This window comes from Erinaceus europaeus, chromosome 5, assembly GCF_950295315.1.
Source record: "Erinaceus europaeus chromosome 5, mEriEur2.1, whole genome shotgun sequence".
Classification (NCBI taxonomy): domain Eukaryota; kingdom Metazoa; phylum Chordata; class Mammalia; order Eulipotyphla; family Erinaceidae; genus Erinaceus; species Erinaceus europaeus.
Genome location: NC_080166.1, coordinates 116,696,936 through 116,841,114, shown reverse-complemented (window position 1 = coordinate 116,841,114; position 144,179 = coordinate 116,696,936). Strand labels below are relative to the sequence as shown.

The 144,179-nt window shown below is 39.2% G+C and overlaps 1 protein-coding gene and 2 non-coding genes across 3 annotated transcripts; all 3 read left to right on the top strand.

Moving 5' to 3' along the window:
- Positions 1 to 29,411: 29,411 nt before the first annotated feature.
- On the top strand, positions 29,412 to 99,390 carry RXFP2 (relaxin family peptide receptor 2). The gene is made up of 18 exons (XM_007520292.3): positions 29,412 to 29,537; positions 54,747 to 54,893; positions 58,459 to 58,536; positions 61,326 to 61,431; positions 62,471 to 62,542; positions 68,984 to 69,055; positions 69,804 to 69,875; positions 71,199 to 71,270; positions 72,275 to 72,346; positions 76,779 to 76,850; positions 78,272 to 78,343; positions 81,457 to 81,528; positions 81,621 to 81,692; positions 84,972 to 85,043; positions 87,564 to 87,793; positions 88,365 to 88,775; positions 92,103 to 92,321; positions 98,098 to 99,390. The coding sequence occupies exons 1-18, from the start codon at positions 29,495 to 29,497 to the stop codon at positions 98,355 to 98,357; spliced, it is 2,214 nt and encodes a 737-aa protein (XP_007520354.1). The 5' UTR covers positions 29,412 to 29,494; the 3' UTR covers positions 98,358 to 99,390.
- LOC132538834 (U6 spliceosomal RNA) lies at positions 72,429 to 72,534 on the top strand. The gene has a single exon (XR_009550147.1). It is a non-coding gene; the product is annotated as a U6 spliceosomal RNA (small nuclear RNA).
- Positions 99,391 to 126,087: 26,697 nt separating the features above from the next.
- LOC132538801 (U6 spliceosomal RNA) lies at positions 126,088 to 126,194 on the top strand. Its single transcript, XR_009550124.1, has one exon. It is a non-coding gene; the product is annotated as a U6 spliceosomal RNA (small nuclear RNA).
- The last annotated feature ends 17,985 nt before the right edge of the window (positions 126,195 to 144,179 follow it).

The following is a 144,179-nucleotide window of genomic DNA, read 5'->3' as shown; positions in this document are numbered from 1 at the left end:
GGTGCAGGCACCAAGCCCAGCAATAACCCTGGAGGAGGAAAAAAGAAAAAAAAAAAAGATAAAAAAAAAAAAAAGAAAATGCACCTAAGGTATGAGTTTGATAGGTTATTTCTAGAATGAGTTGATTCTCAAAGATGAAGATTCAAAATTCAGTGAAGAAACATTCTAGTATCTAGAGCTAAGATGGCTATTTTGTCTTGCGGAGTACAGATATCGACTATGTATGGAATTTTCTGTGGGTGAAAATGTGATATTGATTACCAAAATAAACAAGACAAACACAATTATGAAAAATTCTGATAAAATACATATTAAATATATACCTACACTGAGATTTTAGCTTTGTCCCTTGTAGACATATGTGTATCAATTCTGAAATACCTATAAGAAATTATCTTTTGATAGTTTTGTCAGTTCTTCTAAGAGTGAGTAAATTTCCCTAAGAAATAAACAGCACTTTATGTTTATTGTGGAGAAAACACCTGTAAATTATAACTTTTTTTTTCTTTTTTTCCTTTTTGCCTCCAGGGTTACTGCTGGGGCTCGGTGCCTGCACCACGAATCCACTGCTCCTGGAGGCCATTTTTTTTTTTTTGTTGTTAACCTGGTTGTTTTACCATTGTTGTGGTTATATTATTATCATTGTTATTGATGTCGTTGTTGTTGGATAGGACAGAGAGAAATGGAAAGAGGAGGATAAGGCAGAGAAGGGGAGAGAAAGATAGACACCTGCAGACTTGCTTCACCCCTGCAGGTGGGGAGCCGAGGGCTCGAACAGGGATCCTTCCACCAGTCCTTGCGCTTTGCGCCAGGTGCGCTTAACCCACTGCTCTACCACCTGACCTCCAACTTTTTTTTTTTCATAACTGGAATCTCCACATGAGTAAGAAGAGACCATTAAGCTGTAAGAGGAAAATGAAATGATAACTACATAAACAAGCAAATAAACAGAACAGAAAATAGAAGAGAAACAGAGAGAGAAAAATTAAAGATTTTAAAGTAATTTTGTAATGCAGGAGAGATAGCTCACCTGAGAGGCTTTGCTATGTACATAATCGAGGACCAAGACCCTGGCACACCCCACAGGAATACTGGGGAAGGCATGGGGGAAGCTTTGGTACTGTGGTGTCTCTCCTCCTTTCTCTCTCTCTTTTTGTGAAAGCCCTAGCAACAGCAGTAAGATAAGTAAAAGTAATTGGTATAATTAATCAGGGAGGGAAGGGTATTTTGTTTAGCAAAACACTAACAGGATATTTTAGTTCGTGTAAAGACAGACCTAAGGTAAGGCAAGTAGAAGAAGGAGATCACAGGTCTCTGAGGAGCACAATATGGGAAGTCCAATAGGGCAAGGGGAGGGCATGAAGGTGCTTCTGGGAAGAGAAGAGCCAGGAGAATGTAAATCTAGAAAAAGAAAGAGAGGGACCAGAAATTTCTAGAGGCAAGAAAAACTGTCTTTTTACAAATAAAAATGTCTGGTATTTAATTTTTCATGTTCTTTGTCATACTAAGAAATTTTGTTTACTTACAAGTTCATCCCCCTTTGCTGTTTCTGGCATGAACATGGTATTAAATGAAGGGGACAGAATGATGAGAGATGGAAAATTCCACTTGGTAAGAAAACAGGAACAGGAATGACAAGAAGAGAAATCAACCCCTCAATTTTTCATATGTGTGGCAGTAAACACTGGTTTCCACCAGCCACTCACAGCTACTGTAATTTCAATAAGAGAAAACAAGCAAACAGAACGTGTTAACACTCCTGAAGCTAATATGAAGGTAATGTATTCATCCTCAAAAGAGTAAAATATTTTCAAATTAAAAACTTAAAAGTAGGTATCATTTCAGCTACCAAATTAGGAACAAAAATAAAATGTTGTTGTTGCTGCTGAGACTTTACTATTCAAGGTTGACTTTTTCAGACAGAAAGAAACAGAAATGGAGACAGAGGGAGAAGGAAAGACACCAGGAGAAGGAAAGACACCTTCTCCCCCATTGTAATGGAGGCTGGGCTTGAACTGGGGTTGTGTGCCTGCCAAAATAGGTGCAAACTCAGAAATTAGCCCAAAAGACATATGATAGCAAATTAAAAATGTACATCAAGTGTTTCTAACCCTTCTTTCAGACTCAACTCCATTGTGAAGAGATAAAGATATAGACAGACAGATAGATAGACAGACAGACAGACAGACAGACATTCAAACAGACAACGAGTGCACAATAGAGACAGAAACCAGAGCACTGCTCTGGCATATGTGGTGCTGGGGATTGAAGTCAGTTTTTCACAGATGCAAATCCTTTATTCCATCAGCTTCTGGTTGTATAATTAAATATAAAAGGTTTCAAGGCAACACAGGAGTGTGTTTTCATGCCTTTGGAGGAGGTACAAATTTCACAAACAGCGCGCAAAAGTTTCTGACCAAACTAAAAAGATAACTGAACTAAACTGAAATTAACCCCCCTACTTATCTAAGATGTTATTGGGGAGAGTTCTGGTGGTGGGAACTGTGTGGAAATGTACCCCTCTTATCCTATGGTCTTGTCAGTATTTCCAATTTATAAATAAATTTTTAAAATGTAAAAAAAATGTTATTGTGCAGGATAGAAGGGGACACAACTGCTCAAGGTAATTATAGTGATTATACCTACAAAGGGATAAATAGGTTCAAGCCCCTAGTCCCCACCAACAGGGGGAAAGCTTCACGAGTGGTGCAGAGCCTCTCTGTCTCTCTCCCTCTCTATCTGCCCCACCCCTTATAATTTTCTTTATATCTTTTTGATAATAAAAATATGTAAAATAAAATGTTTTTTTAAAAAGAAAGTAATATATATATTTTTCATCATTATTGCAACTGTTGTTACTATTATTTTACCAGAGCAGTGAAGCTATTATTTTCATGTGCAGTGAAGCAGTGCTGCAGGTGTCTATGTATCTCTCTCTTTCTCTACATCCCCCTTTCCTCTCAATTTCTCTGTCTTTTCAAATGAAAAGCAAGAAAAACAATCATGAGAAAGGCATGCCCAAAGCTGAAATACACCCAAAGAAAAGCTTGAAGCAAAGTGCTATCCCAGTGAGTGCAGAAATCACAAACTGTGGGTGATCCGGATAAAATGGCCATCAGCCACACAATTCCCTCACGCTAAGCAAGCCTGACCCAGAACAAGATCCTAGGTTTGCTCGATTCTGTGAAGACTGAGATTGGCGATGATGTGACTGAAGTGTGATGTTGACAGAGGTGCTTCATGAAGCTTAAGGGAAGAGGCAATCTCCAGAATACACAAGGGCAAGATGAAATCGGCAAGGCCTATGCAGAAGCTGGAGGGAGTTCTAATGCAACTGAAGACTTCTGTGTTGAAGCCGATGTTGACCTCACCATCTCAAAGACTCCTAGGATCCTTAAGAAGCTTGCTAACACTACTGTGCCCGTGCCCTAGACATGAAACAACAAAGCCTTCATGATAGCATATATGCCTACAACATAGTTTGCCGGGGACTTTAAGGCCACTGCTAACACTGTTTAGAATCAAAATATTTCTTTCAAAATATTTTTGTTCATTGACAATGCATCTCATCATCAAAGAACACTGATGGAAATGTACAAGAATATCCATGTTGCTTTCATGTCAACTAACAAACTCTATCCTGCAGTCCAAGGATCAAGGGGATATTTTTTGACTTTCAAATCTTATTATTTAAGAAACACATTTAGTAAAGTTATATCTGCCATTGTGATTTTTCTAATGATTCTAGGCAAAGCAAACTGAAAACCATCTGGATAAAACCAGATAATCTCACACACAGATAAGACTCAAGAAACAAAGCATGGGATAAAAGAGGGTTATCAATGGGCTGTGCTCTAACACTGGGGACTCAGGCTGGGGGGACAAAATGGAGATCAGAAGTCTAATGCCCTAATATGGAGGACAATGAGATTTTGGGGGAGTGTGAGGGGTACTGACAAGTATCTTGGGGAGATGTGAAATAACACCCTTATAACAAAAACAGCCCTGTGTATCAACATTTCCTCAGTAAAGTGATACTAAAATTGAAAAATGAAAAATATATGGAAAAGAGTGTCATTTCTAGACATAAGAACACCTGTGACTCATGGGAAGTGGTCAAAATATCGACAATTGTGGTCTGGGAGGTGGTGCAGTGATAAAGCTTTGGGCTCTCAAGCATGAGGTCCTGAGTTCGATCCCTGGCAGCACATGTGCCAGAGTGATGTCTGGTTCTTTCTCTCTCCTCCTATCTTTTTCATTAATAAATAAATAAAATCTTTTTTAAAATATCAACATTAACAGGAGTTTGGAAGAAGCTGATTCCAACTCTGAAAGATGCCACTGAGGACTTCGAGCCTTCAGTGGAGGAAGTATCTACAGATGTAGAAGAAGGAGCAAAAATTAGAACTGGAATTAGAAGAAGGAACTAGAATTATAAATGGAGATTGAAGATCTGATAAAATTGCTGCAATTCCAGGATAAACTTTTATGGGTAAAAAAGAGTTACCTCTTGTAGATGAGCAAAGGAAGTGGTTTATTAAGATGGAGTCTACTCCTCCGAAGATGCCATGGATATTACTGAAATAAAAACATATGACTTGGAATATTTCATAAAGTTATCTTGATTGTTGGTAAAATGCTATCAAAGAGCTTCATATGTGAAGAAAAAATTTTAAATACGAACTGATGTTTAAAAATGAGAGAGACAGAAGCAGCACTCATGACTGGTATATGTGGTGCCAGAGATCAAACTCAACCTTAAGGACACAGGTCCTGCACTCTACTGCTGCACCACTGCTGGGGCCACAGAAATCTTTTGTGAAAGGAAGATATAACAGCTGTGGCAAACTTTATTGTTATCACTCTTAAAACGAACTGTCATAGTCACTCAACCTTCTGATCAGTCTGCAGCTATTAGCATCAAGGAAAAATCCTCTACCAGGGAGGATTAAGGCCTTCTGATAGCTCGGTGATGGGTAATGTATTTTAACAATAAAGATTTTTTTTTTTGCCTCCAGGGTTATTTCTGGGGTGGGTAAAATGCTATCAAAGAACATCGTATGTGCAGATAATGTTTTTAATTGCTGGGGCTCAGTGCCTACGGGATGAATCTACTATTCCTGGCAGCTACCCCTCCCTTAATATATACATATACACAAATTTACAAGACAAAGGGAAATTGAGAAGTGAGTAGAGGTAGAGAGGGAAAAGGAGAAAGAGAGACACCTGCAGGCCTTCTTCACCAATCATAAATTGTCCCCCTTGCAGGTGGGAAGTGGTGGGTAGTAGGGGCTCAAACCTAGGCCTTTGTGCTTGGTTATGTGTGCCCTCGACTGGGTGTATCACTACCTGGTCCTAATAAAGTATTTTTAAACTAAGGTTTATGGGGGTTTGAGAATTTCTATCTGTAATGTTAAACACAATTTCATATGTACTGGAAACCCCAAAATGTATATCTCTCTCTTTGTTGCAATATTCGATTTATTACAGTGGTCTGGAAATAACCCTGAAATATTTTTGAGGTATGTCTGTATGTCTTTTCCTTTTTGATCCTCCTACCTTCTACTTATCTGCATTCTGTTAATTGCATTGGATCCATTAAGAGAGCCCAGGATAATCTTCCCATTCTAATGTCAAGAATCATGTCTGCAAAGTCTCATCTACATGTAACCAACATATGCAAAACTTCTGGAGTTAGGGCATGGGCATTTTTAGGGGTCATTACTCAGTGTTCCACGAGAAAGTAAGACACCTAGAGAAGATATAGGGAGATCTGGGTAAAACAGCTACAAGGAAGAATATCCAAGTGACATGAAAAAGTTATCAAGGAAGAATACACTGAAAAGACCACCAGGCAGTATGACTTTCCAGCAGCCAGAATGCCTAGAATCAAACATTTGGCAGTAAGTCCTGGTGAATGTGTAGAGCACCTAAAACTCTTGGGGATGTGGGAATGTAGAGTGGCACAGTTGATATAGAAAACCATTTCTGGGGCTGGGTGATGGAGTACCTGGTTGAGCACACGTATTATAATATGCAAGGACCCAGGTTCAAGCCCCTGGTCTCCACCTGCAGAGGGAGACAGAAAGAGAGACATCTGCAGACCTGCTTCACCGAGGGGGGGAAAAGACACTTGAAAGTAGTAATAAGTGTAGGTGTAAAAAGTGAAGGCAGTAACATAAAAATGGGCAAAAAATAGATAGATAGATAGATAGATATATTAGATAGATAAATATAGATAGATAGATAGATAGATATAAAGTTGACCCATATCTGTGACCTTGGAAAACTTCTGTAATTTCCAATGTAGGGAATAGGGACATAGAACTCTGATGTGGAAATGTTATGGAATTACACTTTTATTATCTTATAATTTTGTAAATCAATATTAAATCACTAATAAAAAAAAACCTTTTATCAGTAGCTACCAAAGCTAACATATCCACTCCCTGTGGCTCAGCAATTCAACCCCTAACTAATTCACTTAACTGTACACATATGATCACTAAAAGACACATCTGCAAATATACACAGAACCACTGGCTATAGTCCCCTAGTTTGGGCCAGTGCAGATGTTCATTTGTGATGAGTGATGAATGAATCTTGATAGCCTATAGTGGAAAAGAATGAAAATTTGCACGTTCATGATTCTATTTTGTCCAAGAATGGACAAAAACTACTGCCTGGTTGTGGTAGTCAAGATGGAGGATGTCAGGAGGGTGGGCAGTGATAGGAGGGAGACACTGGAGTACTGGGCTGGTGACCTCTGCGTCAGCATTCTATTTCATGATCTGTGTCAAATGAGTGTATCCACTATGGGAAAGTCCACTCATCTGTATGGTCAAGATTTGCACCTTTTATATGTTATTCTTTAATAATAATTCCAGAAGGCAAAGCCAATGCTAGAACAACTTATACGTCCCACTTTTTTCCAACAATGCACATAGTAGCAAATCCTTGTTTCCAGATTGGAAGAGTTAAACAGCTGCCTTCTATCCTTCTAACTTCCAATCATAGATCCCAATTACTGGCAGCCACCCCCCCCTTTAAATATATATGACAAAGAGAAATTGAGAGGCCAGGAGAGATAGGGAGAAAGAGAGACACTTGCAGACCTGCTTTACCAATCATAAAGTGTCTCCCCTGTAGGTGTGAAGTAGCGGAGGATGGGGGTTCAAACCTGCCTCTTTGTGATTTGTGTTCACTGCTAATTAGTCTTCATCATTTTTCAGATAGAAAGACAAAGACAGAGAGGGAGAGAGATCGCAGTACTACAGTCTCCTTTGGTGCCATAGGTGTCAGGCTAAAACCTGGGTCACGCACATGACAAATGCACACGTTACCCAAATGAGCTGTCTTTCCAGCCCTCCCCAAGTAGTTAATGTTCTAACTTACTATGTCAGGCTTCATGTAATCAATAAATTAGTGAAGAGAGAAGCCAAAGCACTAAATGGTGCACTAGACCTGAGGTAACTGAACCTGGTCCAATCCAGGAAAATCCATGTTCCTCTATTTTGTAAACAAATACTCTTTGTAAACATATTCAATCCTGTCCCCAAGGAATGACTGGAGGAAGCTCTAGTCCTATGGTGACTATCTCTCTCCCTATCATTACCTGACTGAAAAAGTGGGCTGGAGCAGTAAAGTCATGCATATGAAAGTCCCAGTTTAAACAAATAAATAAATAAATGCAGCCTTATCAGCCAGAAAATTACATGTGTTTCAAAAGATCTGGATCCAACACCCCTATCACTCAGAAAATTACAAGGGTTTTAACTGTGTCAGAAACAGGCAACAAATAATAAACTATTTGAAAGCAAGAGCAAGGTAAATTTGCATTTATATCTCTTACTATTTCCTTTTTGTTGTTATTAGATTTTTGTCTGTTTCAGATCTTCCCCATTCCCTGGGCAATGCAGTATTGGAGGTCCTCCCCCTGCGCTATGGTGCTCCCATGTGGTGTCAGGGCTCAAACCTGAGCCAGCAATATGGTGAGGCATGCACCCTGCTCAATGAGCTATCTTCCACCCCTCTTGTGATTTCACAAAGGGTTAGCCTGGATTTCATTTCTATAATGCCTACCTGTTATGGGCTAAGCTGTGCCCCCAAATTCACATGGCAGAATCCTATTTGTCAGTTCTTCAAAATATGATTAGCTGGTTAGAAACAATGATCACGGAATAATTTAATGAAATAAAGAATTTAGAATTCTTTCTGGATCTGTCTGATTGGTTTTCTTAAAAGAAAAGGAAATTTTATGGCAGACACCAAATACACGTCTCCCCAAGATATGGGCAGACCACATGAAGTCATAGGAGAAGGCCCTCTCAAGTCAAGGAGGGAGACCTCAGAAGAAATCAAATTTGACAACATATTCATCTCAGATTTCTTTTTTTCTCCTTTTGTCTCCTTTTTTCAGCTTGCAGAACTCAGTGGAAAGAGTATTTACTATCGTAATTGATTACAAAGGACACTTCAGTGGGCACAAGTGTACAGCCAGACGTAAAGGGCACACAGGGCAAGGTATGGGAGGCTCCAGAGCACAGGCGCTTCTGTCCCTGCAGATTTTTTATTTTACATTAAGTACAAGATAATTTAGTAAGGAAAGATTAAATAAGCAAACAAAAGAACTCTAGGTCTACGGCACAGGGAAGCTTTATAATCAGTGAGGCAAGGTTGGAAGGAGAAGACAGGGAGGGACAGAGATAGACACCTGCAGCACTGCCTCACTCCTCGTAAGTGGGCACCAAGGACTTGAACCCAGGTCCTTGCACATAGTCACATATGTGCTCAGCTGGGGTGCACCTGGTCCCAGTCTTGGAATTTTAAACTCCCAAACTCTTAGAAAATAAAATCCTGTTGTTGCAGTCATCCACTGTGTTATAGCAACCTGGAAAACTAACACTTGCCTTGTGTCTCAAATGACCTTGGTACCAGACATTAGCTTCATTTATTTATTTTTGCCTCTAATGTTACTGTCATTGTTGTCATTACTGTTGTTGTTGTTGGATATGACAGAGAGAAGTCAAGAGAGGAGGGGAAGACAAAAAGGGGGAAGAAAGATAGACACCTGCAGACCTGCTTCACAACTTGTGAAGCAACACTTCCTGCAGGTGGGGAACCAAGGGCTCGAACCGAGATTCTTACGCTGGTCCTTGTGCTTCGTGCCATGTGTGTTTAACCTAGTATGCTACTGTTCAGCTCTCCAGACACTGGCTTTAAACCCATAGTCTGTGATTACATGTGTATGAACTGATAGATTGTCTTATAGTGTCAGTGGTGAAGCAGTGTTGCAGGTGTCTGTCTGACTCCCTATCATCCCCTTCCCTCTTGATTTCTGGCTGTCTCTATCCAGTAAATAATAAAGATAATATGAAAAATTAAAAAATCTAATATTCTTAGCCCAGAGAAAGCTCACCCAATAAAGTGCATTTCACCAAGTGTGAGAACCTGGGTTTGAGTCCCTGACATCACAGAATAAAAAGACTATCATATCTGTTCTGTTTGACATAAGAGGATTTTGGGTAGATCAAAATGAGAATATGCATTTGAACTCAATTTGTAAACCACAGTTACAAAAATCTCTGTACAAATATAATAAATTGCCATGTGTATTATCTAGAGAATTAAAACACATGTATTTGAGGGAAGAAAACAAACAAACAAACAAACAAAAACAGACGTAGCCAAGCTGTCTCTAACATCTTGTGAGAACTGTGGCAGTTATCACTGGACAAGTGGGAACACAGAAATTTGGGGGTGGGTGTAGTGTGGAACTATACCCTGTAATCTTAAAATCTTGTAACCCTCTATTAAATCACTAATGAACAAAATAAAATCATCTACCAAAGTGTAATATAGGCATATGATCTATAGAATGTATTAGTATATTATTTCAAAGTGGGTTATGGTACTAGGAGGAAAATATGTTGTCATTCCTTGTAATATTCCTAGCAGTTGTTTTCTTCATTAATGTTAATTTTGTTTTCTGTTTCAACTAGAAACAGGGTTTGGGCAGTGTGGTCTTCTTCTCCAGGGCATTATTACTACAGGTTAAGTCACTCACAAAAAATAAAAGTTTTAGGTTTTATTTCTTCCAAAATGACAGACCAAATGTAAGTCATGATTCTTTTCCTATTATAACAAGAAAGTAATATAAACGTGATTTTTTGCATGTAAAACCAAAGAGGTAGGTTAACAGTAGGAGGCATGATTTGCTATATGCACGGCCCAGGTTCTAGACCCAGGACCACATGGGAAGAACTGTTGCATAAGAAGAAACTCCAGTGCCACGGCTTCCCTCTAACTTACTTTTTTCTCCCTGTGCCTTTACAAGAATAAAGAAGTCGCCCAGAGTGCTGAAATCCTGTGGCTCTGAAGAAAATACATAATAAATAAAATGGGTCACATGCATTGAATGAGGATCCAGAGGCAGTATGGAAGTGACCTAGAGCAAACCATGTAGTTTGCTAGTGCCAGTCTTAACTTTTCACCTACTAAAAAGAATGGGATGAATACCACTAATCCTAACTACTTCAGACTTGTTATGAAGATTGAATGAGGTCCGTAAAAAGGTTGTCAACTGTAGAGTGACCTATGGAAATGAAAGATGACCAGTTATTAAAATACTTTATGACTAGATTACTAATTAGAAAATAAATCAAGGGTAAACCTAACAGAAAAAACGAGTCTCTCATATCCTTGATGTCACTATTTTGTTAGGACATAAAATAGCAACAGCATCAACACATATATTTTTACATATGTTGTCTCATTTACTGCTCACAAGCACAAATTCCCCAAGATTAGGGAAAATATCCCAAATTTCATTCTTCAAAAATGAAATCAGATGTGACCTTTAACATTACAACCTGCAAATAATCACAGGAATTGCTACAGTTGAGTCACTCTAATGCCCATGGACAGCGAAGTCTCTGCCACTGAGTAGCTTTGAACGTAGCAAAGGAATGAGAGCATATACCTAAAATAATAAATAGTGTCACAATGTTTACAAAGGCAGCAACAAATCACATACTGTAGACAAGATTTACCTCTGAAACTGAAATGAGGGAGAAACTTCTATAAACATGGAGACCTGGGAAAGGTCTGGAGAGTTGTCGTGGGAGTTTTCTCAGAACCTAAAGAACACATCACATGTGCTTGGGCACCCAGATTGCTAGGCAACCGCTACAGGTGGAGAAGAATCTGCAAGCAAAAGTCACAGGTGAAAAAGCATGAATATATATACATATATATGTATATATACACACATATATGAAATATATATATGTGTGTGTGTGTGTGTGTGTGTGTGTGAAAAACACTAAGATAAGCAATTAGCTACAGCCAAGCAAACATGAAGTGGGATTAAAGAGGAAGACCTAAAAGTCTTAGAGGACACCAGATTTAATTTTCCAAGCAGTGAGGAATGATCGGTGGTTTAGACCAGATGTGTCTAACACTATTTCAGAAGTAATTGGAGAATGGAAAACAATGTATTAAGGAGACGTGACACAGCCTTGTTCGAAGCCTTTTTCTGCTCAATGGTTAGAGGTGCTGGGGACTGAACCTGGGCCTTTGGTGCCTCAGGCATAGTATTTTTGCATATTCATTCTCCTCACCCACAGAAGACTTTCTTCTGGTGGACGGCTAATGGAAGAATATATAGGCCAGTATGGAGTATACCTATTGAGAGCACTTGCAAATGAAACTTGCAAAGGGAAGTCAGATAGCGAACTGGAAGGACATTGCCAGGGTCAAAGACATGAAGATGGAGCTAGAAATACAGATTCCATAGCAAATTAGAGATGAAGAGGCCGTGAAAATAAGTAACTCTAACCAAGCACAAATAGGGAGGGAAGGAAACAGGCTAATGGGCTGAAACCTTCAGAGTTCTCTCAGTTAAGGAGGAATGAATGAAATAAACAGGGCTGTCGAGAGAAATGAGAGAATAACTAGGGTTACAGAGTCTTAACATCATCTTTCTTTGACCTCAGCTGACTCCTAAATCAAAAGCTGTATCCTAATTAGCTATTACTAGGTGTTCAGCAATATGAACTGTTCCTTGGGAATTTCCCATCTAGATATGGAAGCAAACTAACTACTTAAACAAAACAGACCCCAAATCATAACCACACAAAACGGTTTTTGACTGAGCACAAGGCTACCTGGTGAGCATTTTTAATTGCCCTCAGGATTCATCAGCTTGAGATATGTATCATCTCTGCACTCTCTAGCTCTTCTTCCCCCTTCTCTGTTAGTGAAATGCATTCTTTGAGGTCAAAGCCACAGTGAGACTCCATTAGTAAGTGGAACATTTATCCACTCTCCCTTCATCCTCCCACAACCTTCACTGTAGTTATCAACTGATTCTCCTAGATCTTGACCTCTCGCATGATTCCCAACAACAACAAAAGAACTCTGTGGGGAAGTGACTGAATCTTGGGCTGAGGCAGTAAAACAACATCTGGTTGTGTTATAAAGTAGATAAATGATTTTTTTTTTTTAAGTATGATAGGAGCAGGCCCAAGGACACTGTGGCTGACTTATGGGGTACCCACTAGGCAGGCGTCAGACAATTTGAGCTTAAAGTAGTGACTTCTTTTTTTCTTTTTATTTATTCACTTTTTGTTACTCTTGTTTTATCGTTATAGTTATTGTTGTTGTTATTGATGTTATCATTGTAGGATAGGACAGAGAGAAATGGAGAGGGGAGGGGAAGACAGAGAGGGGGAGAGAAAGACAGACACCTATAGACCTGCTTCACCGCCTGTGAAGAGACTCCCCTGCAGGTGGGGAGCTGGGGGCTTGAACCGCGATCCTCATGCCAGTTCTTGCACTTGACACTGCCCGACTCCCTTTTTTTTTCTTTTTGCCTCCAGGGTTATTGCTGGGGCTCAGTGCCTACACTACGAATCCACTGTTCTTGGAGACCATGTTTTCCCCTTTTGTTGCCCTTGTTTTTATCATTATTGTCGTTATCATTATTGCTGTTGTTGCTGCTGTCGTTGGATAGGACAGTGAGAAACTGAGAGAGGAGGAGAGACTGAGAGGGGGAGAGAAAGATAGATAGATACCTGCAGACCTGCTTCACTGCCTGTGTAGCGAATTCCCTGCAGGTGAGGAGCCGAGGGCTCGAACCCGGATCCTTACGCCAGTCCTTGCGCTTCGCGAGTCATGTGCGCTTAACCCGCTGTCCACCACCCAGCTCCCCCCCTTTATTTTTTTAACCAGAGCACTGTTCAGCTCTGGCTTATGGTGGTGTGGGGGATTGAACCTGGGGCTCTGGAACCTCCAGCATGAGAGTCTCTTTGCATAACCATTATGCGATCTACCCCTGCCCAAAGTAGTGACTTCTATGAGCAACAAAGGTGGGTTCCTGGCTCCTGCAGAACGCCTACTGAGGACTGGCAAGACTAGAGGGAGTGCTGGAACTGGAAAATCAGCACTTGCAACTGTAACAGTAAAAGCTGACACCAGCTGACAGCAGACAGCAGCCATCAGTGGAAGTTAAACGCAGGAATACAGGAAGAACTTTATTATGAGTAGGATGTCCGAATGACTCTGAATGAGGTTCCCTACACAGTGGTTTTTTTTTTTTTTTTTTTTGGTTATTGATTGGTGAAGTAAGGAGGGTGGAAGGAACATTTTTAATTTCCTCAGCAGCAGCAGAAAAAAAAAAAACACCTTGAGTCTCAAGTTCAATCCCGGACACTCCATACGCCAAAGATAAGCAGTGCTTGGTCTCTTTCTCTATCTCAAAAAGATAAATAAAACTATCTTGAGCAGGTGATCAAATTAACAAATTAACATTAATAAGGGACAAGTGGAAGTTGAGTGACTCTAGATTTGATGCTGAAAACATATCACTGCTGCGGTATTCTGGCCTATCAACCATAATCCCCTTCTAGTCAGAAGGAAGCATCAAACAAACCTAAAATGAAGACTATTGTAACTTTTAATGAGAGTCTGGAAATGTATTTTTCAAGAAATCAGGGAGATATCTCACTGGGTAGGATATGTGCCTTACCACGGATTGGGAAGTATTTTGGTACCAGAAGTGTTTTCTCTCTCTCTCTCTCTCTCTCTCTCTTTCTCTCTCTTTCTCCCTCCCTCCCTACCTCCCTCCCTCCAGAGTTATTGCTGGGCTTCGGTGCCACCACTATGAATCCACTGCTCCTGGTGGAATTTTTTTTTTCTATTTTATTGAATAGGACAGAGGTAAATTGAGAAAGGTGAAGAGAGAGAGAAAGAGAGAAAGACAGATACCTGCAGACCTACTTCACTGCTTGTGAAGCAACCCCCCTGCAGGTGGGGAGCTGGAGGCTCGAACCAGGATCCTTGTGCATGTCCTTATGCTTTGTACTATGTACACTTAACCTGGTGTACCACTGCTGGGCACCCAAGATGTGTTCTCTCTTTCTCTTTCTCTCTCTCTCCCCCTCTCTCTCTCTCCATCTTTCTGTCTCGCAATAAAAAAAAAAAAATTAAAAACAAAACCGAACAAAAGGAGGCAGTTGTGAATATTTGAGAACATGGCTCCACCAAGACAAATGAAATACCCAATCCCTACCTAGATCTTTTACTGGAGGGTAACAAATGCTGGCACAGTATTTATTTGATCCACTAACAAAGACTGGAATATGAGATGCTGATTCCTGGTGGCCACTTCTTCTTTTTTTCTTTTCTTACAATAGACAGTAGAGGCAGAGAAAAATGAGGCTGAGGGAAGACATCTGCAGCACTGCTCCCACCTGCAGGTAAGGTCTGGGGACTTGAATCCAGGTCCTCACACAGGGTAAGATGTCCACTCTACCGGGTGTGTCACTGCCTGGCACAAGAGTATTCCTATTCTTAGGAAATACACAGTGACATATTTAAAGGGCTGCCATATATGTACCTAGTTTTTAATGATCCAAAAAAAAAAATGTATTGGGTTGTTGGAAAATTCATGATGTATTTTTCCGTGGAAAACACGTCATGGTTTTTCCAAACCCAACATGTAAGGGGATGGATGGATAGATGGATAGATGGTTGGATGGGAGGATGGGAGGATGGATAATAGAACCAGTGATGGTGTATTTACTTAAGAGTACATGGACAATGGAGAGTTTTCATTTGTTTTTTAAAAAAATGTTTTAGCTTTTATACAGGTTTAAAATTACTTCCAATAATGCATTATCTGTTAACTCTAATTAAAGAGTTCTTTAGTAGGGCATCAAAATTCTACAAAGGTTAGAAAAATAATACACTAGGTAGAGCAAGTGCCTTGTTGTACACTCTCAGCCCAGGTTCAACCCCAGCACCAGGAGAAGGTCCTGCTTTGCTCTCTGCCTCTGTATCTGAATCAAATAGTGTCTGGGGAGCAGTGAAACCACATAAACATTTTGGCCCTGGCTCCACCAACCAAAATTAGGAAATAAAACCAAAGAACCAACTGAAATGATACAATGACACCACACCCAAATTCAGACTCTCAGTCTGTAGAAATGTCTTTTCCGTGCCCATGGGCAGTCTCTCTCTGGGAAGAAGTTGGGGTTGTCTCAGCAGTTCTGACCTTCAGTTAAAAAAGAGCAGCTTCCAAAGGTCAGGAAAGTGCTCCCTGGTTTGTCAGAAATCCCAGATTCTCCGACTACCATGTATGAACCAACTGCCATGGACCAACCTGACCCACCCATGCTACTGTTCCCCTCCCAGGTTCAGACATGGAATCATTCTGTGCTCATTCTTAAATAGTTTGCACAGGTACTTGCTAACTCAAAAAGCCCAGGCCTTCCAAGCTGCTTTTTTTCTCCATCAATAACCCTCCATTTTCTGCCTCAGCTCTGGGCCTAGCAATCACTCTTACTGGATTTGCTGTGGCATTCCAAGCCTGTCCCGGGACAGTGTGCAGCCCACAGAATTCATTTCAGTTAGGAAATACTCTCCAGGGAAGACCTTTTGCAGCAGAAATACTCTAAGCTAATATTTGTGTCAGAATACTTTTTCCAGTTAATTGTATATAATGTATTTATGCTTAGAGTCAAGATGACATCTTCTTAGAATGTCCCTCTCCTTTCAAAAGTTAAAAATAAAAATGACTAACTACCCTTAGTATTTTAAATATGCCTCCCACAACTGACTAATATTGGAAAGAAGCAAAGAAAGAGTTATTTTTAGTTCAATACTGCTATCTTAATGCCCCACTTGGTAATTTTTCACTAACAATATTTAATCCATCATGCAATTATAAGCAATAAAACAGTTTTTCTATAAAAAGCTTGTCATAGCAAACAGAGAAATCATCAAGGATTAAAATAATCTTTTTCTCTTCTAAAAACTCTAAAATGGCAATTTTATCAATTCACTAATGGATAACATGAATCTTAAAGCTCTTTTCTTATTAGCAAAGATATGATGATTATTTTATTGAACTGCAGCCATTTGAATACAAATCTGTTTGAGTTCCATGTTGTATTAATTTAAATGAAGGGACAGCCAGAAATAAAGAAAATGAGAAAAGAGAAAATCTTTGGGAGGTAGTGGAAAAAAGCATAAAGAGAAATACTGATGAAGGAAAAATCACCTGTTTACTCCATCAGCAAGTATTTCCTGAGGACCTCCTCTGTGCCTGGTAAATGGTAAAAAGGTGAAATGTAAAAGCTGAGGTAGAAGCAATGAATGAGAAGGGGCTAGGAGCCCTGTGATCCTTGGAAGCCCAGAAGCTACTCTCTTAGACTGGAACCTGCTTTGGAACCTGCTGCCCTCCGGCATTTGGTTGTGTTGGACTCACTGCAGCTCAGCATTAAGCCCTTAGTGACCCCTCCCTTAAATAGAAGAATCCTAGCAATAAAACCACCCTGGGGGCTGCAGAAGCTCTTGCCAGGCCCACTCTTCTATGGGGGATATTTGCCAAAATTCAGATGAACTAGAGCAGAAGGCCAAAGCTGACCCATGAGCTGGAGGTTTGCCATATCTAAAGCTATCTACTGTGTTTTCCAACATACATTCCCTTTTATGGGGTCATATCCTGAGTTCAAAGCTTTAAGTGGTGAAAAATTGAACATAGTCCAGAGTTACATCTTGATGGCATACCAGCCCATTTATATTATAGTAGCTGCACTAAAAGAAAAGAATTCAACAGAGATAAGTATAAATTGGGTACCTATTAGAAATTTCAACAAACTTAAGTTTACTAAAATTAGTAACTAAAAGTTAAAATGTTAAGGGCTAAAATTACAAAACTTGTCCAATATGTGCTAGCAAGACACATTGCATACGTAACAGATTCTTGGTGGTTATTTCAAAAGGAGGCATGTGTGTTGGGGCGGGGGGGGGGGGGTGAGGATTCTGGTTTAATCAACAACCAGGACACACATACTCTTTCTCCCTCTCTCCCCCTCTCTCTTTTCATATTGGAAATATAAAACAAAATATTTCTTTTATTTTTTATTAGTGATTTAATAATGATTTACAAGATTATAATAGGGTATAATTCCCACCAGTTGTTTTTTTTTTTAAGATGAAATATCCTGCTTTAAAATATTGGAGAAAAGAGTTCACAAAACTGGAATTGTCTAATTCAGCAATGACAACAGGCTCATTTATCATTTAGATATGTAGGTTGAAATGAGAAAACTTGAAGTACAGATTTTTAAAAAATACTTTATTAAACTCTATATTTTATGAAATTACTTTGCTGAAAGGACCAACTCCCTCTTTATAGAAATTAGAGAATTTCCTTGAAACATTTCATGAAACATGGTTTTCCTTATATTTCAGGGTGAGTTACTTTCAAAAGATATTTTTGGTTGTATCATGAAAATCCACTAGTCTCCTTTATTTAATGGAAATAAATTTATTTTACATGTAACAAGGTTAGGAATATAATTACTTTCAAGATTCTGTTATATATTAAGAATTTAGAGTTCTGTGATTCCAGAAGTGGTGCAGTGGATAAAGCCTTGGACTCTCAAGAATGAGGTCTTAAATTCAATCCCCAGACTTCTCTCCTCCTCCTCCTCTATTTCTCCTCCTTTCTCTTACATAAAAATAAATAAATATATTTTTGAGAAAAAATCTGGAGCACTAAAGCAATTCCTACTAAAATTCTATAATGCAGGACTTCTGTAACTTAATAGAACCTAGCTAGTGATACCCCAGTTGCCTCCTGCCAACTTGTTTTTAAAATATTCATGCATAAAGCTAGAACAAGCTTCAAAGGAAGCTGTGTATCACTGGAAGCTGTGTGGGGTCAAGATCCATGGGAAGAAAACCCAACTATCTTAGGTTGTAGGGAAATTGTGAGGATATGGCTGAGCATGGTGTGGGACCTCCTATTGAAAAGTGGGAGCTTGGATGGCATGACCTTTCTGTCAGTCTCTCTCTACTTGAGATTGAGTGTGGAAGAAAACCACCACCAGGGCAAAGTTCCCTCTATCAGCCTCCCTGCCTCACAGTATCCCACTCCCTTATTATCCACATAATCATTGTTTGGCCTGAAAGTCCCCTCCCTACTTCCCCACCCACTCCATTCCTTTGATCATATCTGATCTATCTTCTCTCTGCCCTCAGGACTCCACTCTGGCTGGTGGTTACTGATAACCTTGCTTTCTCATTCCTTTAATTGATTAAACCTCTTGCTCAACAATTACTGGAAAAGTCCTCACCCTCCCCCAGACCCTTTGCCTCCCTACCATATATGGTATACACATGTAACTTCCTTCTGCGACCCCGTATATACCCTGCTTTGCTGTTCAATAAACAGATTTTGTGCATGAAACATTTCCCTGGTGATCTCTGGTGGTGTCTCTTGCTACACAGGGAAAGATCCAGTCTGCTCACTCCTACTGCCCCAGAGCATTCCTTCTGGGCCCCTGCATCTGGTGTGTAACAGAGTGGGTAAGCCTGAGGTTTGTGCCCGGGAAAAGGCTTCCCCACCGAAGAGTCCGACATTAGGTGCAAACGGGGCTGGCAGGGAGAAGGGCAGATGTCAAGGTCTCACCTGTGTCATTATGCCACACTTTACACTATGGGGACCTGACTGGGTAACAAAGGTCCATCACTTCCTACATCACAGGGTTACTTTTTTGAGGAAAATATGCTCTTCAAAATCCTAGTTTAAAGAAAAAATTCCTTCTCTCCTTAGGAACCCACTTTCTGGGTCATTTTCTACAATTTCCATTAATACAATAGGTATAGGGGTAGAATTGATAGGAGCTATTCCAGTAACTCAACCTATTGTACATATGTATGTGACAATGACTGTGCTCAGAATTCAGAATAAGATGAGGTGGAAGGAAAAGTCTTTGTTCTCAAATACAAAATGAACACACACACACACACACACACACACACACGTAGTCATAAAAGTATTTCCAAAGAAGTTTTCTAAGACCTGAAAGCTAAAGGAGCCTGTTTCAGAAATTACAAATTAACCACTGCAACGTCTGCCCCTTCTCTTCTTCCTTCTTAGTAAGAGAACCCTGCTCTTCTGTTGATACACTGACACCTGAAATAAAAGATTATATCTCGGGCCGGGCAGTAGTGCAGTGGGTTAAGCACACATGCCACGAAGTGCAAGGACTCGGTAAAAATCTCAGTTCCAGTCCCCAAATCCCCACCTGCAGAGGGGTTGCTTCACAAGCGGTAACGCAGGTCTGCAGGTGTCTATCTTCCTCTCCCCTTCTCTGTCTTCCTCTCCTCTCTCGATTTTTCTCTGTCCTATACAACAGGAACAACAGCAACAATTATAATAATAACAAGGGCAACAAAATGGGAAAAAATGGCCTCTGGGAGCAGTAGATTCACAGTGCAGACACCTAGGCCCAGCAATAACCTTAGAGACAAAAAAAAAAAAAAAAAAAAAAAAAGACAAGAAAAGAAAAGAAAAAGAAAGAGAGAGAAAGAGATTACATCTCCAGGACTTTCTTGTGGTATGAGTTCTTGTTGAAACATAGTAGAGTCATCTGGCCATCCCTGGGTAATCAACCTTGCTTCCAGAATTACTTTATGTGAGAAACAAGATAAAAAAAATTGTTTACATAAATTTGGGGACATTCATCAGGTACATTTAAATCTGACAGACACTACAGAGCAACCAACTTTTATAAATCACAGTCTAATGCACAGGTGGGGTGGAGAAGGAAGAAAATAAGGACTTGAAAGATAAAAATAAGGACTTGAAAGGGTCAGAGAGACAGCTGAATAGTATATGACTTACATGCCAGAATCCCAGAGGCCCCAGGTTCAATTCCTGGCACTACCTTATGCCAGAGATGAACAGTGTTCTAGTTTTTCTCTTTGTTTCTTTCTCTTTCATAAAAATAAATTAATATTTTAATTTTTAAAAGATAAGATAAGAACAAGCATGCTGAATCATAGGTTGAATACTTTGCCCATAGAATTGTTCACACTTTTTAAAAATCTTTTCTGGTAAAGGAAGACCTACAATCTACAGCAGTGGTTCTTCTTCCTAGAAAATCCACAACAGATAAATAAATCCTAGCCTTAAATTTGACTAGAAGACCAGCATATTAACTAGTATTTCAGAGGAATATGAGCTAACAGCAATAGTGATGAGAGCAATAGCAACTGCACCAGTAATAAATAAATTATATATATATCATTGTATATAGTTCATAATTATATATTATGTGTAATTATACAGTACACAATATGTACTATCGCAATAATCAAGTACAGGAACAAATGTCACATTTAGTTTTAATTATAAATAAACTGCACTGAATTCTTTTAATTTCTCCTGTGTGTGTGTGTGCGTGTGTGCATGTGTATGTGCGTGTGCGTGTGTGTGTGTGTATTAGAGAAAGGTAAATTGTGAGGAGAGGGGGAGAGAGAAAGAAAGATGCCTACAATACTATTTCATTATTCGTGAGGTTTCACCTCTACAGGTGGGGGCCGGGGACTTGAACCTGGGTCCTTGTGCACTGTAATGTGTGCACTCAAGCAATGTTCAACCAGGTGCACCACCACCTGACCCCAGGCAGACCTTATCTTAATCCCATGTGAACCCAACCTCTACTAGAGTCCAGTCTGTCCTGTTTTTCAGCTCACAACAATGGATCTTAGAGGCAATGCTTACATCTTGCCTCAAGCATCAAATGAAACCTGTATAAAGGGATCAGGCAAGTCAATCAAACCCATCCCTTTCTTGGGGCTCCAGACACAATAACTAGAACCCTGGATATAGGAAACAATACAGCATCTAAATTGTTTTGTTTTTTAATACCTTCTTAAAAAATAATTTTTTATTATCTTTATTTATTGGATAGAGACAGAAATTGAGAGGGGAAGGAAAGATAATTGTTAAAAGCGATTTATGGCTTTTAACATTGAATAGAATATTATTATCCACAAATACACATAGTTATGATTTTAAAATAAAGGTCATGCATTCAGGGGGAATTCAATAAGCAAAATTGAAAGTTTAAGCAGTTACCCAGTAGTGTTTTAATTTATTTGATGTTGCCTGATGCTTTAAGATGAAGATACTTAGAGATAGTGATACCTAGGTACCAAAAAACAGCTGTCTACTAAACACACCCTGAAATTCAGCCAAATGACACAGAATGTCAGAAAAAGTAAAGAACTAAGTAAATATCCAGGAACCATTTTGCAAACAAGGAAGGGAATGCTACCTCTGGAAATGATTCCTGCATAACTCACTCTATGAAACTGGTGGCCAATACAGAATGTCCAAGACATTCCAAAATGAGAGCATGTCTGCAAAGAAAAATGGGATTTGTGTATTAATTTATTCAATATATGTAGCACATGCTTCTAGGCCAATCATTCAGTTTTTGTTCTGAAACCTAAGAAATGCAGTAATGCCTTCCAGATCTATCTGTCTGTTTGAAACAGGTTTGGCTGTGGCAACCAAAACAGCAAAGTCAAAATCTCAATGGCTTAAACCATAAGCATGTATTTCTTTATTTCTTGCTCAGGGGCCTGTGGGTCATCTGTGATCCTTCTAGGCTTGGCTAGACTCAAGTTCAAATATGTCCAATGTGATATTCATTCTGCCTAAGGAGTGGGAAAGCTCAAAAGGCCAAAACACTCCACAAACACATTTCAAGTCTCTGCTGGAATGTGACTTGTGCTACATGTGGTCACATTCAACGAGTGAAAACCAATCACACAGCCAAGGCAAAAGTCGAAGAAGCAATGAAATATACACAACCTACAAGAGGTACTTCCAAGGCAAAGGCAGCATGGAGAGGCTGTTGTATCAACCTTTTACAGGGAGTTGAATTATTAGAGCAATAATATAATATACCATAATTCTACTAATGGGCTTTATGAGCATCATGCTTTGGGTCTAAGTATGGGCAGGCAGAATCTGTTTTAACAAATGCAAGAATTAGGTTTACTTCCTTTTCCTTTCTTCCTTAAGAATGTCTTAATGCTTCTGTGAGTAGAGATGACACCATTTTTATTAGTGATTTTATACTTATTTATAGAATTATGAAATAGCATGAGTATAATTTTGCCCCATTCCCACCACCAGAGTTCTGTGTCTCCATTCTGGAATCTCCATTGGAAACTACAGTAATTCTCCAAAGGCCACAGATAATTGGTTGAATATTATTTCTATAATTGTCTATATATATTTGTGCCCATTTTTTTCTATAGTCCCTTTCTTTCTAAGTTATACCTACACCTATTACTACTTCTGAATGTCCTTCATTTTCTTATCTTCACTCTCCAAGTCCTGATGTAATTGGAGCTCAGAGACCTCTGGTCATCTTCCCCCAACATTTCTCCCCCTCTGGGAGTATGAACCAAAATTTTTGGGGTGCACAAGATGGGAATTCTGGCTTCTGTAATTGCTTCACTGCTGGACATGGGTGTTGGCAGATGGATCCATATCCCCACCTGTTTCTGTTTTTCCCTAGTAGGGTAGAGCTCTAGAGAGGTGATGCTTTGGGACACACTGGTGACGTCCCTCTTCATTTATCTGTTATTCAAAATGGACTACCAGTCCAGGAGCTGGTACAGTGAATAAAGTGTTGACTCTAAAGCATGAGGTGCTGAGCTTGACCTCCAATCACTGCATTTGCCAGAGTGGTGGTCTGGTTCTCGTTCTCTCTCTCTTTCTTTCTCTCTCACTCTCTCTCTCTCAATAATCAAACCATAAATAAAAACTCTAAAAATAACTTTCATGCTCAATTTCCAATTACTGGCCTTCACAGTCAAAACAGATTCTCTATCCCTGATATATATACCAGTAAATTAAATCCATAGAGACACATAAAGAGAGTTTCACATGGAAAAAAAAAATAGGAGCCAGAGTATCACTCTGGTATGTGAAGAGCCAGGGATTGAACTGGGAGCCTCACGCATGCAATTCCTGAGCTTTACCAGCCACTCTAACTGTACTTTTAGTTTTTAACTAATTTATTTATTTTGGTTCTTTATATTTTATAATGTTTTTTTAATTTTTTAATCTTTTTATATTTATTTATTCCCTTTTGTTGCCCTTGTTTTTTATTGTTGTAGTTATTATTGTTGTTATTGATGTCATCATTGTTGGATAGGACAGAGAGAAATGAAGAGAGAAGGGGAAGACAGAGAGTGGGAGGGAAAGATAGACGCCTGCAAGACCTGCTTTACAGCTTGTGATGCGACTCCCCTGCAGGGTGGAGAGCCAGGGACTCGAACTGGGATCCTTACGCTGGTCGTTGTGCTTTGCACTGCCTGTGCTTAACCCGCTGCGCTACTGCCCAACTCTCAATTTATTTATTTTGGATAGAGGAAGAGAGAAATTGAGAGGGAATAAAGAGGAGACAGAGAGGGAGAATCGCCTGCAGCACTGTTTCCATGGTGAAGCTTTCCCGCTGCAGGTGGCTTGAACCCCAGGCCCTTGCACATTGTAACATATGCACTCAATAAGATATGCCACAGCCCAGCCCCATGACTTCACGTTTAATATTTCTTGTATTTGACTTTATTTCATACTTGATTGTTTATTTATTTAGTTTGTTATTTAGTTAGTTAATTATTTTACCAGAGCACTGCTGACTCTGGTGGGGCTGGGGATTGAACCTAGGACTTCAGATATGAAAGTCATTATTTATAACCTCTATACTATTTCCCAAGCCTTTATACTCCCTTTACAAGTAGATTTCCTTGGCTTAAAATTTTCAATTACCATTTACTAAATCATAGAACTCTGAGAGTTACTGCCCCTTTTCTAGCTTCTGTCCTTATTTTTAAAGTGTCTGCAAGCAAGCATCCAAGTTTACTCTTGGTACACAATCTGTCTTGTCTTGTCTTATCTTCTCTCACTCTTCCTCCCTTCCTTCTCTTCTCTTAAAGCCACCTTTGTATAGTCAATTAAGCAGTCTCAATACCAATTTTCCAGATATGGATTCATTTTTATTTGTTATATGTCATATAAAAACTGTATTTCCTATGTCTTTACATTTTATACTTTATCACTTCTAGAAAATATGTCATTATTTCTTCAGACATTGTCTATTCTTCATCCTTTCTATTCTCTTTCTGAAACGCTAGTTGTATGTTGAAACACTTCATGCTGTCTTCCCAAATTCTTAGCTAGTTTCATTCTCTCTCTGTATTACCTTCTAGTTTATCTCACCTCTTTATTCTGACTTACAATTTTCTCTCAGTTATACCTTAACAGCTATTTTATCCACCCAGTTTTTATTCAGTTTTTTTAAGTTCCAGAAATAATGTTTACTTCTAATTTTTTTCTTTGCTTCTCTTGTTTTTTAGTCATCTCTTTAATTCTGTGTGTTTCTTTCTTTAAATCTTTTATATTCCACGACTGGTTGTTTCAGTATTTTAGTGCTTGGGATTCTAAACGTATTGCTTTTATTTCTGCTGATTCTTACCTAAGTGTGCTTTTTTGAGCTCTGATAATCTGAACTAGTATATGGCTGATGCTAGTCCCTGTAAAAGTTAAGGATCTAAATTGAGGATGTGTGTGTTTCTTAGCCTGGAGTCAGAGGGTGCCCCTCTGACAGTGCTAACTCCATCCTCAGAGGAGGCTGAGCCCTCAAACCTTGCCTCTGACCCAAGGCGAGTCATGGAAGATGGAGTGCTGCTCTACACTTTGGACGCTTTGCTTCTGCACCCACTCACTGTTTCCTACTGGAATCTTCTGTGTGTGTGTGTGTGTGTGTGTGTGTGTGTGTATGTGTGTATGTGTCTTTTGCTTTCCCTTTAGACTTAGTTCTCCTCATTTCAAAAACTCCAGAAAGGCTACAAGGACTGATTTATGCAGGAGCTATTATTTTCATGCAAGGAGGTTTTTCAGAATAACTAATCTACTGTGCTGTAGTAGTGGATGTCTTAGTGATACTTTATGCTCAGGGTTTATAGCACCGCTCTTAAGAGCTGAGGCTGCCAAGAGATGAAATTCCTAGATAAATGGAGCATGACTTAAATTATTTTAAACACAGAACATTAGAGTTAGAGCACTTAATGTAGACTTTCTTGCTCAAAATGAACCCTCTATCAGGACCAGTTTGCTTAACTGACACACTATGCTAATGAGTGCAATTTGAATCTCAAGTTTGTTCTGCCAACAGGTTGCAAATAAATCTGTTACCACTGCTGAAAAGAGTACTCCAAATATCAGTCTTACCGAATGATACGTTGGTGATAAAATCTTGTATAGAAGGCTAGCATGCTCACAGTCACGTAGCTGGTGTGGCGGAGCTACTCGGATTCTAGTGTGACTTCATTTACGGTAAAAAGACGACTTGGATGAACACTGTCTCCGTGGTCCTGTTTTCGTAAGCTTTGGTTTCTGGTATTTATTATTCTAAATTAGTCCATTTGGAGAAAAAAAAATCTCATCTATTAATATAATTCATTCACTGAATGTCACTATGTCTTTTTCCATCATACAGAAAATGATGCAAAACAGTTAATGGAACAGGTTTTCCAAAAAAACAAAAACTACATGGTCTGTGTAAGTGAGAGTTATTTATAAGCATATGATGGTCTTAATTTTCATAAAAATCTCAACTGGAAACATTAATTTTCAAGATAAGGAGTCACAGTTTACATCAAAAGTCACCAGAGGGGCGGGTGCTGGCACACGCACCACAGTGCCAAGGACCTGGTCCCAGGCATGGGGAAGATGCTTCACAAGCAGTGCTACAGGTGTGTGTGTCTGTCTGTCTCTCTTCTTTCCCTTTCAATTCCTCTTTGTTTCTATCCAAAAAAGAAATGAATGTTTTTAAAAGATTAAAGAAAAACGATAACAAGTCTGAAAACACATCAAAACCAGAGTTTTCTGATCATATTTAAAATCATTATGTTCTGCAGTTTTAAACCTTTTATGTAGCAATAGCTGTTAAGGCAAGAACAAACATTTATAGCAGAAGGTTAAAAAAAAAGAAATGGATAATAAGTATTTTCAGTAAATAAACTCCCTTGAACTAGCCAGAATTATATTAAATTGTGCTATATTGTAAATACTATATTTAAGTGAGCCTTTATATTTTTGCTGAAAGTATGTGTGCTACCCACAGAAGAACAGATGAAAGAATGAGCTGATTCACTCAAGATTTCTCCAGATTTGAAGTAAATATCAGGAGTGAATTAGTCTGCACAAGTTTCCCTCTCAGCTTTGCACTAAACATTTTCTGGAACTTCCTAATCAATGTGTTCAACATCTTACAGCAGTGTGTGCATTTCAACCACGTAAGTTTAAAAAGATTTGGATTTAACATTAGGAAAATTAGGACTGGAGAAACAGGATAATGGTTATGCAGAGGACTTTCATACCTGAGCCTCTGAGGTACCAGGTTCAATTCCTAGCATAACTATAAGCCAATGTTGATCTCTCTTTGTAGCTTTCTCTCTGCACCTCTCTCTCACTAAAAAAAAAGTCTATGAATATTTTAAGTAGGTAAATTAGAGCTAAAACTTGTTAAATGAAAAATGTTTTAATAACTGTACTTTCTACAATTAGAAACCAACAGTGAGACAAAGATATGATTAACTATCATTTACAATTAATGAATTCTGAATTTTTGCATGAAAAGTTTAAGGATTAACTCTGAAAATTATAGAGGTGATTCAATTTTTTAGTCATCTGAATTTATTTCCAAGACTTACTATTCATTGATTTGGTTTTTGTTTGTTTTTTTCATTGCCACCAGGCTTATCACTGGGACTCAGTGCCAGCACTCAAAAATCCACCACTTGGGGCCAGGTGGTGGTGCACCTGGTTAAGCGCACTCATTACAGTACACAAGGACCCAAGTTCAAGCCCCTGGTCCCCACTTGCAGGGAGAAAGCTTCACAAGTGGTGAAACAGGCTGAAGGTATCTTTCTGTCTCTTTCCCTATCGCCCCCCTCAATTTCTCTGTCTCTATCCAATAATAAATAAAAAATAAAAATATTTTTTAAATCCACCACTCCCAGAATCCATTTATTCCCTTTCTCTTTCTATTTTATGTTTGATAGAACAGACAGAAATTGAGAGGAGAGTGCAAGATAGAGAAGGAGAGAGAAAAAAACAAGGAGAGAGAAAGTGACACCTGCAGACCTGCTTTACCACTTGTGAAGAATCCCCCCTGCAAGTGGGGAATAAGGGTTTGAACCTCGGTCTTTGCACATAGTAATATATGTGCTCAGCTAGGTATGCCCAGCCCCCTTGTCAAGATGTTTTAAATTAACATTTCTTCTTTCCCTCCAAATTATGTATATATAATTGCAAATAGACTTATAATAGCCAATTCATGATAGCTATGCACTTAACACATGCTTGGGGTCAGGTGGTGCTACATTACCATGTCAGGAACCAGGTTCAGTCCCCCGGTCCTCATCAGTAGAGGGGAAGCCTCAAAAATGGTGGAGCAGTACTGCAGATGCCTCTCCTCTATGTCTATGTCTCTTTCTCCCTCTCTATCTCTCTCTCCCCACCTATAAGAGAGAAAGGGAGGGAGGGAAGAAGAGAAAAAAAGTGAAAGAGAGAGGGGAGAGAGAAAGTCGGAGGGTAACTTGGGAACAGTGCAGTTGTGTTGGCACCGAGCTCCAGAGAGAACTCTGGTGACAAAAATAAATAGATAAATAAATAAGGCAAATTAACTTAAAGTTTCAGAACTAGGTACTAACATCCATTATGTTGGTAGCAAAACATTATGTACGAAAAACTGATCACCTTTTTTAAGAGAAGGGAGGTAATGGCTAGCAAAGAGGAAAAACGTGAAATGAAAGAAAAAAATCTTGAAACATTTCCTCTAATTTCTTTATTCTCTTTGTTGCTTTCTGTTTGGGTTTGAAATTCCATCTGAGAACACATCCAAATGTATCTGGAAAAAGTCTTGGGAAATTTAAATGACTTCTTAAAAGAGGAAAGAATTACATTATACAGTAAATTAAATGTTTCCTATTCCTTATTTTGTCTGAATGCTCATGTTGCCAAAGCTTGGAATGGAAGATAAAACAATGAAAACTCTTATGATATGTGATGACAATAGTCATCCCAGTAAAGTTTTCCCCAAAAAGTTGTCAAGACACAATTAATGACAATGTAAAGGATAATCTGTACCAATCAGTTGCAGAAGCTTTTGTCCAAATCAAAATTACACACTATTCCATCTGTCCACACAGACGTTTCTTAGTCAGTAAAACATATACTCTGACACTGAAATTCCACAAGAGAAATCTTTACATCAAGATCAGCTGAATTCTACAATCAAAAAGTCCTTGCTTTTTACATTCATTTGCACCAACTATAGTGTTTTAAAAGCCAAATCAGGTTGTAAGAATTAAGTTATAATTAACGTTTTCTAATAGATGTCCAACACAGAATTGAATGTAAGAATAAAGTTATTTACCTTGGAAAGGAAATAAGAGTAGAGAGGAAGCAAATGAAGCATAAATATTGTATAAAGACTGTGTAGTGTAAAACCACTAAATATAAAGGCATGTATTTTAAGTATTACTATCTTTCTGTATGTCACTGGAAACCACTGAAGTTCATTAGAATAAATGTATATGTTTGTGTATTTGCCTGTAGTAACTTTTCATCTCTTGCTTATGGCATGAAAAACACACATACAGCTTCAGCATCTACTAAGTGTAAATCTACACCCCTTCATACTTAAGTATTTCTGTACATGATTGCATTTAAATAGGAGCAAAATGTACTATGTGTTTTAAGGGAGAAAATGTAAGTAGTTCAAAATATTTATCTAATATTACTAATGTATCTATAGACTACGGTGAATTAATGACCAAATGCATCTGTTGATTTAAAATAACACAAAACTAAAAAAAAATGGGAGAACAACAACAACAAAAAGATCATTTGTAATGACAAAAGACCGTCTCCCCACATGCCAGTAAAGATCTAGCTGTGAGCATGCTCAGACACATGGGAGGCACCGAAGTTACTATATCAGAACTCCTTCTGCGGTTTGAAGACAGGTCTAATAAGTCAATTGCTGTAAACCTATTGTTTTTTTTTTCTGGTATTAAGCATCTCTTCAGCCTCAGACTGATTGCAATGCTTCTTCTACTTCATTTTGTCATTCTGATAGATGTCAAAGGTAAGATTGCTGCTTTCTTGCTTAAATGAGTGCAATTTGAAAAGAATCTAGTGTTTCTGATTAGTTTCATCATATTTATGACGGGCTCGTTATATTCATACTGCATTATCATTATTACGGATTGCTTACAATTCTTCCATCTCTAGCAATTTTTGAGTGTAACAAAATTTTAATTTAGAAATTTGCCTTCATAAGCTATTAAAATGTAGATTAAACTTATTTGAAAATACTGTCTGATATGTCAAGTATAATGGATAAACATGTTTAGTGTTTGTAATAAATGTATAACAAAGTTTTAATTGCTGTCTTATAAATTTTTGACCTGTTGAAAGCTATTCATAGCATTTATGAATTATTAGTTACTGTAGTTTGATGCTAACATAGCTAAACTGGGGACTGCAGAACCACAGAGAAGTCTAAAACTCAGTAGCAATCCTTATGAGCAGATTCATCTAAAATAAAGTCACTAAAATGTACAAAACTATACCTATTTAGATAATCTATCTTTGATAGTAAGACATGTTTATATAGGTCAAATTAATCAGTTTTAACTTAGTGGCATTTTTATAGCAAAGTCAAAAACCTAATCTTCTTTCAGTTTTAAAGAAAAAGACTTGTTCATGTCTTGTTAAAATGTACATTTGTAAATAATCTATTCAATGCTAGATCAGTTTATTATTATTCAAAAATGTGTTTGAGGTCACAGTCTTTCTTAAATATTTTTGATAAACCTCTTGGAACAAGAGTTAAAATTTGAATTTGTTCTTTTTTTCTGAGAAAATTCATTTTAGGTTTTTAAAATCTGCAAATTCATTAAGTCAACTCAGCTGTATATATTTAGTCTTGAAATAAAATACAGTAACTATAATCGATTACTTAGAAACTAATAAATTTTAAAAAGGCATTTGTATCTTTGTTTGAATTTGAAAAAATAATAAATTTTATGTTTCAGATTACTTTTACCAATTGTTCTAATAGCGTGATTTTTATCTTAATGTTACTTAACATGAAAAGCTAAGTGTTACATAAGGAAAAGCAACATATGGGGTCATTTTATATGAAATATAGCTGTAGAATTCAGTCTGTTGTCGTAGACCTTCTCTCAGAAGTTTATGTTCTATGCACACTTATATGATTTAATTTTAGCTGATTCTTAAGGGTAGAAAGTTTAAATGTGGTTCTGTGATCCAACCTATTTTATGGAGGTCATGTGTGCCCATAAAAAAAATTCTCTAAAGTACAGGAATGTAACTGTAATTAACACATTTTACTATAATACTGCCTTTATTTGTAGTTCATCTGATTGGTTTAGCTAAGGGCAGTAAAATCTTTGTGAGACTGTAAACATCTACCATTTAAAATAATGTTTTAAGATTTAGCATAAAATAATTAGTTTAAGAAAAGGAAAGAATTTTTAAAATAATTTTATTTTTAATTTTTAAGTAAATGGTAACTACCTGGAATTTTCTTTCTAACTTTACATTCCTTTCAGAATGTTAACTCAGATCTTTACAAATCTTTAGGATTAGTTATCATCGAAGTAAGACATGTTAAACAATGCTCTGATATCTTACTCCTAGTTACAAATATATTCATTTGCTATATGGTCAGCAAATTTTTTCACAAGGAAAGGTTACAGATAAAGCAGTAAACTTACACTAAACAGAAAAAGTCATACAGATTTAAGAGGAAAGATAGCTTTTCAACTTCATTAAGTGTGATTATAAATTCTGAGGCCAGAACTAAGTAAAAGCTAGAAATTCTGATTGTCTCTTTTGACTGAGCTCACATTTGAGTGATCAATCAATGACTGATATTGACTATCTTAAGCTCCAGACATTAGTTGGTAAGTTAACATATTTTTTTATCATTTAAAATATGTCAACATATCTTACCATGTGTTTATTTACTGGGTATCCTTGTTAACCAATCACAAGTCACCACCCCTGAACATACACAAGTTTGTACATAGGCTAATTATGGGTAATATTATAATCTATAAGAATAAATAGATATGGAAAATTAAAAAGCATGAAGTAATGAGAATGCTACCTGGTAACTATCAAGTGCTTTTGATTCAAAGTATTTGTTCATCTCTGAAAAATGCAGTCATTTTCAGTGAGCAGAGTTTGAAGTACCTTTGAAATGAGCAATATTCGAGTGCCCCCTGGTGGACAAATTCAAATTTTAATTTGGGATTATCTCCAAGTAATGTCAATTCAACTTGGTCACTGTGACTTGGAAGAAAAAATAGAAAGGTTTCCGACTAAATTTTAATTTCACACAACTGCATCCATGCTGCTGATAGCTGTGAAGATCAATCTTACTGCAGGTCAGTCATACTGAGAGTCTGAAACAGCCCCACTAATGAAAAGGAAATTCACCTGCTTGAAGGCTGACTGGAGCCTGCTGGGAGGGAGGAGAGAAATATCAAAAGCCCAGAAATGGAAGCTTTTTAAGATCAGTCATATTAAAGTCATTTAAGCTTTTAAGATCAGTCATATTAAAGCTTTAAGATCAGTCATATCAGTCAATTTATTCATATTAAATAAATGAATAAACATCTTACAACAGATGTTTATTCATTTATTTATCTAACTGTAAATAAGTAAGATCACATATAGCAAGAGACGCAAGGACTCCCAACTGACGAGATCTGAATTTTAAACAACAAAATTAAGACGCTTCTTTGAATAAGTTGATATTGGAAAATGGCATTTTCCCTAGAAAGTTGGAGCCTAAATAAAATTCAATGAGCTAGAACAATTTCAGTGTCCCTAATGATGAACATACTGGTTTGTTTGTTTGTTTGGTTGGTTGGTTGGTTGGTTGACTGGCTGGCTGTTTTTAGTTGGTTTGGGTTTTTGTCATTCCTGGGGCTTGATGTTCTGGGTTGATTTTGGGTTTTTTTCAGAGAGTGCAACTGGCAGACAGACAGACCAGACAGGCAAAAAGACAGACAGGTAGACAACACTGCACCCAAGTTTCCAGCAATATGGTAGGGACAGGGCTCAAACCTGGGTAATGCACATAAGAAAGCAGGTATACTATACACTATCCTGGTGAGCTACTTTGCCAGTCCATGACAGAGTTTTTAGGATGTGTGTGTGTGTGTGTGTGTGTGTGTGTGTGTGTGTGTGTGTGTGTGTACACAAAAATGGTTTATTTGCTTGGTAAATAAACTAACATCCACAAGACAAAAAATACTTATTGTAAATGTTTATTGTAAAAAAATGTTTATTGTAAATTTCAACATTGTTATAAAATGTTCGTGTAGTAAACAGATTTTTGAATGGGATATGACTTTAGAAAGAAGCTGTAATTGAATGATTAACTTTATTACAATTTACTGAGGCATTTATTACTAGGATATTAAAAATCCTTTGTATTACTTTGTACAGGGCTCTTGTTTTGTTCCATTCCTACCTTCCATTCCTAGTGTTTTCATTTCCCTTGTTCTGGCTTCTGATTCTGCCCCTCTCCATTTCCCCCATTTCAGCTCAGTTTAGCTTCCCAATATATGGATATGCTCTTCTTCTCCCCTGTCCACACAATGTCTTAGCTGCCTGCCTGAGTTCTCTTCCCACCGTTTCTACAAATCAACGTTTGATTGTGGTCCAAGTTTTCAGATCTTTGAAACATTCCTATCTTGTCTTGTGACTCTGCTTTTTCAATTCTCCTGCTCTCTGAGCCCTTCTACTCTCCAGTTCAGACTCCATCCACCCCGCATCCAGGCTCTCTAACACCCAGGCTTGTTTCAAACTCATTATCATCACCTGCCTTTTCATTGTCACCTAGGAGAGTATCTAGCCCTCAACTTGCTCCTCCTCAAGTCCTCTTTATCTCTAGTCACCTTCTCTTTGCTAAGTTCCTTCTCTAGTCCTCAGGCACTGTCGTTCCTTTCTCCTCCACTTCCTTTCTATTATTTGGTTTTGTCATGGTATCTCCAGACCTGGTCATTTGTCACCACTTATTTTGCTCAGATTGTTATAATACATGGCCAAAATGAACAAATATATTTTATCTGTAGTTATAATTTCAATACTGGAAGCCAGGTGGTGGCACACTTGGTTAAGTGCTCACATTACAGTGTTCAAAGACCTGGGTTTGAGCCTTGGCCCCCACCTGCAGGAGGAAAGCTTGATGAGTGGTGAAGCCGGGCTGTATCTCTCTCTCTCCCTCACACACACACTCTCTCTCTCCTAACCCCTCTCTCTGCTCTATCCAATAATACATAAATAAATAAAATAATCATTTCAACACTAATTTCCTCTCATAATTTGGTACACGGAAATTTATCTACAATTTCAGAGAAGACTCTGAAAACAAAATACGGGACTTCTTTGTTCACCAAATCTGATCAGAAATATCCAGAGGCTTTTCAGCATCTATATTTACATACTTACTGCAAAATCTCAAGCTTTGTGCTATAGATACATATTAATCTATTAGACTGTGGAAATCTGACCAAGAAGTAGCAAGGAATACTATGTAATTTATAGCATCTGCACGATATTAGCTATCTAAAAGAAATCAAATTATTTTACTTTCCCTTTTATTGCCCTTTTTTGTTGTTGCAGTTATTATTGTTGTTGTTATTGATGTCATCATTGTTGAATAGGACAGAGAGAAATGGAGAGAGGAGGGGAAGACAGAGAGGGGGAGAGAAAGATAGACACCTGCAGACCTGCTTCACTGCCTATGAAGTGACTCCCCTGCAGTTGGGTAGCCGGCAAATTATAAATTCTAAGATGCATCTCCCAACAGAGTTTCAGCAAGGCATTCTGTACTTGTACTGGCTGCCCAATGAAGGTCTCCGTTAATAGAATAAGTGTTTGATGATGGAAACATAATTTTAACTTGCTCTCCCTTTCTATGATCCATTTCCTTTTTATTCCAGTAATTCAATTGTATCTACATATGTCTGTACTGGTTTTATAAATTTTCATTTTTATTTCATCATTCATTCAATTATTTCTCTGAGAATTTTAATCATATGAATCTTCACCAATTTTCTTTTTTCTAAGACTTATTTATCAGCTAGTGCCCTAGGTGAAAAGCCTCCCGCATTTTCTCGAACTTAAATATTTTCAAGAAATTGGAGTGTTTGCTCTTCATACTTTTCTGAGTGCTCTCCTAAGAGCCTAAACAGAACCCAGGATGCACTCAGATCTGAGGTAGAAGTTCTATCTCAGTGATGTTACTTGTGGGTGACCCCATTCCAACTCAATCCCAATCTGTGGAAGTAGCACTGCGGCTTCCCTGCTGACCGCTGAGCGAGCGGTAATACTCCAATGCAGAGCTGCTTCAGCGTCAGGAACAATCATGGGCTCACTGCCTTCACAGATTTCATGGAAGCCTGCTGATCAGGTTCTGATCAGGCTGTGTTCAGCTCTTTTCTCAAAAAGGCATCAAACTAAGCTTGAATTGCCCTTTGGTCCTGGCTCCCTGACACCAAGTGGGTTTAACTCTCACCGATGTTTTTCTCTTCTTAAGCTCTGTGGAGAGTACATCCTTCTGTGAACTGAATGTTTTCATGAAAAAAACAAACAAACAAACAAAAACAAGTTCTACCTTTTCTGTGTCTATGGGGGGAAACATTCTGTGGGTGGCATACTTAAGATTTTCTTGTGATGGTCCATCATTTGAAACAAAGGTGAATTTTTACTCCTCAACATTTGCTTTTATCAGAGTTTGGACCTAGGAGGGCATACACACTAGAGACTTGGGAGTCAGGAAGTAAAGTTCTACAGAAATGGCAGAGACTGAAATAGGAGAGATAGCAGAGTGGTGGGGTTGTAGTTACTGAACAGAGCTGGATTCAAGTCACAGCCTGGCCCTGCCTTCCAGCTTCTAGCATTACCTCATCACCTTTCAAGTCGCAGGCACAAAGTTAGTATTCACTGGGAATGTCAAAGAACCATCACAAGTGGTCCTTAGAAATAAAATATTTTTTAAAATATTTTTTATTTATTTATTCCCTTTTGTTGCCCTTGTTGTTTTATTGTTGTAGATACTATTGTTGTTGTCGTTGTTGGATAGGACAGAGAGAAATGGAGAGAGGAGGGGAAGACAGAGAGGAGGAGAGAAAGATAGACACCTGCAGACCTGCTTCACCGCCTATGAAGCGACTCCCCTGCAGGTGGGGAGCCGGGGTTCGAACCGGGATCCTTATGCTGGTCCTTGTGCTTTGTGCCACCTGCGCTTAACCCGCTGCGCTACAGCCTGACTCCCAGAAATAAAATATTTTTTAAAGAACCAGATTCTTGGGCACTAATTTCTGCATTTTCAATAGGTCTAAAGTGGGGTGCATACTGAAGCTCCCCAAGTAATCTAATAAGCCTGGCATAAAGGTTCACAGTCTAAAAGCATGGCTACTGCAGGTAGCACAGGAAAATGCAAGAAGGTTTTACCTCTTAAAAAATGCTAATTCCTTGTTATACTCTTGGTGTAGCCCAGGTTTGCTAATTGGATTCACCTGGACTCCTGTCTGTGTGTGTGTGTGTGTGTGTGTGTGTGTGTGTGTGTGTGTGTGTGTGTGTGTTAAAGAAACAGACTGGAGTGGTCTAGGAGGTGGCACAGTGGATAAAGGATTGGACTTTCAAGCATGAGGTCCTTAGTTCCATCCCCGGCAGCACATGTCCACTCACTCTCTCTCTCTCTCTCTCTCTTTTCCTAACTCTCTCATTAATAAATAAATAAAATACTAAAAAAAGAAAAAAGAAACAGTTGGACCTACAGTGTGTAAACAGTAAACAGTTTCATAATGCAAAATACAAGTCAAAAAAGTGTAATTAATATGCAAGTTTGGCACTAAAGTATCCAGATGCTAATTATCACTCCTTTCTTAAGAAATACGCTCATAATGTCTCCTTGCTTAAATAAAAAAAGAAAGAAAAGAAAGAAAGAAGCTCATAACACAAATGGTCAGAAAGAATCTTCTGACTTGGAGGAAGAACCTTTTTCTTATTCGTCACCTGGTTTTCATTATGTATGTCTTTGTTCAATTGCAGTCAGCAATCTAGTCATTTGCCTGCAGGAAGATGAGTGTAGATTTGGAGGTTCCTGTCCCCCTTTCCTCTCTTTCCTAGTCTCCTCCTCTGAGACTTCTTGTTTCAACTACATAGACTAAAAAATAACAAGCCTATTATAACAAGTATTTCTCCTCTTAATCTCCTCTGCAATTCTACAAAAATATATATATAAAAAATTCAAGGGTGGAGGGTAGACAGCATAATGGTTATGAAAAGAGACTCTCGTGCCCGAGGCTCCAAAGTCCCAGGTTCAATTCCCCGCACCACCATAAGCAGAGCTGAGCAGTGCTCTGGTAAAAAAAAAAAAAATCAAGAGATACCTATTATCTCCCATTCTGTATTTAAGGGCATGTATTCCCTCAAAATCCTCAAACTCTGTGAGTCTAAGATAAGAAAGTACTTATGTAAACATACTTTCAAGTAGAAACTATACTAACTTGTTCTGAGTACTACTGACAAATTCTGTTCTGTTCTTTTATGATTCTTGCCCATGTCCTACTTTAAAGTGCAGCTCTAAACCCACTGGCAATGGCAAACTAAGCAAGAAAGAAGCAAATGGACTAAGTCAAATTAAGAAGTTTTTTTATACATCCAAAGAAACTGCCACAAAATAAAATGCAACCTAACAAGTAGAAGATTTTTCATATCACTTATCTTCAGGGGGTTGCTATCTAAATCATAAAAGGAAATCATACAACTCAACAACAAAAATTGCAAACCCAATATAAAAGTGGACAAAAGTCTGAATAGACACAAAGAACACATACAGATGGTCCACAGACATATGAAAATGTTCGATCTCACTTCTTTTTAGAGGAGTAAATTAAAACCATAACATCATAATGACATCAGCAAGAATGGACTGCATCAAAATGATTAAAATCAAATGTTGGCAAGAAAGTGGAGAAAATAAAATTCCAGTAGGTATGCAGACCATGTCATTATGGAAATGCCTCTGTGGAAAACAGTATGGAGGGGAGAAAAAAAAAAAAAGAAAAACTACCAGATGGTTTTGTTCATATATAGAATATAGGTGACAAAAATTAACGAGCATGCATAATATAAATGATAACCAAACTCTTTCTTGGACTTAGTGAAAATGAGATGGGAGGAGGCAGAGGGGAGTCCAGATCTTTGATGCAGAGTGTGGTGACTTATATACACCATGTGCAGTGTGAAATTATAGCCCTGAAATCTTAGAATTTTGTAAACTATTGTTAAATAGATAATAACAACAGAGAAAGAAAGAGAATTTGGAAATACCCTTGTGCAATGCCACCCCAAACATATATCCAAAGGACATAAAAAGTCTAATTGAGGGATATATGTACATTTCTGTTACATGGCACAGGACCTATGGCAGTGAGTGTAGTAAGTTGTACACACACACATATAGGTAGGTATGAAATTATATTCTTTATAATATTATTAATCATTTTAAATATTTAAATGCTAAATTAGTAACATTAAAAATCAAATACTCTAATAACTAAAACTAGAATGATCTACTTAGAAAAATAAATTGTTCTCTCTAAGAACACAAGGTTTGGGAAATACTGTCCCTTTCTTTCTTTTTTTCTTTCTTTCTTTTTTTCTTTCTTTTTTCTGTTATATTGTAAACAGCAAGAGTTTTACAATGCGAAGAGCATGAGGAAATTTCCTGTAATTTAATCTGATTCCCAGGCATATCGAGTAAAGCAGAAAAAGTCAATGTAGTGGGCCGGGCAGTGGTGCACTCAGCTGAGTACACACACACGTTACCATGCACAAAACCCGGGTTCAAGCCCCCACTCCTCACCTGCAGGTAGGGTGAAGTAGGTCTCCAGGTGACTATCTTTCTCTCTTCCTCTCTATTTATCCTCCCCTCACTTTCTCACCTGTCTCAGCTAGTATGAAAGAAAAAGTGCCTTCCAGGAGCAGTGGATTCATAGTGCTGGCACTAAGTTCCAGCAATAATCCTGGTGGCAATAAAAAATAAGTCAATCTAACCAAACTTACCCCAAACTACATAGAGTCCCTCTAAAAATGACAGGTTAGTCATCTCTCCTTATTTTTAAAAGATGAAAGATCTATTTATTTGTTTGTTTGTGAGAGAGAAAGAGAGCCAGAACATCACGCTGGCCGTGAACACAGGACCTCATGCTTGTATGCCAGGCATTCTGCCCACTGCAAAACTTTCCGGACATGCCCCTCTCCTTTTCGTGGTAAACAGGCTCAAGCAAAAATGTCAACATAAAAAACTAAAGCCTTGACACATGGTAAATGAGAAATGCAAACTGATCATAAAGCTTCTCTATAAACCTGCTCACATCTCTCATGCGTACATCCGTGTCTGACTTGTCCGCTAGTGATATGGACTGTCACTGAAGTGCCTCTGTGTTCCCCACGTCCACATACAGGGTGTAGGTAGCTGTAGGCCAATTAGGAAAACAGCACTGTTATCCCTGAAATGTTCACTGGGCTTAGTTTACAATTTGGAGGCATCTGGTAAGTGCTAAAAACCAAACTTTCTAGTCTGTGGGATATCAAAATTAATAGGTGCTCCTTTCAACCATAATTATCTTCAGCACCTACTGCTGATGACACTGTGTTCCCTTTCATAAAGTGGGAGCACAGTGAGCCATGGAGAAAAAAACACACAACAGTTATAACAACATGACATAAATACTACATAGTTATGTGACCAATGTTTTAGGAGAAAAAAAAAAAAGACCAAATTCATATTCTGGACTGGTTTGGGAAAAAATTAGTAAGGTGTTCATGAAAATGATTTCTTGGATTATAGAAAGAGAAAAACTGCCTTTCTCATACAAAGAATAGATCAAGTTGGGGGGCCAGGTGGTGACACACCTGGTTGACGCACATGTTATAGGGCGCAAGGACCCGGGTTCAAGCCCCCAGTCCCCACCCGCAGGAAAAAGCTTCACAAGTGGTGAAGCAGGGCTGCAGGTGTCTCTGTCTCCTCTCTCTATCTCCCCCTTCCTCTCCATTTCTGACTGTCTCTATCAAATAAAGATTTAAAAAAAATTAAAATGTGAATTCATATTTTTAAAAAAGGAATAGATCAAACTAGTGTCTCAATATCTTTTTTCAAAGATATTTATTTATTTTTCTTTTTTAACTATTTTGTTTACTGGATGGCTAGAGACATCGAGAAATCAATAGAGAAGTGGGAGAAAAAGAGGGAAAGAGGCAGAGAGAAACCTGCAGCACCACGTTACTGCTCATGACTTTTCCTCCCTATAGGCGAGGCGGAGAGTGGAGAGTGGGAACTTGAACCTGAACCCTTGCACACTGTATCATCTGTGTTCAACCAGGCGCACCACAACCCAGCTCCGGCCTCATATCACATACCATGAAAATCAGAGCTGCAAGGAATGTTTTCCTGACCTCATATTTAAAGACTATAAATGTAAAAGAGAGATGGTAGACAGCATAGTGGCAAGGCAAAGAGACTCTCATGCCTGAGGCTCCAAAGTCCTAGGTTCAATCCCCTACACCACCATAAGCCAGAGTCAAGCAGCGCTCTGCTTTAAAAAAAAAAAAAAAGTAAAAGAGAATTTTCCAGTGGTTACTCTTTAAAAGCAAAATACTTACTTTCATAAGAAACATGCCAGAGTACTACTCAGCACTGGCATATGGTGATCCACTTGGAAGGCCTCAGGCACTCAGGCCCTGTGCTCTAATGTTAAGCTTTTTCCCAGTCCTCCACTGGTTATTCCTGATCTTAAATTACTTTGTGATTATTTTGCTTGTTCATTTTCTAAACAATATAGTATGCCATTGATGATAACACCACAAGTTTTTCTCATTTTATTTTACAAGGACTTTATTCTTTCTACTTTGGCCCTATGATGAATAATGTTTCTGTGAATATTCTTATCAAAGTCTCTTGGTGCAGGTGTGTATGCATTTCTGTGGGCATACACCTAGAAACAAAATTACTGGCAAGGTTTGCAAAGTTTAAGTTTATCATATAGAAAAAGGCAATCTGTTTTTCATACTACAAGTTCCAAGTAAAATTCCCATCAGCATGTTAGCATGCATCAATTCACACACCAAACAGTGTGTACCTATTATTTTTTTATAATACACTTCTAGTATTAATCTAGAATAAGAGGACATTTTGTATTTCCCTGATCAACAATGAGATTTTTTAAAATATTTGTTTACTGATTTGAGAGAAAGAGGGAGAGAGAGAAACTCCCAGAGCACTACTAAGCCCTACTAAGCCCTAGCTTAGTAGAGACAGAGAGAGAGAGAGAAAGAGAGTATAACCTAGAAGCTCCAGAGCCTTAGGTATGTGTGTGTGTGTGTGTGTGTGTAAAGCTCCAGAGCCTTAGTGTGTGTGTGTGTGTAACCTAGAAGCTCTAGAGCCTTAGGGGTGTGTGTGTGTGTGTGTGTGTGTGTGTGTGTGTGTGTGTGTGTGTAACCTAGAAGCTCCAGAGCCTTAGTTCTGAAAATCTAATGAGATTTCAAACCTTTTCAGATTTGTTTTGTTCTGTTTTTATTCATTATCTATTAAGATATTTTCCATCTTTTCAATTTCTGTTCATCTTTCCTTTATTGTAAGATATCTTTTCTAAAGGCAGACTTCTCACAAACATCTACTCAACAACTTGACTTTATAGTTTTTTAAAACTTTAAAAAAATTTTTTTATATTTTTTTATTTTCTCTTTTGTTGCTGTTTTATTGTTGTTATTATTGTTGTTGTAGTTGTTGATGTTAGATAGGACAGAGAAATGGAGAGAGGAGGGGAAGACAGAAAGGGGGAGAGAAAGAGAGACACCTGCAGACCTGCTTCACTGCTTATGAAGTGACTCCCCTGCAGGTGGGGAGCTGGGGGCTTGACCAGGATCCTTATGCCGGTCCTTAAGCTTTGAACCACATGCGCTTAAACCGCTGCGCTACTGCCCGACTCCCAACTTCATAATTTCTTAAAGATGACATTCTCATTTGACTTTTTAAGAGAATTTCTTTTAGATAATCTAATTGAACTATCTTTTCCTTTATGACTAATTCTTTTGATTTCTGTATTCTCCTTGAAATTTCTATCTCAATGTCATTAAGATTTTTCTCTCAAGATAAATTCTAGATGATCTTACAGTGGAATATAAAGAAATAAGGAAAAGAACAAAATTAAACAAAAACAAACCATTAGTCTCTGACCACAGATCTGGGGCTACTAAACGGGACTGTGGAGCAGACTGATAAGATGGAGGGAGTTCAATGGGCATTGGATGGGTAGGATGGGTGTGGGGGCAGTGGCTCTCTGGTGGTAGGCCTGGTATGCTGAGATATTATGAAGATATGTGAAATTGTACCCCTAGACATGCAGCTTTGTAGGCCGACATCATTTCAATTTAAAAAGAGAAAAGATTTTGTCCTATTATTTTCTTCCAGAAACTACTTTACTTTTTGTATTTCTGTGTTTAGATCTATAATCTGCCGGGTCACATATCAAATGCTTGTATATGTGTCTGTCTTTTTCTCAATTTTCTACTCTTTTCCAACATTTTGTGTGTTTTAACTCTTGACAACAATATCAGACTACTTGAATTATTGTTATTATTATTATTATAAGTCTCACTTTACAGATTACAAATTTTCTTAGTTCTTATTTAAGATTGACTTGGCTGTTCATGTCCTTCTGTATTACCACATAAGCATTAAAATGTCTTGTTCATTTATTTATTGGATAGAGACAACCAGAAATCAAGAGGGGAGGGTGAGGTAGAGAGAGAGGCAGACAGAGAGTGACAGAGAGCACTGCTTCATCACTTTCAAAGCTTTCTCCCCGCAGGGGCGACTGGGTCCTTGTGCATTATTAAGGTGTGTGCTCAACCAGATGCACCACCACACAGCCCTTTTTCTTGTTCATTTCTTCTTTTTTGTATTTTATTTTTTTATTGAACAGAGACAAAGAAAAACCCAAAAGGGAGAGGGGAAATACAGAGAGACACCTGCAGTACTGCTTCATCTCCTGTGAAGCTTCCCTCTCTGCCGGTGGGGGTTGGGGTTTGGACCTGGGTGCTCTACCAGGTGCCCAGACCATCTTGTCCATTGCTACACATCAATATCTGCATACTCTTGGATTTATACTGGAATGGATTTGAACATAGAGATCAATAGGGAGAAAAGTAGCACCTTTGAAATTATTAAGTAAAATATGTTACTTAAAATTATCAATAAAGGTGCCAGGCAGTAGCGCAGCAAGTTAAGTACACATGGTGCAAAGCCCAGGGACCTGTATAAGGATTCCCCGTTCGAGCCCCCGGCTCCCCACATGCAGGGAAGTCGCTTCACAGGTGGTGAAACAGGTCTGCAGGTGTCTATCTTTCTCTCCCCCTCTGTCTTCCTCTCCATTCTTGATTTCTCTATGTCCTACTGAACAACAACAAGGGCAACAAATTGGGGGAAATGGTCTCCAGAAGCAGTGGATTCATGGTGCAGGCATTGAGCCCCAGAGATAACCCGGTAGGCAGGGGGAAAAAAAAATCAATGAAAACATGAAGTCTTCATTTGCTTAGGTCTTTATTATTTCTTTATATTATATATTTTGCAAAAGTATTTTGTGAATCTTTGCTATGTTTATTCTTAAATATACTTGCAATGCTACAGTAAAAGGCATGCTTCTAAAGTATTTCATTCTCTAATTGTTTGTTGCTCCATATAGAGAAAGTTAGGTTGATTTTATAGATGCCTTGTTAACTTACTAAACACATATTTTATTATCCTGGACTTTTATGTTTACAATTTGTCTATTCATGAATACAGTTTTCTTTATTCTCCTCCAATATATCATTGATTTACTTATCACGTTTGCTAAGTCATCTACTCATCCATCACAGTGCTGAATTGATGCAGTAATAGTGAATATTCCCAACCTCAAAATGAAAATTCATCGTGTGACTAAGAAAATAGGTCAGCTGCCCAGTTCAATTCCCAGCGCTGTGTGTTAACATTGTGCTCTGGCTTCTCTCTTCCTCTCATGCCCCCACTTCTGCACTCTCAATCTATTTCTTTCTCTCTCTCTCTACCTCTGCATATATACATATGTGTGTGTGTCTATACATATATATCACATAAAATAAAGTTTTAAATATTAAAAATATTCACCATTAAGTACATTATATACTATTGTAGTTTATAGATATCCTTTATAAAATCAAGTAATTGCTTTCTGTTTTTTTATGTATTTTTCTATGTTTTCCTATGCAAAAATACAGCATGACTTTTCTTTTTTTTTTAAATATTCTTTTTTTATATTTTATTTTTATTTATTTATTCCCTTTTGTTGCCCTTGTTGTTTTATTGTTGTAGTTATTATTGTTGTTGTCGTTGTTGGATAGGACAGAGAGAAATGGAGAGAGGAGGGGAAGACAGAGAGGAGGAGAGAAAGATAGACACCTGCAGACCTGCTTCACCACTTGTGAAGCGACTCCCCTGCAGGTGGGGAGCCGGGGTTCAAACCGGGATCCTTATGCTGGTCCTTGTGCTTTGCGCCACCTGCACTTAACCCGCTGCGCTACAGCCCGACTCCCCAGCATGACTTTTCTGACAAGGCAATATTTTCAGGTTGCAGAAAGTCAAGATCTCATAGTCCTATCTCTAGAGTCCCTTTCGGAAAGTCTGAGACAAGTGACAAACTAGGAGGAAACATTTGTGGGTTACAGAAAAGAGGGCTAAATAATCTCCCTCAAGAATTCTGGTAGCACTGCCAGATTTAGTTTTCTCACACTTAGCTCCAAACACTATGTTCCAGGCCACTGCTGTCAGGAATGAAAGTTTCACTACTCTGTGAGCACAAGTAAGTTACTTCATGTTTTTATAAAGTCAAAGGAATTCTTTTTAAAAGGATTATCTTTTGTTCTGTGAATATCCTCTCTAGCTTTTAATAATAAAACACATTTTTTCTAGTAGAGCAGTATTATAAATATGGTGATTTGTCCTGGTCTGGGAGGTGGAGCAGTGGATAAAGCACTGGACTCACACATGTGGTCCTCAGTTCAATCCCCAGCAGCACATATGCCAGAGTGATGTCTGGTTCTTTCTCTCTCTCCTCCTATCTTTCTCATGAATAAATAAATAAAATATTTTTAAAAAATAAATAAATATGGTGATTTGCAGCTTTAAGTATTCTTACATGGCCAACTAAAATATTAATTACTTTTCTTTTAGATACCTCTAACCCTTTAATTGATTTGATTAGTCTAAGAAATCTCTTACTAATGCATATCACTGGCATTCAGGATATTGACAGAGAATGAACAAGCATTACATTATGGAGATTAGGAGGTGGGTAGAGGAAGAGATGGCTTTAAAGCATATGGAGGAGGTAGTCAGTCAAGGCAATGAGGCATCATTAAACCAAGAGGGAAAAACCTCTGGACCTGGTAACTTTGAATGGTTCTGTATAATGCTGCAAAGAACTAATTATGAAGAAGACAGTACAGAGGAGACAATGGAGTGAGTGGCTTCCCAGACTCACAGCAAAACTGCACAGGAGCAGCCAGAAGGCACTGGGTGGGGCAGGGGAGAAAAGAAAGACTGAGTAATAGCTTTGTGTTTTTAGTAACAAAGAGAATTATTAATGATTCAGGTGGGAAAACTTTCATTGATGTAACTGGCTAAGACTGAATATTGTGGGTTGAGGAAAGAATAAGTGATGAGGAAACACTGATTGTATGATTTTTTATTATTTTCTGAGAAATTTAAACTTGAAAGAAGTGTGTTTTAGTTCAAGTAAGATTGGGTGATTGGTTGTTTGATTAACTGGTTGACTTAGCTGTATGTTTACTTTGAAGAAGGGGGCTGATCAAATAAAGCTAACATTAATAGAAAAACAATCAGCAGAGAAACAGGAAAGAAAGGAAATAATAGGGAGATTATGGGAAGATGGGGGAAAAGGGGATATAGAAAACAGATGGAAGGTTTCCCCATAGGCAGGAAAAAAGACTTTCATCCTTGTTCTCTGCAGAAGAAACATCCAGGGCCTCGAGTAGGTTTGTTTAGCTTCTACATGAATCAACACCAGCAGTCTATGTGAATGGTATCTCAGGCCTGTCTGAGATCTGTTCAGCCTGATCACATTACCCCCTCACCCCCCCAGTTTTGGATGCAGGAGAAATAGCATAAAGTTGTCCAGTTCTGTCTGATGTTACAGAGAAATATCACAATGCTGCATTTTGTGTGAAAAGTAAAACTTTATTTTGTAATACGCACAATCTCAGAATGGGGTATTCCCACACAGCATTCTCCCCTCTTCCTGCCTCATGACTTTTAAAAATCTCCTGGGTGAGATGTAGCTGGAATCACTAATCTCTCCAGATGTTTCTCCCATTGCCCCTTCTGCCAAGGAGAATGGGGGTTGAAGGTTGTAATCTTCCTGATCCTAACTTATCCCTAAGAAATTTAACCCTTTGATTTTAAATTTCACAGGCTAATCTGTAAATTGACAGGAATATAATTTAGGAAAAGGCTAATAAAAGTGCCTTGAGGCAGAACTGCCTAGGAATTAGAGAGGGATAACAAGAGGTAAAGGGGACAAAAGCCTTCTATCCTCTTTATATTTCTCAAACTAAACTACCACTAGGTCCCACCCATTCTCCTTGGTGCTTTCCAGTACCTCAGGAAAGGTGATGATAGGCAGAAGAAAAACAATCCTTGGATAGCAGTCCAGTTCCAGTTGGCTTCAGAAAGTTATCAGATAGCCTTTTAGTAAATCCCTTTGTACAAATATGTCCCAAATGTTGACCACAAGAGATAAGAACCACTACTGAGCAATTTTCTTTTCATGTGCATATCTCCACTCTGCTGTGAATTTGGCAGGGCCCCAAAGAAATTACTAGAGAAGCTATCAACATAGCTCTTATCTAGGCATCCTCCATTTTTATAATCCCCAGGTTTCAATTAAAACGAACTCTTTTCCACTTCCACAGATGGTTGGAAGATTAGACAGCAGAATATGCTTTGTACAGATGGCTACTGATTCCTTTTCTGTATGTGTCAAATACATGGATTCTTAATTATTTTTAATTGTAATAATGACAATGGAGAATGATAAATGAAGAACGGAAAGACTAAACAATATTTATCCTGAGAATAAAAATGTAAGCCCCCAACATCGGAAGGTTTTAAATTATGAAAGGCACTCTTCCTTCAATTTCTCTTTCATTCCCTGATGACCTATTAATTCATTTGTTCATTAAAAAAGTATTGAGCACAATGTAAAGACCAGGGAGGAAGTTAGCACAGGGATTTAGGATACAGAGAACAAAAGCTAGGGGGACAGATGGCACTTTTTTTTTCTTCCACATAAAATTTAAGCCTTAAATTCAGAAAGGTATCATTCTTGGGTAAAAAATAGCCAAGCATAAAAAAGGCGATCAATAGGCTCTGTTTTCCTATGTCAGTCTTTTCCCTGGTCTCTGACCTATACTCACCAGATGAAACCTGATTTCCTTCTAGGAAATAAACTTGATCCCTTGCCTGTGACAGTAGATTGCTGTCTCCTTCTCTGTATATCTGTCATGAGTGAGATGGGTATTTAGTTGGGTCAGCCCTCAAAGAATGTAATTTCTTTAAAAATCTTGTTTGTTTTCGTTCACTTTATTGGAAGGATGTGGTTAATGGATTATAGTACAATTACAGTACAGTGGCTGACACACAGGTACAATTTTTCATCTGCCATGATAGGTGTTTGCAAAACCTTCTCACCCTGAACTTGGGTCCCTTGCCATCATCATATGTAGTTCCACACTAGAACCCAACCCCCCGCCCCCCGTGCCTTTTTCTCCTTTTCTTTCCCCCAGAATTCCCTGCTTTGATGCAATACACCAAACCTACCAATAGTGAAGGTTTTAAAAAGAAATGAAGAATGAATTAATTAATATAAGGTTATCTCCATGACAAGCCCCACAAGGAACCACAGCATACCACTTTCAAAATATATTACACAGTTTCAGCTTTCATTTCTCAAAGCTATCTTTAATTAAACATTTATTTCTTCACCTCTTCTAGATCATTAAAAAATATTAGGAAGTTGAGAGGACATTTTTACTGCTTAATTATCATCTACAATTCCCCTTCAACTTTCAAAGGAGATTTGAGACTGCTGAAAATAGAAACCATATATGACATACAGCTTTTAAACCAGAATAACACGAGGAAGTACTGAGACACTTTCTTTTAGTCCCTGTTATTTCCTTTATAGAAGTCACATAAAAAATGAAGTGCAAAACTCTTACAGCTTCCTTCTTAAAGGCCTATTTTCACACTTCTGTTGAAATTGTCCACATGCCAACGTTACTGGAGATTTTACCATAAGAAAGCACTCTCTAGTATTTCACATGCATCAGACTATCTTGTCTCAAAACACATCCAAAGAGGGCATATTATCAACAAAACCTTTTTTTTTTCCTTCTCTTTCTCAAATAGAAAGAGCAAGACAAAAAAGCAGAAAGAAAGAGAGAGACCAAGACCACAGCCTCTGAAGTCAAGTGGTGGCTCACTTCTCACCTGGTAGAACACAGATATTGCCACATAGGAGAATCCAGATTCAAGCCCCTGGTCTCCATCTGCAGGGGGAAATACTTCACAAGAGATGAAGCAGTGCTGCAAGTGTCTTTCTTTTTCTCTTCCCCTTCCTCTTTCTCTCTCTATTTCTTTTTTTTTTAAATTTTTTATTTAAGAAAGGATTAGTGAACAAAAGCATAAGGTAGGAGGGGTACAACTCCACACAATTCCCAACGCCCAATCCCCATAACCCACCCCCTCCCATGGTAGCTTTCCCATTCTCTATCCCTCTGGGAGCATGGACCCAGGGTCGTTGAGGGTTGCAGAAGGTAGAAGGTCTGGCTTCTGTAATTGCTTCCCTGCTGAACATGGGCGTTGACTGGTCGGTCCATACCCCCGGTCTGCCTCTCTCTTTCCCTAGTAGGGTGTGACTCTGGGGAAGCTGAGCTCCAGGACACATTGATGGGGTCTTCAATCCAGGGAAGCCTAGCCAGCCTCCTGGTGGCATCTGGAACCTGGTGATTGAAAAGAGAGTTAACATATGAAGCCAAACAATTTGTTGAGCAATCATGGATCCCAAGCTTGGAATAGTGGAGAGGAAGTGTTAGGGAGGTACTCACTGCAAACTCTAGTGTAGTCCTGCTTTCAGGTATATATTTTGCAGTAGTTTATGGATATGTGTGCACATAAGCTCTCTCTCACAGAAACTGGTGTATATCTAGGTTATGGGACTTTGTTAGAAAGTGAACTACCTGAGATGAAATTAGAGTGTACTATTAAAGGAAAGGTCTCACCCGAGTAATGAAGCTGAAGGGTTGTCATTCCACACGTGAAGTCTCTGGATCTTTTTAATATATAGGCTGTGTATTTGATATGCGGACTCTCTCAAAAGCCTAGACCAAGTAGATTAGAAGCTTCCAATAGCACAGCTATATACAAGATACTGGGTACTGTCCAGCAAACCATAACAAAGGGACTTTTCAAAGTTAACCCAATTAACAAATAATGTGATGATAACATTAACTATCGATTGTCTTTTGGAACCCTAAGACAGCAGGAACCTCACATCTCCACTATAGAGCCCCTACTTCCCCCAGTCCTGGAACCCTTGGATAGGGCCCACTTTCCCGTATGCGTCTCCCAATCTCTCTCTATTTCTGTCTCTCACTCTGTAAAAAATAAAATGCTGGGGATAGTGGACTCATTCAGGCACCAAACACCAGCTGTAACGCCTGTGGCAAAAAGAAAGAAAGACAGTGGAGCCAGGCTGTGGTGTGGTTGAGCACATGTTCTAGGACTCAGGTTCGAGCCCCGGGCCCCCACCTACAGGAAAGCTTTGCAAGTGGTGAAGCAGGGATTCAGGTCTCTGTCTCTCTCTCTGTCTCTCTGCCTCCCCCCTCTCTTTCTCTCTCTCTTTTTCTCCCTCTCTCCCTCCCTCCCTCCTTCCTCTCAATTTCTGGTTGTCTCTATCCAATAAATAAAGATGATAAAAAATTTCTAAAAGGAGAGCTAGAGGGAGAGAGAGATCAGAGAAACAAAGAGAGAGAAAAGAAGCCATTGCCCCAAGCTGTCTTCAGTGCAGTGAGGGCCATGCGTAATCCTGGGCTGAGCACATGGCAAAGTAGCATGCTGTCTTAAGTAAGCTAAACACTTCTTTTTTTTTCTTGACTTTGTTTTTCTATGTTTATTGCCACCAGGGTTATGGCTGAGGCTTGGTGTCTATCTACATGATGAATCCAATGCTCCCAGCGGTTATTTTTTCCTTTTTTAAAGTTGTTTTAATTAGTGATTTAATACTGATTTACAAAATTATAAGATATTAGGTATAGGGGTATAATGCCAGAGCATTCCCACCACCAGAGTTCCGTGTCCAATCCCTTCCACTGGAACCTGCAGTAGATCTCCCTAGGTCACAGATATGGGTTGACTTTCTATAACTATCTATATCTATATATCTGTATTTCTGCCCTTTTTCTTTTTTATTAGCTATTTAATATTTATTTACAAAACTATGAGATAACAAGGATATAATTCCACACAGTTCCCACCACCAGAGTTCTGCATCCTCATTCCCTCCATTGGAAACTGCAGTAGTTCTCCCAAGGTCACAGATATGGGTTGACTATTATTTCTATAACTATCTATATTTTTATATATTGCCCATTTTTCCTACAGTCCTGCCCTCCCCTGCCCTCTATGCCAGACTTATACCCATTACTACTTCCAAGTGTCCTTCCTTTTTAACTCTTCTCTCTCTGGGTCTTGATGGAGGTGGAGTTCAGGCCCTCTGGTCATCTTCCCCTAACATTTCTCCCCCTCTGGGAATATGAGCCAAAGATCTTTACGGGGTGCAGAAGGTGGGAGTTCTGGCTTCTGTAATTGCTTCTCTGCTGGACATGGGCACTGGCAGGTCGATCCTAATCTCCTGGCTTCTGTAACTGCTTCTCTGCTGGACATGGGCACTGGCAGGTCGATCCTAATCTCCCTAGTGGGGTAGCTTTTGCCCATTTTTTTAAAGGTCCTGCCTTCTCTTCCTTTCTAAGTCACACCTATTACTACTTCTGAGTGTTATTTTTTTCCTCTGCTCACTCAGATAAAAGAAACAGTGCCTGGCTTCCTACTCTGGTGCCCCCCCTTTTTTAATAAGATAGAGAGAAATTGAAAGTGGAGAAGGGGATAGAGAAGGATAGAGAAAGATAAACACCTGCAGACCTGCTATACCACTCATGAAGCACATCCCTGCAGATGGGGTAGGGTTTGAACCCAGGTCCTTGCTCATGTTTATATGTACATTCAGCCAGGTGTGCACACCTGCATCTGGCCACCACCAGTCCAACACTTAAAAATAATGAGAATGTTAAAGTTTATAACTTATGTAGCTAGTGAATGGAAAAAAGAATATTAATCCAGGTCTGATGGTCCCCAGAGTACATTATTGGTTTTATTTTACTTATTTTCTGTTTGTTATTCATTGGATAGATATAGAAAGAAATCCAGAGGGAAGGTGGAGATAGAGAGGGACAGAGGGAGAAGGAGAGAGAGAGAGAGAGAGACTGACTGACTTCCTCTTATACCACTGCTTCACCACTCATAAAGCTTCTTCCCTGGAGATGGGAACCTGGGGCTTGAATTGGTAACAATTGCACTCACCTGTGTACACCACCAGCAGGCCCCTCCAGACTACACTTACTAACACATTTTTAAATAATGGATCCATCTATCCCACTAGCGCCTTACTAGGTCTTAGTGACTTGTAATTTTTTTCTAGTAAAAAAGATAAGACAAGCAACAGCCAGAGTTATGACAACATAGTAAAAACTACATAGTGGTTCAAGAAATTTGGTGTGTGTATGTGTGTGTGTGTGTGTGTGTGTGTGTCTGCATGCTAAACTGCTATGAAAAATCCACTTCTAACTATGATATACTATTGAAAGAAATTCAAAGCTGCCATACTAAAACACCTTGATTCTCACTCATTCGTGTTCTAAACACAGGAGGACCATTAATCTTCACTCCACAGAAATCTTTACAAGGAAGAAGTTAGGAGATCTAAAAAAAAAAAAAAAATTATGACTCTGCATGCCTCTCCTTGTGTGAACATGCTTAACTGTTCAACCCCCAGAACTACACAGCAGTTTCTGCAAATAGACCTGACTAGCTCTTATGCCTAGTTTCTGAATATAAACAATTCATTACCACAGCAGTAAGAGCAGAGAAAACATGTATTTTAACTTTCTTAGAGCAAAGATCTACTTGGTATAAAAGAATCTGAGGGTCCTCTCCCACTGTGGGGAAAGCCAGCAGATGCAGGTGCAGATTTAGGGACAGTGTGAACTGTCAGTTCACTGTCCTCAAGAGAGAGCCAGATTCTCATACAGTTGCTGGATGTTGAGAGGGTTCACCATGACTAAAGAACTAAAGATAATATAATCAATCTAGTCATTTTCTCTAATCCTATAGCTAAAAGTTCAACGCACACTGGCCATTTACACAGATTTTTAGTGCACTAAACTCAACAACCCCCTTTAACAAGTTGGCCTTATTGGTTAAACAATGAAAGACAGCACACTTCACTTAAAGTGAGGATGGTGACTGATCTGGGGGTGTAACCACCTCAATAAAAGGGTGAATGTCGCTGGAGAGACCAGACATCAACTGAGTATTTCACTAAGAGCCCATATAAAAGTGTTTTAAAGCTCTCAGGCCTTCTTTCCTTATCTTTACATGGAAATAATAATGTCAGTCATACAAAAAAGCTACTAAGATCAAATGATCAGGAAACACATAGTACAAAGTAAGTTCAGTCCTATCTTTCTGCTACATTAAGGGATGAGGAAACATAAGGTAGACAGTGTTCTATCCTACCCTACTGCTACATTAAAAACCATCATACTGGGGGTCGGACAGTGGCACACCCAGTTAAGCACACATAGTATGAAATGCAAGGTTCGAGCCCCCACTCTCCACCTGCAAGGGGAAAGCTTCACAAGCACTGAGGCAGATCTGCAAGTGTCTTTCTCTCCCCCTCTCTACCTCTCCCTCCCCTCTCAATTTCTCTGTCCTATTCAATAAAATGGAAAAACTGGCTACCAGGAGCAGTGGATTTGTAGTGCCAATGCTGAGTCCCAGCATTAACCCTAGGGGCAAAAAAAAATCATACTGAGGCTGGTGGTATTACACTGGGCAGAGCATACAAGTTACAATCAAGACTCAAGGTCCAAGTCCTGACCCACATGAGGAAGCTTCCAGAGCAATAGAAAAGTGCTGCAGGTGTCTCTTTTTCTCTGTCCCTCTCAGTGTTTCCCTTCTTTCTTAATTTGTCTCTATCCAATAAATAAATAATTTTTAAAAGATCGTGTGGAAGTGTCCAATAAGAAAAATATCTATCATACCACCAACCCAAGGAAATTCTTGGCTATGCTATCAGCCTTCAGTGGTATTATTAGGAAGATTTTTCTAAAGCACTCTATTCTTGTTTACTCATTAAAAAATTGAACCATGGGAGTCGGGCAGTAGCGCAGCAGTTAAGTGCACGTGGCTCAAAGCGTTAATGGCCCCTGGCTCCCCATCTTCAGGGGAGTCGCTTCACAGGTGGTGAAGCAGGTCTGCAGGTGTCTGTCTTTCTCTCCCCCTCTCTGTCTTACCCTCCTCTCTCCATTTCTCTCTGTCCTATCCCACAACTACATCAATAACAACAACAATAACTACAACAATAAAACAAGGGCAACAAAAGGGAATAAATTTTTTAAAAATCGAACCATTCCTCAGTCTATATTCTCCTTAAACCAAATTCTGTGAGATTTTATCTGACATACATATATTTTTTTTACAATTTTACTTAAGTATTTACAAAGAACACATGTACTTATTTTTCTGCAAATTACTCTTTCAGAATGAAAGAACTGCAACCCAGGTTCAAGGCTGGCCCCCACTGCACTGAAGTTTTAATGCTGTGTTCTCTGTCATTCTTTGTCTCTGTACCTCTGCCTTCCTGTCTCTATTTTTTAAAAAGTAAAAAAGAATGTCTCCTACATCTAAATTTCTGGGATTTTGAGGGGGTCGTTATATTTACAGATAATGCTGCAGGTGTTTCATCTTTACTTTCTGTATTTCCTCAGTCAATCCAGCAGGTTTTCAACTCTCATTTGTTTTCTCTTATATCCCTATACACACAGAAAGACTTTTTTATAGAGGACTTACATTTTTTATTTTAATATTCATTTATTCCCTTTTGCCCATTTTTTATTGTTGTAGTTATTATTGTTGTTCTTGATGTCATCGTTGTTGGATAGGACAGAGAATAATGAAGACAGAACGGGAAGACAGAAAAGGGGAGCGAAAGACAGACACCTGCAGACCTGCTTCACTGCTTGTCAAAAGACTCCCCTGCAGGTGGGCAGCCAGGAGCTCGAACTGGGATCCTTTTGCCTGTCCTGTGCTTTGTGCCACGTGTGCTTTTCTCGCTATGCCACCACCCAACTTCCCTACTTTTTTTAAATGCGGTTTCTGAGTTCTTAACACAAGTTAAGAGTGGTGTCTAAAATCAGTGTGATGATTCAGATGCTACCATGTCACTTTTTCAGATAATTGACTGTATTTACCTTCCCTAACCCTGAAATATGAGAATAGTATCACTCCTGCCCCAGGTTAACTGAAGGACTAATCTAGATAAACCACAGCGCAAACTGTCTGACACACTAAAAACTGAACGAGGGTCTCATATTATTCAGTATTATCTCTCCTTATCCAAATGGGGTTCTGGGTTTCTCTTTAATTCACAGTTATATTGCCCTTTTGCATGTATACTTTTATTATAAGTCATCTCAAAGCCTGCTCGTGGAGGATTTGTATGTAAATAACTCCATCTGTTTGATCCATGTTTCCAGGACTGGGCAAGTGTTTGCTTTCACACAAAAGTAGAACAGCTGACTGGGTTTTATTACCTTCATTAAATGAATTAAAAATAAACCTGGTTCCAGTCTTGTTGTAGCACTTGTTAGGCATGATTGTGAATGTTTAAAATGCTATAATTAAAACTATTGTTCAAAGAAAGCACCACCTAGAATAACATTAAGTAAACTCAACTCAGAAGGTTCTCAAGAAAACATAACAGACTTTCTTTCAGTTACCTTAGAATGTGTACCCTCTTTCACACAGACTTTGCACTGACTGAAGGCAGCACAATCATGCCTTTGTGCCAAAAAGGATATCTTCCCTGTGGGAACCTTACCAAATGCTTGCCCCGTGCTTTTCACTGTGATGGTGTGAATGACTGTGGGAACAATGCTGATGAGGAGAACTGTGGTGAGTCTTCCCCTTGCCCCAGATGCAAACCCTGCCTAGTGAGTTCTCCCAAACCAGAAGGGGAGCGAATAAGAATAATGAACTGGAAGGGATAGTTTGGATTTCCACAGGGTAACCTGTTGTAATATAAATAATTGCTCCCCGATTTATTTGTGGTAATTGGCTGGATTTTCATACACAGAAATTGCCTAAGTCAGAAATGTAGCATCATTCAAAAATAAATTTTCAGACAGTTGTGCTGGTGGTTTAGTGATGCGCATATCTGCCTTCCAAAAATAAGCTTTCAGGTTGTATGATCAATCAGTGATTGTTAGAAGGGAAGGAGGGACAAACCAAGCAAAAAGGGTGAACTCGTAGTGAAGTTAAGACTTTTAGTGATCAACACAGTGTAATATATGCAGATGCTGATATAATATATGCACACTTGAATGTGCATAATGTCATGACCCTAAGTTCAGGGTTGATAAGTTTTGATTTACTTCAACAAAATTTTTAAAAATACAAATCCTACAAATTGTGTTTGATAAAAATCAAAAATTCTTTTTTAAAATCTATTTGGATACCCATATTTTGCTTCTTTGCTGGAGGAATGTGGGCCTCGTGTATGCATGATTTCACTAGTCTAGGCCACTTTTTCCCGTTTTCAGAGAGAAAAAAAAGGAGAGACACCATAGCACCCAAACTTCCTTCCCTGCCGGAGCACCTCCAAAGTGGTGGTACCAGGGCACATATCTGGGTCAGGTACATGGCAGTGGAGGTGTCCTAGGCAGGGAGCTATCTCTAGGCCCCTCACACTGAATTTTAAAAGGCTTCCTTGGGACACCTGTGTGAATGGGCTGCCGAGAGGAGTTACTCATTGAACAGACTTTACTGAATGAGTGCTGTGCCAGACATACTTCAAATCACTGAGACTCAGTGGACTCACAGAAGACAAAAGTATTTGCCCTTATGGGAAGCAGTAAACCTGTAGAAAAAATCCAATAGTTTCTGATAGTAAATATTGTAAAACTATATAAAATAGAATAATGTGATAAGGTGGAGAGGAGGTTACTTTCAACACCTAACCAGAGAAAACTTCTGAAATGAAGACATTTGAATTCAGGAATAAATTAAAAGGATTTGAATTCAGGAATAAATTAAAAGGATTTGAATTCAGGAATAAATTAAAAGGAAAACACACACACACACACACACACACACACACACACACACACACACTATTCTGGAGACCCAGAGTTACCGGCAAAGAAAATAAAATAACAAGCATAAAGCCCTGACAGCAGACGATATGTACATGGGAAGGAAAGGCGAGAGTGAACCAGAGTGGAGAGGGTGAAGAGCTGAGCAGAGGCAGGTCACCAACAGTCTAGCAGGCCAGTTGAGGTCTGGATGCCAGAACTGTTTGTATCCTCTTATCCAACCTTTGTACTTTTCTCTCAGCTATTCTGAGTAGACTCAAGACCTCAGATCTCCTGAATAAAAGAGTCCTCCCAGGTGTTTTCTATCAGAGAACTGCCTCTCCTTCCCATTGCCTAGCAATCCAAGATACACAGAACACCAAGAATGTGCTGCCTCTTGGATCTGTTCTACCCTTGGGTGCTGATGCCTGCTTCCCTTTTATGGAACCTTTGGCCTGATCTCCTGAGAATCATTCCTTCTCAGCCTTTAGCATGTGATTCAAGTGTCTCCTCATCCAAGAAGTGTGCCCCGCACCCTGACCCTCTATCACCATTCTCAACAACCTTTTTCCTTGTTGCCATAGAACCCTGCATGTGCCTTATGGTGACACTGAGGACTGCCGTGTCTTTTCATTGTATTCTCTCAGTAGGCATGAACTTGAGAAGAGTTCTTGCTTATATCTTTATGATTTAATGTCACTAGAGGCTGGAACAGTACGGCACATAGTAGGGACTCTGTGCTTGATGATGAGGCAGTTCTCTGGCTGTCAATGATCACTCAAATTCCTGGTCTTTCCTTTTCCATGCTTGGGAATGAGAGGCCACAGAAATTCATCTGCTTAATGGGACTGTGTTCAATGCAAATGAGATAAAAATTTAACTAAAGCAGGGGTGGGGGCATCTTTTTTCTGCCAAGGGTCATTCGGATTTCCATAACACTATTTGTGGGATATACAAAACTAGCAACTTAAAACATTAGCTCTTAATGTTGCTATGAAAAGAGCCTCTAGGTTCATTGAAGTTCAGGTCCTGCCTTGGCAGAACCAGATCAAATGATTTCTCAGACTGTATATGACCCACAGGCTGGATATTTATTCCCTATCTCTGCTTTATGGCATCAAGTAGAATCATTTTAAAATAGAAATAAAGAGATCAAAGGGATCTGTGGGTAACTATTTAAATTTACTTTTTTAGTTGCTAGAACCTCAATACCATCTGTTATAATATGTGTTATCATGTTAATGGCATCTGCTAAAGCAGTTATACCCTAAAACTGGGCTCTCTTTTTAAAAGAATGTGATTTAACCATAAAATAAAGGCAACTGGGCAAGGAAAATCATATCTTTATTTAAATAATTAGATCTTTTTAAAAAGTTTAATTATCCTTATTTATTTGTTTATTGGCTAGCAACTGCCAGAAATCAAGGGGAAGGGATGAGACAGAGAGGGAGAGAGACAGAAAGAGAAACACCTGTAGCATTGCCTCACCACTCGCATAGCTGCCCCCTGCAGGTGGGGAACCAGGGACTTGAACCTGAGTCCCTGTGCACTGTAATATGTGTGCACTCAACCAGATGTGCCACCATTCAGCCCCAGAAGACTGTATCTTCCGACAAATTAAGAATATTATTGCTCTCAATAGGACAACTTTTATTAAAAGAAGATTTGGGGGCTAGGCAGTGGCTCACTGAATTGAGTGCACACATTACCTTGCATAAGGACCTGGGTTCAAGCCCCAATCCTCATCAGTAAGGGGGAAGCTTCAGGAGATGTGAACAGGTCTGCAGGTGTCTCTTTCTCCTCTTTCTCTCTTCTCATTTTTTCTCTGTCCTATCAATTAAAAAAATTAAGAGGAAAATTGGACATAAGAAGTGGTGGGTTCATAGTGCAGCCATCGAGTTCCAGTCATAGCCCTGGTGGCAAAAAAAAAAAAAAAAATAGAGGACTTGATTTGTTTATTAATGAGATGAGGTGACACAAATTTTGTTAGAATTTATTATGTCTACAAAGTAGGTATTTACATATGCAAAACACAATAATATGAATGTGAGAAAATAAGATTCAGATGATATTTTTCTTCTGAGAACCTCAAAATTAAGAGCAAAAGTTTTATAAGTCAGTATTTGAAATAGGCAACATTTTTTCAGGTAAACTGATATGTAGGTAAAAGAATGATCTACTTCCATTATATGCTTATGATACATAAACCTTTATTTATATTTTCAAGGAAGTGAAAATCTCCAATGTTTGTCTAGCTTTTTCTCCCTTACCGTTGATGGCATCATCCTATCTTTTATTGATTTCATGATCAAATTTTTATATTTTTGTTTTGTAATTTGTTACTTGATTTGAAGATTAACTGATACATATTCATCACCATTTCACAGGAGACACTAGTGGATGGGCGACTATATATGGCACAGTCCATGGAAATGCTAATAATGTGGCATTAACACAGGAGTGCTGTAAGTGGTATTGGTTCAAAGACTCAATATCAGCTTTGCGAACAGCATGGTTTGTGGTGCATGGATTTATATGGGTGATTGATTCCCTTCAGAATTTCAATTTCAGTTCAATGTATTTCAGTGGTCACTGATCTATTGTCTGTCCATGGGTCTGAAGAGATAGAATGAAGAAAATGACATGCTCTTTTAATGTTAATTTAGTGTTAGGTCATGATTGCAAGGTGATACGGGTACTGAATAATTATGGCAAACATTAAATTTATCTTATTCTCCCTCACCCCCTTCTAAGTTTGAGCACCAAATATTTTCCACCCCTATGTTGAGTAGTGAGAGCAAAATAACTCAGATGTAACCTTAACCAGCAACACCTCATATTAGAGCAAGAGAGACAGACCTTTGCAGATGCAGGAACACTACAATATCTGTGCTCAATTAGAAAAGGATGTTCACACAAGGCAGTGTGGAAGCTTGCTGAGAGGTAAAAGGGCATGACTCTATCAGGGATGGGGAAAGATTCAGAGAAAAAATGACACTGGGTGAACTTTGAAGTCCGCAGATGGAAGGAAGGATAAGCAATAAAAGGATGAGGAAAGAAGCATGAGTAACAAAACACTGAGGAAGGAAGAGGCAGAACGTGCTGTATAGTGCCTTTCACAATGGCTCTGAGCAGATCTATCTGAATATAACACTAACCATGTGTTAGACACATTATAATGCCATTCAAAATTACCACTTGCTATATGCCTTAAATATGCACAAGTATAGATGTACATGTGAAAGTTAGAAATCGAAAAAAGTAAAAATAAATATAGCTGAATGCTTTAGTATTTCTTCTTGAACCACAAATGAATAGTCTCCACACATCCCATGGTGGCAATCTCTGAGCAACCACCCAAGATGTGGGATTCTCTGCTTTTAATGAAGAGGAAGAAGTATTTGTTAGTACATGCGAGACTGACTCTTGCTTAAGAACTGTAGAAGATTAAATGTACAGGAGTTTTCAGCTTGAGACAACTTTGCCCTCAGGGAATAATAGACACTTTCCAGAGATATTTTTGGAAGGAGGGGAGCCGATACTGCCTCTAATGGGTAGGAACCAACAATGCTGCTGAATACCCCACAATTAACACATAGGGCAGCCTCTACAACAGGAAATGGTCAAACCAAACGTGAACCTAGGTTAGACAGAAATAACGGTGAGAGACTGACTATTGTCCATTGAGTTGTTCCAAACCAATACTAAGAATCTGAATCTGAGCCCAGAAAACACCACTTGGAAGAGTGAGGCAAAAAGAAATCCAAGAGGCAGAGCCTGCTGGTATGGCTGTTAATAGGTGAGGAAGTTAGTTAGGCTCACATTTCTGGTCTAGGCAGCAGGCCCAGTCTGGACCCTATGGAATTCTAAGAGTTTCCAGCCCTGAGTGTTCAATCTAATAACATAATCATAATTCTCAATGTCAAGAAGCAAGGGAATAAACACTCTGAAACTGCATAATGGTTATGCAAAGGACTTCCACACCTGAAGCTTGGAGCTCCCAGGTTCAATCACCGGCACCACCAGAGCTGAACAGTACTCTAGTTAATAAATATTTATTTATTATACATATATGTTTACAAATATACATATATGTGTATATATACATATTATGAAATACATATGTATATGAAAACAAACTTAAGAAAAAAGAAATGACTACACCAATAAAAACACAGTGGTTTCCTAAACTTTACTAGAGTGTAGCCTATGAATTCAGTAGATAATAAAAATAAAAAGGTATTAATTTTACTAAAATTCAGTGAAACTGATTTTCAAATTAAATTTTTGATAATGATGACCTAAAGCACACATAGCAATTATGCATTAATTATAGACAGACTTAAATAATAAATATTAAATTTGAAAATAATTTCAAGCTCCACCAAAACAAACACCCACTACATCTGAGGTAAAAGCAAACACATCATAAATATACCTTTCCTTTTGATTAAAAAATCCCCCCACTCCTACACATACTCCCTACAGGCAATGATTACTCCATGGACCAACTTGGCCTGTTTCTCTATCAATTTCTCACTTTTTGGCAAGCCTCAACTTAATAATGATACAAATTCTTTCTGAATTCATTCTGAAGCTGTCTTTCTTATAAATGACTCAGATAGATGGATGGATCTTTGGCATTTTCAGCTTTACCATCTCTCCACAACTTTCATCTTCTACCTCAACTTCACAGTAAAGCAGAACTACGATCCAAAGCGAGATGATATCTGAGTCAGCTGGTTCTAATAAGCACCAAACATATGCTATGGAAGAAACAGTATTTAACTTTGCTCATAGCTCCCAAAGAGGTTAAAAAAGAGAAAACAATGAATTCAAATTTAATCCACAAGAGCAACCTCTTTGTAACATTCAATTAAATTGAATCGACTCACTTATACCCATTAAAGATGTACTCAGTAATAGGAATGTTTTCCATTGAAGAGAACTTAATCTTCACTTTATCGCTGTTATTTAAACATTTCTGTGGTTTATTTCTAGTCCTTTGCTAAATGTCTCTAAAATGACCACTGGAAGCTAGGACGGAGATGACTACTACATTAGTTTATATTTGACAAGAAGAGAATAGTTGCTTGTATTATGGGCCTTCCCCACATCACTTAACAAGGAGTTAACATTAAACATTCAATCAAAAGAGAGCAATATCAGTTGTTAGAGATTAAAATCATAATTAAATAAAAGAGGTTTATTATTTTTTTTACCCTAGTGAAATCTTATTCCTTTTGTCCCCTAGTTCTGAACAAGTACCCTCAACGCTGTAACTGCAAAGAGAATGAACTGGAATGTGTAAACATTGGATTAAAGTCTGTGCCAAAGATTTCCAGCAACCTGACAGTACTGTAAGTAGGGAAAAAAAAAAAAGCTGGAGGATATTTTCCCCTAAAGTCATGAAAACTATGTAACTGTAACTGTATTTTCTCTTTGTTCTGTATTATGCTATTTGTACATTAGCAAAATAATAAAAGCTTCCTTTAAAGCCACCAGTCATAAGAGAACTATGCATGCTTAAAAAAAATAATTTAAACACTTTGTATTAGATTAGTGGGATTAACCTTGGGTCCACAAATCACTCTGGTCTGGGATTTTTATTTTATTAGTTTCTAATGTGTGCACTATAAATATATCAATATTAAATAATTAAAAGTAAAATTGGGGACTGGGAGGTGGTGCACCTGGTAAATACATGTATTACCATGCACAAGGACCCGGGTTCAAGGCCCCAGTCACCACCTGCAGGGGGAAAACTTTGCAAGTGTTGAAGCAGTGCTGCCGATCTTGATCGCTCTTCATTCTACACTCTTCCTTCTCAATTGCTCTTTTCTATCAAATAAAATGAAGTTAAAATAAAATAAAACTTTTAAAAAAGTAAAATTTAAAAAGCAAGAGTATTCACTTATGCTTTCTTACTTTTAATGGTGTAATTTGTCCAAGACTACAAAGGTAGAAAAGTTCTATGAAAGCCGTTCTATTATAATTGTGTACATTTGCCTGTATTTTGCATGTTTTAGAGCCTCAGAAGTTTTCAGTTGTATCACATTTCAAGTATGATTAGGAATTTTTACGGTCTCGTGGCTCTCTTTGTTGTATTTTCTTAAATTACCCAGACAATAAAAAAATTAAAGAAATAAATCACTATAGACATACCACAGCCTATTCTACCAACTGGATAACTAGTCAACTAATTGCTAACTACCTTAATTTTGCTTTCTGGACCTATTCTCACAGGACAAAGTTTTCAGTAACCATAGTTGTTTTCAAATGTGTGTTATTTAGAATGGTTCACCATAAAAATATCCTCTCCTCAATCATGCAGCTTCAAGAGGAGAGTCTGACTGATTATAAAATCCATAGTGAAATCTGCTTTACATGTTATTTTAGGTCTCTTAAGAAGAACAGAATTCACAGTCTTCCAGACAAAGTTTTCAGTAAATACACAGGACTTACACATCTGTAAGTATTTATTTAAAACATTTTGTGTCAGGCAGTGAGTCACCTGGCCAAGTGCACACATTGTAGTGCGCAAGGATCCAGGTACAAGCCCTTGGGGTTCCCACCTCAAGGAAGAAATCTTCACGAGTGGTGAGGCAGGGCTGCAGCTATCTCTCTGTCTTTCTCCCTGTCTCCCCCTCCCTTCTCAAGTTCTGTCTCTATCCAACAATAAAAATAAATAAAATAAAATAAGGGAGTCAGGTGGTAGCGCAGCGGGTTAAGCACAGATGGGGCAGAAGGATCCTGCTTTGAGCCCCCGGCTGCCCACCTGCAGGGGAGTAGTTTCACAAGCAGTGAAGCAGGTCTGTAGGTGTCTATCTTTCTCTCCCCCTCTCTTTCTCCCCCTCCTCTCTCCATTTTTCTCTGTCCTAACCAACAAAAACAATAATAACTACAACAATAAAACAACAAGGGCAACAAAAGGGAATAAATATTTTTAAATTCTCAAATTTAAAAAATAAATAAAATAATATAAAAAAAATTTGTGAGAACATCCTTACGATATTTAAGATTTCTTTTCTATTTAGAAGTAAAATTAGGGGCTGAGTGATGGCGCATATGGTTGAGTGTACGTGTTACAATGCACAAGGATCCGGGTTTGAGCCCCCAGTCCCCACCTGTAGGAGGAAAGCTTCGTGAGTGGTGAAGCAGGGCTGCAGGTGTCTCTCTGTCTCTCACTCTCTATCATTCCATTCCCTCTCGATATCTGTCTCTATACAATAAATAAAGATAATTTTTAAAAAATTTTAAAAGAAGTAAAATTAATAGAAAGTTGATTCTGTTTACTATTAATTCTTCTAGTTACAATTAAGAGTAGAAAATAAATCATTACAGACTGTTATATCTGTTCACTTAATAATGTGTAGTAGAACAGATTCTTATCTAAATATTTTTAGAGTTAAACTGAAATTGAGATAAAGCATCTCAGTAAGAAAATATATTTCTTTTTTTTTTCCACATTGAAAATCCGGAGGCCCTACTTATACATTTTCACTGAAAGAAAAGTGTTAGGGAAAAAAAGAGCTATCAGACAGTTTAAAAGACAATGGCACAGACTATGAGGAAAATAGGGGCAAAATGTAAAATTAGTGACATTAACATACCTGAGGAAGGAAAGGTTCATCTGTATGGGTGCACTGAATAGGGGAATCACTCAGAACCAAAGAACTGAGATGCTTGGTATCCTTCAGGAAAGAAAATCAAAGTGGAGGGGACTAAATCCAGAGATGGTCTCTATTGGAAGAAAGGAACAAATTATCTACCCCAGTTTGCGTAGGTATTATTCATAACAAGGTAGATAAATCCTTTGCTTTACACTCTGCTCACCAAGCAGTCCTGTAATGACTAGGCTGACTTCTCAATTTATTCACATTAAATTATTTGGGATGTTATCTCAATCAGGGAATGTGAACATTCCTTTTAGTTTAGTGGTGGACCTACTACTTAAGACGATGAGAATAGTAAATCTCTATGTGTCATTTCCTTTGAGTTCAATTACTCTGTGCTAACAGAGAGCCAAAATTTCTACATTTGCCAAGATGGCCACTACAGTAAATTTAAAAGTCATCAAGGTAACTCTGTAAGGCCCCTTAGCAGTACAATCACCTCACTGTCTACACAATATTAAGGGCCAAGGAGAAAATTTCTAGAAATGTACAATTTGTTAAAATCTAATAACATCAAATAAATTAACCCTTTGATCATACTGGACAAACACAATTGGCTTGAAATGCTACCAACAATTCCATGCTGTCCATGAATTTAAGTATAGACAGGAAGTCACCAAAGGAAGTCCATGAGTGAGATAGAATTTTGTGTGAACAAAACCGCATCTGGATGAGATGATAACCTCTGTAAATCCCATTCTCAATCAGGACCTTTAGCTCCATTGTAAAACACATGGTCTTGTTGTCATCCTCACACTGATGTAGCTAGCTATGCATTGGTTCTGGTTTCCAGATTAATTTCTCTAGAGAGGAAAGACCAACTATACTGCTAATCTTACTGGAAATTTTTAGAATCACAACATATTCCTTCTCTGAATCAATATTGTCCTCACAATGTCTGACTAATGCTCAAGGGAGGCCAATATAAAACAGCAATGGCAGAGACTTTTTTAAATTATGTTTTAGAATACTTTCTTTAAATTTTATCATCTGGAGTCAACATTTTATAAATTTCTGATTTGATCTAGATTCTTCAATAATTAATTATGTTTCAGTCCTCATTTTTTTCAATTTCTAGAGAAATTATCAAAACCAAAGTGTTTTTTAAAAACCTCATTTAGACTAATATAGTCTACTATTTAGGCCTTTAACTGCCATCCCCCTTTATTTTCCTACTCACATTAGTTTTAGATCATCCTCTTTGAGAATACAGTAACAGAAGTAGAGAAATGAGTGATTCTCCTATACTATCTTCTAACATTGTTATTTATGAATTAAATATGCTATACTATTACAAATTGTGAAACTGACTTTATGCTTTGATCTATATGACTAATCTATTATATAGTCTGTCTTATATGTAATTATAAATATAATGTTATTAAAAAACAGACTTCATACAACAGACAAGTATTTCCTTAATTTTTCCTTTTCTCTAAAATAAAATTAGAAATGCACTTTATTACCCACAGTATAGATCATCACTGAGTTTTTAACATGATTTTGGTGATTCTCTACATATGATTCCATTTTTATAAGCCCCTCACATTTAACAGTTAAATAGTGAAAAATCCTTCACTGACTTCTGACCCTCTTAGACTCCCATGTAACTCCACTACCAACTCCACTGTAGTATACAATGAAACATACAGAGTTTCTGCTTCTCTCAGAAGGCCTTAGTAAGTACCAATATTTTCTGAAGGAGTGGTATGCATGCCTAACAGACAGGGAAAATAAACAGAAAGCAAGAACATCTTCAGCAAGGAAAATAAATAAATATAAGTAAAAACACTCAAAGGATGCAAAGTGACCAGGGAAATGTGTCTAATGCAAAAACAGACCAAAAAAAAAAAAAAAAAAAAAAAACCACCTCACAAGAAATGAAGGTGCCTATAAGGAAGAGATCATTAAAACATGTTTGTAAAGCTGAAGAGATAGCATAATGGCTCTGCAAAAAGACTTTCATTCCTGAGGCTCTGAGGTCCTAGGTTCAATCCCCAGCGCACCATAAGCCAGAGCTGAGCAGTGCTCTGTTCACTCTCTCTGTATCTCTCTTAAATTTAAAAAAATACTTAAAAAAACATGTCTGTAGGATCATTGAATGCATGATAAAAAGAAAATCCAGATGGGGCCAAGTTGTGGCACAGCTGGTAGAGTGCACATGTTACAATGCACAAGGACCTGGGCTCAACTCCCCGGCCCCCACCTGTACAGGAAAGCTTCATTAGCAGTGAAGCTGTGCTGCAGGTATCTCATTTTCTCCATCTCTAGTTCCCCTTCCCTTCTTGATTTCTCTCTGTCCCTAGGCATTAATAATAATTTAAAATTCTGGGTTTTACTCTATTTGAGCAAGGAGAAGGAAAGCACAAATACGTATTTTAGAGTGCACTGACCTAGTGAAGTTGATATGCATTGATAAACTACATTGGGATATATCAGAGAGATGACTGAATTCCTTGTTAAGTAATATTACTCTTGTTTGAGATGTTCTAAATACTTACAATGACATTAAGAAGACTTAAAATGCAGAAGTTTTTTTCATTCAGTAAAGCAAATTTCAAAGTTGAAATGAAAATTTAATTGCTAGATGAAAACTTTTAAAAATATCAGCCTTTCTAATATTGAGGGGGTAGAGAACCAGTTAAGATGACCCTTCAGAGATATAAAATATAATTTATGAAACTCACTATAATACTTTAGCACTGCTGCCATGGAAACCAACAGCAGTTCTCCTCCTCATTGTAGCAGAAACCGCATATAAATTGGGAATTCCTTCTTACACTGAGTTCTTGTTCAGCTCAACCACCAGCAACAAAATGTAATTCAAGGAGCCTGTTTGGCTCATGAATACAAAATGTGACATTAGCCTCTAAACATGCATGTCATGAAAGCATTTATTTGATTTAGTTTCAGGTACATAAATTCCTGTCATTTCTGCTTGAAAAGTCCTGACAGCTGAAATAGCAGGAATTCATGAACCAGTAAGTTATTCTTAGAAAAGTCGTTCATTGTAAAGTATATAGATGGGCTTATATCTTGGCTCTGAGTAAAAAGAGGACGTCACCTGACAAACTGTCATGATTCCAATTTTCCCTTCACATTTACCAAGATGCCGTTCTGCAAAGAAGAAAGCAAATACTAGAGGACAGAGTAAAAATCCAGCACCCCAAGTCTCAGATGAAGAAACCTGGACATCTAGTTTTCTAATAGGATGTCTGTAAGCTGACTAGTTTGAAGACTAGAGGCTCTTTACAATTTAGTGAGTCTGTCGTAAGTCCTGTCAGTAAAGCAGATTGGCTACTCACATCAAGTGAGTATTCAGACCAAAGCACATGGTCAAATTCACAATTCATGACTGTGTTCTTATTTTCAAGATGTGACCTGTAGGTAAAACGGGCACTGCCCTTTTGAATTAGCTCTCTGGAACAAAATGTAAATAGCACCAGTTAGGCAATACATTTTATATTTAAGTGGGACTACAAATACCTCAATTGTAGCATTACATTCTCCTTCTATTTTCATTTGTTATTCTAACATAATTCACCAAATTCTCTTTTCATCACATCACTCCAAAAACTCTGAAAATGCTAAAAAAAAAAAAAAAAAAAAAAAAAAAGATACTGATCTGTATCTCAGTCTTTCCACAGCATAACTGTAAGCCTAAAGCAGAATGCTGAAACAGACCTGGCTGGGGTTCAGGGAGGGAGTCCAGACAGTGTACAGGTCACAGGGTTTCAAACTGATGCTTTGTGCATCCTATAGTCCAGCTCTTCTGTAGTACCAACCTCCTCCACAAGGTGGTACACACAGAAACTACACTACTGGAAATGGACAGGTTTGCTATTAATAACCAAAAGCCCACCTGGCTACTTTAGGGTTGAGGATGTCAGTACCTTTTTTTTTTTTTTTTTTTGAGAAGCCACATAGATAGACTCATAACCCTGGATAATGAGCAGAATGACAGAAAAAGAAGATCTCAAAAAAGAAACAGAAATGTCTGTGCTTTCTAAGCTGTTCATTACAAGACTGGGTGTGGGGGAAAGCTGGTGCCGACCAGTATTTTACTTGAACAAGCTTTTATATCCTTTTCCTAATCTGAATTGTAAGTACGTCAGTATCTTTACACACATGTAACCCAAAGGCTGGGAAACTTTCCTAGGGAATAATCATAGCTTAACAAAATTTAGAGAACAGGCGGACGCTGAACAATGTACTAATTAATTTTTTAGCAATCCAATCAAATGAGAAGGAGAGATATAGAAGCCATTCAAAAAGCTGTGTAAAAGGAGGTGGGGACAGGTGGCAGCACGCAATACAGTGTGCAAGGACCTGGGTACAAGCCCCCAGGGGCTCCCCACCTACAGGGGGTGAAGCTTCACTAGTGGTCAAACAGGGCTGCAGGTGTCTCTCTGTATCTCTCTGTCTCTGTCTCTCTCTCACTATCTCCTCCTTCCGTGTCAACTTCTCTGTTTCTATTCAATAATAAGTAAAAAATAGTTTTAAAAATAAATGCTATGTGGTCATTAGTTAGTTACTACAACTAGTGAGAATATGTCCTTCCCCAAAGGCCTTTGGAAAATATGAATAAAGGGCTAACTGCCCACTGCATAATGAGCACAGAAAATGGAAATTGTTTACTTAGATAATCCCAATAGTGCTTTTACCAAATCAATGCAATATTGCTTAATAGCTTCAGAGGTTAAGTAGAGTATGACCCTGTGAGTGGAGGGTGGGATATATAGCCTCTATGCAAACAGTGAAACCATGTGTGACCTTGGACAGCTCATCAGCTCACTTTCTGCTAGTTATTCTGTATGACAATAGAGAAAAAGATGATTTTTCCCTCTCTGGGGAGGAATGAAACCGAGAGAAATAAATTAAAGGTGAAGATCTGCTTCAAAAGTAGAAAAGCTTATCCGTGGGAATCAGGCTAGTTTGAGCTGGCTAGCAACACTTGCAGGTTGGCAGGAGGCAGCCAAGTCTATAAAGGCAAGACTAGTCCTTCCCCCCGACATATCCCCCAAGTCTGTGGGCAAATCTGGAACCAGCTGCAGAGGTGCTTGGGGACCTACACTGACTAGGCTCACAGCTTCTACTTCCAACAGGAGAAATGACTTTGGACTTGACAAGTCAGTACCACAGGCTTTCTTGAGGTAAAGAAAGCACAGCCCACTTTGAATGATGTAATAAAGCATCTAAGCTGTAATTTATGACTCTTCTGTCTTACTTCTTCCAGATTTCTTCAGTATAACTGTATCAGACAAATATCCAGGAAAGCATTTTTTGGACTACACAATCTGCAAATACTGTGAGTAACTTCTTATTGAATGCTATTTTTAAGTCAATGTTAAAAGGAGAAAATGGTTTATTGGTTAAAAGCTTGATGTGGTCATAGTGAAGTGAGATGGATAGGCTAACACAAAGTACTTAGGTTAGCTATTACACAAAAGGAATTATTAAATAATTCCTCTCCCTGCCCCCAGAAGATAGATAGAGGTGCTCCCTGACTGTCTTTTCCAGATTGGGTCATGTTTACATTATTTTATCAACTTTTTCTAAAGATTGCTAATTCATGTAGGTAATTTTATAAAATGTTGGTTGACTTAAGAATGTGGCCAAGAAAAGAAAAAAAAAAAAGACCAGCTTAAAGTCACCCAAAATTCTGTCTTATTCCTTTTGCATGTTTCGTTTTTATATGGTTCTGGTTATCAAACCCAGGGTTTCACACATGGAAAGCATCTACTATACTACTGAGCAAATGTCCACCCCTAGTTCTGCCCTTGTATGTCAATGAAATGTAATATCCTAATAATTTTATTTGGACACTTCCCTGGCCCTGTCCCCACTCCCTACAGACTGTCTGGCTTCCATTTACCTTCTGCATATACTTTGATTTCCCCCCACACACACCTATCCCTACCCTGCTAATCAGAAGAATGTTCCTCAGAAGCAGATGTCCAGATTTCATAATAATCCTCAGAGGCTCACAGCCTTATTAGATATGACTGACATGGAGTACTGAATTTGCCTAATTAACTCTCCCATGCTATCTGTAGATATCTCAGCCACAACTGCATTACAACTCTCAGACCTGGAGTATTCAAAGACTTACATCAGTTAATTTGGTTGTAAGTACTCTAAGCCTTATCTCCCACTATAACAGATCATTATTACAATGATACACATCAACATTCATGGTCTCTATTTATATATCATGTTTTATTAGATTATTTTTGACTTCCTTGTAATCTGTAGCACTTTACCCAAGTAATTCTACTAACGGCATGCCAGATAATGGCTGTGCAAAAAGAAACTGATGCCAAGCGTTCTTGAGGTGATCTTCTGAGTCCAGACATCAGCATTCACCTATAACAAAGTTTCTCAACTCTAGCACTACTGGTGTTTGGGTTCCTAAAGTCTTTGATCTGTGCATTCTAGAATGATATGCAGCCACCACAACATCTGCCCCTCTAGGTGCATGGCTCTCAGAGTTACAATAAAGTAAAATCTCTCCAGCCATTGCCAAATGTCCACTGGGAGAGGGGAGGGACTTGACCTCTGTTGAAAACCTCTGACCTAGAGAAGAGCACATGGAAGTGCTACTTGGTTTTTCAGAGAAAGATCTGCAATATGGCAGTTTGTGGTGTTTCACCACTTGGCAGGCTAACACCAGCTCTATCAACGATTTTCATTATCAGGTGTCTTCATTTTATCAACAAAATGAGCAAAACAACTCCATGTTGGTTTATCTGGTCTGGAAAAAGCCAGGAATTCAATTTTATCCTGACCTCTTCCTGTGTGTGCCGCAGCCCCAGGACTAATGATCCTGCCAAAATACTCAACCTTCTTAGCTTTTTCGTCCTCATTTGTAAACTTCAATCATAATTCCTTTCAAAGAGGAATGATGTGAAGCTTAGGTTAGACTACATGTAGGAAGTGGCAATACACCATATTTAAGACTTCCAGTGGGCTTGTTTGTACAAACATCACTGAATGCACTGTTTAAATACCATAAAACAGACCATGTGATTTCTAAAAGACTACTTTCATTAGTCCATCATCAGTCAATCAGTTATCATTTAATACGCCCATCTCAGACCAATAAACAAAGGCAGCTCTTGTTAGAACAGGTATCCAGAAGTAAGGGGTACAACTTGGGTCTTTCAACCTGGTGGGAGGTGAGTGCAAGAAAATAATACGATCAGAATAAAAACTGAGAAATTCTGGGTTAGGGCCTCTGGGGATTTGAAACAAATGCTATTCGAACCACAAGGTGGAGGAGAGGCTGTATCTCTCAGGAAGGAGAGACCCTAGCCAGAAGATCAAGTCTAGCAAAACACAGAGAAGAGTAGCAAATGCAAGAGAAGAATGAGATACATAGGTCTTTCTTTTTTCCTGATTTTATTGCACAAACACTTCTAACGTTGGAAATGTTTGTGATGTTTTGTCAGAATTCTAGATGACAATCCAATAACCAGAATTTCTCAGCGGATGTTTCTTGGATTAAAGTCCTTGTTTTTCTTGTAAGTATTCATCTACCTTTCAATACAACTGTCTACAAACTGAGATGACCCCTAGTATTAGTTTACAACAATTCACTAAAAGTCTTATTCATCTCCTAAAGGTGTAGAAATACACCCCCGTGATCTTATAATTTTGCAAGTCAATATTAAATCACTAATAAAAAAAAAAAACCTTTTCCTACACTTCCACTCACAGTTGTGAATGCTATTTCCTGTATCTTGATTGTGGCATATTTTATATCTATAGATTTTTTTTTCTTAATCCCCTTTAATTTCCATTAGTTCCCCAGTATGTTTTTACCTGCTGTGGTTGACCACTGACAGTATTTGCTTTTATCTCCTAACTACATCCTAATGACATCTGTTCACAATTCCCATGAATTCAGCTCCAGCTACATTTTAACAGACGAAAATGCAACTGTGCCCAGCAAGAGTTGCTGAAAATCTGTCTTACCAACAAAGCTATTCCCATAATTACATTTCCACTGTTTATTAAAACACTAGAATGACTCATTAGCAGGAGACTAGCATGTTTCTTTACAGTCGATCCTATAGCATCATCATTTTTCCATTCAAGTTTTCCCTATCACTTCTGAGATTTAGTAGTTCCTAATGTGGTTCTTTAGCATTGTAAATGATTAATGTTGCCTTTAAAAAGGAATTGTGATGAATGGTGCTAGAAATTATTGTATATTTGAAGTTTCCAAGGAAAATTCCCACCTACTTCAAATTTACTACACCATATACATCTCAGAAAATTAAACTGTATATTTATTCCTATTATATATCATACTCGGGCATTCACAGTTTCTTTGACATTGGCTCCCCTACCCACGCCAAACACATAACCAAAAAGCATTTTGAAGAGGAAATTGGGTTTATGTTCTTCATCTTGTTATACCTATTTTAGGATGCAAGTTTCCAACTTGTGAAAAAAAAATAAAAATACTACTCTCAAAGTGGCATATCATTTTGTTTCCAATTAATATCTTCTCTTTGTAAAGGTCTATGGTTAATAACTACATAGAAGTCCTGCCCAAGCAGATGTGTGCCCAAATGCCTCAGCTCAGTTGGATGTGAGTATCCAGTTAAGATACTAATTGGTTATTTGTCCAAATTAAGAAGACTAGACCTAAAGTTATTTCAAGATGACAGAGGGTGCTCACTTCAGCAGCACATATAGTAAAACCAGAACAACACAGAGATTGGCCTGGCGCCTGTGCGTGGATAACACATACAAATTTGTGAAGTGCTCCATATATTTGCTAGAGTTACTGACAGCAATCCCACATTAGAAGATTCCATGGGAAATCCATCTGTGAATTTTCTTCGTGAAACTCAAGTCTAATGAGGTCATTTACTGGTTTAAAACTCTTTTGAAGGGGCTGGGTAGTGGTGCACCTGGTTGATCGCACATGTTACAATGAGCAAGGACCCAGGTTTGAACCCCCGTTCCTCACCTGCAGGGAGAAAGCTTTGCAAGTGCTGAAGCAGGGCTACAGGTGTCTCTCTGTCTCTCTCCCTATTACCCTCTTCCCTCTCAATTTCTACCTCTTTCCAATACAAAAACAAAGATAATAATAGGGGCCAGGTGGCGGCAAATGTATGTTACAATGTACAAAGACCTGGGTTCAAGGCCCCAGTCCTCACCTGCAGGGGGAAAGCTTTGCAAGTGGTGAAGCAGGGCTGCAGGTGTCTCGCTCTCTCTCTGTCTCTCTCTCTCTCCCTCTCCCTTCTCAATTTCTGGCTGTCTCTATCCAATAAATAAAGATAATAAAATTTTTAAAATATAATAAAAAGTTTAAAATAAAAAAAATAAATAAAAACTCTTTTGATAATTCCCATGAATGTGAGGATGAAATTCTTTCTCCTTGAAGACTTGGGGCCCCTCATTTCCTATCATTTCTTCCATCTAGTCTCTTTTCCTTCCCCTTCTCCTCCAGTGCTTTTCTTCCAGTGGTTCACTTGTTTGTAAATGAAAGTTTAGTAAATGCTAGGAAAACAGACATCTATCTTATGATTTAATACCCCTCACAACAGTCAGCACCTAGTAAGTATTCAACAAATCTTTGCTAAAAGAATGTGCTGAACCATTTTCATTCTTTGATAGCTTTTAACCAACACCTGTTGAAAAAAACAGTTTAAGCTACTTCCTAGCTTTCATTCCCACTACTGACATACTCAGTTACCAGATAATACTGAGGCAGGCAATATTGAAACAGGCAACAATTTCATACCTGGTGAAAAATGCAGAATGTACTGTCCTCCATATCTCTTCTCACTGTCAAATCATGGCCCTCTATACCCATGAGATGAAAAAAAAAAAGTAGTACTTCTGCCTTCAGTACTTTCTGAACTAACTTCAGAATTCCTTGTTATAATAGCATTAGAGAGGCTGGCATTCCTTTCCTATTTTACTTTATTTTAGTGGCATTTACTTATATACCTATTGTTAGAAGTTTTTCAGGAAGATGAGTAAGCCACCACTGAAAATGGAAATAATCATTTGAAATACTTAAAAATAAGTCTCAGGGCAGGGGAGACAGCTTAGTGGTTATGCAAAAATGACTTTCATGCCTGAGGTGTCAAAGTCCCAGGTTCAGTCCTCTGCACCATAAGCCAAAGCTGAGCAGTGCTGCATGTTCGTATTTTCTCTTTCTTTCTTTCTTTCTTTCTCTCTCTCTCTCCCTCTCTCCCTCTCCCTCTCCCTCTCTCTCTGCATGTTCGTATTTTTCTCTTTCTCTCTCTCTCTCTCTCTCACACACACACACACTATTTAGAAAAGAGCCCAGGCAGCGGCACACCTGGTTGAATGCACACATCACCATGTGCAAGAAGCAGGTTTGAGCCTCTGCTCCTCACCTGCAGGGGAATGCTTTATGGCAGTTGAGAAGAAAGGAAAGGAGAGGAGAGGAGAGGAGAGGAGAGGAGAGGAGGGGAGGGGAGGGGAGGGGAGGGGAGGGGAGGGGAGGGGAGGAGGGGGGAGGTGGAAATTCAGTAAAGAAACAAGAGAAGGATCACCTGGTAAAGCACACACTTTACCATGCACGGAATCTGGGTTCAGGTCCCTTGCCAACACATAGGAGCACTTGCACAGGAAGTTTCACCAAAGGTAGAGCAGTTCTGTAGTGTCTCTCCTCTCTCTCCCTAACTTTCTGTTTCTCTCTCATCCTCTGTCTCTTACCCTCTATCAAATATAAAAGAGTTCACCAGGACTGGAGGAAAAGTATAGGTACAGAGGCTCAACAATAACCCTGGTGGCAAACAAAACAAAACAAAAATTAAACCTCAGTAAAAACAGGTAAATTAAATACTTGGAAACTAAACAATTATATGCACATAATAGGAAACAAACAATAAAGAGTAAAGGAGGCAACCTCCCCCCAAAAAAAATTTGCCCCAGCAATAAGGAACCAACATCAAAACTAGGATTCCTAGGTTACTCACTTGTACTCTAGGCTCTCACAAATGCTAAAGGAAAAATAAAACCCACTGCAAATATATAATCGACTAGATTGCCTGATCATAAATTAGAAAACCATTCAATGAGCCCAGAGTAGGGAAGGTCAGGCCTAAATCCCCTCAGTCTAAAATTAAAAAAAATTTAAAAGCCTGCCGTGTGTGTGTGTGTGTGTGTGTGTGTGTGTGTGTGTGTGTGCGTGTGCAAATTAAACACGAGGGAGTCGGGTGGTAGTGCAGCGGGTTAAGTGCACATGGCACAAAGCGCAAGGACCAGCAGGAGGATCCTGGTTCGAGCCCCCGGCTCCCCACCTACTGGGGAGTCGCTTCACATGCGATGAAGCAGGTCTGCAGCTATCTTTCTCTCCCCCTCTCTGTCTTCCCCCTCTCTCCTTTTCTCTCTGTCCTATCCAACATCAACAACATCAATAACAACAATAAAACAACAAGGGCAACAAAACGGAATAAATAAATATTTAAAAAAATTAAACACGGGCCCCAAAGTCCCAGGTTCAATCCCCCGCATCACCATAAACCAGAGTTGGGCAGTGCTTGGGTTAAAACAATAATAATAATAATAATAATAATAATAATAATAAATAACAACTAGAATGCAGTAGAGTACATGACTTACCAGCCAAGAGGCCCTGGGTTCCTTATTCCCGCACTGCAATAAGTAACTCTTTGGACAGAAGAGAGGAGATGACAAAGGAATTGGCGATTTCTGTGTGAATGTGAGCACAGCTGAGAAGCAACGGAGCTTCTTTTGTCATCTAGAGAAAGTCTACTACGAAAAGAAGTGAGGAGAAAAGGAGAAATCATTGCTGCACTGCTGGAAGCCGTAGATAAACCTGTTCAGTGGTCATTTCCCAACCACGTGGGGGCGCCACTGCGACTGGGAATCACGTGGCAGGACTTCGTGTCTTCCTCGTGGCTCCCGTTGCAAACAACGCGAGACCCCCAAGTCCTAATCGCAAACTACGCGAGAACCTAAGTCCAAAATTTTCGAGTCTGTAGTTCTGGGGCGGAGCCGCCATCACCCAATTTAAGGACTCGCCCCACTCGCTTATGCTAGGCTTGTGACGCCCTGAGGCCAAGTAGAAAGAACTGGCTGCAGATGCAAATCACTGTTCAGGGGTTCATCATATGCAAACAGCACTGGCCTTAGTTTTCCCTATAAAGAGAGATGAAATGATTTACCTGCTGCCGGAAGACTGTGACAATGTACCATCCAGTATGCAGGGAAGTGTCATCTTGACTTTAGATTCACACAAACCTGGTATCTTCTCCTCACTAGCTGTGTGAACAGAAAAACAAACCAATAAACAAACACCTGACTCCTCAAGAGCCTAAGATCTCTCCTGGGTTAAATGAGGGATAATAGTAGCAGCTTTGTATGCACTCAGAGCAGTATCTGACTCCATAAAAAATAATGGTAATAAGGGAGTCCAGCGGTAGCGCAGCGGGTTAAGCGCACGTGGCGCTAAGCGCAAGGACCAGCATAAGGATCTCGGTTCGAGCCCCGGCTCCCCACCTGAAGGGGCGTTGCTTCACAGGTGTTGAAGCAGGTCTGCAGGTGTTTATCTTTCTCTCCCCTCTCTGTCCTCCCCTCCTCTCTCCATTTCTCTCTGTCGTATCCAACAACGACGACATCAATACAACAATAATAACTACAAAAATAAAATAACACGAGCCCCAGCAATAACCCTGGAAACAAACAAACAAACAAAAAAACAGTACAGTAGGCATAGAAAACACTATCATGGTGGCAATGTTAATGATAATTAACTTGGTGTTCAGCACAGAAAATCATTCGCTAAATGTTGAACTTCCCCTTCCTAAAATTTTGTTAAACTCTATCAAATTGGAAGGGTGAAAGAAGTGTAATGTCAATTACACTAATCCTGCAATCATTAGACGATTGCATACAAACTGCAGTGAAGTAAAAAATTAGAATGAAATAATCAGAACGCTTACATTAACGGCAATAAACCTCTAGATACATGTTTGTATAAAAACATTAAAAATGAATTCTTCTGTGCCTTTTAGGGATTTTGAAGGCAATGGGATAAAATCTCTTACAAATTCCACCTTCCTGACATGCAATTCACTCACAGTGCTGTAAGTATATAATAAATTTCAATAAGTTGAGGGGGTAATCCATTAGATTTTGAAATTAAAAATAAAACATTGATCAGGAATTTTAAAGTAGAGGATTTTTTTTTTTTTTACAACATCGGTCTGGAGCTGCAGTACTAGAAAATGTACATGTGAATTTATTGATTTTGGTGGTGGGATCCAGCCTTATGTCTAGCTGCCAACCTAAAATCTAGGTCTCCTGCTGTTCATGTTTCTAAAGGTAGACATTATCTCTGCATCCTCTCAGCTGAACTGATCCCAATTCCACAAATCACCAAGGAAATGAGATGATGCATGTGAAAGTGATCAGCGATACAGCAATTAGTTGTTGCTGCCAGTGACACTAATCACTTGATGTCTTTATCTAAAGAAAAAGAATAATAGTTCCTAGAGAGGACATTTAATGTATTTGGATTGGTCAGAGAGTCTGATTGCAGATTCTGGTTGCTGATGATGTTTTTTTTATGGGGTTAAAAAAAAAAGGTAGATTGGTTAATTTTCACATGTGTGAAAATGTGTAAAACAGAAGAATTTTGCTTTTGTTTTAATAATAGTTTTCCACAGTTTGTTAGTTGGATGGATGGTTGAAAAAAAAAATGAGTGCATTCATTTGTAGTGGTTTAACAACTTCTCTCTAGGGAACCAGGTGATAAGATGATTGACAGGTTGAATTATAGATTATAGATTAATATAATTAATGAGAAATGAGGCAGCCTTGCCCAAAAGATGAAAACACTTGGTTCTTTTTTCTCCTTATAGAGAGAGGACACTGGAAACCGACATGAGTTACACTAACACATTTTCTTTTAAAATTCAAGGCAGCCTTTGAATCACTTTCATACTCACTAATTTGTTAACACTTATATAAAACAGTTGCTGACCCCCCTCTATTTGCCTTTGTTTTGGAGGATTCCACTACTAGACAAAATATAAGTAAAATGTCTCTCCACCGAATTCACAATTATTTGTGACCCCAGGAACAACTGTGTCGTTAGTCTGACTTTACCTCTGCTTAGACTTTTGTTTTTTCACTGAGAAATGTGATGTGCACAAAGGGACATCTGAAAACTTTACTGAGCATTAGCACCAGGGTCTAAATTCGCCATGCTGTGTGTGTAGATAGAGAAAAACACTTTCTAAAAGTAACTAAATTCTACACAAAGTGAAGTGTCACAAACTACTCTCAACACCTCAAATGACTGATGGCATCACTTCTTGGAGTGAGAACATGTGGCTATCCTCGATTAGAAACTCCAGCCTTATGCTGCACACTGAACAGGCCTCACTTTGAGACATCAAAAGAGACCTATGAAATTACACTCAGATCAATGGCATCTCCCAGGGAGAACTGAATATTACAGTAGACACAAACCACCGATGCTGATAATCACTATGTCTTACAGGTTTCTGCCAAGAAATCAAATTGATTTTATTCCAGAGAAGACAATTTCTTCATTAAAAAATTTAGGAGAACTGTGAGTAGTTTTGTCTATTAGGAAAATATGATTGTTTCTCCAAGATTATATATATTTTTAATTTCTTTATTCAATGGTTTACAGTTGACAGTAAATGCAATAGTTTGTACATGCATAACATCCAAGATTATAAATTTAAATGACTAGTGAGACTACTTTTCTGCTAGCAGCAGGGAAAACCCTGTAGGCTACTGGATTTTCATAATCAATTAAGAAAATCAGCATTATCCTAAATTCAAAGGAAATTAAAGTCAGACAGTGTTTTTTTTGTGGATTTAGCCTACTCAAATTTCCGTGCTTGTTTTCTGTGGATGACTTCAGATGTTTGTGTGTTTGGAAGTGCTCCAGTGTTTGATAGCTCCTTAAACTCAAGAATCATTGTCATCAATTATGGAGTATAGCTAATTCTCAGTAAATGCTGAATGAACAACTGACTGGCTGAAAAATATTAATTAATTTAACTTAAGGGACTAAAGATGCTCATTATCTCTTGAGAAATGATGACTTTTGAAGGAAATACAAATGTCTAAGAATGAGGATGATGCTTATTGAAAAATATTCAATGAGCTCACATAACTCTTTTCTGCTCAGATAAATGCTTTGTAGATCCGAGCCTTTTCAAAAGCATCTGTCTTGCCATCAATTCATGACTATCCACATAATTATATGTCACTGGAAGTTGAAATTAAGTCTGCTATATTACAAATTGTGGCAATTAACATGGAGAACTCCCTCTCTAGATCTGAGTCCTGAAATGGGAATTGGTGCCTTAATTACCCTCTCCCTCATCTCTCATACCTTATTTTAAAACCCAGAAAGAATTCGGGGGGGGATGAGAATCATTTAAAAAGTAACTGGCGGCTAATTAGATAGCTCAATCTAATTAGTGAGTGTCATAACCCAAATCCATATTTCTGAAGTGTCTGATTTGAGTGTGGCACTAAAGTAAAGCTAGAAATAATATTTGATAGCAAAGAAGTAAAAGATGGATTACTTAGATGAACTGACTCACTTCTCCCAGAGGCATTTCTGAGCAGACCTTAAAAGCTGATACAGATTTGGGTTACAGGGTGGAATAGCTGAACAGTCTGGGATAAACAGGGACACAATTTATATACAAACATAAGGAAACTGAGAGCTCCACTGTCAGGCTTCAGGTTCCCACAGCGACCTGAAATGGAAAGAAGACTCACGCACATAATTCTGTGAGTGAACCTGCCCAGAGGGACTGCCTGCATTCAGGAAAGTTTCCTCATAGACACGGAACCAAACCTTGGGCTCCATTTTTTGGTGCTTAGTACAGTTACATCAGAGAAGTTCAAAGCAAGTTAGCCACATGTAAACAATTCTGGGAGATGTATGCTCTATGTGAATCCTACCCTGTACCAGGACCCAACCGTACAGACATTATGTCACCAATCCTACTTATGTAAGCATGTTTTTCATTCACCTGGTTATCATGACCCTTTGTTTAGTAAGGCCTGGTTATCATCAGAAAATGCAAGTCAGGCTTTTTGCCTTTGTACTCCTAAGCATTCCCTGTACATAGTCACTTCTGGGGTCCTTTCAGTCTTTGTTCCCAACACTCCACACTAACTCTTCACACTGAATTCCCATTAACTCTAATCTTGTCAAAGCCCTCCCCTCACTCTGGCTTTTCTTCTGACACAATCATCTCATAAGCCAGAACACATTATGTCACTGTCCTGCTTAATAATCCTCTTCTTTATTGCCTGTCATCTAGCACAGGTCCTTGGCACAGTTCTCAAGTATTAATGTGCAGATGAATCACAGGAGATAGTGACTTACTGGCATGTTAAGAGGCTCCACCTCTCAGAGTTTCTAAAGCCATAATTGTGGAACAGATAACAGAAGTCTACTTTCTATAAGCATCTTCCTTGATTCTGATGCCTGGTCTTTCTTCTTGCAAAGATCACCTTGGAATGTGTTCATTAGCCTTCCATCTTGTCCCCACTGTCTTCAAACACTTACTTACAGACTTCCTCTACATTTCCACTCCTTTCTTTCCCATGATGATGGTGGACTACTTGCTGATTCCTAAAATTGTCATTGAATTCCAACCATCTGTTTCTATGGCCCTGCCTAACTTCACCTGAAAATCTGCTCATCCTTAATGTCACCTATGAAAGCCATCCAGCTTTATTCAAACACTTCTTAATTTCCCTGGCCAAAGCAGTGACTTTTTTTTTTATCTGAACTTACACAAGGAATCTTGCCATAGTTTTTGTGTCCTAATCTTGCTATTTACTTAAATTCTCAATGTCTCCAAATAAAATGTTCATTCTTAGTTGTATGTTAACTCCTACATATCTATCAGCAACTCCAAAGCATCAAAAAGAGATACGATTTTCTGCTAGATTCTTAGGCAAATTCGCATCTGTTTCACTTTGGACATCTCTGACTCAGAAACATAATTTGTACCCTCTCACAATCCCTTATGCCTTCCTATCTAAAAAAAAAAAAAAAATTCCTCCACATCCTGTAGAACCTCATCTCCATGATTCATTTTGGATTGGACAGTTCTAATATATTTTTGAGTTCTAAATTTTCATTTTCTTATGAAAGATAATACCATATAGCATGTACACTTAACCATTTCTGATTACTCGGGCTGATAGAGCAAATAATATCAGGATTGGAATGTAAATATCAGGATTGGAATGTAAAACACATAGAAAGTAAAAGCATATGCCTCAAGAAAGCTTGGTACCTATGTAGTTGAATAAAAAAGATGAAAACTAAGTGAACCAAGTAGGGAAACACAGAAGCAATAGATGGTAAAAGTATATAAGTACCTAAAACAGAGAAATTAATCAAAGTAGATATTGAATCCAGTTTGGGAATAAATTGGAGAGAAACTGAGAGAAATTCCAGACAGGAACTAGGTGAACAAAGTGTCACATGTTTGAAAGTGATAAAAACATATCCATTTAGCTGGCTCCCGTGGCCTACTTGTGTAAAGACATTATCAAGTTGGCTAAATTGGGTAATAATTTCTGTTAAATCAAATGGACTGGTGATATTTGTGAGGAGTAATAACTATTTCATCTATTTTCAATGTTGTTGCCTTGGATTTTCACTGACACCAATAGGAACCTTTCCAACAATATGATAATGGAGCTACCACACCACATTTTTAAAGATCTGAAGCTTTTACAAAAGCTGTAAGTTCTTCTCCCATCAACAGATTAAAGTGCCAACTTCTTGTGCTTCTGATTTAATAACATTTATTTTCTTCTTTTTTATGTTGCACAAGGAACCTGTCATCCAATCCTCTTTTGTATCTCCACAAGAACCAGTTTGACGGTCTTAAGCAACTTCAGTCTCTGTAAGTGCAATATGTATGTTGCTTATCACTTAAGCAGATGTACTTAGAAACACATGAGTATAGGTACACACAAGGGTTTTGAATTTAAGTGTGCATTAACTTATTGTCATGTCAATTATGTACTGAATTACAATGAGAACTCATTTTTTGCTGTTCAGTATACAGAAACATTATCTGTGTTTGAAGCTACAGATCAATCCTTCCTGAAAATTGGACTCATTTGAAAAAAAGTATCATCATTCAGTTTATTATTATTATTATATTTATTTGTATAGAAACAGCCAGAAATCAAGAAGGAAGGGGGAAATAAAGAGAGAGACACAGAGACACCTGTAGCCCTACTTCACCACTCGTGAAGTTTTCCCCCTGCAGGTGGAGAGCGGGGCTTGAACCCAGGTCCTCGCGCACTGTAAGATGTGCGCTCAGCCAGGTGGACCACCACCCAGCCCCTCATCATTCGGTTTTCACCAAAGAAAAAGATTTCAGTAATAAATACACAAGCTGTTTTGTTATTAACCAGTTGGTGAAAAATAATAACTAAGTAAGACTTGCCTGCCTGTTTCTTTGCCCATTTCCCACAAGATGTCTGTCTATAGTACGTGCTTTTTACTCTGTTATCAGTAAAGAGAAAAAGTATCCACCAAATGTGACTATTCAGGCCTGCAATTTCTGCTTAGTATTTTAACATTTCAAACATACTAGGTTTCAAATAGTGGCAGAAATCATCTCAGAATGTTCACAGAATAATTATTCTCTTCACTTACCTTACACTGAATTCTAAAAGCTAAAATACCAAGTCACCGTATTTGACTTTTCTATAAAGTCAAAACAACAACTACTTACTTCATAGTTTTCTCTCTCTCTCTTTCTTTCTTTCTTTCTTTCTTTCTTTCTTTCTTTCTGTGTTGTCTCATCAATTTATCTGAATATTTATATACACATTCATTTAACATTTATTGGCTACAATTTTATTCATAGCACTATCTTGGGTACACAGGATATAGTAGTAGACCGTCCTTTACAAGATTCTAAGCTACTAACCAAGCAGTCACAGAAACAAGTAAAAATAAAACTGTTATGAATCTGGAAGAATGTTAGAGAGCAAAAAATAAAAAGGAAAATTATTTTCAGAACAAGTGGCGTTTCCTGCAAGAGAGGTCATGCAATCATTTACTCCCAGAAGTTTCATGTCTGACTTCCAAAGAACAAAATATTAATAATTCCTTTAAGAAGGACTCAGGGTACAAGAGAACTAAGCAACACTGACTTCAGAGATAACTCCCCGGCGACAGTGTGTGTCTTTCCATGCACATGGTCCGGGAGCAAGCCCCAACACCAACCACATGGGAGGCACTAGGACACAGCAAGAAGCTACAGTGCTATGGTGCCTCACCATCTCTTCCTGTTTCTCTGTCACTCTTAATGAAAAGGTTTACCCAGAAGTGGGAAAGTCACACATGTGAGACCCTAACTTGACAAAAAAAAAAAGGTCAAAAAGTCTTCATACAGATTAGTAGTGAGAGTGTTTTGCAGAAAATCAATAAATTTTACACATGTAACAATGACTGTATTTATGTAATAAATACATTTATTACAATGAATTTACCCCCAATGAAAGCATTTTTAAAACCTGAGTGAGAATCAAGTAAGCACTAACTAAAATTTTAAAAATATAACATCAAAAGCAATGTGTGTGTGTGTGTGTGTGTGTGTGTGTGTGTGTGTGTGTGTGTGTGTGTGTTGGCAAAAAAAGACCACTTGGATAGGGTGCTGCTTTTTTATGTGTGAGGCTCAGGTTTGAGCCTGGCCCACCTCATTGATAGAATTTTCAGGGCTGTGGTCTCTCTTATTCTTTCTCTCTATATATCCCTCTCTCACTGTCTCTAAAAAATCAGAAAGTTAAAAAAAAATCAGGAAGTATCATCTTTTTAATAACTATTTCATTTATTTTTAATTTTTTTTTATTTTTCCCCTTTTGTTGCCCTTGTTATCATCGTTGTTGTTGTTATTATTATTGTTGTTGTTGTTGCTGTCATTGTTGTTGGTTAGGACAGAGAGAAATCGAGAGAGGAGGGGAAGACAGAGAGGGGGAGAGAAAGATAGACACCTGCGGACCTGCTTCACCGCCTGTGAAGTGAACCTCCTGCAGGTGGAGAGCCGGGGGCTTGAACCAGGATCCTTACACCGGTCCTTGTGCTTCTTGCCATGTGTGCTTAACCCTCTGCGCCACTGCCCAGCTTCCTATTTCATCTATTTTTAAGAGATCAGAATAAAGCTCAACTTTAAGATATGGTAGTGCTGAAGGTCTTAGGGTCTTGAGGCTCTAGGCATGCAATTCCTGTGTTCTAATGCCAAACCATTGCCTCTTCAAAATCCCGTTTTTCTAGGTTGTTCCCTCCCTATCTGTGTTTTCTGAAAATGTGACAAACTCTCTAAATCCCTGACATCATTCAAGAGGTCATAAAAAGAAAAAAAAAATCCATACTTGAAGAAATCTCCATCTCTTCTCCTGCCTCTCTCTCTCTCTCTCTGCCTCTAGGGTTATCACTGGGACTCGGTACCTGCACTATGAATCCACTGCTCCTGGTGGCCATCTTTTTCAAAAGCAGTTATCCTTAATTGGAGCTCTCCTTTCTATTTCCATGGTTTTCCGTTCTAAAGACACATTGATTAGGAACAAGTAATTGTATCTAAATGTAGGTTCTCACAAAAATCCCTTCAGTGATGTTCTCATACTGGAGATATCAGCTGTAGTCTGAAACCCTCTAACTCATATAATGTGATTCATGAAGTCGAATTACAGAGCCAGTCTTACAATCATACAAATCACCACAGCCACTTTTAAATCAAAGAAATGAATGATAATATTCTTTATAATGTACTTCTGCTTCTGAAGTGACAAATGCAGCTCCAACTTGCAGGAGGCATAAAGAGAAATGGCAATTTTTGAAGGCAGTTTATAGTAAAAAAAAAAAAAAAAAACTCACCCTAATATGAACTGCTAGCATAAGATTTTGAAGCATGGTATTTAGTATAAGACAAAGAATGTGATGATCAAAAATCAAACCCTGGGTGGAGAGTAGATAGCATAATGGTTATGCAAACAGACTCCCATGCCTGAAGTGCCAAAGTCCCAGGTTCAATCCCCTGCACCACCATAAGCCAGAGCTGAACAGTGCTCTGGTTAAAAAATAAAATAAATTAAAATAAAATAAAAACCCAGTCTCTAAAAAAAAAAAATCAAACAAAGTCATTAAGCATATTTTGCCTTTTTTCCAGAGACCTGGATAAGATAGAGATTCCAAATATAAGCACACAGATGTTTCAACCCCTGAAGAATCTGTCTTACATGTATGTATGTATAGAAGAATGGAAATGAGAACATGGTGACATGTTCCAGATATTCTCGTGCGAACTGTCTTGTGTATCACTGCAATGTGTTTTTATGCAAGAAAAGTCATTGTATTGAGAACTTTTTAATTTTGTCACCTTTGGTCCCTGTTCAGATAGAGTTCAATATTATGATGTGCCGACATGAATGACACTTCTCTCTGGAAACACGCTGTTTATCCAATTGAGGCCCAATAAGAGATCAGGGTACCAGAATGCCACACATTACACAAGATGAAGTCACTGGCTAAATGGTACTCAGGCGACCTGGAAACATTAATTCACCTCACATGAATGAGCAGTCGGCTGCTCTAAGATTTGAGCCCTTTAGGAAGAAAGGTGCTATATAAATTCCAGGTGTTGTTACTGTTACTAAGTGCACTACAAAATGGAGGTAATTAATCTTTATAGTAGTTTTTGATAAGTCACTATGATATATTTGACTAAAGTGCACTATGTAAGTTGTGTTAATATATGTGTTTATGACATAATCATTTCTTTATCAACTGTATTATCTCTGTGTTCATGATTTCAAAAAAATTAACCCTTGTTGTCCACAACGATAGGGAAGATTCGGTGTAAGATTACAAGTTGGGTGCACCAAGTGGATGAAATGGTTGGTGTAAAGGTGTTCTTTGGGGAGAATATTTTATTTATGTTTTTCAGTAGGTATGATTACTAAAAGACAAGTATTTGATGCATACCCACACAGCTTTTGCAATTTTTCTTTCTGTGGCATGAGTAGATATTTAATGAGGCTGTCATTTCCTTGTTCTGGTAGGCAAAATATGAGGTCTTCTTAGACTAGAGAACTCAGTCTTTAGTAAACTTGATGGAAAATTTGATGCTTTAAATATGGACCTCAAGGGAAGGACCTAGTAATGTGCAGAAAGTGTGTTAACTCAGCTACTTCCCTACTAAGTGACCCAATGACTCTTGTTTCATCTTCTTTCTTCATCTTTCATCAATATAGAAGGAAAGTGTGTGTCAGGATCTCTAGGGCCAGAGCAGAAAACAAGTCTCTTTAATTGGATAGATACTCTCAGGAAGACCGTAAATTACGCTAGGCCAGGGATTCCTTCCCATTACTTTACCTGACACACCCTCTAAATGATTCGTGTGACCGCCTAAGAAGCATTTTCTTTCCATGTGGTGGGCACTGGTCTAGATCTAGGAACATAAGGATGACCAAGAGTGAAAAAAGTCTGCTCTGTGGAGCTTCCATTTAGCTTTTGTAAACAAATAAACAGCCAGTAAATTCTGTAAAGAAAAGGGAAGGCAGATGAAGAGACAGAGGGAAAATTGAGGTGAACACATAGAATGCAGAGAGATGTGACATGTCAGCAGATCAAAACGGAGCAAATGAGAAACTTCAACAATGTCTGGGGGAAGACTCTTCTACAAAGAGGCAAAGGAAGAGGCCCCAGACTGAGTAGGAGAGAAGCCTAGCTTGTTGTTTGGTTCAAGAAAGGTCAATATATCTAAGTGGAGTGAGTGCTGAGGGAAAGGCAGTGAGGTGGGTCCAGAAAGCCAAATCAAGCTTCTTTTAGTGCATGAGGCTAGAATGTGAAAGAGGAGATGACAATAAAGAAAGAGAGGAAAGGAAGGAAGGAAGGAAGGAAGGAAGGAAGGAAGGAAGGAAGGAAGGAAGGAAAGAAGGAAGGGAGGAAGGAGTCAAAAAGGATGAGGTAGAGATTAAGAAGCAGAGAAATGAGCTAAAAAGAGGTGATGATACATATAAATGAAATTAGTTTTGTAGGAGAAAATCTTTAGACACACAGGTTCAGGAAGTGGCAGTAGAGCAGACAACCTCCCCAGTCCAAACACTTCAGGATCCCACATGATTCACACTGTCAATACATTGATTCGAGGGAAATCTATATTTCCCTCTAGAAATTTTCTAAGTCCTTTATGGGCTATAGTAAAAAATCTGTGTTTAAAGCAGCGTCTTCTCCTCCTAGCTCCAGTGAAATGAATTTTCCTAATCTCAGAGACCACTGTCAGGAAAAAGCAGTCTATTTACAGTGAGCTGAAAAGGAAGTGTAAAACAGGAGTGTTTTTGTTTGTTTGTTTGTTTTTGTGAGCTGCTACAGGCACCTTATATCCCAAACCCAAGTCCCTGATTATTTGCTACATTTCATTTTAGTGATGACACTCTCCTATTTATAATACCTCATAGAATAACGCAATGCCATGGAGAGGAAGAGTCCTGGACACTTCACATTCTCATTCCCCTGCCTTGACTCACCTCAGACAAGCTACACAATTTCTACATCCTGTAGGTTCTTCATCTTTTAAAAGAACACTGCCTGGAAGAACACAGTATTAAGTGAAGACCACTATCACTATGTAGCTACTGCACAGAAATAAACCGGCCCAGTGAAATTGCACACCTGACAGAGCAGCAGCCCTGGTAGGACAAGCGACTGTAGTTTCTGTGTCATTGCTATCAAGTGACTCTTTTTTTCCCTTTGACTTTAGTTATTTCAAAAACTTTCGATACTGCTCCTATGCTCCCCATGTCCGAATATGTATGCCCTTGACTGACGGCATTTCTTCATTTGAGGACCTCTTGGCTAACAATATCCTCAGAGTATTTGTCTGGGTTATAGCTTTCATAACCTGCTTTGGAAATCTTTTTGTCATTGGCATGAGATCTTTCATTAAAGCTGAAAATGCAACTCACGCTATGTCCATCAAAGTCCTTTGTTGTAAGTATGTTTACTCTCTAAGTACATGTAGGCTGTCTTCTCTGAGCAGTGCACTAGAAATAGGTTGACACTGGATGTGAATTTTATATGCTGGGCAGTTTTCCACTAAGTGTGCAGGGTTCTCTTTTGCTTGGCTGCTCCGTGGTAAATTCAATGAGTTTAAAGTGATCAAACCCCTACCCCCTAGAGATTATGACATGAAAGGGGGGGGTGACAGGGATTAGGGAAGAGAGGTTTGAGGTTATAAAATTTTTGTTTAACTGACCCCCCAAGTATTCCCTTTCTGACCTATGCAAGTAATATTGATTTACTGTTTGAAAACTAAGCCCCTCCACTACTCTACCCCCATTTCTTAAAGCACAGATGCCGTATACTACTTTAGACATTTTACACCTCTTAACATCCATTGGTTTATAGGTAACGTGATAAGTGCTATATTAGTTCATTTATTACAAGCTCAAAGATGTAGCCCTGATCAGAAAAAATGAAAATGCCAGAACTAGAGCTAATCAGAAAACTCAGAGCTGCTGGGAGCTATCAACCGACACACAGTGTATCGATTCTTCAACAGGTGCAGACTGCCTGATGGGTGTTTATTTGTTCTTCATTGGTGTTTTTGATATAAAATACCGTGGGCAGTATCAGAAATACGCCTTGCTGTGGATGGAGAGTTTACAGTGCCGCCTCATGGGGTTCCTGGCCATGCTGTCCACTGAAGTCTCTGTCCTGCTGCTGACTTACTTGACATTAGAGAAGTTCCTAGTCGTTGTCTTTCCCTTCAGTAACATTCGTCCCGGAAAACGGCAGACCTTTGTCATTCTCCTTGGCATCTGGATTGTGGGATTTTTGATAGCTGTGATTCCATTCTGGAACAAGGATTACTTTGGAAACTTTTATGGAAAAAATGGAGTTTGTTTCCCACTTTATTATGACCAGACAGAAGATATTGGAAGCAAAGGGTATTCTCTTGGAATTTTTCTAGGTAAATTAGACTTTACATTTCATGGAAAAAAAATGTAACTTTGACTTATATACAGTGTTAGTTGTAGAGTCAAATAGAGTTAAGACTGTCTTTTTCTTTTTTTTTTTTTTAAGAAAAGCTCTTGCTTTGTGTGTAGAGAACTTCTTATTAAGCTTTTTATTACAGAGATTTGCTGTGGAAAACAAATCTACTATCAAGATCTCTGGATGATATCTTTATCATCTGTGAGATCCTGAGATTTTATGATGCACAATGATTCTGGGCTGGAGGGATTGTGCTGCAGAGCTTAGTCCTGTGACCTACCAACTTATTTGGATTCGTTTTATTTTACAATCTAGATGTGAGTGAAAGAAATAATGATAAAGTTCTGGAAACTTACTAACAGAGGATTATCCACATGAAAATACCATCAAAATCTATTTCCTTTTTGTAAATGCAATCCTAAAGTTAGATGTCTGATAACATGTGGTGTTTCACTTTCTTTTAGCCCACCCCATTCTTGTTTAGTAAAGAGAATTCTGCATCCTCTGTTACAAATAGATGAAAATTTTAATCCTTAAGTTAAAAATAAACAAAAAATTGTTTAACTATCTAATAGGTATTTCTCTTGCTAAAAACTAAGGCCATTCCCCAGTGGGAGTGGTGGATTTGTAGTGGTGGCGCCAAGCCCCTGCGATAACCCTGGTGGCCAAAAAAAAAGAAAGGCCATTTCTACATCTGCTCTTTAAGTAGGGCTGAATTACATTTCATTCCCCACTTCTCATTTTCTCCCATAATCTAAGCAAGCAACAAACTCTTTTCTATGTTGTTTTTCAAATACACATTTGACTTTTCTTTCTCTCATTCCCTACACACTGCTGTCACCTTCATTTAAAAACTTACTACGTCAACCCTGAAGGATTACATTAGCCGTTCCTAACCTTGTGGCCTCTAAGGCTTTCCCTTTCCCATATATCTCTCCAAGAACACTTTTATGACCGCCCTACCAGAAGTCCTGTGTATGTGTGACCATGCTCAGAGATGTTTAATGATTCTCCACTAATACTCCTAAATTCAGGTTTAAATTAGTCACTTAAAGCCATCATAAAATGGCCTTAACCACTGACCCCAGCTTTTCTCCATCTAGTTCTTTTCTTCTTCCTTTGGTGGGCGAAAAAGTACTCGAATGATTTTATAGCACTACCTATTTTACAGGTAGCTATTTCGTCTACATATGTCACTTCTAGGACATTTTAACCTTTTCCTAGCATAGGGGTACTTGATGGGGACCCTCTGTCACCTGTGCAAATGCACACACACACATATGCATATACACATAGGTGCACGTACATACGCAGGCATCCACCACCACACACGTCACATTACATTCGTTGCTTTAGAATGGACTTTAGAATGTACCTTATATACACCAATCGTGATTTTTGGTACTGGAGATACAGTAGATCAGTCCCCACAGACCTTCCCCCAGAAGAACAATGAAGATAAATAAGCACATCTTTACATCACAGGCTGACAAATGCCATGAAGGAGGAATACAGGATGTCTTAGAAACCCCAGATCTAAGGACCAGCAAAGGCTCCCTAATAGAAATGGATTCAAACAGAGGGACAAAGGTGCTTTAATTAACTTGATGTACAGATTGTGTTCCAGAAAAGAGAGAGAGGGAGAGAGAAGAAGAGGAGGAGGAAGAATGAACTTAGAGGCACAAAGTTGGGCTTGCATGAAGGGCAAAAGAAATTGCTTTGCCTGAATCCTTACAGATAGGGGAAACTTCTAAAAGTATTTTAGCCCCTGATAATATATTCAAGATGGATTTAAAAGGGGAAAAAAAGACCACACACACACAAACACACACATCATTCCTCACTACTATAGTATACACATAGATTACCTGTAAAGAGTCCTAGAGCTCTTCTGTTCATAGAATGTTGGGGAAAAAAGAAACTTCTTAAATACGTAAACTCTTAGAATAGATTCAGGTTTAAGGAAAAAATGCAAGGGTAGTAGTTTCCATATATTCTCATCTAGTTTTAACATGTAATTTTGATCTTTTCCCAGAAGTCTGTTTTTAAAACCTGTACCAAAAGATCATTTTTTAATGCCATTTCATCTTACTCTTAGCTTTCTGACACTAGAACTAAGTAATACAATCTTATAAAATTCTAGTGTGTAGAATTATAATTCAGTTTAATAGAATAAGAAGTATTTGGGTTAATAACAACAGAATACATTGAATTATAATATCGTCCCTCGTTAGTCTTATATACAGCTTAGGTTCAGCTGGACGTTTTGGAAGACAACTTGAAATTATGCAATTTTTTTCGTTCTGAGCACTAAAATACTCTGAATTTTCATATAAAAAGAATGAAAATGACTTAAAAGTCAGTTCTATAAAAATGTTGTTATGTGTAAAGTATCTGGCATATTCAACCCTAAAAGAGTGTACCATGTGATGAATTTTTTTCTACTTTCCTGTTTTTAAATACTTATAAAGTTTCTGGACATACCAGTTTAAATTACACTAATAAATCTGAATAAAAAATAAAATTCATTTGGGTCCTGTGCACTATTTTAAAACCAAAAATATTAAGAATGATGATTCTAAAATTAATGTTTTCTTGACATGCTAAAGCTATTCTACCAGGGCCAATTGGTGAAGTACCTGGTTGAGTGCACACATTACCATGTACAAGGACGTGGTTCAAACCCCTGGTCCCCACCTGCAGGAGGAAAGCTTCATGAGTGGTGAAGCAAGTACAGCAGGTGTCTCTCTCCCCCTGTCTACCCTTCCCACCCCTCTCAATATCTTTCTGCCCTATCAAGTAAAGAACAAAAAGGAAAAATGGCCAACAGGCATGATGGATTCCCATGTTTTCATGCAAGCACTGAGCCCCAGAAGTAACCCTAGTGGCAATTAAAAAAGAAAAAAAAATGAGGTCATCTTTATTTTTGAGGTATTTATATTATTATAGCAATTCTTTAAGCTTGCAGGGAGCTTAAAATGAAAATAGAGATTTTTCCTACTACAAAAAAATTAGTAAATAGAAACTAAACTAAAATTTACCCCATGAATTTAAGATCTAATTTTCCATAAAAGATTAATATATTTGAAATATATTTTTGTTCGGGAAAATCCAAGTTCTTTAGCATATTCTAGTTCATAGCCTTGGATTCAGGATTTTAGTTGAGCATCACTGGGTTTATCCAAAAGAATGCCTCTCAGAAGTACCAGGTTTGGAGGCGCCAATTTGAACATCTAAGTGACATGATATTTTGATTGCTAACTGAATACACCTGAGATGTTAAGAGATATCCTTTTCCCAACAGGTGTGAACTTGCTGGCTTTTCTCATCATTGTGTTTGCCTATATTACTATGTTCTGTTCCATTAAAAAAACTGCCTTGCAGACTTCGGAAGTGAGGAATCACATTGGAAGAGAGGTGGCTGTTGCAAATCGTTTCTTTTTTATTGTGTTCTCTGATGCCATCTGCTGGATTCCTGTATTTGTAGTTAAATTGCTGTCTCTTTTCCAGCTGGAAATACCAGGTCAGTCTCTTCTCTTATCCCCAAGTACACTGTGTATTCTGGTATTTTTTTCTTTTATGAGGTCAGGTTTATAGTACAGTGCCTTATATGTAGTACATTCTCCATAAATACCTACAACTTTAACAAGCCATTATTTCCATGTATTTTATAAGCAGTAGCTAAGCTACTAGTAGAATATTGGCTCAATCCAGACAAAAATAACAAACATACATAAATAGGAGCTATAAAAAAATTAAATCTTAGGGTCCTCCTTCTACCTAGCTAGTTCTTCAGCAAAAACATACAACAAAAATAAAATATAATATACCCATGTAATTGTATAATCTGGTAAACCACTTTTAAATCACTAATAATTTCCACTTAAAAAATAGGGGTGGGGCAGGCAGTAGTGCAGTGGATTAAGTGCACATGGCGCCAAGCATAAGGACTGGCGTAAGGACCCTGGTTGGTGCCCCTGGCTCCCTACCCGCAGGGGGGTCGCTTCACAGGTGGTGAAGCAGGTCTACAGGTGTCTATCTTTCTTTACTTCTCTCTGTCCTCCCCCTCTCAATTTCTTTCTGTCCTATCCAACAACAATGACAGTAATAACAACAACAATAATAACAACACCAATAAGTAACAAGGGCAACAAGAGGGAAAAAATAGCCTCCAGGAGCAGTGGATTCATAGTGCAGGCACTGAGTCCCAGCAATAACCCTGGAGGCAAAAAAAAGAAAAAAAAAAAAAAAGGAGGCCAGGTGATGGGGCACCTGGTTGAGTGTATACACTACCATGCACAGGGACCTAGGTTTAAGCCCCTAGACACCTGCAGGGGAACGCTTCATGAGGGGTATCTCTCTTTGTCTCTTTCTCTCTATCTCTCCCTCTTCTCTCAATTTCTATCTTCCCTCCTAATAAAAAAGAGGAGGGAAATGGTCACTGGTAGCCATGGGTTTGTATTTCAGGCCCTGAGGCTCAGCAATAACCCTGGTGGCAATTACAAATATATATATTCAGAGGTTCTATCCTGGGCCTCTGAATTAGTCTGTAGAAGTTAAGACCTACACATTAGGTATTTTAGACAGAATCCCCTGTGAATTTAAGGCTTGCAAACTTGGATACTTTCACATTCTTTGTCACTGTGGACTGTGGCATCCTTAATGTTCTGTAGAAGTGCTCCATCCCAAAGGCCAGTTTCTCCACCCAGGCCCTTTTTCAACCAGAGATTCATCTGTTGGCTCAGGCTATTGCTTGAGGCCCTGTTTGGAACTTGAACTTCAGAGCCAGCTAGATACTACCCAGAACAGTTTAGCATTGTCTTTAGCTCACTGTTTCAACCTATTGAAGGTTTACCCCATGATACACCTAGATCTGAATTTAAGATCCAATTTTCCATAAAATATTAATATATTTGAAATATATTTTTGATCAGGCAAAACCAAGTTCTTTAGCATATTCTAGTTCATAGCCTTGGATTCAGGATCCAAGGATTTAGTTGATCACCACTGGGCTTGGGGAGCTGATTGAGGGCAGAAGTCCCTACTCACTCATCTTGCTACCCTGTTGACAGGATTCACACCTCAGAAACCTTTATAAGCCAATGATGAAAGCTCAAGTAGCAAACTGTGATATTAATTTATATACAATGTCATGAAGACTATACTTTCAGGGATCATTTCCTTTTTTAAATTTTTTTTAATATTTATTTATTCCCTTTTGTTGCCCTTGTTTTTTTATTGTTGTAGTTACTATTGTTATTGATGTCGTCATTGTTGGATAGGACAGAGAGAAATAGAGAGAAGAGGGGAAGACAGAGATGGGGAGAGAAAGATAGACACCTGCAGATCTGCTTCACTGCCTGTGAAGCGACTCCCCTGCAGGTGGGGTGAGCCAGGGGCTTGAACCAGCATCCTTAGGCCGGACCTTGCGCTTTGCGCCACGTGCGCGTAAACCACTGCGCTACCGCCGAACTCCCTCAGGGATCATTTCTATAGTTTGTTACAGTGCCATGAGAGGCCTTGTCAAGCTGTATGTAAAATGGCACCTCACACACACAGCCTCCTCTGAGCCTCAGCTTGTCTCCCTGCTTGGCATAGGGGTCTCTCAGGCGTCATAAGACAGAGAAGGAAAGATCAAGGGTGACTAGCTGGGAGGCATTGCTGGATGGTCAGAGCAGCAGCTGTAGGAATTTGTGTGCAATCACTTGGGGGCAAATACTTTCATGCAAAGAGCAGAGTTAATTATGTATTAACAGCCACAGATGGGGCTTCATGAACAGTCTCTGGCCTATCATAGCTTCCTGGACATCTCAATTTTTACATCCTAACATTTCAGTCAATAGGACTAAAATGTGCTTTGACCTCCCTTGACTGAAAAAAATTCAGTGGCCGGGATGAACATTATACCTACCTTCCCACTCTCACATATTCTGTGATCCAGAGCCATTAGAATCACTGAATGGATTATTTTTTCGTCTGTGGTTATTTGATATTTTGCCTTTGCTGAAGTCGTCTCCTGGATCTGGATTATACATTCAACTAACAAGACTCTAGGGCCAGTGAAGTAGTTCACTTGGATAGTGCGCTGCTTTGTCTCCCCTCATTTTTCACTTATGCCTTCTTCCATGCTACCATTCCAAGCTCTCCCTGGTACACTCCCATCCAACACAACCGCTTAAGTGTTATTTTAATGGTTGCACCTCCCTTATTGGTTTTATTTAAATGCCATATGCCAGTGTTATTTTTAATGTATCCACTACCCCTTTAGATCACCAGCCTTAGTAGGGTGGAGCCCATGTGTATTTTTTAAGAATATTGTTTATTTATTAACAAGAGAGAACCAGAAAAATCACTCTGGCCATGTGTTGCCAAGGGCTGAACTCAGAGCCTTAGGACCACATGTGTGGCAAGCCCTGTGCTCTACACCCTTACCATGATTTGTTTATCTTCCCTTGGGGAATTTCACATACTGTTATTTATCTTAAGTATTTATTTATGTTAGTTGTATTATATATAATATTGAATATAATACATTATCTTATATATGATATACAATATAGTTGTATATGACCTAGCTAAGTAAAAATATTATAATATCATATATAACTATGCTAACTAGTTATATTAATGAGAGATAATAGAAGACAGAGAGAGAGACCTGAGCACCACTCTAACATAGGCAGTGCCAGGATCTAGCTTGGGATCTCACATTTACAGGCCCTGCACCCGACCACTGAGCCACCACCGGGCTTCACAGAGCATTATTTAACAGTATGTCACTGATATTAGCTGGTGTCAGTTCATAGGAAAAACTTTATATAGCCAGGAAATAGCTAAACTGGTGAGGCATTGGACTCACATGTCTGGGGCTCCCTGTTTGATCCCCAGCTCTACATGTTCTGGAATGGTACTCTGACTTTTCTCTCTCATAAAATAAGTGTTAACATTTTTGATATTTTGAAAATATTTTCCTTATTTATTTTTAATTAAAAATAGATACAGAAAGAAGGAGACACAGAGAAATATCAGAGCACTGATCAGCTCTGACTTATGGTGGTGCTGGGGATTGACCCTGGGAGCTCAGAGCCTCAGGTATGAAAGTCACTTGCATAACCATTATACTGTTTCCTCAGCTCAGTTGTAAATTTATTAAATAAGAGTTGGGGAGATGGCATAATGGTTTTGTGGTTCTGCAAAAGACCTTTATGCCTAAGACTCTGAGGTTCTAGGTTTAATCCCCAGCACAACCATTAGCCAGAGCACAGCAGTGGTCTGGTGTCTCTCTTTCTCTCTCTCCTTTCTCTTTGTATTTCTCTTGTTATAATAAATAAATAATATAATTTAATAAAAATTTTCTAAAAATAAAAGCTTTAGCCTCTATGTTTCAGAACTCACCAGCTGACGTTACATGAGTCCCCCTGCGACTGGATAAGAAACCTCACTCTAATCACAACTTCCTCTGCAGACACAACAGAAAATGACTTGCTTTAATTGCCCATCACAAGTTGCTTTTATCATCCAATTCTTTAAACGATGGAGAGTAAAATTGTATATAAAATTTTTCGGTCCAAGATTTGCTAGGCCCAGTAGTTTCCCTTTTATACTTTTTACAGTTGAAGAAATAAGGAGGAGCAAGAAAAGATGAACTTGGGAAGGAGGATGGCAGATACCACAGCAGAAGGGAAAAGAGGGAAGAGAGAAAGAAGGAGAGTTCAGATAAAGTCAAAAAGGAACTGGAAAAACAAAACGTAGAAGAGGAAAGAAGAGAGAAAAGGAGAAAGGGAGGGATGGGAGAAGGGAGGGAGGGAGGGGAGACAAGTCTAGAGAGCATATTGTACTCTCTACAGGACAAGAAAATGCTAAGAGTAGAAAGAAGAAAGTGACAAAGGAGCCTGAGAAAGAACATCACCGTGGTCATGCTTGCCAGAGTTAGGAGTGCTTTGAAATGTTAAAGATGTAGGAAGTGGAGCACAGTCTGCTGGGGCTGGAGAACCACAGATATTAGTGTTGAAAAAAACAACCCCAGCCCTTTTCCCTCTGGCTACTGTCAAGGAACTATCTTCAGGCAGTTGAGGTCTGAGAGAGCTTAGATGATTTGCCTTCTCTTGACCACAAATCTAAGAAGTGTCTGACCCTACAAGCAGTTTGATTTCAAGGTAGAAATCTCATTTCACTGTAACCCAGTAGATGGTTGACAGTCAACCCATAAACAATGAAGAGTTTGGGGTGCCAATGTCTCCCAGGTTATTAAAAAATCTACCAGTTTGTCATTGAAAAGAAAGGCCTGACCAATAAAGCAAATAGTGAATTAACATGTTTGTGTAGGTCGTATTTTCATACACTGTCTACTTAAAATAAGTTATGGGGAAAATGTTATTAAGAAAATCACAAGGAAGAGAAAATGCATTACAGTACTGCACTGCATTTGTCTGTCGACACTGTCAGTTTCCATCTTGTGGTTAGGAGAAAACTGGTAGATAAGTGGATCCAGGCATTTCAAACCAAATTGTGGTATTCAGGGGCCAACTATTCTTGCAAAGGACATTGTCTTTGCAGTCCTTCACAAACAATTTTTCTGACATATTCCTTTTATTAGTTTATGAGTATTCGGTTTGTAAAGCCTGACACCAAAATAAAATGCATTGTGTTTAGAAAATGCATGCCTTTATTTTTTCCAAATCAATCTACTTGGGAATCACGGCTTACAGTGTAATTACTGGCACATAGGCACAAGTCCTCATCTCCCCATGACGTGTCTTCAAAACAGTTTCACCCCCAACTTGGGGGTAAAGGTGCCATGAAGGATGCATACCTCTTTGCTCTTTAAATCTTCAGACCTCACTCTGAATAGAATAGCAGGAATTTGAGGTGAGGTACTTTGACCTCAGGACTAAGATTAAATCCAAGGTCAGGCCAGATGAGGGGGTTTCTAGATACTGCTCTACTCACTAAGATTCAGTTCTTCATTTGTTATGCACCTATAATTAAAGGCAGTACTACTAGCAAGAAAAATGCTTTATGTGTCAGATTGCAGTTCATGAAATGTCTTCACATACCTCCTCACATTTGTATACAATAGCCTACGAAATAGTTACTGAAACCCAAGAAAGATAAATGTCAGGGCCATGACTGCATAGCTCCTATGGTTATCTAAAAACAACAACAGAAACTTCAGTCGGGTGAAAAATCTTAGTGAATTAGGTAGCTCTGTGAGCAATAACATGGAGTACAAAATGGACGTACATGGTGTATACATTTTATCTTCAACTTCTATTTTCACACTTTCTTTTCGTCTCCAGGCACAATCACTTCCTGGATCGTTATTTTTTTCCTGCCAGTAAACAGTGCCTTGAACCCAATCCTCTACACTCTCACAACTAGCTTTTTCAAGGACAAGTTGAAACAGCTGCTACACAAACATCGGAGGAAAAACATCTTCAAAACTAAAAACAAAAGTTTGTCTGCATCCATTGTGTGGTCAGATGACTCTTCTTCATTTAAACTTGGAGTTTTGAACAAAATTACCCTTGGGGACAGCACAGTGAAACCAATTTCCTAGTAATTTGGATCCAGGCATTTTCAGTGGACTATCTAGAAGAAGCAGCACAGCATCTGGGAGATGGCATCTGTAATGCTTTTCACCTTTACCACTGGCAAGCCTTTCTGCACGGAGAGCACAGAAGAATGGTTTCTGGTGTTACATTTCAGTGGCAGCTGTGCTGTTGATCAGCTGTGCTAAGAGCTACAGCTAATGGTCCTCTTTCACCATCACAAGTCTGAAGTGCACAAGTGAATCCATAGGTAGCAGGCTGAGCTGCCGTTGAGCTCTAGTTTGTCAAAACTACCGGCCTAGCCAGTGAAAGCACCATGCTGGCATGCTTTTCAATAGAATTGCACTGTCCATCAAATAACAACATTCATGACATCTAACACCAGTATGGCCATAATAACATAAGCCTAACATCTTTTTCCCTTGCCTTTTCAATGTCAAGTAAAAAGCAGGACTGATAGCAGAGAATTTCCAAGATGCCTATCCACCATAGGACTTGCCCTTGGAAAGTGATGTCATAGCAACTTTGGAGGAGCTCTTAGAAAGCCGGGAAATGACAAAATACACTCACAGAGGACACCTGGCACCACTAATCATCTCAGCTCTTGTTTAGCATTAGAAAAGCTGAGACGTCCAATAAACTATTGTTCTTAAGGATGCCCAGGCCACAAGGGAAAATTGAACACACCAAATATCAAAAATTTTTGTTGTTCTACATTTTAAAGCATCACTCTGTGACAGCTGTATAATATTGTTCGGAAGTTCTACCTACATTGAACACACAGAGAAAAGGTGTTAAAGGGGCTTAAGAACAGCTTAAGGGCCAGGGAGATCACATAATGGCAATGTGTAGAGACTTCCTCACCTGAGGTTCAGTTGTTCCAGTTTTAATCTCCAGCACCACCATAAACAGAGCTAAAACTTGCTCTGATTTGGGACCACTTACTTATTCAAATAAATTCCCATTGTTTTTTGTTTGTTTGTTTAACAGCATGGTCAGTACATTTGATTTGTTTCTTAAGGTGAAAAGTATTTGTAAAGAACTGGACCTGTTTTTTTATACTGAAAGTTTACATGTGAACAAAAGAATCAGGTAAATAAAATTATATTTTGCATTTGTCCAGATAGTATTTTAAGTTCAACAAAGACTGCCGGAGAATACAGCTTAGGAGTGTGTGTGTGGGCAGGGTGGGAGACACCAGTGGTGGCCACCTGGTTAAGCGCATATAGTAGAAGTGCAAGGACTTGTGCAAGGATCCCGGTTTGATCCCTCTGCTCCCCACCTGCAGAGGGGTGGACCCTCACCTCACAAGTGGTGAAGCAAGTCTCCAGATGTCTTTTTCTCCCCTCTCTTTTTTAAAATGTCCCTTTCTTTTTTTTCTTTCTTAAATTATCTTTATTTATTGGATAGAGTCATCCAGAAATAGAGAGGGAAGGGGGAGATAGGGAGAGAGACAGACACCTGCAACACTGCTTCACCACTCGCAAAGAATTCCCCATGCAGGTGGGGACTGGGTTGGAACCCAGGTCCTTGGGCACTGTAACATGCACTCAGCCAGGTGTGCTACCACCCGGGCCCTCTTTTGCCCTCTCTATCTCCCCCTTCTCTGTCCTATCCAATAAAAAATGGCCTCCAGGAGCAGTAGATTCATAGTGCCGGCAGCAAGCCCCAGTGATAGCCCTGGAGGCAATAAATAAATACATTAATTAATTAATTAATTAATTAATTAAAGATGAATACAGCTAGGCAGCATATCACCTGAATTTGCAAGATATATCTTACATTTGTTCTTTATCTTCCCTCTTTTTCCAAAGCATGAGGCAATAATTTAATTTCTTTTCTGTTCACTTCATTCTGAGTTCCTTTAATGAGATGAAATGTAAGAGGCTGACAGACAACACTAGGACACCTGCTACTGCATATTAAACAAGATGTCCTTTGTCCAAAAGAAAAAAGCTCAACACTTAAGGGTCATAGGTGTTCTGATAATTTACTTGTTTCCAACTAAGTATTGACTGAAATCATCACATGAGTTCCTTCATTTTGACTGAGATCTTGCTTACATCAGTAAAATATACCTATTAGGTTTAGAAAACAGCATCCCTACCCACTGACTAGACTACCCTTTTTCCTTACGGTTTCTGGCTTTCTTCAGCTTTCTTCCACCTTGTCTTTTCACTTCTCTGTGATTAGTTGATAACTTCTTTTCTATATGCATAGACATTTAGTAAATGCCTTTTTCCAGTCCTTGACCATATGATGTATTTCCTAATTTTTCCCAAATTTATGATAGTAAATAAAGAATAGCCCTGGGGCCAGGTGGTAGTGCACCTGGTTGAGCGCACATATTACAGTACACAAGGAGCCAGGTCCCCACCTGCAGGGGGAAAGCTTCATGAGTGGTGAAGCAGTGCTGTAAGTGTCTCTCTGTCTCTCTCCTTCTCCCCCTCTCTATAACCACCTTTCCTCTCAAATTCTGGCTATGTCTAGCCAATAAATAAATTAAAAAAAAAAAAAAAAGAAAGACTCTAATGCATGAGACTCCGAAGTCCCACATTCAATCACCCATAAACCAAAGCTGAGCTGTGTTCGGGGAAAAAAAAAAAAAAAGAGCCTCTGAACCTACAGTAGTTCAATCTTACCAGAAGTGTGTCTCTTCATGAAAAGCATCAGGCATGACCATGAACCAGGCATTTGGAACCTGTGTTTGTGATGTCTGGTCTTCTGTGCTGAGTTGCAGACATGAGAGGCACAAGTTCAGATGCTTCAGAGCACTTGGAGGCATCTCTCACAGGTAAACGGAAGTTATATATCAGCCAATGGTATGCCCACACTTCTTACAAACACTTATTACACTTATTACAAACTTGTCTTGATTTATAGCCTCATCTATACTGTTGTGGACAAAGAAAAACTTGGAAAATATGTTTGATTTTAGCAGATAACCATATTTTATATGGTTCAGTTGAGGTTTTATTTTCTAGACCCAGTATTCCCACATGGCATAAAAATGCCGGTGGATGATTTACTTCCCATGACAATGTAAGCATTCAATAAACATCACTTCAAATTTAAGATGACAGGACTGGGAAGATAGCATAGTGGTTGTGTGACAGACTTTCAAGCCTGAGGCTTGGAGGTTCCAGATTCAATCTATGGCACCACAATAAACTAAATTTGAGCAGTGCTCTGGTGAATAAGAAAGGAATTATGACTACAAAGATCTCTTTTTATATTAATCTGTTTATATGTCAATTGTCAGACTTCTTGCCTAGGAAATATGGAAGATGCATATCTGATAATGATAATGCTAATTTCTGAAGCAGGAAAACAAAATATTAAACTGTTATCATTTTAAATGTTTTTTTCAGGGGCCAAGTGATGGCACACCTGGTTGAATACACATGTTAACAATGTGCAAGGACCTGGGTTCAAACTCCCAGGCCCTACCTGCAAGGGAAGAGCTTTGAGAGTGGGGAAGCAGGACTGCAGGTGTCTCTCTGTTTCTCTCCTTCTCTATCTCCCCCTTCCCTCTCAATTTCTGGCTGTCTCTATTCAATAAATAAATAATGATAATAAGTAAATAAAATAAAAATAATTTTTTTCAGTAAGAATCTCAAAGTTCTAGAGAAATGTTCTAAAAATCCTCACTGGTAGGAATCCTTTTTTTTGGGGGGGGAGGGGATGGCGACAGTACACCTGGTTAAGTGCTCACATCACAATGTACAAGGACCCAGGTTCAAGCCCCTGGTCCCTACCTGCAGGGGGAAAGTTTTATGAGTAGTGAAACAGGGATACAGGTGTCTCTCTATCTCTCTCTCTCTGTCTCCCCCACCCCTCTCAACTCCTCTTTTTCTCTATCCAATAATAAATAAATATACATATTTTAAATAAATAATAAAAATCCTCTAACTTGACCAAAACCAGTTACTCGATAAACACTTGTATTAGATTATTCTTAGGGGTATAACCCCATCTGACATATGACAGAAATAAATTACAGAGAGCAAGCAGAGAATAATAATGCCAAGTGACCAAAGGTAGATTCAGGAACTGGATTCTTCTGCTGTCTGATAAATCTGGCCCGGCCCCTAATGTCACCTCTTACCTTGAGAACCCGAGAAAATTCAATTGATGCACCAGGTGCACCACGGCCTGGCCCCTGGGGAGGCTTTCTTTGTGAAAGAAATTATAATCAATGTTTCTATTTTTCTATTTATAATCAACCTTCTATTTTCCAGGCACTAGCTATGTGTTGCAATAATAATGTTTTAAAATCTTCAAACCTGATGTCATGAGGAAAATTCTTCTAATGTTTTTTACATTGCATAAAGAACCAACTTGGGTGAAGGTAGATAGCATAATGGTTATGCAAAGAAACTCTCATGCCTGAGGCTCTAAAGTCCCAGGTTCCATCCCCACATCACCATAAGCCAGAGCCAAGCAGTGCTCTGGTAGGAAAAAAACAAAAATAAAAGTAGCTTGATATGAGCACAGTTTAACTTGACTATGTAAAATCTGTTTCCAAAAAGGCCACATCTATGGCTTCTGAGGGTTAAGACTTCAGTGTACTTTTCAAAAAGACATAATTCAACCCATAACAATACCTATATCATTCAGAGTTTTCCGAATAAAGAAGATCCCCCAGGGACTTGTTAACAAGATTCTGGAAACTAGGCAGTCCTGTGATCCACTGACTGTAAGCAAGAGACTCAGGAAAATTGTGCTGTAATTCAGTCTGAAGTGCTGTGAGCCAGGAGAGTTAAAGGTGTAAGCCACATTCCGCAGATAGGAGAAGATAGTGTACAATGGAAAAATGTGGTGGAATCCCTACTTCCTGTACCTCAAGATCTCAAGGAAATTCAATAGATCTTGTGGGGGAGCTGGATCAAGAGAGCAAAGCATTTAGAAACCCCCTGTAAGCTCTGCTGGCTGGGTTCTAGATGAATGTCTACACAGAAAAATCACAAGGGACTTCATCAGTTTCAAGGAGATGAGTGTTTATTGAAGCAAAGCAGATATGAAAGAAGGAGAGGAAATATGCCCCAAGACACATACAGGCCAGAGAGAGAGAGAGAGACTCATTATTTTTAGGTGAGTTCTGGAGATGCTGAGGTAGACCCTGCTGGGATAACTTTAAGCATTGTGTCCAGGTGTGAACATCTGCATTCATTTGCATTTTATGGCCTAGCCAGGTGGAAGAGGAACTAGCAGTGTACAATGCAAACATCTTGGTGTCTGTCCCCTCTTCCAGGCTACAAGGGGGGCACAAGGGTAAGGTTTGCTTACTAATATCCTTCTAGCACTCTCCAGGAGTCTCTCCCTAATTAGTCTCCTAACAATTTAGATATAATAAATTATTTTTGGACACTCTGTGAGCCAACAAAACTGTCACCTATTTAGTGATTCTCTGAATTCATAGTACTAGGATACTGGATTTGGTAGTGCCCTTGTAATGGAAGCCATATGTTTTCTTGGACAGAGAACACATGATTAGTGTAAGGAAATATAGGGCTAAAAATCATGGGGTTTTGCAGCCAGGTAATAGTGCAGATACTAAAATGTTGGATTTGTTTGCATGAGATTCAGAGTTTAATCCTTAGCATTGCATATGCCATGGTGATGCTCTGGCTCTCTAAATAAATAAATAAATAATTTTTTGCTGCTTTTTTTTAAGTTAAGAAAGGAGACATTAACAAAACCATAGAATAAGAGGGGTACAATTCCACACAATTCCCATAACCTGATCTCCATATCCCATCCCCTCCCCTGATAGCTTTCCCATTCTCTATCTCTCTGGGAGCATGGACCCAGGGTCATTGTGGGTTGCAGAGGGTGGAAGGTCTGGCTTCTGTAATTGCTTCCCATAAACAAATATTTTTTAAAGTATGGGCCTGATGCCAAAGTTTCAGTTCAGCCATCAACTGCTTTCAAGACCTTGCAAGCAAGTGAATTTAATTATTTTCCAGCCCTGGAAATAGTTCCTTTGGTAGATCTCACAATTCTCCATGCCCAGGGACCTAGATTCAAGCCCTCAAACTACATGAGAGTACCATGTACCTAGAAAACTTCACAACCCGTGGAGCAATGCGATGGTGGTGTGGTATCTCCCTCCACCCCTCTCTGATACTGAATGGAAAGGGGGCTGGGAGCAGTGGAATCACACACACGCACACACACACACACACACACACATCCAAATGGCATATAAGCAAAACAATTAAAAATCAAAATAAACACCTTCCATTCTCTCTCTTTCATAAGATCACACATCACTTAAAACTGTGTCTTGTAGCATTTCTGAGAATATCTGTTAAAAGTACTGAAACACTGTTGAAAATCCAAATGGATTAAAAATTTATTTTCCTTACGTAAAATTCAAAAGTTATTCAATTCTCAATTAACTGGGATATCACACACTTTTGAAGAAGAATCAATACATAGGTCATCTGTTCTTCCCATGAGGGCTTTTCAGGGCTCGGAATATTAAAACAAAGCCTCACACAACTAAGCTTTTCTAAGACACAGTAGCAATTAAAAGGAAAATAGGTGACCTATTGTTTGCAAAATCTAGGAATTCAAAGATCTGGGTAAGTAACAAACAATCATTTCAATTGCAAATCATGGGTTAGTCTTTTCACAGAGCTTTCTAAATAGGTCAGCTATCACATTGTCCTCTAAAACAGAAATGCACAGGAATATCCAACACTTAAAAGTGGACATCTTGCTGGTAAAAAAAAAAAAAAAAAAAAAGGCCTCCAGGAGCAGTGTATTCCTGGTGTACGCACAGAGCCCCAGGATAACCCTGGAGGCAAAAACAAAAAGAAAGAAAGAAAGAAAGAAAGAAAGAAAGAAAGAAAGAAAGAAAGAAAGAGAGATTAATAGTAAACACATAGGCCCAAAAAGTATGCCTTTCTAAATGGAACTTAGATTCTTGATGAGTCACCATGAAAGAGTAGAGGACAAAGAAACTAATAAGGTAAAATGAGCAGAATCTACAGTGTGCTAAAGGCTGAGAAATTATACAAAGGGGGGGAGCGGAACTATTGCCAGAGGAGAGGTAATAGCACTAACTATCCTCAATGAAAGGACACATTTGTGTAAAATAGTCTGGGGTCACCATTTCACCTCTGTTTACTAATATTAACAGTGTTGGGGAGGTAGCATAATGGTAGTGCAGAAAACCTCTCATGCCTGAGGCACCAAAGGCTCCAGGTTCAGTCCCTAACACTACCAAAAGCCAGAGCTGAGCAGTGCTCTGGAAAAAAAATAATAACAAATATAAAAACAAACTTAGAACAGTAAAATGACTACTTGGTGAAATGACTAAAATGAATACATATTTCAGTTCACAGTCTGACATGTATTGACTAGTCAACAAACAGTAGATATATCTTGAGCTCATACATTCTATTCATCATAGAGAACCTTGCATTCAGAAACCGTTTCCCAAAATTTAGAGATTTAATTGACTTAGCTGAGTGATTCAGAAATCAGATCCTATTCAACAAGTTGAAAATTACCCACTTGGGCTTTCACAAGATGGAGGAGTCTTGTAGTAAGAAGGAATTTTGGTCCAGGGGGGCTGGACAGTAGCACACACATGACACAAAGCACAGGACCAGCAAAGGATCCCGGTTCAAGCCCTCGGCTCCCCACCTGCAAGGGGGGTCACTTCACAAGTGGTGAAGCAGGTCTGCAGATGTCTATCTTTCTCTTCTCTGTCTTTCCCTCCTCTCTGGGTTTCTCTCTGTCCTATCCAACAACACAGCAGCAATGGAAAAAAGGGTAATAAAACAGAAAAAAATAGCCTCCAGGAGCAGTGAATTTGCAGTGCAGGCACCAAATCCCAGCAATAACCCTGGAGGCACAAAAAAAAAAAAATTTTGGTCCAAACTTCCACAGGGGGAGAAATGTTAGAAGATGACCAGAAGAACCTGGAGAGAAAAGAGGAAAAAATGAAAGACATTTGGAAGTAGTAACAGATATAGATGTGACTTAGAAAGGAAAAGAAGGCAAGACCACAGGAAAAAAAAAAAAAGGGCAAATATATGTAAATATAGAAATAATAGTCAACCCATATTTGTGATCTTGGGAGAAATAATGCAGTTTTCAATGGAGGGAATGGGGGATACAGAACTTTGGTGGTGGGTACAATGTAGAATTCTTGTTACTTCATAATTTTGTAGATCAATATTAAATCCCTAATAAAAATTATAAAGAAGGAGGATGGAACAAAGCTACTAGTACAAATAAAAGTTATTTCAGGTAAAGACACCTTCCTTCCTAGGGTGAGGCAAAATTTTTTCACACAGATGGCCTCAGTGGTGCCAATCAAATAAGTCCAGATTGATTTGTTTAAAATAATTGTTTGCTTGATTGTTATTTGGAGAGCTAGAGAGATCAGAGCCTCATTCAGTCCAGTCATTTTACTCAATGACTGGCAATAGAACTCAGAACCTTTATGCAAGGCATGAATATGACTTTTGTGTCAGTTCCACAGTTCCCAGACTGATTGTCCTGAGATCACATTTTGGGAGAGGTTGAAACCACAATCAAATTAGATATTATGTCTGATTAATTTCAACCCAAGAGTTCTTTTGAGAACTATATTTAATAGCCCATATACAGCAGTAGTGACTAATAATATTTCCATCCAAATATTAACTTGAAAAAGCTATTGATAAAGTGTTAAGATTACTTAAAAATAGATGTCAAAATAAATATTATTGTTAGAAGGGAAAGTCACTGTATAATAAATGATAAAAGAAATTATTCACAATGAAGATATATGATTTTTGCAAGAATTCGTAATAAACTTCATAACTCTAAAGTCTATATAGGAAAAAATGTCAGTATTATAAGGAAAAAGGAAAACCCTATAACTTCACACAATATTTGAACACAACTTTTATATATATTAAAAGATAAAGCAGGCGAAATTTAATAAGGATACAAACTGAAAAATAGAATTTGAAAGATTTAGTCTATTAGGCATTCAAGTAATTATATCACTCCCAAACTAGAGAAAGCATCTTTTTTTAAGTGCATGTGACACAGTTATGAAAATAGACCACATAGCAACCTACAAAGATTCAATAAATAAGAGATAAAAAAAGATTCGATATAAAAACATCAATATCATACTGACCAGCACAGTATAAACTAAAAATAAGTAACAACAACAAAAGAACTTCCAAAATCCTAATAGACTCAGAAATTTGAAAATACAGATTTAAGTGATTTATACATCAAAGAGAAAAATCCTGATAAAAATAAATAGAATACTTTGAATTCACTTACTGCATAGAAACACAGTCTTGCAAATCACTCAGGAAGAAAATCAGCTTGCTATTTATCAGTAAACAACAACTCCTATGTGGGTCCTTAAGCCAGCCCCCCCCCCCATCCTCCATTGCTGACACTATGGCCTATTTACATAATCATTGTTTTGCCTGAGAGCTGCCCTGCCTGCTGGGTATTAACTAATCCCACTGGTTAAAACCTTCCCAACAGTTGCTAAGGGAGTTTCTACCTAGCCCGCTCTTTTCTTTTCTCCACCCCCTTTCCTAGCCATTTCCTTTTCCAACTTGCCACTTCCGGTTCTAAGAGATAAACGCATTGTCTCTGATCAATAAAGACACTTTGCATTCCCACTCCACGAGTTCCTGGTCTCTCTCCTGCTTTGCTGAGTAAGCAGCAGCCCAGGTTGGCTCCGGTTGAGTTCTTTCCAACCCAGAGAGCACGAGCCTGGGAAGAAACACCCTCAAGCTAGCCTGGCACTCCTGTAAAACTAGGTATCACATAATAAATTCAAAGCAGTTGTAATGTTATGATTTATAATCAGAAATATATATTCGCACTGTCCCATTTCTGCTACATAGCTCCTAAATCAGTTGGTGTTTTCTGTGTGACCAGAGCAGTGAAGGCACTTTTGCTTGAGGTAATGGGGTGACTTTTGGAAAGGCCTTAAGGACAGGGGTTGGTCACCAGTGGAACAAACATTGTGATTAGAGAAATGGAACTTCCAGTTTCCAGTTCCCAATCCCCAAGACTGACAGGAATGGAAGGAAAAAAGACTGGAGATTTCGGCTTTAACAATTGTTCCTGTGTAGCAAGTCTTCCATAAAAACTCCCAAATAAGTTGGGCAGTACCGCAGCTGGTTAAGCGCACGCAGGGCAAAGTGCAAGGACCAGCGTTAAAGATCCCGATTCAAGCCCCCGGCTTCCCACCTGCAGGAGAGTCACTTCCCAGGCGGTGAAGCAGGTCTGCAGGTGTCTATCTTTCTCTTACCCTCTCTGTCTTCTCCTCCTCTCTCCATTTCTCTCTGTCCTATCCAACAACTATGACATTAATAGCAACAACAATAATAACTACAACAATAAAACAAGGGCAACAAAAGGGAATAAATAAAACTCCCAAAGAATGGTGTTCGGTCAGATTGCTCAGGTTGATGAGTGTGTGAAGATGCTGGGAAAGTGGCCTATTCTGAAGAGGACAGGAAAGTTCTGGACCCATTCCTACATACCAACCTTTTTCTCTCTGGTTGTCTATGTTCATTCTTTAATATATATATATATATATATTTATCAAATAATATATACATATATATGTATATCAATGTAGAATCAACTGATAAATGGAGTATTTCATTGAGGGCAGGGTGAGGGGAAAATGCACAGTGATTTATAAACTAGACTTTCATGCCTGAGATAGCAGAGGCCTATGGTTCCATCCCAGTCACCATCAAAATCCAGAGCTGGGCTGTAAATTAATCTATACTTATTAAATAAATAAAAGTAAATAAGAATCAAACATTTTGAATTTTGTGAACTACTCCAACAAATTCATAAAACTCTGCTCTATTTTCAAGAACACAGGTGATAACTTGGGGGGTGGGAAGGAAAGAACTCACCCTATAGCTCTCTGGGTTCTTTAGCAGCTGATCAAAAGACCACACAAACATGAGGCAATTTGATAATAATGAAAGCCAAAAGAATAGTATTAACAAAATGTGTACATGAGAACGAGAGAAGATCTAAGATTTTTGAGCAACTCCCCACATGATACACACTATTCGAAAATAATTTAACACAGAGGAATTTGGGAAGATCAGTTAGGAAGCCGGGTGCGGGGGGGGGGGGAGGTAAAGGGATGGAGACCCAAGTTCTAGCATCTCCACAGACTAGATCATACCTAGGAGAAACCCATTTCTCAAAGATAATCATTCTTCACAGTGAATATATAATATTTTTTCAAGTAATTATAATAGACTCCATAACTCTAAAATCTGGATAGGAAAAACTTCAGTATTATAAGGAAAAAGTACAAATCTATAGCCTAATGAAGTATTTGAATGCAACTTTTATATATACTAAAAGATAAAAAAGGAGCCAAGGGTAGCACACCTGGTTAAATGCACAAAGTGTGAAGCACAGGGATCTAGGTTTCAGCCCCCAACTGCCCACCTGCAGGGGGGTCACTTCACAAGCGGTGATGCCTACAGGCATCTATCTTTCTCTCCTCCTCCATGTCTTCCCCTCCTCTCTGGATTTCTCCCTGTCCTATCCAACAATAACAGCAGCAGTGACAACAACAATAACAACAATGGAACAAAGATGGCTGCCAGGAGCAGTGGATTCATAGTGCAGACACTGAGCCCCAGCGATAAACCTGGAGGCAAAAACAAAACAAAAACAAAAACAACAAAAACATGAAAAACATAAAGCAGGCAAAATTTAATAAGAATATAAATTGAAAAATATAATTTGAAAGATTTAATCTATTAGGTATTCAAATAATTATATCACTCCCAAATTAGAGAAAGCACAGTAGAAATAAGAAAGCACTTACGAAATATTGTTAAAGACATATTTTGGGGGTGGCATATATTGTTTCTTTATAAAAAGGAAACACTGAAAAAACCATAGGATAAGAGGGGTACAACTCCACACAATTCCCACCACCAGAACTCCGTATCCCTTCCCCTCCCTTAAGAGCTTTCCTATTCATTAACCCTCTGGGAGTATGGACCCAAGGTCATTGTGGGATGCAGAAGGTGGAAGGTCTGGCGTCTGTAATTGTTTCCCCAATGAACATGGGCATTGACAGGTTGATTCATACTCCCAGCCTGGGGGTGGCAGATTTTTTTGGCTTCCCTATGTACCATCTATGGTTTGTTTATGTATGTCTGGTTAATCTTGTGAAACTGAGGAGTCAGCCTGCAGGATCTGATGCTATCTCCATGTAAATGGTGTCAACACTGACTTCCATTGGCCACCCAATGTGTTCAGAGAATTTCCTTGGTGGGAGAAAAACCCACATACACTTGATGAGCAGGTTTATAAGTATCCTGTGTGCCTAACAAAGGAGACTCCCAGTGGGAGAGTCAGGTGTACTGATGATAGTAATGATCTTGATGCATCAAATTGTTAATTGTTTTGACACTGTAATGATCACAGGTGATGGAAAATCAGGAGCCTTTAAGATAGGGAGGCACCCCACTGGTGCAATGGTGGGAGAAAGAGTGACTTATCAATCAAAAACCAACCACTTGCATATGAAGATTTCCATAAGTAGGTATGCAATGAAAGCAAGGACAGATCAACCCTGTCTGCACAGAAAGGCCTCGCTTGAGTTGTCAATAAGTGATGCTGATAATGCCCCTTTGAAATATAGTATAAATTTAAGCATCAAATTGGGCCAACAGATGGCTTTTGGATTCCATGCCTGTAGTCCTGAAACCTTTTGCAGGGAGGGCTTCTGAGTGTCCTGCTGGAACACTCTACCCCCCCCCCCAAATTCATATCTATTGTGCCCTCCTAAGGAGCTATCTGCCTCCCTTAGCCAGCCAGTCTCTGTACCCCTTCCTCCACACTTGACTGCTAATTGAATAGTAAGTATGCCAGTGATGTTATTGTGTGCACTCCCACTAATAAAATCATCTTGTAATTATATTACAATTGGCCTGAGTCATAAAGGAAAGCCTCCTACATTCTGTGGGTATGAGCACTGCTGGGATCTAGCCTCATGTTACAAAGGGAAAATCTGAGTTTTTCCCTACAGAAGAAGTAAAAGCTGATTATTGTAGTTTACAATCTTCCTACAAAAGTAATCTTAAGACATAAACCCAGTAACCTACACAGTTTTACATGCAAGATTCACCAGCTTGAAAAATTGTTTTAGAAATAAATACATTATATCTACATATGTAAGATATGTACATATGTGTATATATGGTCAGTAATTTATTAGAAGTCAGTTTATTTGTATTTGGAGGTTCTGCAAGAGAATAAATAAAGCCTCTCACATTCAAAGCTTGCATTCCAGCACTAAGCTACACATCCAGCTCCTGTTTACAGGCTTCATCTGTATAATATTATAAAATGAAACAAATAAAGGATTGGGAGACAGAATAAGAATTAAGCAAAAATACTTTCAAACCTGAAACTTTTTAAAAATTATTTTATTAGTGATTTAATAATGATTGACAAGATTGTGGTATAAGAGGGATACAATTCCCACTGCCAGAGTTCCATATTCCCTCCCCTGCACTGGCAGTTTCCATATTCTTTATCCCTCTGGGAGTATGGACCAAGATCTTTATGGGGTAAGAAGGTAGAAGGTCTAGCTTCTGTAATTACTTCTCCACTGGGCATGTTCAAGCCTGAAGCTTTGAGGTCCAGGTTCAATTCCCAGCATCATCGTAAGTCAGAGATGACCAGTGTTCTGTTATAATAAATCAATTAATAAAATAAATAAGAAATGAAATGTCAAGAGCAATTTATAAGTCAGTCTTATGTATGAACATGGATGCAAAAACTATAAAATTATCAGCAAATCACAATATACACATATTCCTTAAATATCACAGCCAAACAGAATCTATTTCCCAAACCAAAATTATTTATTTTTTAAAAATGGATATTAAGACATCTACTGCATTAACAGGGCAAAATAAAATGATCATATTTATGCTTCATAATTGCAGAAGCAATTAACACATAAGCAAAGTAGATATATTGGGCTGTCAGAAAAGTCATTTTTCCATAGAAAAAATACTACATGAATTTTTTAACATTCCAATAGTAGCAAATATTCTTGATATGGTAAGGGTATCTATTTATAAGACAGTTTAAGAAAACAAAATAGTAATAAAATGTTAAAAATATATATGTCCTTCACATATCAAAACAAGTCAAGAAGAAATGGGGTCAACACTTTATCATTATTTATTTATTTTTAATATATATTTTTATTTATTTATTCCCTTTTATTGCTCTTGTCTTATTGTTGTAGTTGTTATTGATGTCGTCATTGTTGGATAGGACAGAAATGGAGAGAGGAGGCGAAGACAGAGGGGGAGAGAAAGACACCTGCCTACCTGCTTCACCGCTGCTTATGAAGGGACTCCTCTGCAGGTGGGGAGCCAGGGGCTCCAACTGGGATCCTTATGCCATCGCTTGTCCCTTGTGCTTTGTACCAAGTGCTGTCGTTAACGTTCGGGGGTGCCAGCAAGCCAGGCTAGCTTTGCGGTGGTAGACAGAGACAACCAGAAACACACGGCTGGGTTGAGCAACTGCAGTTTAATCTTTATTCACGAACAGGAAAATCACCACACCATGTGCTTCCCCATCATTCTCCCTCTGCGGCTGCTGCTGGGACTCTGGACGTCCTTAGCATAGGGGGCAGGGAGAAAGCGGGGTGCGAAACTAGCAAGGGCCAAACCAATTCTCTCAGAGGTCGGGGGGAAGGGGAGCAAACCAATATGAAACATACCAACAATTCCCCCTTCTGTTTTTAACTAAATGACCACAGTATCAGGGGTGTGGGGTGAACAGAAACCTATATCGTACAGGCATTTTCAAAAAAGAAACTGGCACAAACATGGAGAAACATGTAAGCGAGTAACAAGAACCAGTGTGCTGCCAAGGGAAGGCCTGAGGGGGCCATTTTTTGCCTCTGTGGGCAAAACTTTATCAGCTTAAAAAAAACATTTCCTGCCTCTGGGGGGCGTACTTGTCTCAACGGGCATTTTCTAGCATGGGGGGAGGGTGAGGCCTAGAGTCCCAAGGCATGGCTGCAAGTCAGTCTTTGAGAAACCCAGCAGCATAAGGGAAAGCTGCTAGTTTTGTGCAAAGTGTCCAAGGTGTACCAGTGAGTCAGATAGAAGTGTCCAAAGCAGATGTCCACGGAAGAATGCCAGCGGGTGAATTGTTGTACGTCTGTCTCGATGGGGAATGTCAGCCATCAGAATTCCGCTTTTCTGTAGAGAGCTTGACAGCTGCAATTTACTTACTATGAAACAAAACTTGTAGCAGGTTAGAAGTTTACCACAATTGATAACTCTATTACAATTGGAAGTCCCTTCCAGCACAATTCTAAGGCTGTTTAAAGTTCAAACAATAGAATGTGGAAAGGCAAACATGAACCATAGAAAGAAAAAAGCCTCAGGCATGAGAGTTCTTAGCATAACCATAGTGCAATCTAACATTTCTAATTGAGAAGGAATTTGAGAGTTTTACATATCAACAACATCTTTTTAACCTTTTGTTACACCCATTCAAGATGGAGACGCACCCTAGGTGTGCACAGGTTTTTTTTAGACCAACTTAGTTAAAATATATTGATTTTTAACTAATTTTTTACCTCAGACTTTAAATGTAAGTTAATTTTATCTTTATGAGAATTACATTGAAAACCTTTTTCATTTAACTTTGTCTGGTAAGAATATAGCCTTAAAGCTACATTCTTAACCTTAAAGTTAATGTTACCAAACTTTAAACACACGTAAACATGGTCTTTAATACACAAGGAGAGAAACTTTTGTTACGAAGACATGTCATTTCAAACATGAATTCAGATCTGTACTGTCTTAGCATTCGGGGAGTGCGTTGTCCAGCGGTGGCCTCTTGGGCAGCTTCACTTCTAGGAATTGCAGGTTGCGATCTCAGGACGAATCTCTGCGTATTCTAGCTTGTCTGCCTTCAGACCCAAGCTGGAGATCTCGGCCAGGGGGCCCAGTTTCGGGAGGGAACCTGCAGTCTCCAGGTGGTCCGGGATGTGTCCAGACTTCATAGCACGAGGGTGGGCGGGCCAGCCTTGCAGAAGGCACGGGCCGAGGTGCCCTGGGGTGGCGGCCAGGATAGGCCACTGCGGCCCTGCCCCATGGCCCTGCCATGTCTGCTGCCCTGCTCTCAGCAGCTGAGCAGCATGGAGGGAGCCCACGCCCAATGCCTCGCTCCACGCGGTGGAAAGCCGGCTCATGCGGGCTGGTGTTGGGCTCCTGAGGGTTGGTGTTGGGCAGAAACCACAGAGTGGTCCAGAGATAAATGTTCCAGAAACAGCAAAACAGTCTCGTGAAGAAAGGGCAGAGGCCTTTGGAGATCTCTTCACAAGCAGAAGAGAAGGCCATAGTACATAGGTAGTCAAATTGTCTTCACTTTTCTGAGAGATGCGCAGGTCAGGTCCATGTGGGCGCCATTTGTTGTTAAGTTTCAGAGGCTCCAGTAGGCCAGGCTAGCGTCGCAGCGGTAGACAGAGACAGAGACTTGGGGACACACGGCTGGGCTGAGAAGCTGCAGTTTAATCTTTATTCATGAACGGGCAAATCACCACACCATGTGCTTGCCCATCATTCTCCCTCCGCGGCTGCTGCTGGGACTCTGCATGTCCTTAGGGGTTCTTTTTGGGCGGGGACAAGCGGGCCCCGCGAAACTAGCAGGGCTAAACCACAATCTTCCAGAGGTGGGGGGAAGGGGACCAAACCAATATGAAACATACCAACAATTCCTCCTTTTCTTTTTAACTAAATGACCACAGTATCAGGGGTGTGGGGTGAACAGAAACCTATATTGTACAGGCATTTTCAAAAAATAAACTGGCACAAACATGGAGGAACATGTAAGACAAGAACCAGTGTGCTGCCAAGGGAAGGCCTTGGGGGGACCCTTATTTGCCTCTGGGGGGCGTTACTTGCCTCAACGGCCATTTTTTTTTCTGTGGGCATTACCTAGCACAGGAGGGTATGGCTTAGAATCCCAAGGCAGCTGGCTGCAGTCAGTCTTTGAGAAACCCAGCAGCATAAAGGGAAGCTGCAAAGTGTTCAAGAGTCCCGCTGTGCCACCACCCAACTCCCAATTTATTTACTTATTTTTGACATCAGGGTTACAGCTAAAACTCTGCATGCCTGCATAATCACACCACTCCCAGAGCACTTTTTGATTTTCTTTTTCTTTTTTCTTTGATAGAGGGCCAGACAGAGAGAGAGGAAGAGAAGGGGAGAGAGAGATTGAGAAGAAATACTACTGAAACTTCCACTTTGGTGAACTGAGGCTCAAATTGAGGTCCTCCTTGCACATGGCAAAGTGTGCACTCTACCAGGTGAATTGTCTGTTGGCCTCTTCAAGCATTTCTATTAAAAACTGTGTTGGGGGCAGGGTGCACCTGGTTAAGCGCTCACATTACAGTCTACAAGGACCTGGATTCAAGCCCCTGGCGCCCACCTGCAGGGGGAAAGCTTTGCAAGTGGTAAAACAGGGCTGCAGGTATCACTCTGTCTCTCTCCCTGTTTATCCCTCTCTCCTCCATTTCTCTCTGTCTCTATCCAATAATAAATAAATATCTTTAAAAAAAAAATACTGTTGGCCTGGGACCCTGTCAGGGAATCCTTGGATTCTACCATATATTCAATGGGCCTAGACTTCTAATAGACCCCTCCCTCCACCATTACTGGCCGCTTCCATCTGGAGTGTCAGTCTAAGCACTCTTGTGGGTTTCTTCAGGACTGTATACTCACTATGAACTAGCACTGGTAAGGACTGCCCCACTCTGAAAGGAGACTGGGTCAGTCTACCCTGTCACTCAAGGAGGACTGGTTCTGAAATGAGTGAGGAGGTAAATAAGAACAGCTGTTGAACCAAAACCAACTGTTCCTTGTTCCATGTAAATATCCCCACCTGTACCACCCTGTGCTAACTATAAAAAGCTGAGATGAAAAATGTTCAGTGTCGAAAGATTTCCCCTGTGTGGAGGCTCTTAGGACCCAAGCTTAAGCTTGCTAATAAAGGCTCTTGTACTTGCATGTGACTCTGGACTTCCTTGTGTGGGACCCGAACCTCTGATCGTAACAATGAGCACAGCTGAGGATGTTCCCAGCTGTCACCTTGGAATGTGAGTCCAAAAATAATTTGTTGTATCTAAATTGTTAGGAGACTAACTAGGGAGAGACTCCTGGAGAGTGCTAAAAGGATATTAGCAAGCAAACCCTACCCTTGTGCCCCCCTTGTAGCCTGGAAGAGGGGACAGACACCAAGATGTTTGCATTGTACACTGCTAGTTCCTCTTCCACCTGGCTAGGCCATAAAATGCAGATGAATGCAGATGTTCACACCTGGATACAATGCTTAAAGTTATCCCAGCAGGGTCTACCTCAGCATCTCCAGAACTCACCATAAAAATAATGAGTCTCTCTCTCTCTCTCTCTGGCCTGTATGTGTCTTGGGGAATATTTCCTCTCCTTTCATATCTGCTTTGCTTCAATAAACACTCATCTCCTTGAAACTGATGAAGTCCCTTGTGATTTTTCTGTGTAGACATTCATCTAGAACCCAGCCAGCAGAGCTTACAGGGGGTTTCTAAATGCTTTGCTCTCTTGATCCAGCTCCCCCACAAGATCTATTGAATTTCCTTGAGATCTTGAGGTACAGGAAGTAGGGATTCCACCACATTTTTCCATTGTACACTATCTTCTCCTATCTGGGGAATGTGACTTACACCTTTAACTCTCCTGGCTCACAGCACTTCAGACTGAATTACAGCACAATTTTCCTGAATCTCTTGCTTACAGTCAGTGGATCACAGGACTGCCTAGTTTCCAGAATCTTGTTAACATGTCCCTGGGGATCTTCTTTATTCGGAAAACTCTGAATGATATAGGTATTGTTATGGGTTGAATTATGGCTTTTTGAAAAGTACTCTGAAGTCTTAACTCTCAGAAGCCATAGATGTGACCTTTTTTGGAAACAGATTTTACTTATTTAGTCAAGTTAAACTGTGCTCATATCAAGCTGTTTTGTTTTTTTTTTCCTACCAGAGCACTGCTTGGCTCTGGCTTATGGTGATGTGGGGGATGGAACCTGGGACTTTAGAGCCTCAGGCATGAGAGTTTCTTTGCTTAACTATTATGCTATGTACCTCCACCCAAGTTGGTTCTTTATGCAATGTAAAAAACAGAAGAATTTTTCCCATAACATCCGGTTTGAAGATTTTAAAACACTATTATTGCAACACATATCTAGTACCTGGAAAACAGAAGGTGTTATAAACATTAATTATAATTTCATTCTCAAAGAAAGCCTCCCCAGGGGCCAGGCTGTGGTGCACCTGGTTTAGCTCCCACATTATAATGCACAAGGACTCAGGTTCAAGATCCTGGTCCCCACCGGCAGGGGGAAAGCTTCATGAGTGATGGAGCAGGGCTTAAGGTGTTTCTCTGTCTCTCTCCCTCTCTCCCTCCCCCCTCCTCAATTTCTCGGTGTCTCTATTCAATAATAAATAAATAAATATATTAAAGACAAACAAAAGCCTTCCCAAGGTTAATTTTTTTTTTTAACTAGAACATTGCTCAGCCCTGGCTTATGGTGATGTCGGAGGTTGAACTTGGGATTTTGGAGACTCAGGCATGAAAATCTCTTTGCATAACCATTAAACTATGTCCCCCACCCCCAAGGTTTGCTTTCTAGGTAGCTGTTTAGTTTTTTTGCTCTCAGTGGTTTGGTTAGGATGAAAAAAATGACTATTTAAGAGGAATAAATACCAAGTTTTCTTCCAGTTTGTTTTTACTATTATTATTTTACAGAGAAAGAGAGAAATTGAGAGGGAAGGGGAGATGGGGAGAGAAACAGAGACATCAGCAGCACTGCTTCACTGCTAGTGAAATTTCCCCCTGCAGGTGAAGATAGGGGCTTGAACTCTGGTTCTTGTACATTGTAACATGTGCACTCAGCCAGGTGTACCAACGCCCATTGCACACACACACTGATTTTTTTACATAAACACATTATTTTAAAAATATACCCTAGGCTGGGGAGACAGCATAACGCTTATGCAAAAGGCTTTCATGCCTGAGGTCCCTAGATCTGCTGTTCAATCCCTAGCACCACCATAATCCAGAACTGAGCAGTGCTCTGGTCTAAAAAGAAAAAGTCTGGGGGGCTGGGCGATGGCGTGGATTAAGCGCAGATAGTAAGAAGGGCAAGGACCAGCTCAAGGATCACTGTTCGAGCCCCTGGTTTCCCACCTTCAAGGGGGGGTGCTTTTATTTTTTCTCTCCCCCTCTCTCAATTTCTCTCTGTCCTATTTAAAAAAAAAAAAAAAAAACCTTTAGGCGCAGTGGATATGTAGTGCAGGCCCTGACCCCCGCGAAAACCCTGGAGGCAAAAAAGAAAAAAGTCTCAACTTTTCCACTTAGCAATAAGGATGGTTAATATTTACCACAAAAATCCTAAAGAATATAACTGTGGTATAATGGTGTGGAAAAAGGACTAGTGAGAAACACAAGCCAATATTTTAGCTCCTGCCTATCATTTCAGTCATTATGTGAGTCCGTGCAACCTTTCTGAAAATGAGTGTTGCAGTGTCTGATATTAGACGTTCCCTCCAGGTCTCCCTGCCTACGTTTCATGTTTAGAGGTTCCATTTGCTGTCTGAAAGTAGAGTATTCCTGAGTCACCGTTCCTCAGTGAAATGGGATGCATTGGATCGACCTTCTCGTGGTGCATCCCGTGAGTACCCATTTATTGGGGAAACTGACGATCCTTCCTAGCCGACTGAATCCACATGGATCCCAGTCACTTTCAAAGCCAGCAACAAGCAGACATCAGGCTCAACCTGACACTGTTGACTGGCTACGGAAGAAGGGCAAACGCTAGAAGAAGAAAGTGAAAATGTCAAAAAGTAAAGTAACTATAATTCATATGAAAAAAGATTGTCAAAATTTCCAGACCTAGAAATTAACTTACTTACCACGTAAGACATAACACCTAAAATCTTACATGTCTCTCTCAACACCAGGAATGACACAATAAATACAGAGCCTTGTGTGAAGCTGGGGGCACACTTGCTGCCTGCCAGTGTGCACAGAATCTGGCGGTGGTTCCTACAAGACAAGCCCTGCCTGAGTGCTGCTTTCACCTTAGGATCATTTTGAAAATTTGCTTCACCATTCTTTCAGTTAACTAAAACAGGTTCAGCAAATCTTAGAAGAATGTAGTTTAGTTTCATCTAGCTTTATAATTACACTGAAAGAGTAATGTTATAACATATAAAGAATTGGGGCAGTCTGTTCATATTGTGTCACTTACGGATGCAATTTCCAAGAACATATGTGTGACGCTGAGTGACAAATTTTTGTACTAACTATAGACCCTTTGTTAAAAAGCAAAGTGCCCAAGGAAGGATGATAAATGACATAGTGGGGGTTGTATTTTTAAATGGGAAACTGGGGAATGTTATGCATGTACAAACTATTGTATTTACTGTTGAATGTAAAACATTAATTCCCCAATAAAGAAATAAAAAAAAGCAAAGTGCCATAGCTGTATTTTGATAAAGTGGGGGATGCCCACATTACTATAATAGAAGCCTGCTGAGCACTAGCAAAAAAAAAAAGAAAAGAAAAACAGAAAGGAAGGAAGGAAGATAAAATAAAGGCACTAGATGAATTTGTTATCAAATTTACATTTGGAAAGGAGCCCAAATCTTTGGCTAGGGTAATCTTTTTACCTTAAGAAAATTATAAAGCAAGGCCACAGAAGTCGGTCGTCATTTGTCTTCAGAGACAGTTATTATCTTTGAAATATTTATTTTAATAAAACTAAAATAAGAAAGATTAAGAAGTCCTGCTAGTTCAGGGGAAGTCACAGTAGAATTTTTTTTTAAATAATTTTATGTTAATGAGAGAGATACAGAGAGAAAGATATAGAGAGAGACTAGAGAACTGATCAACACAGACTTTTGTTGGTGCCTAAGATTGAACTTGGGACCTCACAGCCTCAGGTATGAAAGGCTTTAACATAACCATTGTGGTAACAGTATGAATGCTTCAGCCCATAATTGCAATATGCCCCTTTGTAAGAAATCCTTGTTTCAGTTTTCTGTCTACTTTGTATTTCTTCATAATGATTTGGAGTCTCATCTGAAAGAGTAAGTTGAAAATCAGAAAAATGACATTTAAGTTGACAATGGAAAGAGGGGCTGATAATGTAGTAAGAAGATATAGTGGGGAAAAACAGTTCTTTAACGAAAGTGTCAGTGGGGGACTCTCCCACTAAGAAATTATGCCATCTTCTGCTTCCCAGCACACTGCCTATCCTCGCTGGATCTGATAAAGGGTTCCAGTGAACTACTTCCATTATTAGTTTACCTCCAAGAAAAAAGATCATCTATTATTTCTTTTTCTTTTAAGAAATATTGTATTTATTTATTGGATAGAGACAGAGAGAAATGGAGAAAAGAAGGGGAGATAAAGAGGGAGAGAGAACAAGAAACACTTGCCACCCTGCTTCACTGCTCCTGAAGCTTACCTTCTGCAGATGAGAACTAGGGGTTTGAACCCAGGTCCTTGTGCACTGTAACATGTGCACTCTATCAGGTGTGCCATCGCCTGGCCCTCAGTCATTTCTTTTTCTTTCTATTTTTTTTTGTCATTTATTTTCCTATCACTCTCATTTTCTGAGAGAGAAGTAGTGTCGTTTAAGTTCGGGGGCACCAGCAGGCTGGGTTAGCTTCGTGGCGGTAGACAGAGACAGAGACTCGGGGACACACAGCTGGGCTGAGGAGCTGCAGTTTAATCTTTATTCATGAATGGGCAAATCACCACACCATGTGCTTCTCCATCATTCTTCCTCCGCTGCTGCTGCTGGGAGTCTGGACGTCCTTAGCATACAGGGCGGGGAGAAAGAGGGGCGCGAAACTAACAAGGGCCAAACCATTTCTCTCAGAGGTAGGGGGAAGGGGAGCAAACCAAAACGAAGAATACCAACATATTCCCCCTTTTCTTTTTAACTAAACGACCACAGTATCAGGGGTGTGGGGTGAACAGAAACCTATATCGTACAGGCATTTTCAAAAAAGAAACTGGCACAAACATGGAGAAACATGTAAGCGAGTAACAAGAACCAGTGTGCTGCCAAGGAAAGGCCTGAGGGGGCCATTTTTTGCCTCTGTGGGCAAAACTTTATCAGCTTAAAAAAAAAACATTTCCTGCCTCTGGGGGGCATACTTGTCTCGACGGGCATTTTCTAGCATGGGGGGAGGGTGAGGCCTAGAGTCCCAAGGCATGGCTGCAAGTCAGTCTTTGAGAAACCCAGCAGCATAAAGGGAAGTTTTGTGTAAAGTGTCCGAGGTGTACCAGTGAGTCCGATAGAAGTCCAAAGCAGATGTCCGCCGAAGAATTGCCAGGGGGTGAATTATTGTACGTCTGTCTCGATGGGGAATGTCAGCCATCAGAATTCTGCAGAGAACTTGACAGCTGCAATTTACTTACTATGAAACAAACTTGTAGCAGATTAGAAGTTTATCACAATTGATAACTCTATTACAATTAGAAGTCTTTTTTAGAATGATTTTAAGGTTGTTTAAAGTTTAAACAATAGAATGTGAAAAGGTAGACATAAGAATCAAGGAAAGAAAACCTCAGGCATGAGAATCATTAGCATAGCCATTGTGTAATCTACCATTTCTAATAGAGAAGGTAATCGAGAGTTTTACATATCAACAACGTCTTTTTAACCTTTTGTTACACCCATTCAAGATGAGACACACCCTAGGTGTGCGCAGGTTTTTTTTAGACCAACGTGGTTAAAATATATTGATTTTTAACTAATTTTTTACCTCAGACTTTAAATGTAAGTTAATTTTATCTTTATGAGAATTACGTTGAAAACCTTTTTTATTTAACTTTGCCTGGTAAGAATTTAGCCTTAAAGTTACTGTTTACCAAACTTTAAACGAACACATAAACATGGTCTTTAATACACAAGGAGAGAAACCTTTGTTACAAAGACATGTCATTTTAAACACGAATTTAGATCTGTACTGTCTTAGTTGTTGTTGGGGGGTCACCATCCGGAGGTGGGGCCTCTCACGCAGCTCCACTTCTAGGAATTGCAGGTTGCGATCTCTGCACGAATCTCGGCATACTCCAGCTTGTCTGCCTTCAGACCGGAGCTGAGGATCTCGGCCAGGGAGCCCAGTTTCGGCAGGGAGCCTGCGGTCTCCGGGTGGTCCAGGATCTGCCCAGACTTCATAACACGAGAGCGCGTGGGCCAGCCTTGCAGAAGGCATGGGCCGAGGTGCCACGGGGTGACAGCCAGGATAGGCCACATGTCTGCTGCCCTGCTCCCAGCGGCTGAGTGGCATGGAGGGAGCCCATGCCCAATGCCCTGCGCCACGCGGCGGAAAGCCGGCTCATGCAGGCCGGCGTTGGGCTCCTGCGGGCTGGTGTTGGGCGGAAACCACAGAGTGGTCCAGAGATAAATGTTCCAGAAACAGCGAAACAGTCTCACAAAGAAAGGGCAGAGGCCTTTGGAGATCTCTTCACAAGCAGAAGAGAAGGCCATAGTGTATAGGTAGCCAAATTATCTTCACTTATCTGAGAGATGCACAAGTCAGCCCCACATTGGGCGCCATTTGTCGTTTAAGTTCGGGGGCGCCAGCAAGCCGGGCTAGCTTCGTGGCAGTAGACAGAGACAGAGACTCGGGGACACACGGCTGGGCTGAGAAGCTGCAGTTTAATCTTTATTCACGAACGGGCAAGTCACCACACCATGTGCTTCTCCATCATTCTTCCTCCGCCACTGCTGCTGGGACTCTGGACGTCCTTAGCATACGGGGCGGGGAGAAAGAGGGGCGCGAAACTAGCAAGGGCCAAACCATTTCTCTCAGAGGTAGGGGTAAGGGGGACAAACCAACACAAAGAATACCAACAAAGTAGTATCAGATTAGTGTAAGAATATACCAGTAAGGTGGCCTAAAAGAAAGGCTAGAGGCTATACTCCTAAAAGTTTTGCAGTCATAAGAGATATTTGAATTCCTATTTTCTTTCTCTCTCTCTCTCTCTCTCTCCATATATATATATATATATATATATGAGACAGAGAAAACTTGAGAGGGAAAGCGGAGATAGAAAGACACCTGCAGGGGCCAGGTGGTGGCACACCTGGTTGAGTGCACATGTTACAGTGCACAAAGACCTGGGTTCAAGCCTCCGGTCCCCACCTGCAGGGAGAAAGCTTCAGGAGTGGTGAAGCAGGGCTGCAGGTGTCTTTCTCTCTCTCTCCCTATCTCCCTAGCCCCTCTCAATGTCTCTGTCCTGTCCAATAATCAATTACATTAAAAAATAAAGATATAATTTAACAATAACAACAAAAAAAAAGACACCTGCAACACTGCTTCCCTGCTTATGATGGTTTCCCTCTGCAGGTGGGGACCAGGGGCTTGAACACAAATTTTTAAACACAGTAACATGTATGCTCAACCAGGTGTACCACTGCCCTACCTGTGAATTCCTCATTTCAATTCACTAGAAAATGTCACTAATTAAAAGGTAAAACACTCTCTTCATAAGGGCAGGAATCTTGCTTTTTTTTTTTTTTTTTAATAAGAATTAAGTATATCCTGCCATTTAAAAAAATTACTTTAAAAGTAGACCTGATCTGTCAAAGCCAATGAATGAGAATAAATTATCTTCCATATTGTTCCAAAAATATTAATACATGAGTAATGAGAAGGAAAGGGCTAGAGCCAAGTGATGGTACACCAAGTTAAGCGCACACATTACAGTGCACAAGTACTCAGGTTCAAGCCCCTGGTCCCCACCTGCAGGGGGGGGATACTTCATGAGTGGTAAAATGGTGCTACAGGTGTCTCTCTGTCTCTTTCTCTCACTATATTCCCCTACTCTCTCAACTTCTCTCTGTCTCTATCCAATAATAAATAAATAAAAACATTTTTTAAATTATTTTTTAAAAAGGTTAAAAATATATTTAAAAGGAGAGATAGAAGGGGCCAATTTGATAATAAGCAGAATTATGCTTAGGTTAACTGGCAGAAAAACACAAAAATCAAAGTCGTCTTGCTTATAAATTTTTTTTCCCGGGTTTATCTCTTATTTCTCACACCTGTATCACCTACCTTGTAAAGGTTCTTCTTTTTTTTTCCCATCTCTTGATTTCTCAACTCCCCATTCTTTTTTTTAATGTTTTTATTTATTATTGGATAAGACAGAGAGAAATTTAGAGAAGAGGAGGAGATAAAGAGGGAGAAAGAGAGACACCTGCAGCCCTGCTTCTTCACTCATGAAGCTTTCCACCTGCAGGTGGGGACCAGGATCTTGAAGTTGAGTCCTCGTGCACTGTAATGTGTGCACTTAACCAGGCGCGCCACCTCCTGTCCCCCTCCCCATTCTTTATTTTGCATCCATCCACCAACTCAAGGCTTGTACTCCTATCTCACGTACAAGGCAATATATATTGGGTTCTCATACCCTTGCGTTTTTAAGAGCTAAACTAGCTAATTCGGGCACTAAGTTAATGTCTAGAAAGAGCCTGGATATGGATGAACTCCCAGATAAACATGCAACATAGACATGCTAATCATAAAGATCAATAGGTACCATGATAGCCAGTAGTCAGTCTAATGGGGATTTCAGACTTGACTGCTAAGAAGGCTCAGACACCAGCTGTCTGGGGAGCAGTGATCATTGGCCAGATGGCCATCTTCACCCCAGTCTGAAGAGGTTCCTCCAGCCCTACTCTTTTGATGTAGAAACCCTCTATCTCTTGGTTTCCTCCCATCAAAGTTCAGGGGAAATTGATACTATCTTGCCAGAAGCTCCTCCTCCTCCTCCTCCTCCTCCTCCTCCTTCTTTTTCATTTCTTCATATTCCCTTAACTCTTTTTGTCTAGTAGAATACTTGGCTGTAGAACAGAGAGCATTTCTGTATCTGTCAAAGATGATCTCCACTAACCTGGCAATTCTGAAAGATAAATGTGCCAACAAGAGAAAATTACAGAGCAGTGTTCTCTGCATGAGAACAGCTCTGGATTTAAGAACTGACAACTGCCCAAAAGATAAACAGTAAGTGGAAGTACTCAAATAGGCTTACAATTTTTAGTTTGTTTTTTTTTTAATCATGAAACTTTGAGGGACTAGGGAAATAGCACCATTGGTAGTATGACTGACTTTTGCTCCTGAAGCACTAAGGGGTCCCAGGTTCAATCTCTCGCACCACAACAAGTCAGAGCTGAGTGGTGGTCTGGAAAAAATAATGATAATAATAAAAATAAAAATATTTTTATAAATCATGAAACCCTGAATATCCCTTGGTTTATACAGCAGAATCACTCTGAATTTCTTGAAGTATGGTTGTGTGAAGAAAATGATACTGTGGGGGCCAGGTGGTGGCACAACTCTTTAGTGCACATAGTATGAAGTACAAGGAACTGCTCAAGGATCCTGGTTCAAGCACCCAGCTCCCCATCTATCTGCAGGGGGGGTCACTTCACAAGCAGTAAACCAGATCTGTCTTTCTCTACCCCTCTCTGTCTTCCGCTCCCTTTTCAGTTTCTCTTTGTCTTATCCAATGGGGGGGGGGGATGACTGCCAGGAGCTGAAGATTTGTAGTGCAGGCACTGATCCCCAACATAAACCCTGGAGGCAAAAAAAAAAAAGATATTGTACTTGCTTTGGCAGCACATATAGTAAAATTGGAACTATACAGAGACGACTAGCATGACCCCTGTGCAAGGATGACACGCAAATCTGTGAAGCATTCCATAGTTTTAAAAAAATGATATTGCCATATTGCCAAGAAAATGTGGAGATTATTCAGTAGTGACTCCAAACTGCAATCTCCTGTGAAAACAGCAACTCCCATTAGGATTAGGAAGTGAAGAAGAGCAGAAGTCAAGCAAAAGAGGACTCCAGGAAGAGATGTCTGAGAAGGAGCAGACACTTGAAGTAGCAGTAACAGGATCAACAGAAAAATACCAATGACTTCAACAAATACCACTCCGAATAGTTTACCCCTACACTACTTTTCTTCTGTCCTAGCATCTACCATCTTAGAGCTCTGAATTCCAGGGTATCTGGAACATAAAAGAAAAAACATAGGGGGAATTTGTTATTATTGTTATTAATGTGCTAATATAAATTTCATATCAATGATGTTCCCTAAAAGCTGTGATTCTCAATGGAATACTATGCAGCAATTAAGAACAATAAACCCACCTTCTCTGACCCATCTTGGATGGAGCTAGAAGGAATTATGTTAAGTGAGATAAGTTAGAAACACAAAGATGAGTATGGGATGATCCCACTCATAAGCAGAAGTTGACAAAGAATAGAAAGAGAAGCTCAAAGCAGAATCTGACTTAGTTTGGTGTATGGCACCAAAGTAAAAATCTCTGGGTGGAGGGTGAGAGTAGAGGTTCAGCTTCATGGAGGGCGGGGGCGGGGGGGGAACCACAGACCTTTGGTGGTGGGAATGGTGTTAATATACACTCCTATTAACTTATAGTCTTACAAATCACTATTTAATTAATGAGAGGGGAAAAATGGATTGAATGTCTCAAACATTTTGATGTATAGGCCATAGCTCTGAGTATATTTTTCCTTCAATCTAAGTATTTAATACTTCATATTGGTAAGTCAGATTGAATTCTAACAGTGGGCTCAAATTGTTAATACATTTCTAATAATGACTTGTTCTTTGAAATATTAAATCTTTTCAAAGCTTAGACCAGGGAAAACAGAAGCAAATGGTGGTGTTACTTTATAAGCTACAGCTATAGTAGCATTAAAGGACATTTTCAAAGTTAATCCAATTGCCAAATAATTTGGTTATAGCAATAACTATCTATTGCCTTCTCAAACCCTAAGGCAGCAGGAACCTTCCCCTTTCTCTATAAAGCCCATATTTCTCCCAATCCTGGTCTCTCTAGGGCAGGGTTCACTTTCCTGCATGCTTCTCTCAATTCATTCCAACTGATTGATACTGCATCTACTGATCCCTACCCAATCAATGCAACCAGTACCACCTTGGCATGTTTCATTTTGGACTGTGTCCAGAGATGTCAGATATGAGATGTCAACCCTTCAGCTCCATTACTCTGGTGATATCTTTCCTAGCTCATAGGACTCCTTAATTCCATTTCGGGTGGTGCACTTCTTTTTTTATTTTACTTTATTTTTTTATAATTGGAGATATTATTGACAAGACCATAGGATAAGAGGGGTATAATTACAATTCCCACCACCAGAACTCCCTATGCCATTCCCTCCCCCCACCCAAAGATCTCCTATTCTTTGTCCCTCTGGGAGTATGGATCCAGGATCATTTTGGGGTGCAGAAGGTGGAAGGTCTGGCTTCTGTAATTGCTTCTCTGCTGAACATGGGCATTGGCAGGTCGATCCATACTCCCAGCCTGTCTCTCTCTTTCCCTAGTGGGGAAAGAGGACACATTGGTGGGGTTATTTGCCCAGGGAATTCAGGCTGGCATCATAGTAGCATCTGGAACCTGGTGGTTGAAAAAGAGTTAAGATATAAAGCAGAGCAAATTGCTGACGAATCATGAACCTAAAGGCTGGAATATTGCAGATGAAGATTTGGAGTCTCCATTTTGGAAAAAGCTAGTAGGTCTATTTTAGGTGTATTCCAAGGGGCTCAGGTTCCAGTTGCTACCGTAATGCATCTAGGTAGAGAGACAGCCTGGGAGTATGGATCAACATGCCAACACTGATGTTCAGAGGGAAAGTAATTACAGAAGCCAGACCTTCCACCTTCTGTACCCCATAATGATCTTGGGTCCATACTCCCAGAGGGATAAAGAATAGGAAAGCTTTCTAGGGATGGGATGGGATATGGAGTTCTGGTGGTAGGAATTGTGTGAAATTGTACCCCTCTTATCCTACAGTCTTGTCAATATTTACATTTTATAAATAAAAATTTTTAAAAAGCTGTGATTCTCCAAAATAACTACAAACAACAGTTATTTAGTCATTTGATGAATGTAGTAGATGGTGGGAGGCAGAGGAAGGATTGATTTCACCAAATTTTGTATTTCAGAATGAGCTGTATCTACTTTACTCTTGAATGTGATAAATATTGCTGAAAGATATTATTTCCTCCTGTTTATGTGTGCAGATTGCTGTGCTATACAGGCACATGTTTTAAATCTGATCATTTTTTTAAAAATACTATTTCTTGCCTCCAAGTTCATGCTGCCTGGTGTTGGCATTGGAATACAAGCTTTTTTGTTGTTAGTTGTTACACGGTATATTTCCTTTTTTTTTTTTTTACTTTAGCCACTTCTTTATACTATTTAAAAACACATAGCTGGATTTTTAAAAAATATTTATTTTATTTATTTATTCCCTTTTGTTGCCCTTGTTGTTTTATTGTTGTAGTTATTATTGTTGTTGTCGTTGTTGGATAGGACAGAGAGAAATGGAGAGAGGAGGGGAAGACAGAGAGGAGGAGAGAAAGATAGACACCTGCAGACCTGCTTCACCGCCTGTGAAGTGACTCCCCTGCAGGTGGGGATCCGGGGTTTGAACCGGGATCCTTATGCCGGTCCTTGTGCTTTACGCCATCTGCGCTTAACCCGCTGTGCTACAGCCCGACTCCCTGGATTTTTTTTTTAATCTAGTCTGACCATCACTGTTTTACTTAAATTTCGTTTGCTTGAATTCAATGTTATTACCACTGACTTAACTGAATTTCTTCATTTTTAAAATTTATTTTTATTGGGGGATTAATGTTTTGCAGTCAACAGTAAATACAATAGTTTGTACATGCATAACATTTCCCAGTTTTCCACATAACAGTACAACCCCCACTAGGTCCTCTGCCATCATGTTCTAGGACCTGAATCTGCCCACCCCAGGGTCCTTTACTTTAGTGCAGTATACCAACTCCTTTAAAAAAAAAAATCTGGAGGGTCATGCAGTAGCACAGTGGGTTAAGTGCACATGGTGCTAAGCATAAGGATCCCAGTTCGAGCCACCAGCTCCCCACTGAAGGGGATTGTGGGGTAGGTCGCTTCATTCAACTTAGGTTGCACACATGGCAAAGCCCCACACTATCCAAGTGAGCTGTTTTGCCAGCCAAAGATTTATGTTTTTAAAGATTGAATCATTCAATCACTCATTCATTCAATGATCAAGACCAGAACACTGCTCTACCATATGTTGTGTGAGATACCTGGGACTTCGCACATGCAAGTCCTGCATCTACCTCCTGTGCCATTTTCCCCAGTCTTGAAGGTATTAGTTATTGAGTTGCCGCTGTATAAAGACAAGCAATAACTTGGCCTTTCTGATTTTTTTTTGCCTCCAGGGTTATTTCTGGGGTTCAGTGCCTGCTGCTCCTGGAGGCCATGTTTTTTCCATTGTTGTTACTGCTGTTGCTATTGTTGTTGCTGCTGCTGCTGCTGTTCTTGCTGGATAGGACAGTTAAACTGAGAGAGGAGGGGAAGACAGAGTGGGGAGAGAAAGATATCTGCAGACCTAATTCATCACGGGGGAGCAACCCCTTTGCAGGTGGGTGGCCTTGGGCTGGAACCAGGATTCTTGTACAGGTCTTTGTGCTTTTTACTATGTGCACTTAACCTGGTGTGCTATTGCCCAGCCCCCAGCTTCTTTGTTTTTCTAAAGTTTTTTATTCATTATATATGAAAGAGAATTTCACATGAGACAAAGAAATGACAGAGACAACCACTCTAGTACATGTGATGCTAGGGATTGTCGAACTAGAAACCTCAGGCATGAAGTCCACCACAGGACCAATTGAGTCCAAGTTCTTACAAGATTAAAACACTTTTCACTTTTGTTTAATAGTAGATTGTTAATTTCAGTAGTCAATTTTTCATAACCCCAATGACTAAAGATTCAATTTTTGCAGGGCAAATAAAACATATTTTACAAATTGTTTTTTTTAATTCTTTATTTACAAAAAGGAAACATTGGCAAAAACATAGGATAAGAGGGGTACAACTTCACACAGTTCCCACCACCAGAACTCCATATCCCATCCCATCCCCTCCCCTGATAACTTTCTTATTCTTTAACCTCTGGGAGTATGGACCCAAGATCATTGTGGGATACAGAAGGTTGAAGGTCTGGCTTCTGTAATTGCTTCCCTGCTGAACATGAGCATTGATAGGTCGATCTATACTCCCAGCCTGTCTCTCTCTTTCCCTAGTGAGGAAGGGCTCTGGGGAAGCAGAGGTCCAAGGCACATTGGTGGGGTTGTCTGTCCAGGGAAGTCTGGTCCCATCCTGCTAGCATCTGGAACCTGGTGGCTGAAAAGAGAGTTAACATACAAAGCCAAACAAATTGTTGAACAATCATGGACCTAAAGGCTGGAATAGTGCAGATAAAATGTTGGGGGGTCTCCATTGTTACGGGTCATTTCTATCAGGAACAACAAAATAGAACCCTTTGTGGGTCCCCATAGAACCTTGCCCTCAACTTGGATCCATAATGGTAGAGAATCGTCCATCCTCCGAAGGGAAGATGAACAACATACTCTATGCTACACCTGAAGAAGATGGGATGATACTGAGGCAGCATGGAATGTTCCTACTCATGACCGCAGAATGTGAGCTCAGATCTAGAGGGATGCAGAGGTCACATAGGGTCCTAAGCTAATTATGGGCCCCAGATCACATCAAATCGATGGGGTTTACAGTCAATAATATTTATACCCCTTTCCCATATGAGGGAGCTACTCTCTTCCCTGATCCAGCTTTTTGGTCTTTTTCCCAGCCAGGACATCATCTCCCCAGACAATAATTTGGATCCACCTGCATATCAGATTTCAGGCTCAGGCTCAGGCAAAAACAAAACAAAACAAAACACACTAGTATAGCTACAGGCCCTTTGAAATATAACTAAAACATGCCTACAGCTATCTACAAAATGGCTAACACTTCATTGGCACTATTCCAGCCTTTTTTTTGTTTTTAAGATCCTTTGATACTTAGAATCTGAATACTTTTTCATTTAAAAAACAACATTTTCAAGGAAAATGTAACTACATCGATGAGAACTTTGGAATAAAACTAGACTCTTGATTTGGCATCTGTTTTCTAATAACGTGTGCAGAAAAAGCCCAACTTCTTAGGATGCTAAGTAGGACTATGTCTATTTATACGTCTATTAACCAAATATTTTAATTAAAATGTGTCATGTCTGTGTATGTGTTATTAAATTATGTTTTCAAATGTAGCACTTTATGTTTTTCAAAAGCTATTGTTTATACTGCAGAGAAGTTAGTCACTATATTTGTAAGAACAGCTATAATGGTCTCTGAAATATGATTTAAAAATCAATATCTAAAAGTAGCTGATATGCATACTGGGGCATTACTCATTCTAGAGGCAGCTTATCTCATTTTCTGGAAAAATCAAAGGCATACTTTGTCAAAATAACAGCTATATTTTAGTGCTGTCTTTATGAGTTGATTGTGCAGGAATAAAACTTTGACTTAACCAATTGATAGAATGAACTGAATGGAACAACAGTGCTAAGCTAGTGATGGCTGGATCTCCATCTTGGCAATGTATAACAATCAGGGATGCTGACTAATAAATTAATGAGGTAAAAAAAAAGTATAAGTTTCTATTAGCCTAATATTTCTGATAACATAAGAAAAAGAATGGTTATATTAATTAGATATTATTATTACCCTGTAATTATGTAACTACAATCATGTTGGGCCAGGCAGTGAACCAAGAGCCTCATACATGAACATTAATATTAAGCAGCTTCCCTGGCCCAATTTTTTATTCTGTAGAACTGAGTGAAGGGGAGAGGAAAACAGGGAGTATAATTAAAAAGAGAGAGAAGAGGAAGATAATAGCAAAAAAAAAAAAAAAAGGCCTGAATTGGGAGACAGAGTTCATTGTAGACACCTATCACAAAGAGACTAGAAATAGTACCAACAGTAATATGTGCCAACAACTGTGCAGTAAACCATTAGACTCTGTTATTAAAATGATTGAAACAAAAAGCATCACTCTGCCATTTATGGAGTTCTGTTGGGTGATTCCATGTGGTTGGTTTGTTGATCTAACCCAGAGCCTCATGCTTATTATGGCATTCCCTCTACCTGTTGAGCTATCTCCAGACCCTAAATTCATTGTTTAAAGTCTACTTATGTATTTTTATTATAAAGAGATAGAACCAGAGTACCACACTGGCATGTAAATTATCTGAGATCCTGTTTGGAGCCTCAAGCATGCAAGTCCTGAATTCTGCCAATTAGCCACCTCTCTGGCCACACATTCCTTTTTTTTTTTTTTTTTCCTCCTGGATTATTGCTGTTGTTGTTGGATAGGACATAGAGAAATCAAGAGAGGAGGGGAAAACAGAAAGGGGGAGCGACCCTCTCTCTGTCTTCCCCTCCTCTCTCCATTTCTCTGTCCTATCCAACAACGAACAGCATCAACAATGGTAATAATAATGACCACAAGGAGGCTACAACAACAAGGGCAACAATAGGGGGAAAAAATGGCCTCCAGGAGGGGTGGATTCATGGTGCAGGCACCGAGCCCAGCAAGAACCCTGGAGGAAAAAAAAAAAAAAAAAAAGAAAGGGGGAGCGAAAGATAGACACCTGCTGGCCTGCTTCACCGCTTTTGAAACAACTCCCCTGCAGGTGGGAAGCCGGGGGTTCCAACTAGGATCCTATGGTGGTCCTTGCATTTTGTGCTGTGTGCATTTAACCTATTGTGCTACCGCCCAGCCCCTTTAATTCATTTTTTAAAGGTATTTTTGGATGAATTAGATGATTTACTACTGTAGGAGTAAATTTAATAAAGAACAATCACTACATCATAAAACAATAACATTTCTAACTGCTTCATCACTCCTAAAGCTTTCCACCTACAGGTAGGGACCAGTGCTTGAATGTAGGTCCTTGCATATAATATATAATGTGTGTTCTAACGGTTGTACCACTACTTGATCCTGGATCAAACAGATTTTTAAAATATAGATGAGGCTTACAATTTTCCTTTCTATGATTACTTTCTTAAAATTATTTTTTTGGGGAAAAACATAATTACATATCATTGCAAATTTTTTAGATTCTTGTCCTGATATAGAAGTAGGTTATGTTTAATTGCATTCATACATTAATCTTGTTCATAAAAATATCAGGTTACCAGTGACCCACCATCACTCATTACATTTTTATCTTTATAGTTTAATTAAAAAATTAATTCTCTTTCTGAGTAAGGGGGTATTGAGAATTTCATTTTAACATCTCAAAATTAATCTATAATTTATACTTAGTTATTTCACTGGCATCTCAACATCTAAAACATGAATATATTTTCAGCACATATTTTGAAAGTTACATGTTTGCCATTTTATTGTAATTTGGCAAGGCATTGAATTGTGACCTCAAATTGTAAACTTTAACTTCAAAATCCTTCAAGCTTCTTACTGCCAAACTTGGCAGGCATTAGTTTAAATAGATAATTACGGAAATATACCACTTAGAAACTCATTGTGGAGAAGAAGAAACAATGAAAGACATACATATATCCAAAGAGATTTACAAGGTTTCATATTTTAGACAAATATAAATAACTCTACTGCTAGACCACTCTAGCAACAGGGAAACAGAACAATTCTGTTGGATGGTGTCTATAAAAAATTAAATAAATAAAAATGAAAATGAATGAAGAAAAAGCCCTGTACTCATATAACTACAAAGTTTCAGTCCCCACATCCCAATCCACATGGGAAATTTCCCTCTGCTTGACTATCCTCTCCCCTTAGCTGTACTTTGCCCCCTATATCGTCAAAGTGGTTGTGAAACTGAGTTTAATTAGCTTTCATCTTACAAACTGCTAAGAGAGAAACATACTATGGAATCTCTTCACACTACAAACACAAGTACTTTTACCCCATCTAGACCCCTGCTTCTGGTCAGTCTTCATATGAGCCCCCTGGGCTGCCTAGTCAACAAGTATCAGTGTATATACATCTGGTTTTCTCTGTAAAGCATTGCAGTTTGGTCTATTTTTAACATTCCAGAGGATTTGTCTCTGTCAACACTTGTAATTCGGAAGTCCTAGTTCTGAATTATGATGAGGGCTGAGGGTGCAGAGCTTGAGGCCTCAGAAATCTAGGAACCTACCTCTAGTTGAAAATTTTGCAGTTCCCTTTTAAAAATACATATATATATATATATATATATATATATATATATATATTCTTTCAGCTGTCACTTGTCTTTTAACTTGATAAAAGCAGAAAAGTGCAAACCTGGAAATGAAAAGTGAATCTGCAAAACTAGCTAAGCATATTCAAATCTGTCAGCATATTTCATTCTAACTCCAAGCCTTTCCAGAAATATTGTACTTCATGCATTGGAACTGGAGAGATCCTTCCAATTTTATCAATGTAGTGATAAAAACATTTGAAAGATGTAGAGATATTACTATATTAAGTGTTGAGATAACCTGATAATAGTAATTTAAAGTTAGAAATGAGGAAGGGTACAAAGAAATTTTAGCAACAAGCATAAGATTAGGCAATTTTGTCCTATGATTCCTTCTAAAGAATTTGCTAAAGGAGTGTCATGATAGGAGGCATTGCCATATGACTGATTATGAGCATTCAATTTATAGTTTCTTACAGAACCAAATCTAAATAGAATCCAAAAGAGAGAAAGTATACTTTTTAAAATTTATTTATAAAAAGGAAACATTGACAAAACCATAGGATAAGAGGGGCACAATTTCACACAATTCCCACCACCAGAACTCCATATCCCATCCCCTCTACTGATAACTTTCCTATTCTTTAACCCTCTGGGAGTATGGACCCAAGATCATTGTGGGATGCAGAAGGTTGAAGGTCTAGCTTCTGTAATTGCTTCCCCGCTGAACATGGGCATTGACAGGTCGATCCATACTCCCAGCCTGTCTCTCTCTTTCCCTAGTGGGGAAGGACTCCGGGGAAGCGGAGCTCCAAGGCACATTGGTGGGGTTGTCTGTCCAGGGATGTCTGATCCCATCCTGCTAGCATCTGGAACCTGATGGCCAAGTGATGAGGATGAAGGGTTGGCAATACATGCCTGATGTCTCTGTACACAGTGTGAGGTGAAGCATGCTGAGATGGTACTCATTGCATTGATTAGGTTGGAATCGGTGGATGCAATATCATTTGGCCTGACTTGAAAGAAGCATGCAGGGATTGAGCCCCACCCCAGAGGTTCCAGGATTGGGAGAAACATAGGCTCTATAGAGGAAGCAGGAGATTCCTGTTGTCTTAGGGTTTAAGAAGACAATAGATAGTTACTGCAATAATCACATTGTTTGGCAACTGGGTTAACTTTGAAAAATTCCTTTGTTAAGATTTGCTGTATTATACACACCCTCACCATATTTTATGTCCTTTGACATTATTTGGATATAGCTATGCCACCAGTTGCTTTTGTTCTCCCTAGACTAAGCTTTTTTTGTTTGTTTGTTTTTTGCCTCCAGGGTTATTGCTGGGGCTCATTCCCTGTACCATGAATCCACTGCTCCTGGATATTATTCCCCCCCCCCCACTTGTTGCCCTTGTTGTTGTAGCCTCATTGTGGTCATTATTGTTATTGTTGATGTCGCTCGTTGTTGGATAGGGCAGAGAGAAATCGAGAGAGGAGGGGAAGACAGAGAGGGGAGAGAAAGATAGACACCTGCAGACCTGCTTCACCGCCTGTGAAGCGACTCTCCTGTAGGTGGGGAGCCAGGGGCTCGAATTGGGATCCTTCCACGGGTCCTTGCGCTTAGGACCACGTGCGCTTAACCCGCTGCGCTACCCTGGACGGCCTGGACTAAGCTTTTAAGAGAGTCTTTTTAGAGGCTGCATACTCGATCAATGTAGGTATAGTACCTATTAATTTAAGGGGAGAATGAGGCAGACAGGAAAAAACATTCTAACAGATTTCAGTGATACTGAGGTAACAGTGCTATTTGCACTATTATTCTGTTATGTGTTAATAACTAAACAGAAATTAATAAATAAGGACTATTATAATTTTAACATTCTCTGTATTGGTCCTTGAGAACCGGTATTCTCAATGTGTAAGAAAGTTGTTGTTATATAAAGGAAGCAAGAGTCCTCTAGTGCTTTATTGCAAATGTAAACATTAGCATGCTACTCCTAAGATACTGCCCTTACTATGCACATAATTATATGTATCTAAATTTGTATTTATCTACTCAATATCTATATATTAAGTATGATGTCACTTTAACTCCTGCCAAAAATCCTAAAAACAATAACCATTCAACAGCAATGAACATTCCAAGCATTCAGACTATTGTCTGGAAATACTTGTTCTAAAAAAGAAATTAGACAGGCCTGGAGCTTCTTGTCATTGAAAATAAGGGCAAGGAACATATCTGTCTATCTTTGCCCTCAGTTCTCAGAAGGTGGTCTCTAGGCCCTTGGAATGTCCTGTCTGATAAAACTGTCTTTACCTATCTGGGTGCTTTTATTTTTACCTGAGGGCCACACAAGATAGTCTGAAAATGTGATGTATGGCTTGGGCTTTGCATCATGAATAGTCAATTCAGTCTCTAGAGGGGTTGGAGGCTAAGAGATGTGCAAGTGAGCCATCAATAAATAAACAAGTACTAAAAGCCCCAGGCTCTAAAATTCAGATGTGTGTACTCTGTTCAGCAATATCCTTTCTGTATTGTAGCAAATTGTTGGGAGAAATAATGTAGTCAGAAGTCTATGCAGAGAGAAGACAATGGAAGTGCACATGAAATTTACCTGGGCTCCGACACATGTGCCTCTTTACTTGACTGATTTTAATCCGACTCCTTTTAAGGTAATTTTTTTTTATTTTTTTATTTTTAAATTTTTTATTTAAGAAAGGATTAGTGAACAAAAGCATAAGGTAGGAGGGGTACATCTCCACACAATTCCCACCACCCAATCCCCATAACCCACCCCCTCCCATGGTAGCTTTCCCATTCTCTAGCCCTCTGGGAGCATGGACCCAGGGTCGTTGAGGGTTGCAGAAGGTAGAAGGTCTGGCTTCTGTAATTGCTTCCCCGCTGAACGTGGGCGTTGACTGGTCGGTCCATACCCCCAGTCTGCCTCTCTCTTTCCCTTGTAGGGTGTGTCTCTGGGGAAGCTGAGCTCCAAGACACATTGGTGGGGTCTTCAATCCAGGGAAGCCTGGCCAGCATCCTGGTGGCATCTGGAACCTGGTGATTGAAAAGAGAGTTAACATATGAAGCCAAACAATTTGTTGAGCAATCATGGATCCCAAGCTTGGAATAGTGGAGAGGAAGTGTTAGGGAGGTACTCACTGCAAACTCTAGTGTAATCCTGCTTTCAGGTATATATTTTGCAGTAGTTTATGGATACGTGTGCACATAAGCTCTCACAGAAACTGGTGTATATCTAGGTTATGGGACTTTGTTAGAAAGTGAACCACCTGAGATGAAATTAGAGTGTACTATAAAAGGAAAGGTCTCACCCGAGTAATGAAGCTGAAGGGTTGTCATTCCACACGTGAAGTCTCTGGATACAGTCTGAGGTGAAGCATGTTGAGATGGCAATCGTTGCTTTGGTCAGGTTGTGATCGGCGGCGGATGCAATATTATTTGGTTTGGATTGGGAGATGCATACGGGAAAGTGGGCCCTATCCAAGGGTGCCAGGACTGGGGGAAGTAGGGGCTCTATAGTGAAGATGTGAGGTTCCTGCTGTCTTAGGGTTCAAAAAGACAATCAATAGTTAATATTATTATTTTTAATGAATTTAAAAGTTTTAAGTGGGTTCAGTTGTCTTTTTTGTTTTTGTTACTAGAGCTCTGGTTTTTTATGGTGCTGGGGATTGAACCTGCCTCATGCATGAAAATTTGATTGCTTGATTTTTAATACAGAGACAGAGGGAAGAGTAAGAGAGAAAGAGATCGCCATATAGAATTTTCCTTTCAGTGCAATAGGGTTGGGGGCAGGTTCAAATCTGGGTTGTGCATATGGCAAAAAGACTTTAACAACTGAGCCTCCAAAGTGCCAGTTTCAATCCCTAGCACTACCATAAACCACAGCTAAGCAGTGCTCTGGTCTCTCTCTGTATATCTCTATTTCATTAAAATAAAATAGCATATTAAAAAAAAATAAATAATAGGACTTACCATCTAAAAACAAGAAAAATTTTTAAAAGTTGTTTTTGTAGCATACTATATGGAAAACAAAATGCCTTTTCAGCCAAATTTCAACTAAGAACAATCTAAACAAGGTTGCTTTTCTAGCTACAAATCTGCATAGCTGTGCACATATCTCCTCTCTGGATAGTAATACATCCGGAGACACCCAAAGGGATGGGAGTCAATTTACCTAGTAGAGTGTGTGCTTTGCCTTGTGGGAGGGCGTTGGTCTGTATTCCAGAGCCATAGATGGCATCAAGATGTCCCTCCTCTTTGTCACTCTCTCCTTGTTTTTCAAGAACTAAAGAATGGAAAAATTGGAAGGACATTTTGCAGCATCACACTCATTGAAGATTGAGAATTTGTTTTTTGGAAGTCCACAGAAAAAATAAAAATAAGGCCAGCAGAATAGTTCATTGGCTATTACAACTGCTTTGCCATGTGCAGAATCCATGTCTGAGCCTGCTCTCACCACACTGGAAGAAGGTTTATGTGTGTTTCTCTCTCTATAGAAAAAAGCCAACCCAGAGCTGTGAGGCTCTGGTGATGATAAAGACAATACTAATAAAATCAAAGGAACAAATAAAAAATGTAAAGATCCATAAGGAAATCTCATATTGAGTTTCACATATTTTATTCACTGGGATATAACCTTAGCTTCTACAACATGGACAAAACTGCAATGGCTCAAAGTGAAAGAAGAGTTGATTTATTTCTAATAGACACAATGAAGAAAGAAAGATGATTTTACTTTTTCCTCCAGGGTTACTGCTGGGGCTGGTGCCTGCACTACAACTCCACTGCTCCTAGTGGCCATGTTTTCTTTTCTTTCTTTCTTTCTTTCTTTCTTTCTTTTCTTTTCTTTTTCTTTTTTTTTTTTTTTTTGTCTCCTTGGTTATCAATGGGGCTTGGTGCCTGCACCAAGAATCCACTTGCTCCTGGAGGCCATTTTTTTACTGTTGTAGTTATTATTGTTGTCGTCATTGTTGAATAGGATAGAGAGAAATGGAGAGAGGAGGGGAAGATAGAGAGGGGGGGAGAAAGAGAGACACCTGCAGACCTGCTTCACCACCTGTGAAGCGACTCCCCTGCAGGTGGGGAGCCCGGGGCTTGAACCAGGATCCTTCTGCTGGTCCTTGCACCTTGTGCCACCTGCGCTTAATCCACTGCTACCACCCGACTCCCGGTGGCCACGTTTTCTTTTTATTTTATTGGATAGGACAGAGAGATACTGAGAGGGGTGGTGGGGGAGATAGAGAGGAAGAGAGAAAGACACCTGCAGCCCTGCTTCACCGCCTGTGAAATGACCTCCCTGCAGATGAGGAACCGGGGATTGAACAGAGATCCTTGCATGGGTCCTTGCGCTTTGTGCTATATGCACTTAAACGGGGTGCGCCACCGCCCAGCCCCAAGATGGCTTTTCTTGGTGAAGTCATTGAGGGCCTTGGGGATCAGCTATGTTGTTATTCAACCATCCCCTGAGTGTTTTCATTACTTAGTTGAAGTTTCCTCACTACTTCAGGGAAACAACCCAGTGGTGGGATTCAACAATGTTGTTGACTTCTCTTACCCAACAGAACCTAGTCATGTGACCACACCCAGCTGTAGCGAGTCACTAGGCTTCAAACTATAATTCAGCTAAGTTTTGACCATCGTTACTTTTCAACAGGTGCTCACAACAGGCACCTAATCTAGCATCTTACTCAGAATTTTGATCTAGTTCATCTATCTTACATTGAAGAACTATACTGTGTCTTACATTGAAGAAATAAATTTACTGTTTAGGAATATGGGATTAATTTTTCCCCCATCTTCCTGCAGCACTCTTGTGTTACTTGGAATCCTTCAAAGATACTTTAGTCAATTGCCTTCTCAGTCATTCCCTTAAAATGTTGTTGTTGTTGTTATTATTATTATTTTGCATCCAGGGTTATCACTGGGACTCGGTGCCTGAACTACAAATCCATTGCTCCTGGAGGCCATTTTGTTGCCCTTTTGCTGCCTTTGTTGTTGTTATTGTTATCGTTGTTATAGCTGTTGTTGTTGTCGGGTAGGACAGAGAGAAATGAAGAGAGGAGGAGAATACAGAGAAGGGGAGAGAAAGACACCTGCAGACCTGCTTCAATGTGGGTGAAGAGATCCCTGCTGCAGGTGGGGAGCCCAGGGCTCGAACCATTTTTCTTACCCGGTCCTTGCGCTTTGCACCATGTGTGCTTAACCTGCTGCAATACCACCTGGCCCCCAATTCTTACTATTATTATAGACATCGTTATTTTACTTTATATTTTTTTACTTTTGGATAGAGACAGAGAAATTGAGAGGAAAGGGGGAGTCAGCATGAATGAGAGAGAGAGAGAGAGAGAGGGAGAGAGAAACATCTGCTTCACTGCTTCACCACTTGTGAAGTTTCCCCACCTTGCAGGCTGGGATCAAGAGTTTGAACTGGGTCCTTATACACTAGTATGTGCACTTAATTAGATGAACCACTATCCAGTCCCTTAAATTATTTTTTAAAGATATATTTATTCATTTATGAAACAGGAGAAGAGAAAGAGCCAGAGCGACACTCTGATGCCAGGAGCTGACCTTAGGACTTCATGCTCTGTCCCATCTCCTGGGCCACTTTTCACTTGTGAAATACAATTCACAAAAGTCAGGCAACAGATAAAGAAAAGTATAAAGAAAGGAAAGGAAAGGAAAACATTCTAATTTTTTCATTAAGTATACAAAAAAGTTACAAAATAAGGATAACTTAAATTCTTTTTTCTTTTCTTTTCTTTTCTTTTTTTTTTTTTTGTTTCCAGGGTTGTTGCTGGGGTTAAATGTCTGCACCATGAATCCACTGCTCCTGGAGGCCTTTTTTTTTTCCTTTTGTTGCCCTTGTTGTTTTACCGTTGTTGCGGTTATTATTATTGTTGTTATAGTGTTGTTGTTGTTGGATAGGACAGAGAGAAATGGAGAGAGGAGGGGGAGATAGAGAGGGGGAGAGAAAGATAGACACCTGAAGACCTGCTTCACCACTTGTGAAGCAACCCCCCTACAGGTGGGGAGCCTGGGCCTTGAACTGGGATCCTTATGCTGGTCCTTGCGCTTTGCGCCACAAGCGCTTAACCTGCTGCACTACCATCCACACCCCCTTTTTAAAATAAAGTGAGACAGTTCTTTTTATTATTATTATTACTATTTTTTTTGCATCCAAGGTTATTGCTGGGGCTCAGTGCTTGCATTACAAATCCACTACTCTTGGAGGCAATTTTTCCCATTTTGTTGCCCTTGTCATTCATTACCTTTGTTGTTGTCCTTATTATTATTGTTGTCATTGCTGTTGTTTTTGTTGGATAGGACAGAGAGAAATCGAGAGAGGAGGGGCGACAGAGAGGGGGAGAGAAAGATAGACACCTGCAGACCTGCTTCACCGCTTGTGAAGTGACCTTCCTGCAGGTGGGGAGCCAGGGGCTCCAACTGCGATCCTTATGCCAGTCCTTGCGCTCGCGCCACGTGCACTTAATCCACTGCCTGACCCCCCCCTTTCTTTATTATTTTAAAAAAAATTTTATTTACTCATTATTGGATAGAGACACAGAAAAATTGAGAGGGGAGGGGAAGACAGAGAGGGAGAGAGAGACAGAGGCAGCACTGCTTCACCACTTTTGTGAAGTTTTCCCTCTGCAGGTGGGGCTCAAGGGCTTGAATCTGAGTCCTTGTGCACTGTAATGTGTGAGCTAAACCAGGTGCACCATCCCCTGGCCTCAGTCTAATTTTCTTGTATTATCTTCTGAAGGTAACTGGAATTGCAAACACTAGTTTTTCTGAATAAGCACTATGAAGTCTTCCCAATGAAAGACAAAGGCTATAATCCTAGACTAAATTCTTGGATGTCTTCCCAGTTAAATGTCAAAACAGTAGCTTCCTTTGAGATAACTATTTTTCTGTATTTTATTAAAAGGCCCTTTGAGTAGTTTATTCTGAATAATTATACATTATGTTTAACTTTCTTTTCACATAATATGAAAGAAATTATCTTCCTACTCTCTATGGCAACAGCTAAACTACTTTAAGCCTGTTTCTTTTCATTTTTAAAGATGTATTTACATTCCTGCAGGGAGAAGTGGAGAATCTGCAAACAGACAGAGGAAGAGAGTGACGAATGGAGACATGTTTCCCCTCTAGCTTTCATCCACCGCAGGTCAGTTCATTTCCCCCCAAATCTACATGTAGGTTCATGCTCTGGAACTTTCTGGGTGTTATTTACTCAATATAGAATGTTATTTCCTCTCTCATTCCCAACCACAGTACCTCATACATCCATTGTCAACTCAAAACTCACCTCCAGCAAGATGTTTTTCCTGACTATCCATACAGAAACCAAATGTTCTTATCTTCTAGAAGGAACAATTCCCTACTATCACATATTTAGAACTGAAATTGTAGCATTAGTTTTGATTTATAAAAAAAGAAAAAAACTTCATAATATCCAGATTTACACTACTTTTAAAATTGTTTCTTCCCCCTCATTACTAAACAAATGAGTCTTTAAAAAAAACTAGCAGGTTATCTACTTTTTAAAATTAGGATTTTTATACTTTTAAAAATATTTATTTACTTATTTATTTTACAGTCTGAGCTATTTCCCCAGCCCAGGATTTTTATACTTAATTTTTTTTTAATTTATTTTACTTGATAGTTCAGAGAGAAGTTGAGGGGTGGTGGGAGAGAGAGAGAGAGAGAGAGAGAGAGGGATGGAGAGAAGAGATCCTTGTAACACTGCTTCATCAATCAGTTGTGAAGCTTTTCCCCTGCAGGTGGGGAATGGAGGCTTGAACCCAAGTCCTTGCAGAGGATACTGTGTGTATTCTACCCATTGTGGTTCTGCTGTCTGTGGGGCTTATCTACTTTTGTAGTCACAATATACTAATATCCTTCACAAAATTCTACAAGTTAACTTCTCTAGAGTGGCTATAAACTCTAGTAGAGCTGAATAGGACTGGGCAAGACAGCTCAATAGGGAAATATCTTTACTTTTTCTCTTGTGCTATCTTTGGATAAACATGCTATCTTGATTGGTTTTTCACTTATAGAAACAAGCCCGGTAAATATTCATAGAAGCATAGATCACTGCCCCAGTCACTCTGCCCTGCCACCTAGAAAGGAGGGAGCCTGCCTGAAAAGGTTGTAAAGCCAAAGCTTTGGGGCAGAGTTGACAGCTGACAGCCAGCTGAGCCCATACAGCAACACATGTCTGCTTCCCAAGGCCTAACTCCCACATGCTCATGTGTGGCCCAATTTGTCATTTCTTTTGTTCAAATTACATTTTCTGCATCTGTTTAGAAAACTGGCATATCATCTGTTTTTACTTTTGTTAGTAAAAATGGCTTATTTTGGAGATCTGACTGGTTGGTACTGGTGATATCTGATAGCATTCATAAAGTAGCTTGTTTTATTTTCATTGTCGAGATTTTTTGTTTGTTTGTTTTTTTCTCTCCAATGCTTATAACTCCTCTGGGAGGTACAACATCTGTTCCTGCTAAAGAAATAGCTCCAGCTTCGGTTTTCTGCAGGTTCTAGACTCCATGGAGATTAGCAACCCCACCTCCC

What these genes read in the sequence shown, in the direction of transcription:
- RXFP2 (XM_007520292.3), top strand. Translation starts at nt 29,495, where the DNA reads ATGCTTCTTCTACTTCATTTTGTCATTCTGATAGATGTCAAAG. An exon ending in TCCAGCAACCTGACAGTACT is followed by an intron (nt 61,432 to 62,470) that starts GTAAGTAGGGAA and finishes ATGTTATTTTAG; the next exon opens with GTCTCTTAAGAAGAACAGAA. An exon ending in TTAAAAAATTTAGGAGAACT is followed by an intron (nt 78,344 to 81,456) that starts GTGAGTAGTTTT and finishes TGACACCAATAG; the next exon opens with GAACCTTTCCAACAATATGA.